Raw genomic sequence first — 144,179 nt, 5'->3', positions numbered from 1 at the left:
CCCATGTGTTCATCAGCAAGCACTGTGGTTATTCCAAACCTGTGTCCCGAGTACTGACCCTGGTCAGCCCCGACCATCCCTCCCAAAGCCTCTCTCTTTTTTTTTTAATGTTGTGGCCTCCCAGGAACACTGCATCTTCTCTTCCCACAGAAACCACCAGAGCTTCTTCCCAGGCCAGACACCTTCCCATGGTGCCTCATCTTTTCAAGAACATAGTCTCACCCAGCTTCCTTCTTTTGCCCACTTCCCAGCCTGACCTCCTATACTCTGGATATCATGCCCACTTCTCAAAGCTATTTTTCTAGGGGTCACCAGGGCTCTCCTAACTGCCTATTCTGGAGGCTTCTTCTTAGGTTTTTGTTTGTTTGTTGAATAGATTTTAGATTTTCTGAATTTTTCAAACACAGAAGTACAATAGTGTAACAAATACACCCATTTCTTTGATTTAGCCATTATCAACATTTTGCCATAACTGTTTCCTTTTTTTGAGTTATTACATAATAAATTACAGATATTCTGACATTTTACTCTAAAATAATTCAGTATGCATTTCTAAAAAATATGAACATTTTTCCACATGACCATAGGATCCTATCACACCTACTAAAACGTAGTTCTGTAACATACATTTTCCACATTCCAATTTCCTCACCTGTTCTAGAAATGTCTTAACAGCTAGTGCATTCAGACCAAGCTGCAATCATGAAAGTCCACTGTGTATGGCGTTGTGTCTTGGTTTTTACCAGTGACCTATCTCACTGTAGCATTTGCTTCCACTAAGCAGTTCCTTCTGGGAGGTCCTCCTTCGGTTTTCATAACGTCAACTCTCTTTTCACTGCCTATTCTTGGCCATCTGTTTTCATCTCAGACCCTTCCTTTGCCACTTACCTTTTCAGTATTGGTGCTTCACGGAACTCTGTCCTTGGCTATCCATTCTCACCTTACACTTACATCCCCAGCAATTCTCCTGAACCATAGTCCACTGAATGGCCATACCACGTTTTGTTTATTCATTTACCAATTTATGGACTTTTGGGTTGTTTCTATTTGGGGGCTATCATGAATAATGCTGCTGTGAATAGTGTTTGTATATGATCATTTGTATTTGTACACGCATTTTTTTTGTGTGAGCATATATTTTACTTTCTCTTGGGAATATACCTGGGTGTGAGATTGCTGGGTCATATGGTAATCTTACATTTAACAGTTTGGGAAGCTGCCAAATGTTTTCCAATGTGTCGTTACTGTTTTATAGTCTTACTAGCAACATATAACCGTTCCAATTTCTCTACATCCTTGTCAACACCTATTAGTGTCTTTTTTTTTTTAAGTTTTGTTTGTTTGTTTGAGAGAGACAGTGCAGGAGTGGCAGGGAGGGGCAGAGGGAGAAGGAGAAGCAGACTCCCTGCTGAGCAGGGAGCAGACATGGGGTTCCACTGTAGGGCTACATCCCAGGACCCCGAGATCAGAGACCACGAGTTGAAGGCAGACACTCAACTGACTGAGCAACCCAGGCACCCCTATTGTCTGTCTTTTTTATTATAGTCATCTTAGAAGGTGTGAAGTGATAGTTCATTTTGGTTTTGATTTGTTATTTCCCTAATGGTTAGTGGTTTGAGCATCTTTTAATGGGCTTCTCAGACACTTGTACTTTTTTGGGGGGGGGGATGTTTATAGAGAGGTTTTTTTGGCCAATTTTTAAATTGGGTTACTTGTCTTTTTTATTTTTGAGTTGTAAGAATTTTTATATATTCTAGAAACAAGTCCCTTAGCAGAGATATGATTTGCAAACATTCTGTGGGTTGTTTCACGATGCTTTTTATAAAAATCTCATAGAAGAGGAGTATGGATGTATGTATGTGTGCGTGTGTGTGTTTCTTGAGGTTTAGGACAGAGCTTAGTCTCCAGCCCAGTACATATTCAATAAATACTTATTGAATTCAGTTGAATTCTTCATAGGTTTTCTGGCAAAGTCTTTGACCATCTGATTTACTCTCCCCTCAACTTGAACTTTTATTCTTAGACTGTAAGAAAATACAAATAAAAAATGAAGAATATGCGCAATTTGGACTGGACATATGCATTTTTTAAAAAAAAATCCAAAATGTAAGTGGTCTTTAAACAACAGATTTTAACAAGTCATTTAATCCCTCTGTTCCCTCAGCTGCAAATTGGATGATTACATGATCATCTCCATGGTTGCTTCTACTTTAACACTAAATGTATTTAATAATAATAAGCCAAGACCATTCCTGATGGCATGCTGGGCTCAGATCAAGTCACTTGGAATAATCACTGTGTCTGTCTTGTCTCTGTTATATTACAAGCACAGAGCACTGTGACCTACACATAATAGGTAATAAATTGAGTGAATAATCCCTGCTAAGCCTACAACTCTCCAAATACACTGGTGACTCCCACATTTGCATCTCTAGCCTGGACTCTTTTCCTGATGGATCCCTTTGCTCATTCAATACTTACATCTGCAGGGCTAACAGAAATCACAATTGTAATGTGTCAAAAATAGAACACGTGATTCTTCACACCTCCTTAAACTTGCTCTGACTCCCCACCCAACCTCAGGCCTTTTTCTTTTCCTCTTCATGCCCAGCATGAAGGCCACTGTGGGCTTGAACTCAAGACCCTGAGAGCAAGACCTGAGTTGAGATTAACAGACTTATAGACTTACCCACCTAGGTGCCCCCACTGGGCTAATTTCAGTAAATGGCACCAAAGAGATGCTCAGGCAAAATGATTAGTAGTCATTCTTAACTGTTCTTCTTCCTTAAAAGTTATTCAATTTGTCAAAAAGCCTTATCAGTTCTACCTTCAAAACATATTCCAAATCCAATGCCTTCTTACCCTCTTCATAGGTTACCACTCTGACCCAAGCCACTATCTTCTCTCCCCTGGATTCCTACAACAGCCTCCTAACTGATGTCTTGGAATCTACTTTACCCACCCTAAACTGCTTTCTTCATGCAAGAGGGCCAGGATGATTCTCAAAAAACTGAAGCCTGATCATACCACTCTCCTGTTCAGAACTTTCCAAAGAACCTCCAACCATACTCAGAATCAATTCAAAATCCCACCAAAAGCCTAGAAAGCTCAGGTGATCAGGGTCTGGCTTCCTCTCTGGTCTTATATTCTCTTTCTCTCTTTGTCTTGCTAACTCCAGTTTGAACATGGCCAGCATGCTCTACCTCAGGGCATTTGCACATTCTGCTCTTTGCCTGCAAAGAATCTCACCTGAGATTTCAACATGGCTTACTCTCTTGCTTCATTCAGGTCTCTGAATGTCACCACCTCAGGGAGGCTTACCCAATTGCCTTTCTAAAGAAGCCCCCTTTCAACTTATCGTCCCTTTATTCTGCTTTATGTTCATTCATGGTGTTTAACATTTCCTAAATTACAGTCTGTATTTGTTTACTTCTTGTTTCCCCCACTAGAATGCAAGCTCTATGAGGGCAGACATCTTACCTTAATTTATTGCTTTGTTTTTTGCTGCATCCCTAGTGCTGGGTACCATTTCCAGCACATTATAAACATTCAGTAGATGCTGTGGAATGAATAAATAAGGTGATGATATCATATTTCTCATCTGAGAGCAAGCCCTGGGTTTGTACTTTGGCTATGCAACTTAATAACTCAACAGCCTTGGGCCAATCATTGAATCTCTCTAGGTCTTGGTTTCCTCATCTATAAAAATGAGCTATTAATACCCACTGTGAAGGAGGCTTAGAGATAAAAGTGTCTGGTTCAAGCGCTCACTTCATAGACCTGCCATTACTCATAAAAACAAATACCCCTCTTCATGCATGACTTGGTTGAGGGACAAAGGAGATCATCAAACCTGCTCTCCTAGAACCAGAGTTTACTGATGAAAAATTGCACACTTGGGTCTGAGGAAGAAAATGAATCCATTTCAGTGCAGAAGACTCAGAGAGCTGGGTTCTGAGCCATAATAGCTGGGCTTAGATATACAGCTTCCAAATTCAAGTCAAGGAGCTGCTTTGTTCTGCGGACAGCAGCAGGGTTGGAGGCAATGATTCAAAATGAACTCAGCTTTAGTCTCATCTGGTCCTGTGACCAGACCGCAGGCCATGCCCCATCCAGGGTAGTGATTTCCTCTGCAGCCCTCTGCGAAGAGGCCCTTGAACAGGGTGAAATGCCGTGCAGCCCCAGCAGAGGACGAGGCACTGCTACATGTCCTGACATGCAAAGGTCTTTAACAAGTGAAAATCTCCAGTTGCAGATAAAATATCGCACACAAACACTCACCAAGAACACTCCACTCTATGTGTATACAGGTTTCTACAGAAGTACACAAACATACAAAGGCTTCTGGAAGGATGGAAACAATATAGGTTGTGCTCATTTCTTCTGAGAGGTGGGATGCTGGCTGAAATTGGAAGTAGACGTCAAAGGAGACCACCTTCATCCAGGATCTATTTTTATGAAGAGAATGTATTACTTCTGTTGCTGAAAATTAATTTTTAAAGCTGCCCAAACACGATGATGCTAAAACACACATTTAAGTAAAATGAAGGAGTTCACTTTGCCCTAACTAGCAGTTCTCCAATGGGACAGTCACTCCCAGTGGGTGCTTGGTGGCACTTTTTTGGTTGTCAAAAAACTCCAGCACTATTGACATTTATTTCCCCAGGAACGAGGGATTTAACTGCCTGTGTGTGTGACAGAATCCCAAGGCATAACACCATATCTCAGCCCAGATACCAAAAGCAGTCCTAGTGAGAAACACTACCCAAAAGCTGGGGTTTGGTGTACTTATGAATTTATCTGTGACCTCCTACCAAGAATTTTCTGTCTTTGGGGCACATGGGTGGCTCAGGCAGTTAAGCAGCTACCTTAGACTCAGGTCATGATCTGGGCCCCGCATCAGCACTCTCCCTCTCAAATAAATAAATAAATAAACAAAATCTTTTTTTAAAAAGGGAATTTTCAGGGCACCTGGGTGGCTCAGTGGGTTGAAGCATCTGCCTTCGGCTCAGGTCATGATCCCAGGGTCCTGGGATCGAGCCCTGCATTGGGTTCTCTGCTCCTCAACAAATACATCAAATCAACAAATACTTATGGAGCAACCACTATGTGTCAAGACTGTGCTTGGTGCTGAGATGTACAGAGAAGGAGACAGGTTGGAAAGACATAATAAACAGATCCACATCAATCAAATCTTTTTTTTTTTTTTTTTTTTTTTAAGATTCTATTCATTTACTTGACAGACAGAGAGAGATCACAGTAGGCAGAGAGGCAGGGGGAGAGAGGAGGAAGCAGGCTCCCCGCTGAGCAGAGCCAGACTCCAGCTTGATCCCAGCACCCGGGGATCATGGCCTGAGCCAAAGACAGAGTCTTTAACCCACTGAGCCACCTAGGCGCCCCAATCTGATCATTTTAAATAGTGTTAACTGTTGGGATGGAACAGGAGGAAAGCGGTTGATAGTTACTAGGAACAGGGGGTCAACATAACAATGGAGCTCCGCAGAGGCCAGACTCAGGAGGTGGGCTAGGGGAAGAGGATGGGGATGGTTCTGGGGGCCACCGCTGAAGGCTTACGCCTGTGCAGCTGTTCCCGTCTCTTCCACCCCAGCCAGGGCAACAGGCCCTCAGGGATAGCAGATGTGCTCCAGGTCCCATGGGTCGCCGGGGCTCCTGAGCAGATAAAATTATCACAAGTAACATTCATGCTGCTGTTGATTTTGTTTTCCAGCTGTCTCCAACCAAGATTTCACCTGTATCTGAGGGTACACTGGTGGATCACTGGAATGTGCTTTCAAAGTTATTGTTACTTAAAAACACTTGCTTGGCACTCACATTGTGTCAGGCACTGCTGCAAACACTTTGCAAATGTTGTCATTTTGTCCTTACAGGAAACCTACATGCCAAGTGCTGAGGTATTACTATCCTCTGTTTACTCACAAGGACATGGGCCTGTTCCGCCAATCACTGCCCTTCCCCATCAGGTGCAGTGTGGTCTCACCTGCTGGAAACATCAGCATAGGGTGGGGATAAGGCAGCAGCCGCCATGGGGTCAGAAAGGCAGACCTTTGACTGCCCACCAGCTACTGAATCAGACTCTGTTCTCTCCAGGTGATCCTTATGGATGGCCAAGTTCAAAACCATTGATCCAGTCCATTTTTTTCATTTCTAGGGAGATGATCTAAGGATGAGACTTCCTGATTAGCTAATCCTTCAATATCAGATGAGTGTTCATTTTCACACACGCTTTTTCCTCCTCAGTTAAAGTTCATTTCTCAGGTAGAGGAACCATGCACAACAGGGTTAGTATCAACCAGTAAACAACATGAAAGCAGGACATAGTATGTGCAAAGGGCTGGGTTTGGTGGTGCCGGGAGGTTGGGGAAAGTAGATCAGAGAAGCCGCAAACAACAAGACATTGTCCCTGCCTGGAGGAGCACCTTATCCCCATGTGGAGAAAAGATACATAAATGTCAAAAATGTCAAAAAAGATACACAAATGTTTGGGCAGACAGACAGAGGTACTGTATTTCTACAGTGACATCTTATCCCACAAACAACTGAGGAGTCATCAATTTAACTATACATCTCTGAGAGAAATTAAAGAAGCAAGAGAGAGGGAAGGGAGAGAGGGAGAGGATGAGAGAGAAAGAGATTGAGGAAGGAAGGAAGGAGGGAAGGAAGGGAGGAAAGGAGAGAGGAAAGGGGGAGGAGAAGAAAGGGGCAGGACAGGGAGAAGATTTAATGTTAGGGGGTATTCCCCCCACATTCCTCCAATGAGATGTCTCAGAGGCAACCTGCATTTCCCTGGGAGTCCTCAGCTACCACCTGCTTCTCAGCCAAGAAAGGCGGCCCACTCCCATGCTAGAGGGAAAACTGACTGTGTAGGGCTTACTGAGAGACATAGGTGTCCCATACTTTATTGGGTGATTTAAAGGATTTTCAAGAGACATTTTTTATTAAATATGTTTTCATCTTTGTACTGACTTCAAACACTACCCTCTACTTAAGAGGTAACTGGACTATGTGTGAAGGCCTCATATTTTCTGACTTTCTCTGTTGTCAAAACTGAGAAAGAAACTGGCCAACCAGACCCCATCCAAGGCTGCCAAGTCCACACTGAGGGGAGGAGACAAGGTTGCCGCCTCCAGAGGAAGCAAGAGCATCACAATCTCTGATGGCATCTGTCATTGAGAATTCCTGCCCACATTGTCACTGGGCTTGCACAGTAGAAACATGTGCTCACACCCCCCGCAAAGTACAGTGCCAGGTATCTGTGTCCATGAGAGGGTGCAAGGTGAGGGGTCACCGAACCCCAGTTCCTCTTTCCCCACCCACACGTTTCTTGTCCTGGAAAGCCGAGGCCCTTGTACTTGGCCTCTTGTGGCCAACCTCTCCTGTTGGTGCTGCTTGACCCTGTTGTGACCTCTGCACCGATCAGGCAGAGTGGACCACTCAGCACAGGCTGGACCCAGTTACCTCCAGGGTCTCCCTCTTCTAAACACAATCCAAGGGGTGCCCAGTCCTGCGGTCAGGTGGTAGCAGTCTCTGGTACTGGAAGGATCTGTAGATTTGGGGCTGGTAGCCATCTCAAGCACACAGGAACAGGCAAGAAACACAGGGATGAGGTGGCCTAAAGTGAGCAACCAACCAGGTGAGCAATCTCCCCCTTCAGGCTTTCTGTGCCCAGCTGCACCTGACACACCATCCTAGGGGCCCTTTACCTAGGCCTTTACTGCACCCCATCCCCCTTTTATTGAGCTGGTGGGCCTTGGGTTGTCTTCTGTGTACAAATGAAGCTTTGCTGGCCTGGGCTTTATACTGTCCTCCTGGGGCTCTGAAGGCCCCCCTAGAGCAGATAGGTCTTCTACCCACTTTGATACCTCACTGGAGAGCTTCAATCACTTGTGACATTCTGTGATCCCCAAAATGCAAACTTCTAGAATTTAGATGGTCTTGGCAAGCTCACTTGTCTAATTAAATCCCTTTCTGTAGGATGGACATTTTTTTCTTGGTACTATGTAAAATGTCCATTCTTTGGGCCAAATTCTTCCTTTTCTGATGGTTTCTCAGGGCTACCATCACCCTTTCCAATGGTGAGCATGAACTTTCCCTACTGTTTAGCACATTCGGAAAAGATGTAACAGTGCGCCCCAGGGCTTTCAACATTTTAGCACTGGGTTTTTTCCTTTCTCAAATTAATGTTATTTGAGGCAATAGAGAAGAGATACAACCCCGGCTGCCTCTGGGTTTCTTCTCTCTATACCCTTCCCTGACTCCTAGCTGCAGGCTCCTGCAGAACCTGAGGGCTCTGGGAACAAACTTTTGGCGCACTGATCAGGGTGGCTGATTGTTCATCCTTATCTTGGGCAAACATCGAGGAGCATCCATTACATAGTAGAGACATCCTAGGGCCTGTCCCAGGGTCTGGAAATGTCCTGGAAATAAGTGGCGTGAAAGATACCTCCCCAACACAAAGGAGACACTGGGCAAATAAGATGCTAACAGCCTTCAAATAGAGTGTGTGCCAAGTACAAGGGTGTCACCAGTACAGTTAGGACTGGAGAAGAGGTCAGGGCTAGAACAGTGGGGGGCAGGCCCCACAGAACAGCAGAGGGGCTTCAGCAGGATTTTGAGAGATTTACATAAGAAGAGAATGTAAAATCTGAGGGGTGGGGGTGGCAGGGTACATCCAGACTAGGGGAGAAGCACAAACAAGGGTGGAAGTGTCTGTCATAGGAAGTGGTTAGCTGAAGAATTCTGTTGGATGACAGGGCGTTCCCAATGGGAAGAAGGGAAGGGGCCAGAATTTGAATAACAGGCTAGGAAAATTCAACTCATTTTGGAGACCATCAAGAGGCCTGAGTGATTCAATTTAGAATTTAAAAAAACATTAGGAAAAAGAAAAACAAGATAAGAGCAGAAATCAGACATCAAGCAGCTCAGAGGCGGTGTCTCACATAGGTCTGCAGGAAAGACAAAGGGTCAGTGAAGGGAACCCGCGATGACACATTTCCCTACCACTTAACCTCCCCCGCAACCCCTGCAAAAGGGTCAGAAGTCTTTGAGACCAGGAAAGGCAAGCTGCATTATCTTCTACTTATTCATCAGGCATCAAGAAGCACTTGACTCATTTGAAGTCATCCCCCTGAGGACTCTGGGGGTCCTGATTCATCGGCCTTCCCAGAAGAATCCTCTCCAGCAAGAACGCATGATCACGAGACACTTGCTCAGTGGCTGGTGAAAGCAGTCTACAATTAGCTCAGGGCTTCTCAGGCCTTTCTCCTGCCTGAATCCAGGGAAGGGAAAAACCCCAAGTTACTCCCAGCCTCAGCTTACCACAGCACATTTACCAAAGGAATGCGGAGGGAGACGCATCGCCTGAGAGGGAAACTGTTCCAAAATTATTACGGGGCAACACACACACACACACATACAGGCATACCAGTCATCCTTAGAGAAGGTGTGAATATCAAAGAAGGTGTGAATGCAGTCACTCCTGGAGAAGGTGGGTAAAGGTGAGGTTTGTACTTGGTCTGCCCTGAAGGAAGGCCTAATACTACAAACTTCCATGGGGAAGACAGTATAAAGATAGTCCCTCACCAGACACTGACTGATGGTGAACCATCTGGGCTAACCAGGTGTCTCTGTCTCTGTCTGCTACATAATAAAGAATTCAGGGACAGGGGAAGGGCATGTTATGGGAGGGAAATAGGCCATAAAGAGTCCGAGTGTCTTCCTCAAGGGCCCTGGACAAGGCAGTGCGTGGCTCCCCCTGTCATCCAGAGGCGGTGTTCTGTCCAACAGTTCCGTGGGATGGATGAGAATGATATTATCAGAAAAGGGGACAGAGAAAAAAGAGGACAGCCACTGTCAGTGGAGGAGGATTTCTGGGAGGTTGTGAGGTGGGGGTGTTCCTGAGGCTCTGGGGGTTGAGTGGAGGAGGGGGCACCCATGGTGGCCTTCTAGTAGAGCCTGTTAGCCACAGTTCAGCTAGTGACTTGCCACTGATGGGAAGGCCAGACCTCCCTGAGGTCACCAGCTGCCGTCAACCCCGGACATGTCCACTTCCTAGCACATCCCCACATATGTGGAGGGGACTCAAACTAACTTCCCAGTGACTGTACTGTCCCCTTTCTGCAATAAACAGGCCATCTCCCCTTTACTGATTGTCTCTTCCAAGTAGTTTTCTAAAATTTGTAAATAGAATAGCATGTGCCTGATTTTTAAAAATTCAAACAGTAGCAAAGGCTGTCCAATAAAAAGAAAAGCAGCAGAGGTTGAAGTATAACTTTCTTGCACTTGACCCATCAGTGTAAAGCAGCTTCGTGTGGCTTCCACTTCTGTAGGCAAGGAAAGTAACCCACTCTGTGTGTCCTTCTGCTTCTACTCTCATCTGTCCCATCCCTAATGCCTGCCCCCCTTCCTGCTGTGGTTACATGGCACCAAGATTCATAACTTTTATGTTTTGTTCCAGAAACAGAATTGTTAGCGCTTCATCTAGAGCTTGGTTCTTAAAATTAAGAACAAAGAACCAGCATTTATCATATACTAGTTGTGTGATTACTGTCCTGTCCAGAGGCAAGCAGAGACCCGAAGAGAAGAACATGCGCTACTCAAAGGGAAATGAGGTGAACTAAGCTGGGAGGAGGACTTGGGGAAGGGAAGGAGGTGTTAAAGTTATTTCTCCTCAGCATGTTGAAGGCATTTCTCTGACTCCCATTGTTGGGTTGAAGGAGGGGAGGAACAAAATCAGGGGCCTTGTATTCATCTGTATTTTTTGAGTACCAATTATGTGTTAGATACTATGCTAAGCACTTAAGATGCATACAAAAGCATTTCCCCGCCTTCAAAGAGCTCCAAGGGAGAGGCAGGAAATCAAAGACAGACTAAAAGCTCCAAGGCAGGGTTTTGTTCACTGTTGTAGTTTTAGTAGTTTAGTACTTAGATAAGCCAATTACTGAATGAATGACTGGGTGCAATGCCTGAGTTCAGCACAGTGGAGGCAGTGTCGGTTGGGGGAAGGAAAAGGGATGGGGAGGGGCACCTGTAGGACCATGGAAGGAGCCCTGGAGGATGCCTCGTGCTTGAAGACTCAGAGGACTTTTCCAAAGAGAGCTTGAGTTGAATAGTGAAGTGGGAAGAGGATATGGGAAGAAACCCGGGAGAGGGGATCCCCAGTAGCATAGCAGAACAAGGAGGTGAACTTGGGAAGTGGCCGATGAGGTGAAATGACAGGAGGACCCAATCTACAAGGACTTGTGTGCTGGGCTGACTGCCTGGGCTTTATTCCGGGGCACTGGGGATTCTGGGAGGGCTGTGAGAAGGGCAGCAGCGTGGTCAGTTGTGTGATTTAGAGACACCTCTGTGTGGGCAGGGACAGGGGTGGATGGGGCTGCAGATGCGAGTTCAGCCAGGGGACAGGCTGTCTCTGGCATACAGCATGCTGAGAAGCTGGACCAAGGCTCTGAGGGTGGAGGAAAGGGCTCAGCTCAGAGAAACATTAAGGAGGTAGAAACTGGTCAGTTTGGAAACTGAAGGGCTTTGTGGGAGAGCTCAGACAGAGTGAGCTCCTGATGTGAGTGGCTGATGGGGTAGTGGCATTCGCAAAAAGGAGGATTAAAAGAAGGGCTCAGCAATTTCTAGGAGTGCTACAGACTGCTGTGTGTTGTGCATGTGGGACATCTAAGTGGGGACGTCCTTAGGTGGATCTACTTACACATCAGAGAATTATTGGCAAGTAAGTGGTATATAAAGCCAAGGACAGAGAACTGTAGGATACTACGTAAATGAAAGTTTATGGGAAATGCCACCTTTAAGGATGAACAGACCCAGAGAAGTCCCTTAAGGATACTGGGAGGAGAGAGGGTATCACTCTTCCAGTGTAGGGTCGTGTGTGAATGAATAAATAAAATGAAGGAATGAAGTCTGTATATTAAATTATTTATCCCTGCTTTTCCTTCTTGAAGTAACTTAAGCACTAGCCTGTACATTAAGAATCTGCCCCCAGGGGCGCCTGGGTGTGGGTTAAGCCTCTGCCTTCGGCTCAGGTCATGATCTCAGGGTCCTGGGATCGAGCCCCACATAGGGCTCTCTGCTCAGCAGAGAGCCTGCTTCCTCCTCTCTCTCTGCCTCTCTGCCTACTTGTGATCTCTCTCTCTCTGTGTCAAATAAATAAATAAAATATTAAAAAAAAAAAAAAAGAATCTGTCCCCATTAATCATAGAGCAAGAGCCGTCAGAAGCACAGCCTAACTCTGGATGTGATTAGAAAGTTTCCCTAGGATTTTCAAGAAATACTGGAAGTCATGAAGAGTCTCAGTAGTTTTCCAAAGAGTGATTTCTTTGGAAGTTAGTTTAGTTTTGCCTTTTTTTTTTTTTTTTAAGATTTTATTTATTTATTTGACAGATCACAAGTGGGCAGAGAGGCAGGCAGAGACAGAGAGGGGGGAAGCGGGCTGCCCGCTGAGCAGAGAGCCTGATGCGGGGCTCGATCCCAGGACACCGGGATCATGACCTGAGCTGAAGGCAGAGGCTTCAACCCACTGAGCCACCCAGGTGCCCCTGTCTTGCTTTTTTAATTTAAATTCAATTAGCCAACATATAGTTCATTAGTTTCAGATGCAGAGTTCATAATTCATCAGTTGCATATAACGCCCCCTTCTTTTAAAAGATTTTATGTATTTATTTGACAGAGAGACACAGCGAGAGAGGCAGCACAAGCAGGGGGAGTGGGAGAGCAAGAAGCAGGCTTCCTGCTGAGCAGGGAGCCTGAAGTGGGGCTCAATCCCAGGACCCTAGGATCATAACTTGAGCCAAAGGCAGACACTTAACAACTGAGCCACACAGGTGCCCCAACACTTTTTTTTATGTAAACTTTTCATTTTAGTTTTAGGTTTGGAGGAAAGTTGAGAAGATAGTAGAGAGAATTCTCATAAACCCAACACTCAACTTTCCCCTATTGGTAACGCCTTACATTAGTGTGGTTTGCTTGCCCTAACTAGTGAATCAATACTGATACTGTTTCTAACTAAAGTCTATACTCGGATTTCCTTGGTTTTTAAGTAACATCTCTTTGTTGTTGCTGTTCTAGGAAAGTATCCAGGATTAGCACATTACACTTAGTTGTCAAATCTCCTGAGGTTCCCCTGGGTTGTAATAGTCTCTTACACTTTTCTTGTTTTTGAGGACTTTGATAGTTTTGAGGAATGTTGGTCATTATTTATAGAACTGCTCTCAATTTGGGTTTGTCTGCTGTTTTTCTTACGATTAAATTGGGGTTATGGGGACACTTGGGTGGCTCAGTATCTGCCTTTGGCTCAGGTCATGATCCAGGGTCCTGTGACCGAGTCCCTCATTGGGCTCCCTGCTAAGTGGAAAGCCTGCTTCTCACTTTCCCCCTCCCCCGCTTGTGTTCCCTCTCTCGCGGTGTCTCTCTCTGTCGAACAAATAAATAAAATCTTTAAAAAATAAAAATAAAAAATAAAAAAAATAAACTGGGGTTATGTGTTTTGGGGAGGAAGACAACAGAGTTTGTAAAGTGCCATTTTCATCACATTATATCAAGGTACATACTCGACGTGAGCTATCACTGTCGACGCTGACTTGCTCACCTGGTCCAGGTTGTGTTTTTCAGGTTTCTCTTCTGTAAAGTTAGTCCTTGCCTCCCTAACAAACTGTACTCTTTGGAAGGAAGTCAATATGTACATCCTACACTTAAGGGTGGGAAAATTATGATACCCCTTTTTGAAAGGAGCAGGCAGTTAACTTTTTAAATTCTTATCTTGCCTTTTCATTTGAAGGAAATTTCTCTCCAGCTTCCTTTTCTGCCTTTCAGATACTTTTTTTTTTTTTTTAAGATTTTATTTACTTATTTGAGAGAGAGAAAGAGCGCATACAATTGGGGTGAAGGGCAGAGAGAGAGGCAGAGTTCCTGCCCAACAGGGAGCGGGGGACTTGATCCTGGGACCCTGGGATCTGACCTGAGCTGAAGACAGAGGCTTAATTAACATTGCACCTCTCCTCCCACCCCCGACTGAGCCACCCAGGCATCCTCAGATGCTCTTTTAAGAACACATAGACCTGGGGCACTTGGATGGCTCAGTGTGTTAAAGCCTCTGCCTTCAGCTCAGGTCATGATCTCAGGATCCTGAGACCTCAGGATCCTGGGATCTCAGCATCCTGGGATGGAGCACCGCACCACCAGGATCCCTGCTCAGTGGGGAGTCTGCTTCCTCCTCTCTGTCTCTGCCTGCCTCTCTGCCTACCTGTGATCTCTGTCAAATAAATAAATAAAATCTTAAAAGAAAAAAAAAGAGCACATAGACCTATCAAACCATGGAGCCTGATTTTAAAGGGATCTTTTAGGGGATTTAACATTTCTTAATGTATCTAAACACATGCAATCTCAAAATACCACGTGGCCAGATTTTATTTTATTTTTTTAAGATTTATTTATTTCCGGGGCGCCTGGGTGGCTCAGTGGGTTTAAAGCCTCTGCCTTCGGCTCGGGTCATGATCCTGGGGTTCTGGGATGGAGCCCCACATTGGGCTCTCTGCTCCGTGGGGAGCCTGCTTCCCCCTCTCTCTCTGTCTGCCTCTCTGCCTACTTGTGATCTCTGTCAAATAAATAAATAAATTCTTTCCTGGGGATAAAAATATATGTTTACAAAAAATAAAAAAAAATTTAAATAAATAAATAAATTCTTAAAAAAAAAAAAAAAGACTTATTTATTTCCTTTGGGGGAGGGCAGGGAAGAGCAGAGAGTGAGAGACAGAAAATCTCAAGCAGTTTCCCCACTGAATGCAGAACTCAGAGGGGGTGTGACTCAGGGCTCCATCCCACAACCCTGAGATCCTAACCTGAGCCAAATCAAGAGCCAGATATTCAACCAACTGAGACCCCCAGGAAACCCCACATGACCAGATTTTAAAATGCAAGTAGTGACTCCCTTCCAGGTAGGCATTGGTTTACTACTGCCTCTGGCATGATGATTCCCTTTGAAGCAAGCCCAGAATGATGACTTATACAGGGCTCATCCCTTGTCCACCCTGCTGGTGTTCTGTATGAGGCTGCCTTAACTTGAAAGTCAGGAATGAGTGAAAACCCCTCAACAAGAGAGAAGAATCAGAAAGGAAGTACTTGAGAGGACTGATGTGTCCTTGTATTGTACAGATAAATAATCTCCTACTTTGCTACAATAATAGCATCTCTTCTATAAACCAAGAATATCATGGCAAAGACACACAACACGATCAGAGATTACATCCCTACAAAAAAGGCAAAGAATTTCACAACAAGGAAAGTTATTTAAAGACATAGAGAAACTCCACCAAGAATAATATAATGTGAATTAGGAAACATGGCACATGTATCTCAGCATAATAAATTTTTATAACCTAATAAAAAGTTATTGAGCTCTGGTAAGATAAGGCCCAAACCTGCTGCTTTGGTTTTCTCCTGTGGCTGTGTCCTGCTGCCCCCTTGGGGCCTCACCACAGGGTAAGGAAGAGCAAGGAAGTGACACAAACTGTTTTTCTCGCACTCTTTTTTCTGTCCTTATTGCCTGGACTTTGAAGCTCAGTGTCATGTAAATATTAACTCACTTCTTAAATAAAGAAAGCCTCAAAGAACAAACTGTAATCTGAGCATATGATTTATGCCAACATTTTCCCATGAGCTCTAAGGATTCGGATTTCTTCCCTACCAATAGGTCTCTGTTTCACAGAATTAGTTTGAAAATAGTCTTAACTTATCATCACTGTTATTATTATGATGATTATGTGACTGAAGTATTTTCTAAAGAATGCCTGAGATGATTTTAGGTGGGAACATCCACTATGTTTCCTTTTAAATATATTTAAATTAAAAAAAACTAATTTGAGGGGTGCCTGGGTGACTAGTGGATTGAGCTTCTGCCTTTGGCTCAGATCGTGATCCCAGGGTCCTGGGATGGAGCCCCGCCCTCATCTGGCTCCCTGCTCAGCAGGGAGCCTGCTTCCCTCCCCTCTCTGCCTGCCTCTGCCTACTTGTGATCTCTTTCTCTCCCCCCCCCCGCCACCCCTGTCAAATAAATAAATAAAATTTAAAAAAAAAAAAAAAAGCAACTAATTTGACTTGGGGCACCTGGCTGGTTCAGTCAGTGGAGCATGTGACTCTCGGTCTCGGGGTTATGAGTTTGAGCCTCATACTGATGAGGGAGCACGGGGGTGGCTGAAGACAAAGCAAAAGCTGGCGCCTTGCACCCCCCTCTCCATCCGCTCTTCCTCTGTCATATTGGTAGCATCTCTCAGGCAGCCCCGACTGCCATGAACAATAAGCAAATAGTTAACTTGCAGAGCTCACAATCCTGCTAGACAGGAGTCTCCCTTGGCTTACAAATGTCCTAAATCTCACTAACAAAGGCGATTGATAGCAGGATTGTGACACCCCACCAAAAAGTCTCCCAACTATCTTAATGTTAATGGCTGGTCTAAAGACATTGATCAAGCCACAACGGCAAGGCCTGCAAGGGCAAGGCCTCTGGTAGGCCTCGATACCCAGGCACCTTGTAGGCCCTCTTTTAGCATATGAAAACTCTGTTGAAACCTCCCATCCCTTCACCACCCCGCCAACGGCAAGGTATATAACCTGCCATCCCTCTCAACCCGGGGCAGCAGCTCTTCCTGCCCACGGGTCCTGTCCCCGTGCTTTAATGACGCACCATTTTGCACCAAAGAGGTCTCAAGAATTCTTTCTTGGTCATTGGCTCTGTACCTCAGCCCACCGAACCTCACCTAGGTTCTAGAACTTCATCAATACTGGGTATAGAAATTACTTAAAAATAAAATCATAAAAAACAAATCCTAATTTGACTTAAAGAAAAAACACATCAGTAGCAGTACACCTGGTGAAAAGTAGAGCAAAAATGATCACTGGCTAAAGTTTGGGACTTACTGAACTCTTACTAATCAGTTTCACAGGGGAAATTTATTGCATGTGTAAAGCCTGGATCATATTATTATAACTTTGGGAACAACCAACAGCATTAAGATGGTGGGTTTGGTTTCTTTTTTTAAAAATTTCTTGTTTTTGCTAGTCACGTTACCCATAGTTTTCTTTTCTAATGCAATTGTGTTGATCACAATGGTCTAATTCCCGGGAAACCTTCAAACCAAATTAGACACCTCACTGACACAATCTTTGCAGAAGTGGTCAAGAGAAAGTTTCTCTGAATTTGTCTTAGAGATGTTTTTAGATTTTCTTCCAGGTTATATTTTATTTTCCCCAAATTAAAATAATATAAATTACAGAGGCTTTTTCTAATATTGAGAGCTTTAATGTACATTGCTATTTGAATTGCTGAAGAAATAGTCCCTTACTTATGAGATTTTGATTTTATAAAAATTCCATGTTTTAATTACCCCACTCTCCCCCTGCCATGGTGTGTTCTTCTGCAGTGTACATCTCATGTAGAGTTGGCTTGCTGGACCTGAACTGTGTAGCCAGTATGAGCTCAAGCAAATAAAGACTGATATTTTTAAAAAAAAAAAAAATGCCAATTTCCTTAATCTCTTTTTTTTCCTCTTGCAGTGTAATGTTTTTCCTTGACACCTAATTAAATGCTTTTGAGCGTTTGCTGAATTACTGCGTGGTTAAGCCCCCTCAACGGTAGGAAGCTTAGATATTTGTAAATTTCCTCCGCACACCATTTCTCATTAGTTAACTTTTTCTAAATAGTAAGCCAACCACCTGTAGTCAATTCTATCACTCCATGATTAGCCTGCATTTATCTGTACATAACGCTATTGGTTGTTTTTATTTGTTTTGAGGATTGGCATAGACAAAACAAATGGCTGCTATGTTACAGAGTTTTGAATTTATCCTAAACTATGATCACTGCTGTTACCTTTATGCTTAAGCTCCAAAGAATACGTTTGTTGTTATTCTGGCTGTTAATATTACTTGATCTTTATAAATACATCCCTCATTTTGCAAAATGACTTAATTTGTTTTATTGATTCTAGGTATCAGTGGTAGTGTACCTAATAAGCTTTGGAAACACAACTGTTATCACATTATTTCTGAATAATACATTAACATTCGTTCCATTTGTGCCCATTCTCCAATCCCTTCTCTCTTTCCCTCTTTCCCTCCTATTGTCCTTTCCTTTTTGCACCAAACATTTATTGAACATCTACATATCAGGCACTATGCTAGATGTTGGGGAGTCAATGATGGATGAACTCTTGGTTTCCCATGAAGCTTATTCTATCAATTTAAAATCTTTCCTTCCTGCTTATCCCAAAGATTACATGGGAAAAATACACTTACGAAATTCATGGGAAAGCGAGCAGACATGGACTGCTTTCACTGAACTGGAAAAAAGCACGTCACTCACCTTTAGCTGCTGCAGTTATCTCCCTTTCCTGTGGGCTCTGGCTATCTCAGCAATCCTTCTTTTCCCCCAAGAACTGGCTCTCGGGAGGGCATTCTTCCTCCTCTAGCAAAAATAACTCTGGGTGGGAATATTAGGATGGACACCAGTTGGACAAGGCCCAGAGCAGCTGGAGAGTCCTCCTAGAAGACTCAGATGCTCACGCTCGTCTGGTGTGGCAGCTTGAGGCCTCTGGTAGAGAGCTCCTGTAGGAAACCACAAATGCACAGGAAATTGAGGAAAATCAGATAAAGACAAACCATTAAATGACATATGTACAGAGAGGAAACAGTTAAGAATTAACCCAAATTAATTTAAGGCTATAAGAACAAGTGGTGCAACGGTTTAGTTAATCAGTAGCTAGTTTCCAAAGCTAGGGCATTTGAGCCAAATGACTAGGGACCTTCAGAACTATAAGGGGGCAGGTGGTTGGAGAAATGGATCTACCACAGAGAGAGTCACCGACAGCTGTGGAAAGTAGAAGTAGGCGCTGCATAGTGGACCAACGTTAGTTCATACGTACATCCATCTACCTACACCATACATGTATTGATCCATTCAGCAAATGCTTGTTGGGTGCCACTGTCCTAGGGGTGGTGTTAAGGACAGAGCAGTAAGCATGCCCTCACATGACCTTAATATTCAGAAGCATGCACGAGGCACACTGAACAACAAACTGGAATTTAGGTAAGGAATATATAAAGAAAAGACAATGTTAAAACTTGAGTCTGCTGAGTTTGGCTAGTTTCTTTAGAATATCAGGGCCCAAAGAACCTTCCACTGGAAAAAGCTGTCACCTACTCCCTCACCCTTCCCCTAATCTGAGATTGTCTCCCTGTCTTTTCATTTTTTTAGCTTACAAAGCAATATCATGTCACCATCCACATCTTTAGGCTAAGGCCATCTATATTCAGATCTCTAGTCCTGCTCTAATAGGAAATATAAGACCCTTGGCTTAAGTATTAGCTTCTTGAATTTCTGATTTCTTCCCTGTTTTTGACCTCTAAAAATTGAATTCAAGTTCCTGGACTTTCCAGACTCAGTATTTATCTAATGTCCTCTGTTTAACTCTGTTTAAATGCCCATCAATCTACGTGACCTTACTCAAATCCCTTAACCCAGCCATGAAGAACTGGAGTGAGGAGTATGACAGTCTGGTCAGAGTGCCAGGGAATACAGTGGACAGAAGTGAACAACCCCAAAAGTGAGATGGGTTAAATGTCTGGAGACCAAGTTAGAAGATATAGTCCACAAGGATCATAGTCTACTGGGGACGCATTGCTTCTAGAAGACACTCCCAGAGGTAATTCAACCCATGTTGTGGTTTGCAGATAGTTCAGTGGTGAGAATAAGGCGTCTTGTTGTAACTAAAATCAGGAAAAAGACCATTTGTAAATTCAAACGAGACAGAAGGGTATAGGGTAGAAGGGTGACTATCCTCACCCCCCACGCTGCTTTTTTTAGGTAGGCTCCACCCTGGGCATGAAGCCCAACATGGGGGTTGAAGCACTAAGCAAAGAGCCACCAGCTTCTACAGCAAAAAGTGCAGTCCTTCCACCCATGGGTCCTGTCCCCATGCTACTTAAATAAACTTACTAAGGCCTCAAAAATTCTTCCTTGACCATTGCATAACGTTTTTAGTGGCCTGTACGGGGTTTACAGGGTGAATCCAGGAGATTTTGTGCAACTTGTTGAGTCTCTTTTTATTTCTCCAGCCTCTACTTCTTACTTATTCTTTTCTGGAGATGTCCCAAATAGTATGACCCTTTCGAAAGTGTATTTCCTGAGTGCTCAGGAGAGCACCTGTTGGTGGTGGCTATAACAGGGGAAGGGATGGACTCCTGCTGCCCCACTAGATACTATTACTTTGGCTATAATAGCACTGGGCTCAGAAATCAGACTCCCCTTATTTTTCCTGTTCTTTTAATGCATATATTCTTGTCAGGCACAGGATGACCACATAAGCTGTTTGGACAGCCATCAATCTCAAGTCTCCCATGTAAGGTTTCTTCCTAAATAACCCAGTGTGATCCCTTGATTAGCATAAAATCCAAGATACATCTGATGCCATGCTTCCTGAAAGGGACTAGTCGGAACTATTATCCAGTTGGGGAACTCACCCAACAGAGAACCACTCTCCTGGGGCTGGATCATGGATAAAGCTCCCAAGAAAGTTGTCCAGATTAGAGAGGAGTTTGTTTTCTTCTGTCTCTCATTTATCCTTATCCAAGGGCTATTTGGCATTCTCAGTCCTGGTCCCGGATTGAAAGTACTTCCAGCTTAGCTATATGATACTTAATACAATATAAAATAGCTGCCTCTTCCTAACGAAGGCCAGGACCTCTACCCCATCCATTCATTCCAGACCTAGGCTTACAAAGGGTATTATTATTGGTTGCCAAATACATTGACTCCCTCAAAATGGAAAGAGGAAACCTCAATCTCTGTGGTGTTTCAGTCCATTTACCAGCAACCCCTATAGCCTGGAATGCAATGGAGAAGTGAAGGGAGATCTGCTTCCCTCCTCAGGTATTACAAAGGTATAAGAGGGCTAAGAAAGAGGGACACCTCCCACCACTCTGTACCCCAGGAAACTTTGGCAATATTCTTGATGGTACTCCATTTGGCAGTGGAGGGAGATTTTGGCAATGAACTCTTAGTTAATGTATGCTCCTCATTTTGTAGGGATTAACTATGAAATCAACTTCCTCAGTTCCAAAGGATTGACCTCTGGGCTGTCTCATAGCATACTGGAATCAATTTGGACAATAGGATTTAAAGAAAAAGTGCTTCCTGTTTTTCTATAATAATGCCTAGCCTCAATATTCTCTGGAGGATAATGAAAAATGGCCCATTAATGGGTCCTTAAGCTTCAATACTATTTATTAGTTAAACCTTTTTTGCAGGTGTCGGGGAAAATGGACCAAAGTGCCTACATCCAGGCGTTTATGGCACTGAGTCAGGATCTTAATCTAAGAGAGACTTGTAGATATGTCTGTCAAGATTCCAGGCCCCCCTCCTTTAGATTTTTCATGCCCTGATTGTGTAAATACATCACACCAATTAAAGAAACCAACTGAGTCAAACAAGAAAATCAATCAGCAGAAGAAAAAGTCAAAATAAGCCTGCAGGCATGCCCAGGTCCCCTAGTAACTCCCCCTCCATATAAACCTTTGGAGCCTTCTGCTCCTAACCCAGTGGGACACACTAGAAGCAGAACATCATACCTACTGAACACTCAGATTAAGGCAGGGCTGTATCCACTTTGGGAAGCAGCAAATGGGGAAATGGGTACAATTAAGGTACATATCCCATTTTCTATGTCAGATCTGGCTCAAATAAAACAATAACTAGCATGATACTCAGAGGATCCATCCAACTTCATAGATGGATGTCACCAGGTGTCTCTAACGTTTGATTTAACCCAGCAGGATATCTACATTATTGTAACACATTGTTGTGCCCCAGAAGAAAAAGCCTGATTTGGACTGAGGCACAGGAATGTGCAGATGAGCTGGCAAGTAGGGATAGAAATCATTATCCAGTAGGAGGAGATGCTGTTCCGAATGCCGAGCCTCACTGGAACTCCTGTGCAGACAGGACAGACCTGGCAGGGAAAGATGGGACCATATGGTCACCTGTTTATTGGGGGGAATGAAAAGAGGATTTTCTGAACCTGTCAATTTTGATAAAATTAAGGAAGTGACCCAAGAAAATGTTGAAACCCTAGCTTTATTTCAGGAGCGTTTAATAGAAGCAATTTATAAATATACAAATATAGACCCAACTGCACGAGAAGGGATGCTATCCTGAACATACATTTTATGAACCAGTCAGCACCAGGCATTCATTCACTGCAAACTGGGAAACATGGCCCTAAGCCCTCAAACTCCAACCCAATGGCTGCTGCAAGTGGCTCCTGGAGTCTTTAATAACAGAGATTTGGCTCTAAAACAGGAGAAGGACTGCAGGGCAAAACCCAGGCAGAATGCAGGCTCAGATACTGGCTGCTGCTACTGCAGATCCCCCGTAAGGCCGGGCTCATCAGGGGCAGCCAAAGAAGCTGGTATCAGACGAAGTTCAGGTAAGACCCCATGTTATAGGTGCAGCCAAACTGAACACTGGAGTAAAGAATATCTGAATAAATGCTCTCAACAAGAGACACTTCCGGAGGGACACTGGAAGAGACAGTCCCAGTCTCCCGAGAGAGAGAGAGAGAGAGAGAGAGAGACAGACAGACAGACAGACAGAAACTCATTTCCCAACCCAAGAGCAACAACCTGAAGAGATGGCATGATAGGGCTGAGGCTGGTCTGGCTCCACTGAACACCAAGATGGCCAAGCCTCAGATGTGGGAGGTAAATTCGTTGATTTTCTTATTGATATGGGAGCCACTGACTCTGTCTGTAATGCCGAGCGCGTTGTACGCCCTCCTCTGAAGACCACCAGAGACACGAGTCAAAGCCAAACAGCCAGGGTCGTTTATTACGAGTTCGAACCCGGACCTCAGCGCACTCGTTGTCGGTGACGCCGAGGTGCCAGGCAGAGTAAGTGCAGGGTTTTTATAAGCAGGTACAAACAAGTTTTGGGTGAGGTACAAACAAATTTAAAAAAAATCATACCTGGCGTTGGTTGATTGGTGTTGGGAGCCTGCGCGTGCCATCAAGCAAGCATTCAAACAGAAGCTAAAGTAGCCAGTTAGCCCGGGCGTTGAGCAAGCACTTTTACAGAAGCAGAAGCAGCCGGTTGATAACACTTTCGGGCGCAAACAACTTTTGGGTGGAGTAAAGTTTGTCCAGGCCTTTCATGTCCTTGTTCAGCACTCCAGCCTGACCTGTCTTTCTAAAATTACTGGAAGAGAAGCAGAACCTAAATTGTGTTTACAAACAACATGAAAACCAATTAATTATCCACTCTTTTCTCGTTTTCTGTTCCTGTCCCACTCCCCTACTGGAAAAGGACTTCATGTTTAAGTTGGGAAGCCAGTTCAAACTAAACTCCCTTGGATAAGCCAAATCCTTATACTATACTGACTCCAGTTCTGGGCAATACAGAAAGGTTTACAGTGCCTTCTTTTGTATCCCCTTAAGCAAAGAGGCCCAGCCTCTATCTGCCTTAGAATTGACTCCACTAGGAGAACATCAAGCATTCCAGTTTACATAGACTGTCCCCCAAAAGGGATTTAGAGATAGTCCCCATTTGTTTGGCAATGCACTCAGTAGAGAACTTAGAGCTCTCACAAGGCCTCAGGGGACAATAGCACAATATGTCGATGATATTTTAATATGTTGCCTCATGAATCAGGCCTCAGACTATAATTTTATTGTATTAAACAGAGGATACTGAGTGTCATCCAAAAAGACTCAAATTTCCAAACAGAAGGTACAATACTTAGGATATGAATTAACTCCTGGACATCGTTTCCTGTCGATTGAGAGAAAAAGAGCAATAACAGAATGGGACCTCCTGCCATAAAGAACCATCTCTGAACCTTACGAAAGGCTGCATTTTGCTGACTATGGATTCCAGGGTTCTGAGTCTTAGCCACTAGGGGGCCAAATGAAGAGCCTTTAAAATGGACAAAGAACAAGAGGCCTTTTAACAACTAAAAACGAAACTAATCTCAGCCAGGCTCTGGCTCTACGGAACTAGAAAAGCCATTTTACCCTATTCTGGGCAGGAAAAGCAGGACCAACTTCTAGGAGTACGAACACAAAAACTGAGTTGGAAAGGCATGAGTTGAGACCTGTAGGATGTTTTCCCAAAGCTACTGACAGGGTAGCACCAGGATGGCCAGCATGCCTCTGAGCAGCAGTACTAGTAGAAGCATCTAGACTTTTAATGGGAGAGCCATTGACAGGGATGACTCATCAGGTTCAAGGAGTTTTAGAAAGTAAAGGACCTCATGGATGACAGGGGGACGACTGACTAAATATCAAGCTCTACTTTTAGACTCCAGTGATACTGTTCTCCAAACTTATCAAACCCTAAACCCGGCATACCTCATGCCTGGACCAGACCACGCTTCTATTGTGTGTGAACATGGCTGTAAAGAGGTAATAGAATTAGTATATTCCAGCTATCTGGATCTGAGAGATCAAGTCATAGACAATGCCACCAATAGCTGGTTTATAGACGGTAGTAGGTTTTTTTGTTTGTTTGTTTTTTAAGATTTCATTTATTTATTTGACAGAGAGATCACAAGTAGGCAGGCAGAGAGAGAGGGGGAAGCAGGCTCACTGCTGAGCAGAGAGACTGATTTGGGGCTTGATCCCAGGACCCTGAGATCATAACCTGAGCTGAAGGCAGAGGCTTAACCCACTGAGCCACCCAGGTGCCCCAGATGGTAGTAGTTTTATAGAAAAGGACAGGAAAGGCTGGCTATGCAATTGTTAGTTTAATGAAAACTACTGAAGCCACTTCTCACTCAAGGTCTCTGGTTAGCGAAAGGCCTAAGAGTCAGTATAAATACAGATACAAAATATGTCTTCCTTGTTACTCATACACATGGTGCCACCTGGAAGGAGAAAAGGATATTAACCAGTCATAATTCCCCTATTAAATACGGACCCAAAATCGTAACTCTATCACAGGCGTTCATCTCCCTGAAGAAGTTGCTGTGATCTATCTTAGAGGACATCTCAAGGGAAAAAAAATTAGAACCCAAAGGAAATAATTTAGACAATGGGGCAGCAAGATTTTCTGCTCCAACTAGCTATGAGTCTTATACCACTTTTACTATGGAGGAGAACAATGGGGCGCTTGGGGAAGGATATACTAAAAATGCCAAGGGATGGTATAAAAATGATAATGGAGAAATCTTTGGCCCTAAGGAAAAACAAAAGAAATTAGCAACAGGCCTGCACCAGGCTACTCATATGGGAAGAGAAACTACAGAATTTCACCAAACCCTTATTTGATGGAATAGGAATTAGAGCCATCTTACAAAAGGCACATAAGGGGCGCCTGGGTGGCTCAGTGGGTTAAGCCACTGCCTTCGGCTCTGGTCATGATCTCAGAGTCCTGGGATCGAGTCCCGCATCGGGCTCTCTGCTCAGCAGGGAGCCTGCTTCCCTCTCTCTCTCTCTGCCTGCCTCTCTGCCTACTTGTGATTTCTCTCTGTCAAATAAATAAATAAAATCTTTAAAAAAAAACAAAAGGCACATAAATCTTGTGCAATACATGCCTGGGTTAACCCTGAAGATGCACTCTGACCACCCCCTCTTTTAACACCTGTCCAAAGTTGAGGAACATATCCTGGGGAAGACTGGCAAATTGATTTCACACAAATGCACCTTACAAGGATATAAATATTTATTCGTCTAGATAGTTACTTCTACTGGATGGGTGGAAGACTTCCCATGTAAGACAGAAAAGACTACTGAAGTAACAAAGATTTTATTAAGGGAAATCCTCCCTGGGTGTGGGTTCCTTCAATCTCTTCAAAGTGATAATGGCTCCTCCTTTACAGTGCAAATAACTCAACAGGCAGCCCAAACCCTTAAAATTAAATATTTTGTATATCCAGCCTGACATCTTCAATCATCAGGCAAAGTTGAAAAGGCCAATCATAATTTATTTTTTTAAAAGGTTTATTTATTTTAGAGAGAGAGTGAGCAGGGGCAGGGCAGAAGGAGACAGAGGAGAAAGAGAAGCACACTCCCCACTGAACATAGAGCCTGAAGTGTGTCTCCATCTCATGACCCCGAGATCATGACCTCAGCCAAAATCAAGAATCGGAGGCTTAACCGACTACACCACCTAGGTGCCCAAGGCTAACCATAATTTAAAAAGACCTCTCACTAAGATAAGCATAGAAACACAAGAAAACTGAGTAACTTTTTACCAATAGGTGTCTTAAGCATAAGAATCACCCCACAGGAAAGATAAGGGGTAACCCCTTTTGAATTAATATATGGTAGGCCCTTCCTTAACTATTAATTTAACCTCGAACCCAGATTATAATAATCTGTTACATTTTTCATTAGAAGCTGGATTAATCCATAAAACTCTTAACAAATATGCCAATAAGGTACAGCCAAAACTGGATCCAAAGGAAATTCAAAATCCTTTGCAAGTAAACCTCAAAGAACTAGACTATTTAAAATATTGGAAGGCAAACTATTCAGGAAAACTAATTCCTAAATGGGAAGGACCATACAGGATCATATTAAGCACTCCCACTATGGCAAATCTACAAGGTTACTTGACATGGAGTCTTATTTCTAGAATTAAATTTTCCCCTTCCACAAAGATAACAATGAACTGGACAATGTGTTCTCATATTCCTATGACCAGCAAAAGAGCTCAAATTCCTCTCAAACAAGGAGATAAGAAAAAAACAAAGGTCTTTTTTTTTTTTTTTTTTTTTTACTTTCTATCTCCACACCATGACCAAGTGGTGAGTATTTTCTACAATGGGTACAATGTTGGACTGAGCTACAAAATCAATCTTCATGCTGAATTTGTGGCTTATGGTCCATATCAAGCACTTCAGGCCTCTGTTGGTGGGTTTTTCCATTACAAAGTACAGATTGGCATTATTTACATCAATACATGGCCAATATGATACATTACCCCAATACCAGCACATATAGGGATATTTCTATTACTGAAAAGGATGTTTCTTCCCGGCCTATGGTAAATGTTACATGTGAGTCTCCAGGCCATAAGAGGCCTTTCTCTTATCCTCAAACTACCAAAATTTTAACTGAATATGTGAATCTACAGATTGGGGCTTACAACAATGAATTCCCCAACTACTAGTCCTTCCTATTGATAAACCGGGAAGGATTATATCCAATATGGAATGAATATATGTGGCTCACTCCCACAGTAGGACAACTAAGCCAAAAGGCCCTTCCATGCTGGGAACAGAAAGAACCATATCCTTGATTTATGCCCAATGGTACTCACCAAATCAGATGGCTCTTCCCAGAAGCCTGTGACCATACCATTACTTTATAGGCAACTGGTTTGCTACTAGACAAGGTGACCAGGCTTCACACATCTAGCACCTAATGAAACACAATGGTTATGTGGGCCAAATTTGAGGCCATGGCTTCCGCCACGCTGGACTGGAAGATACACTGTAGGTTATGCCCGAATGCATGGGCATTGCACTACAAGTATCACAAGTTCAGCTAATCTTCCATAACTAAAACAATGATGGACAAGATCTGTGTTCCATTGGCATGACCATTTGATGTCTACTGTTCTTCCATCAGTAGGTTTAGAAGATGTCATTTAGCACATGGAGGTCCCTGATAAATCCACAATTAAGGCCTTAAATGACTCTTGAAATAGGATTATGGTATTAAACACTGAAATAACTCAAGTGTGTAAAGCAGTTCTACAAAACAGAATGACATTAGATGTTGTAACAGCAGCACAAGGAGGAACATATTGCATGATTAAAGTGGAATGTTGCCTCTGCATTCAAGATTATGACCAAAATGTAACAAGATTACTTACTGACATGAATAATCAAATTGGTGCTCTTAAAGACCTTACATTGCCACTTAAGGACTGGCTACATTCCTGGTCAGGAGTGGGGACTAAGGCTCACATTAAAGGGTCTTCTCATTGCTTTTCTTATTTTCATTATAATAATCCTAATGTGTTTTGTCACTTTGTTCTCTATTGTTGAAATATATGCAAGCAATTCCTGACTCCTTTGCCTAGCTGGCAGATGATCCATACTACTTGAAACAAATATTTCCCAATGTCTTCTGGGGACTCTATAGCAATGGCCTTTCACAGCAGTTACTTGTAGGGACAGATAGTTAGCAATTTTGGCCCATAGGTAGGGACATCTCTACAACTCCTGTGAGCTTGAAGAAGTCACAGAAGATGAGGCCTTCACCCTTCAACAACCCTAAAGATTTAAGGACGGCACATTGGTCAGGGGGGAAATGATAAGGGATAAAAGCAGAAAAAAACATTCACTTTTGGCTCAAAAGGCTGGCCTATAGCCTGCATCCTTCCAATAAGGGTCACATATGTGCTGGTTGCTACATTCTTAAAAGGTCTCATGACTATCTGTGTATCTCACTGATCGTTAATATTGAACTGAAAGATAAACACCAGAGAAATCTTGCAAAAGGTAGTTTTATGAGTAGAAATCCGAAGAAAACATTTATAATCTAATACTCCCTGCACCCCCACCCCCAGCACTAAGTATACAAACACCAGCTTCATACAGCAAAAAATGAAGCACTTTCTGCCCATGGGTCCCGTCCCTGTGTTACTTAAATAAAATTACTAAGTTGCATCATACAAAGTCTCAAGAATTCTTTCTTGACCCTTGTGTTTGAAGACTCCGTTAACACACCTACGAACTTTTAAGGCCCTGCAAGAGCAAGCTCCACTTTTCCGCAACAAAAAGTAAGTAGGTGTGTGGGAGTGCAGCAAGGGATTCTTCCATACTCAAAGGAACTGCTTCCAAATAATTCCCAGCAATAGTTAACTGGAGGACTTGAATTAATTTTTCTTTTCCGAGGCCATTGAAGGGCCCTGTGTTAGTCTTCTAGGGATGGCATGACAAAAAAACACAGACAAGGCTGTCTAAACAACAAGTGTTCATTTTCTCACAGTTCTGGAGGATGTTAATCCAGGATCGAGATACCGGCAAGGGTTGGTGTCCTCTGAGGCCTGTCTCCTTGGTTTGCAGGTGGCTGCCCTCCTGTGGTATCCTTACATGGCCTTTTCTCTGTGTGTGCAAATTCCTGGTGGGTTTTTGTGTGTGTGTCCAAATTTACTATTCATATAAGGAAAGCAGTCAGATTGGATTAGGGTCCACCTAAAATGGTCTCATTTTAATTTAAACACCTCTTTAAAGGCCCTATCTCCAAATACAGTCATATTTAAGTATGACTTTTTAGGGATAAAAATCAGCCCTTTACAGCCCTCTCCCTTTGTTGATTCTTGCTGTCTGGATGCCCTGTGATTCATTGTGTGGGAAATAGCATGAACCACAGAGAGAGCCAGTGACCACAGGGTCCTCTACTTCCTCAAAGAATGCTTGCCTCAAACCAAGAGAGAAGTGGAAGTGTCTTGGGATATGTACCCCTTTATGGATACTTGCCCTCTATTAGAGACCCATCATTCATGCACTCCCAGGATTTAGGGGATTTCCCTGCATTTTCAGGGGTGACTAAGTTTCTACTTGAAGCAGCTGAAATATCTATTTTGTACCTGAGGATCACTCGAGAAAAGAACACACCACTCAACATCAGAGGTTTCAGACTCAGGAGTCTTTAAAATCTCAGGTTGCTTTTGGAAACAAACTACAATATGGTAACAGAGCCAAGATGAGAGGAAGTAAAAGAACTCTGCAAGGCAGTTAGTAGCACTCCGAAAGTCAGTGTTTCCTGTTTGCTAACAAACCTCATTCTTCCACAGGGGCCTTTTTCCATGTTAGTAAGTGTTCTAATGCCAGTGGCTGAGGTCAACTCATTGAAGGGCAGGTGTTTCCATTTTACCTTCCTAATCCCTGCCTGTCCCTCTCATCAAGTTTCTTCCTTTCTAATCCCTCTTAATCCTCCTCCTGCCATTTGTTCTCACTTCCTCCCCCATCCTTTCAAGTGCCTCAATTCCTCCAAACCTTGTTCCCTTCCCCTATCAATCCCAGTCCTTCTACATCACTCCCCACTCTACAGATCCCTCCCTTCACAGCCCAGTCATTTACCCCCTCCTTTTACGTCTGTTACGCCAGCTCCGTCCATTAGGCCTAGTCCTCTAGCTCCTCCCACTCCGCCTAGCCCCTCCTCCTGCCCCATTCCCCCCATCTGCTCCTCCCCACCTCAAAGGGAATGCAGACATTTTCTTAGTAATAAACGGCTCAGTTGCCTACGGAAAAACAGTGTACCAATTTACTCACGTCAGTGCTGAATTCTATGAACGGGCTTTATGTCAGAAACCCTATGACTCTTTTAAACTATTTGATAGCTTTTTTTTTTTTTTTTTGGTGAAAATAAACATCTTAACTGCTGTTTTATCTTGTATTTTGATTATTTGTAGTAAATCTTAAAGCTGTTTTTTTGTCATTGTTGTTAAGTGTATTTCTGATTCTGTTAATTGCCTGTGCTTATCTTTGTCCGTTTTTCAATTGAGGTGCCTTTGTCTTACTGATTTATATTTGGATTATTAGTCTTTTATGTATCTCACGAATATTTTCTCTTCGCTGTCCCTTCTCTTCTGACTAACTGGGCTGTGACGGACTGCATATTCCTTAAAATGCTGTTACGTAGATACAACCGGATACTGACCAACTAAGATTTTGCAGAAATGGTCAACGTTGTTAAAAGAATTCCATCCAGTCCGAATTCCCAGCAGCAGACAGGCAATGCACGGAACAGGGAGTATCCGGGGCTGCATATAGCTGTCGGTCTCTAGCTTCAGAAAACGCCCGGAGGTGGGCACCGAGTGTGGAGCCGCAGCAGGCCGGCCAAGCCCAAACAGGCCGGGAAAGCGCCCTGCGGAAACCTGCGGGCAGAAGGACCGCAACACCGCAGGGAGAAGCGCGGCAAGGCTGTGGCCAGGTCCTTTTCCCCCAAAGTCCCGGTTTCTCCGACTCAAGAACGACCTCTGGAGGTAAATACTCTACGAAACTCCGCTCCATCCTACCCATTCTGAAACCACCTCCACAGCCTGGCTCGCCCCTCCCTTTTCGCTTTCGAGAAGACTCGCAGTTCCGGGGCGGGGACCCCACGGGCCTTTCTGGAAAATGAAGTCTCTCAGAAGGGTTCTGGGAATCGTAGTTCCAACCCTCACTTTGCGCACGCGCACTTCTGTTTTCACCTTGCGGTTCCGGCTCTGCCCCGCCGCGGGTAAGAGAGGAGGGCGCATTTGTTGCGCTGGCCTTCGAACTGAGTTCTCTTCCGCTCCTTGTCCCATGGGGCCCCGGTTTAGAACGGGCTTGGGTCTTCTGTCAGTTTTTTTTTTTTTCCTTAGAATTTATTTATTTGACAGAGAGTGAGAGGAGAGGGAGCACAAGTGGGGGGAGCAGCAGAGGGAGAGGGGGAAGCAGGCTCCCTGCTGAGCAGGGAGCATCGCAGATGGGGGACTCGATCCTAGGATCCTGAGATCATGACCTGAGCCGAAGGCAGAGGCTTAACCCACTGAGCCATCCAGGTGCCCCTCTTCTGTCAGTTTTAATTGCAAACTGTATTTGGGCAATTACAGCGGTTTGTGAGAATCTGCAAGATGCTAGATGCCGGGGCAGTGCATTAGGGCCTGGAGGAAGAGGCATCAGAGGCAAAACCTTGGGATGTGATTTAGGACTAGAACGAGGCCATACGTCCAAATACTGGGGCGTCGAGAGCCCAGAGACCCCAATGATCACGGCAACGACCTTGAAAGGACCTTTGAGTTACTGAGGAGATGGTGTGGTCCTCTGACAGTCTATAGGTGTTCTCCCTTTCAGGCAGCCGTGCGCTGCATCCCTTATTTTATTTATGTCACTTGTGGCTGTGGTTGGGAAAGGTCGCCAAGAGAGTGCATTGCGGACCAAGCTATGTTCAGGGAGATGTGATAAGAGCTCTTGGTGGAGTATGCATGATTTCGCTTTGTGAAATTCTTACTCTTAATCTCTCAACTCCAAAAAAACCACGCAAGGAGTCCTCGACTGAGCACATGTGCAAATTTATTGTCAAAACAATTCAGATGCATGCTTTAACCCAAAGGACATTCATTCACATACTCACACAGCTCTGTTATACCCACCCATGTGAGCACACTTGATGTGAAAATACACACAGTTATATAGTTACCCATGATCATTTACTCACATATACTACATATCCCAGACAAGGGCCCTGGTAAATGCCCAAGATACCCTGCCATCTTGGGCTATGTGTGGCCTCCAGACCAAATGGACACACGTTGATTCTTTGTGCTTCTCTGGAAACTTCACACACAGCTCTGTCTTTATCCTTCCTACATCATGTCCATTATGACTCTGACTTTTCCTGTTATCTTCCTGCCACCCTGGCCTGATAGGAGGGATAAATGGGGTTTGAATTCAGGTAATTTGCTTATCTGAATTTTGCTGAAGCTTTTCCCAGAGCAGTAATTCTGAACATTTAAGAATGTTCAGAATTAAGAATTCTGAACATTTAATTTCTGAACATTTAATTCTGAACTGTTAAGATTCCAATGAAATTTGTGAACTTTCTTCTTAGATAAACACAGCTATATATCCATACTATTTTGAGAACAAAATTGAGACCCATCTATTAATCCCTGGTTAAGAACCTCACTAGAGGGCGCCTGGGTGGCTCAGTGGGTTAAAGCCTCTGCCTTCGGCTCAGGTCATGATCTCAGGGTCCTGGGATCAAGTCCCGCTTCAGGCTCTCTGCTCAGCAGGGAGCCTGCTTCCTCCTCTCTCTCTGCCTGCCTCTCTGCCTACTTGTAATCTCTCTCTGTCAAATAAATAAATAAAATCTTTAAAAAAAAAAAAAAAAAAAGAACCTCACTAGAGGTAGATCAGAAGGTCAGTTTTCCTCTCTGTAGTTTTCAGGTGGGGCTAGAGGGAAGAAAAGTAGGACCCCAAGCACCTAGAGGAGTCAGGGTATGAGGAAGGGGCAACCTCTCTTTCCATCTTTCTGTTACCCTTAGTTATGGAGTTACACTGTCAGTCTGCAAGTTCTCTGCTGGGCTGTCATTTAGCTGGTTAGTGGAAGAGTCAGCAGGCAGCCAGTTCAAGCCCATCAGATGTTTAGTTATTTAGTGTTAGTAGGTCATTTAAAAAGCCAGTAGGTCGGTCAAATGATTTGTGGTTTAGAAAATCAGCCAACCGGCCAGTCATTTAGGGGTAGTTTTTCAGATGGACAGTAGTCCATCAGGATCCATCAGTTGAAGGTCAATTTAATGATCAGCCCATTCATCAGGGAGCCAGTTGTTGAGAATGCCGAACAGCTGGGTTGCCAGTGGGACAAAAGGGCAGCTGGGGTGAAACCATCTGGATACAAAGTGTGTTTCTATTTGCTACATCCTGATGATGACAGTACAGTAACACACACACACACACACACACACACACACCCTCGTGTTTGCCATTTTGCTTTGCATGGTTTTAGCTACCTGTGTTTGTGGTCTGTAGTTGGGAACCATATGATCCTTCCTCTGGGTTATCATCAGGAGGTCAGTAGTAGCCTGACACTACATCACAGTGCCTACATTGTTCACTCACTTCATCTCATCATGTCAGCATTTTATGATCTCAAATCATCATACGGAGGAGGGTGAGTGCAGTACAAGAAGATATTTTGAGGGAAGAAGAGGTGAGGGAGAGAGACCTCATTCACAGAACTTTTATTACAGTATATTGTCATAATTGTTCCGTTTCATCATTAATATTGTTAATTCTTACTGTGCCTCATTTATAAATTAAACTCTGCCATAGGTTCCTACGTATAGGAAAAAACATCGTCTACGTAATGTTCGGTACTACCTGCATTTTGAGGCGTGCACTGGGGGTCTTGGAATGTTCCCTCAAGGGTTGAGTGTGGACTCCTGTATAGGCAAGTGGAGAGAAGAGTTGACTCCGAGGCCACCAGAGGGAGCTTTACGTCTCTGGGAAGGAGGCGTCCTCTGGTGTTGGAAGCCGGGAAAGAAAAAGCTGTTAGGACAAGGGCCAGGCCGAGTTGCCAGTAGAGGGCAGTGTGGTTCCCCAGTCACATCCACACTAGGCCCTCTTCAGAGCTAAACTTCAAGCTTGTGGGAGTCCAATCTCTGGCCAGCAGGCTCCTGAAAGGATTTCTCCCCCAGGAAGTTCTCAACCAAGATATGCTTGACTCCTGAGCTAAGAGGAAGCCGGGCAGCTGCTGACTAGGAGGACTTGCCAATCCCAGGCCCTGATGCCAGGAGCATACCAGCCATGGGGGGAGGAGGGAGAATGGAGGAGAAGCCCCTTACCCCCTCTCTCCTAGAATACAGAGGGGAGCAACTCCCCAAAGCTGAGGGCAGGATCTGTCTTCTGTCCAGGTGCATTTCACTTTCTGGGCTGCGTCTTCAGCTTCTCTAGGGGCACAGGAAGGGCTAGGCCAATGGACCTAAGCCAGTGACTCCCATTTCTTTGCTGGGCTCTCTGGCAGCGACTGCTTCTGCAATGGCCAGTAACTAAGACACAAAGATGGAGGTTAGATATAGACAATGAAGGCAATGTGGGGAAAGGATGAGCTATGAGCTTGATTTCCCCTTGGGAATGGCTGAGATGTTTATATAAAGTGTCAGATATGGCCCTGGGCACCAAGGCAGGGCTCAGAAGATTGGAGTTCTTTTCTCCCCCAAAGGGAAGTGCATGGACCCAGGTAGTTGTGTCTCCTGGTTATGCATGGAGCATGAGGTTATGCCCTGAGATGGGCTTCCTGGGTTAATGGGCAAGGGCATAGTCTGGCTGCAGCTGGTTTGCTTGTCAGAGCAGTTAAAAGAAAGAATAACTCGGGGACAGTAGTGATGGTAGAGGTGTCCTGTGTGCCTGGTGCTTTATGTACACTCTCCCAGGAGGTGTCATCCCCACTTTACAGACGGGGCATCTGAGGTCTCACAGCTGGGAAGTGGTGTGGAACTGCTTTTGAACTCAGTCTATGTGGTTCTAAGTCTCTTTCCCTTTCTGGGAAACCCAACTCCAGATACAACTGGGGAAGGAAAAGAAAGTGAAAGACTGGGAGATTGTTAGGTCCTGAGGAAGATTTGCTGGGGGTGGGGATGGGCTCTGGACAGGAGAGGACTGTCCCCTTCAGAGATTCTGCAAACCTGGCCACCCATGTAGTGACATTAAAACCCTTTTCCTCTCTCCCAGGCACACACAAAATGTGTCAACAACGGCAGTCTGGGCACAACCGCTTAGGCCTTGCAAGTAACAAAGCTGGAGAGGTAAGTGGGAGTCAGACCATGAAGGGCTTAAGGTGAGTAACCTTAAGGAGCTTGGATTTCATCTAGAAGGTAGAGGAGGACAAGGGGGTTTAACAAGGCGGGGCACGGTTTGATCTGTGCAGTCCAGACATCAGAGAGGAATCCTGAGTAAGGAGTTAGTGTGTGAGTAAGCACTCAAACATACTTTATATTGGACCTGGGAGGAATGTTTACTATGATGGTATCGTGATGAGGAACAAGGGCTTGGGAATCGGCTGCTTTGACTCCCACTTCTGCCACTTCCCTGCTGTGGGGCCTTGGTGGGGGACCTCTCCTCTCAGTTTCTTTCTCCATCTGAAAACTGGGAGACAGTAAGGATGACTTCCAAGTCACAGTATGGTTTTGAGGCTGAAACAAGGTTTTGCTTCTAAAGCACAGTGCAGTGCCCAAGACGCTGAGGCCTTGCAATGACATGGTCAAAGGAACGAGACTGGTACAAAGCGAAGGTCAAGCAAAGCTTTATTTCACGCCAAGCATCGAGAATCAAACCGACCATTCAGGGCTGCCTCTTACAGAGAGCGACCACCCCCAGCCTCACAGACTAACTTTTATAGAGCAAAGGCCATGTGGTTAAGCCTGGCCACACACAGGTGACCAATGAGATTGTAACACACAGAGAAAGCTGCACAGTCATGCTAGGTCACACACGAGTGGCCAATTGAATTACAGTTCACCCCATAGTAGCTATTTGAACTAGCCTATCACCTTGGTGAGAACTCATCCCCTCATTCAGGCTCTGTTGTCTCCACCTGACTTGACCCGCCCTTGTATTTGGGCTCTGTTATCGGGGACTGGTCGACCACATTCTACTGGTTTCTCAGATTTGCTTTGAAGTAAGTTCCCCGGGGATGGGGGTGCAGGGTCAGTTTGAGTTTTACTGCATAAACAACAAAATCACTGTTTAACCGGATGGAATCGCTCTGTCTAAATAGGCCCTTACAAGGCCCTCAGTGATCCTCTCGGCCTTGTGTCTCTGTGGGCTACTGTGCAGTGACTGGGCCCAGGACCTGACAGGATCTCATTCTCTTGCTTTCCACCCCAGGGGTTCTCAGATGCCAGAGAGCCCAGGTGAGCCCTCTGCCCTGATGCATGTTCAACCCAGTGTGTGGGGTAGAGAGCAGAGGATGGGAGTGAGGGATAAATGTCTCCCCTTCCCTGGTCTTCCTCCAGGTGAACCATTCAGGTGTGTCTCAGGTTTCTTAGGCAGTCCTGACTAGAGCAACCAGTCACCATATTAGCTCAGTATGCAGCTTCCCTGTAGCTTTCCCTCTCCCCTTTGTCCGCTTCCCTGTCTTTCACTTCTGCTCCTTGGGACCACATTCCCTAATAAACATCCACACTTAAGATTTTGTTCTCAGGCAGCTTTCAGAACCCAGGCTAAAACAACCCACTGTAAGGTGATCCTACTTCCTTGGAAATGTTGTGTTAGAAAAAAGTGGGAAGAGGGGTACCTGGGTGGCTCAGTTGGTTAAGCATCTGCCTTCAGCTCAGGTCATGATTTCAGGGTCCTGGGATTGAGTCCCAGTTTGGGTCCCTGCTCAGTGGGGAGTCTGCTTCTCCCTTTCCCTCTTCCCTCCCTCCTGCTCATGCACTCTCTCTCTCTCTCTCAAATAAATACAATCTTTTTTAAAAATGGGAAGAGAAAGGAAAGGAGTTAGAAAGATGAATGTAGCAGAGATCATTCCCTGGGCTAGGGTCCACTCTGCTATACCCCTGGTTTCAGGTTCTGCTAATTTGCCCTTTTCTTTTTAAACTCATTGAGTTGTTGTTGTTTTTAAATATTTTATTTATTTATTTATTTAAACAAGCAGGCAGAGTCGTAGGCAGAGGCAGAGAGAGAAGCAGGGTCCCCGCTGAGCAAGCAGCCCAATGTGGGACTCGATCCTAGGACCCTGGGGTCATGACCTGAGCTAAAGGCAGCGGCTTAACCAACTAAGCCACCCAGGTGTCCCTGCTAATTTGCTTTTATGAGGGTGGTGGAGTAAAGGGGCAGAGGAAGCGGTGGGCCAGGGGAGCTGGAAGGACTTTGTAATCTGGGGTGAGCCATGCTCCAGCCCTGGATCTGCCACCTCCTACTGACTGTGGGATCCTCCTCTGAGCCTCAGTCTCCACACCTACACAGTGAAGATAAAAAATGCTTACATATCTTGTAAGACATAAAGTCTAGGTCAGTTGAGTGCTTATTTAGCCCAGTGTCCAGCCCCTGGTGTGTGTTCAGTAAATGGGAAATCTTGGTATAACAGCTCTCTGTAATCAGTTTTGGGCTGTTCAGGATCAAGTTTCTCCTACTGCTTCTTGTGTGCTTACTAACTTCCACAATAAAATAAGCCCCTCAAAGGCAGTGATAGAAGAAATTTGTAATCAGTAGATATGTTATCCCTTTCAAGTAAATGACACTAGTTTGTCTGCCCTGACTTGCAGAGGTCTCAGGCCCTAGGATTTGCTTGCCCTCTGCTGCAAGTTGTTTCCCAGGAGCAGACTCAGATAGGGATGGGTGAGGGAAGTGTACCAGGGAATGTTCTTGGGGCCAACGCTGTGGAGGAATGGAAGACAGCAGGGGAGGCAGAAGTGCACTGTGGGGAACACTGATGTTGGGGTCGCCCTTCAGGGTTCTCCCTGGGCCGGATTGGAGACAGCAATGTGCCCAACAAAAATACTTTCCTAGATTCCTTTGCAATGGAGGTGAGCCAAGGGACCCTCTCCTGGCGGGTAAGATGTAAACAGCAGTCTGGTTTCCTGATGAAATGGTCAGGCCACTGGAGAAAATGAAAGGCTTAGTTTGCTTAACTACTGTATTCAGGTTTCTGTTGCATGGAACCCCAGAGTCCTAAATAGTTCTGAGAACCACTGTCAAGTCCTGCTTAAGAAAATGGACAGTAGCTTGGAGTCCCACCCCCGGCGCACACTTGCTAGGCACGGAAACCTTGGCTGAGTCACTCTGTCAGATTTAACCTGTCTCTCAGAGTTGGGAATGGTGGTACTCCCTAAAATGCATCTCATGTCACACCACACAACCAGCCCGTCCCAATGTGCCTGGATCTTGCTCTGTTTTAGCAAGGAGAGTCCTGCATGCTGAGACACTCGTCAGTCCCAGGCAAACAGCTGGCCTCCCTATTAAAACACAGCCCCAAACTACCCTATCTCCTTTACAGATACCAGACTGGGTCCTGAACGCTAAAAATGATGTTTCATGCTATCTCCTAATGGCTGAATATAATACAGCATCACAGCCAAAATTAGTTTTACATTATATAAGTGGTTTTTTCTTAACAAAAACAGCAACCACAGATGGTCAGGGGCACCTTTGGAATAGTCTCCTGTTCATTTAGATTTAAATCTATAACAGTTGTAACCCCAATATGTTTTAGTACTACTTGATATTCATCAGCAAAGATGGTATCTTGTAGGGTGGTTGGGAGGATTAAATTAGTCTAAGAAAAGCCCTGGTGGGTTCACACAGCACACACACTCAAATTCACGGGGGTCATAGACGCTTGGGTTAGTTAGCCTCTAGGCTTTGAGTTTTCCTTTGGAAAAGTGACTTCACTCCCTGCCCCCCTCCCACCAACTTCAGCCTCTTTTCTCATTTGTATGAGGGGTAATAGAGGGTTGTTGGGACTGATAAAGAAATGCTTGTGGGGCCCCTCAAGGGAAGCATGGAGCCCACAGCAGTGCTGTTATTACTCAGTTATTCAGATGCCAGGCCTCAGGCTGCCCCCATGCTGAGGGGCTCTGCAGCTCTGGGTGGAGCCAAGCTGACTCTCCAGGGCCACCCGCTGCTCCTCAAGGCCAGGCTCAGCTGGCAGATGGGCTGCAGAGGCCAGGAAAGCCTGAGTAGACTCTAGGCAGTCAGTGGGTTCCTCTTAAGCAGAAGCTGTTATTATTCATGAGATGGTCACAGGACAGACAGTATACAGGGGTGCAAGCCCAGCATTTAGTCCAGTGGCCTTGGGCAATGGCGGCTAACTGGCGCCCGGGCCAGAACTCTGGCCACCGTCCAAGCCCAAACCGCACTGTAAACCCTGGCTGTTCTTGGCTTTCGACTTGCGGCTATGTTTAAACACACAGGGCTACACCCACCCTAGCTGGGCTGCTGCATCAGTTCAGGCTTCCTGAAGATGGAAGCATGCATCCCTGCCTCTCCTGTCTCAGTCTGGGGTCCTAGAGAGAGGAATCAGTCACATCTTTCCAAAGCCCAGTTCTGCTGTGGCTTCAAAGACCCTCAAGCAGGCTTAATAGCAGTATAGAGTTCTTCAATTCTGTTTATAAGTGAAAGTGGAGAAATAATACTCTAGTATATTAATAATTATCTAGCAGTATTGAAAAAGGGTTAACTACTCAGTTGGGCTACAAAATTAACACATATAGCTGCTAGCTTCTGCTCGTTCTGTGTACCTCAAAAGCATGTGGCCCCATTCTAGTACCTTGGTTATAAGTTTCAGTTTCACTCATTTTTAATGATATTTAAAGATTTATTTATTTGAGAGCAAGGGAGAGTCTTAAGCAGACTCCGCCCTAAGCTTGGAGCCTGATGCCCAACTCAATCTCACATCTGCGTGGAAAACTTTTGGAGGGAGGAATATCTGTCAAACATCCCACAGTGTTGTCTCTGGAGGTGGGAATAGAAGAGAACTTCACTTTTGAAGTTGTTTTCAGTATAGTCTGATTGTTTTCCAGTGTGCGTGTATTAATTTTAATCATAAAAACAAGAAAGCTGAATGTGCACATGTGCATGCCCACACCTGCCATGAACTAAGCCAGCAAGACCACTGTCCAGAAACCAAGAACTGGATGCATTAATCTCAGCTCAGTGATCAGCATTTGTTTATGGAGCGAGATGTCTTGGAACTTAATACTGAGGAAGATATGTAAATGATGTGCATACCTGAGGTCTTGGGAGGCAAAACCTTTAGCTACGCTTTTAATATCCAACATATTTACCTTTACCAATAGTTGTTTCAAACGGATTCTTTTTTTTCTTTTTTAAGATTTATTTATTTGACAGACAGAGATCACAAGCAGGCAGAGAGACAGGCAGAGAGAGAAGGGGAAGCAGGCTCCCCGATGAGCTGAGAGCCCAATGTGGGGCTCGATCCCAGGACCCTGGGATTATGACCTGAGCTGAGAGCAGAGGCTTTAACTCACTGAGCCACCCAGGCGCCCCCAAACTGATTCTTTTTAAAGATTTATTAGAGAGACAGCGAGTGAGAGAGGGGTCCTCCTCCCACAAGAGCAGGGGGTGGGGTAGGGACAGAGGATGGTGGGGGTGGGGAGAGAGAATCTCAAGCAGCCTCCCTGCTGAACCCAGGGCCTGAGAGCCTGATGTGCATGGCAGGGCTCCATCTCACAACTCTTGCGATCATGACCTGGACCAAAACCAAGAGGCAGATGCTTAACCGACTGAGCCACCCAGGTGCGCCTCAATCTGATTTTTAAAATATCTTCTGATCCACTTTTAGTTTTACATTTTCAAGCTGTGTTTAGTAGTTCTAATTCAGATATACTGTGAGTGGGAGCAAAAAACAACAGTTTTAACTACTCAAGAGACAACACGTGATTTTCAGCAATAAAAGGAGGATTTAAGATAGATTTTAAACCACGCCAAGGCCGCTATCTGTGCACGGCCTCCCAGCCCATGGAGCCCGGATGCTGCTGTCAGAGCTGGAAGCCCTGGCCCTCCAGGCCCAGCACTGCTGTCCCTTTCCCTCCATCTCTGGTGGGCCAGCATGTCCTAGCCTCCCTTTTCCACGCACACCGGGGAGTTCTTTAAACATTTTTACTTACACTAAATAAATAAATAAATGTTTCTAAAATTTGGGAACTTACTTGAAGAGAACTAGAATGCCTTGTAGGTACAAACCATGACTTACATGTACGAGTATTCTTCAAAAATTTATTTATAGAAACAGACGTATCCAAAGGCAACATTAGACAAAAACAAAAAGGAAAGTGTGGAATGCCAAAGACACTTCAGAATCTCACTTGCACTTTACATTTCTTCACATGGAACTAGCACCATTTTAGTTCAGAAACCACAGATTTAATTACAATTGCTTCTAATATATAAAATATCTTAGAAAGATTATTTAGCTATCTATAACAAAGTTCTCCCAAAAGCTTATTTAAAAATCAATTAGAATTTACCATTTGAAATTGATGCAGATGGTTCAAAAATTGATCCAATTCTACAGCTTGTCAAAGGGAATAAGCCATAATTAGTTTTATTGGAAGAAAGTGCTTGAATTCAGCTTCTAGCTTCCTTCTAACCACCAAGCAGGTATGGTAAATTGAATTTTACCTAGGACTAAGAGCACATCTAAAACCGGTCTTAGAAAATAGTTCCCTAGACTATAAAAATACTAAATAGAATACAAAAATTTCAGCCTATACAGCAAATAGACTACAGCAGACAGATATTTAAAACATACCTACCATAATCATCATGAACATCAAGTATTATTCTAATAATTTTTCTACGATTCATTCTGATTTGATGTTTATTTCCCCTCAAGTTCTGTTATCACACCAGCTACAGAGCAAATTCGGTGTTTCTCGCAGAAGTTCCTGGAGGCACCACTGAATAATTTTTTGTACTTAACTGGTTCTCAAAGTGCTGGAAGTGCAAATGTAGCAGAGCCTGTGTTCTGAGATTAGGGGTCAGCAAACTCGGGCTGTGAATATAGCCACACTCTTTTGTTTCCATGCTGTCTATGGTTGCTTTCACGTCACATGACTGTATGTGGCCTCTGGGACCCCAGAGTCCACAGTCTTTACTATCTGGCTCTGTACGGGAAAAATGTACCAACCCCTATTTATAGATAAATCACTTCGGGAATGGTTTTGCTGAACAGGAACAAGGCAAAACCACCCCAGATGAAGTAAATTTTGGTTGAGGTTTGCTGGTTCCATCATACGCTACCCCTGAAGATCGACATACTACACATATGGATTGGCAGCTCTGGGTATTGACATACCCTGTGGCATCATGAGCAAACTCAGGCTACGATGGAAGTACCTTCCTCTTTCTATGAACTGGCCATGATGTACCAAGTAACCCACGAACCCAGTTATAGCGATGTGCTTCCCGTTCAACCCAATCATCCACGTGGCTCAAACATGATTTCTAGCCTTTATAAATCAATAGTCTTATACCCTTGACAATGGACAGATCTAGAAGTGGACCCTTCCCATCCTTCTGTATTGGCATAGATTCTATCAGCCCCGCACTCCCTCCCTTCTAGAATCCTTCCCTGTGACATGCGTCGTAATAATTAGTACTACCGCTACTCCCCAGGGCCACAAACATGTCCCGCTTGACAAAGCGGACTAAGTTTTCGAGGGGGCACATGGGCTTGGAGGAATGCTTGTGGTGGTCCTGGCAAAAAGAGGTATGGAATGTGACATCGACGCCATTATAAAGAATCCGGACAGAATGCTCACTTGGCTTTTCTCGGTCTTGCCAGAGCTCCAAGATCAACCTAGCTGCAAACCTTGGGAATCTGGCTTCCATCAGGCCCAAGGCGCTAAGAACCGGTGACAGAGTGACATCATGAGCAGAGTAGAGGGCAAAGACCTCCTCTCTCCTGCCCTCCGCGGCACGCTGCATCCGGTTGACTGTCTGGTTCAGGACGGGGTGGGCGCCCAGGAGCGCGTAGCCCAAATAGAGCTTCTTCTCCCGCCTCTCTCTCTCATCCTCTATCTGATGCGTCTTGATCACCTTGAAGTGCTCCATGTTGATACAGCCGTTCCTCGTGCATGGGAAGCTGACATTGTGGCAGAAGCGGCAGAGCATGGAGTCTATGGGGTTGGCAGCGCGAAGTTGCTTGGTGGGGACGTCCACAATCCTGGCCATGTCCTCGTAGGTCCTCTCCAGCTGGCTGTTTTTCAGACGTAAGAGGTACTGCCGACGCTGCTCCTTTTCCAGGTACTGGTTTCTCATGGGGCAATAGCAGTTTCCGGAGCAGAACAGAGCGCTTGGCTGATGCCTGAAATGAATCTTCTTCCAGTCAAAATCTGGGAGAAAGCCATAAAGCAAGGCCAGCCCACTTTGTAGGGTCCGGCTTTTCCCAGTGGTCTCCAAGTAGAGGTGGTCTGTGGACCAGTCACTCGGCAGGAGTTTGTGTTTCTTTAGATAGATGTCCCTCAGCAGCTGGCCATTCTGCAAATGCTGCACAACTCCTGAAACACAGGGACACAAACTGTCTTCACTACCAGCTCAGCAGAAGGAGCAGCAAAGGGAGATGGAGTCAGAGGCCGACTCTGCAGTGCTTTCCACTGTGCATGGGAATATAATCAAAACCAGCATGTGGAAGCTACAGGAATGGGTTTGTGTGAACTCATGAGGGGAGCCCCTTGGGATTATCCAGGAAGGGATGAGCAGAGGGGAGCACCAGGACCATCTGCTCAATCCCTCCCTTCCCTGGGAGGAGGCGTTGTGACTGGGGGAGGGGGGCCTCAGACGGCAGGTGTCGAGCCTCCTGGCAGATGTCAAGGCTGTAACTGGCATGGGCTTAAGGAGAGCTTTCTTCCTCCTCCCCAGGGACACAGTATTCGTTAGTGTGCAGGGAGGGCCCACGGAAATAAGACAGGTAAAGAGAAAAAGGTGCTGCTGGCTGCTTAGTCCTCTCACTGTTGGGGGGTTCTCTCCTTTGCCTCATTCTTCCTACTCTCCCAAGTGAAGGCTTGCTGCTAACCTTCTAGGTACATTCTGCCTAAGCCTCCTGGGGCATTACCTGCTCATCAAGGACATTCTGTCTGTGGAGATATGGAATGTTCTTTCAGACCCTTGGATAGAGTATTTGGGAAAAACAAGGGGCAGAACAGTAAATTTATTATACTTCTTTTAAATAAAAATGAGGAAAAAATAAGAATGTGTATTTGCAGTTGTTTGTGTTTTACATAAAGAAAATTTGGAAGGATGCATACGAAACCAGTATTACCTGGGGAGATAGGGGTACAGAAATGGCAAATAGAACATGGATAGGAACAAGAATTTTAAATTTACCTGTCAACTAAAAGTTTAAAAAGTTTTAGTCTTGAACTATCCCAGTATGGTAACAAATTATCTTGGAAAAAAACAAAAACCAAAAAACAAAGAAAAGAAGAGCCTATCTTCAAGTAGAAGACAATCCCAGATGAAAGCAAGCTTATCCTCCAGGCAGCAGGATGTAGGGGGATGGAATCCCAGTAACAGATCTGCATTCTCTGAGGGTCAACCACATGCAGTCCCCCACCCCGATCAGGTCATGACCAATGTTGCTTATTCAGATGCCCAAACTGTGTGAAAACCTGAGACAACTCGAGGCGGAGATGTGTGAGACACAAGGCAAGGCACTGGCCCAGGAAGGGGAACAGCTCAGGAGAACATTACCAAGGACGTCTGCATCCCATTCTGAAGGAAGTATATCGAGCACAGAATTCCCTGATAGATCTGGGCTGACACAGGTCTTAACGCATTTCCAAAAAAGAGACAAAACATGATGACAAACATTAAGAATCTGTGTCTGGCCCCGGTTGGCTTCTGGGCCCGCCTTATATCTATCTCCAGGTTGTGTATCTTAGGTTTGAGTGCTTCCCATGTTCAGACCTTTTTCCATTCAACCTCATAAAAACCCAATAAAGTAGGCATATTATTATTTCCATTTTCTTTATTTTACAGCCAAGGAAACCGAGGCCCTGAGCCAATCACTGTTAAGAGGTCGCAGAGCTGGCACTCGGCCCCATGTGGACCCAACCTTGCCCTCCTAGTCCCTGCTCGTAGCACCTTCTCCCCTGTCTTTTCAGGCAGAAATACGAAGTTCTAGCAATTTAGAGCCTCTTAATGTCTCCAAACCCAGCCTGCATCTTTATGACCTTGGTCATGCCCTTCGCGTTTCTCAGCCTAGAGAAATCCTCACCCGGTGCCTGGCTCCAATATGGCCCACTCTGTAGCCTTCCTTCTTCCTCCCCCAGGTCAGACCAAGAATTCCTTCCTGTTCCCGTTCCCCGGGCTCTCCAGGACTTGGGCTGCGATTGCCCAGCCCAGCACATGCTAGCACCGTGCCAGGCACTTGACACACGCTAATCTCACTCACCACCGGCCCTGGGGGGAGGGGGCATCTGCAGTCTGTCCCATGGGCCCCTTCTACTCCACAGCCTGGGTTTCTTCCGCAGGCCTGCAGTAGCACGGTGAGTCGCCTCCACCTCCATGCCTGCTGTCCCACAGCAGCTGCGTGTGGGCTCCTTTAGGACAAGGTGGGGAGCATCTGTTCATCCCGCCGCTCCCCACCCCTCTACACTCAGCAGCTGCCAAAGCATCTTGAATAAGAGTAGACACTAATGATCAGGCCTCCATAGTTACTGTGGGGCACCAAAAGTGTTTGAGTTATAAATGGTTATTCTAACAGCTATGCATTTTTAATGAAATTTAAAATAGAAGATAAAAGCGAGCATTAAAAGAGAATTAGGGTACAGGAGCAAACAGTACCGTGAAAATGATTTCTTGATTTAGAAAACGATGTAGACAATAGAATGACTGAGAAGAAAGGTCAGAATGAATGAGTGTCTCTAAATGTGTGAGGGCCAGCTCCCCCCAACTCTTCTCGGGGAACAGCCCCTGGATTGAGAGGCTGGGTAGGCCCCCACTGCTCAGTACACAGTCCCCATGACCTCTGAGTCAGCTGAGGGACACTGACCCCTGAAGGACCCTGTCAGATTTTCTTTCTCTTACTGTCTCTCAAGAATTTGGACTTGCCGTTCATCTCTAGGTGAGGCTAGGATGGTCCCTCTGTAGAGAGACACAAAGCAAAACTACAGGGCTGGGACAGACAGATTTCTTATTCCTGGTTCCAGTCTCTGGAGGCCTGGTCATCTTCTTGCCTTCAGACTCTGGAGTCACCCTGAATCCATATAATAAATGTCCATCTTTTGCTGGAGTTGGTTTCTGTCACTTGCCACCAGAGGGTCTAACCAGTGGTTCTCAACAAGCGTGGCTCTGCTGTCAGGGAGGATTTGGGGTTGAGTTTTCAACAATGATACAGGGAGGAACATTCTGGACTCCTACTGGGTGGGGGCCACGGAGCTAGACAGTCTCCCCAAAGAACTGTTTTCTGACCCACGTAGCTTTTGACGGTACTACAAGATATTACCACATGTGAAAAACCTGTTTAAATACTTTAGCCTAGAACCTGAGTCATAAATACAATATCATTTTTACACATCATTAATGTCCACTGATTTTTTTTCCAGAAATACAAGAGAAATTAAGGGACATCTGTATTTTATTTTGATCAGAACTTGTCAAAAAAATTATGTCCCCAAATGTGGTGTTTTGAGTCCCCAGTATAATATCCCTTGGTCTGCATTTGTAATAGTCACAGTTGCCAATCTTCATTTAAGCATAAACAACTGACTGTGTCATTTTGTTTCCTAGTGAGAGTGTGCTCAAACTTCTATACTGAGACATATAGCATTGTATAATAAATTCGTTTCCTTTTGTTTCTCCTTTATATTATAGTTAGGGTACTTGATATAATTGCTCTTCTTTACAATTTTGTAACTAGAAAGGTTCTAATTATATTTGATTTTCACTTCAGGAGAGTTGAGGGAGCACCACAAGATACTTGTTACAGAACGGGGGTGGTTGGTCTGGTTGGTCTGGTTTAAACTACTGCAGACCTTGAGCACATGGAACTGATAATCAAAAGCTTTTGACAAAACTCCTATTCAAGGCTAGTCTTCCAGAGTCTTCAGTTCAGCCTACTCTGTCACCATATTCTCCCCAATAATAATGGCTTCTAAAACATGGCAAAACTCTGCAGGGCCAACTACAGGACACAGACCTCCCTTCCATCAGAGCTGAGGCCCCACGGTACTGGTGGGACGAGGAAACAACATGGCCAACATGTCCTTCCGATTCTCCCAAAAAGGCTGGTGACCACACAAAGGTCCTTTGAGGTCCCAGACTGAAGTAGGAAGAAGCTAGGACCTACTGGGTCCTAGCTAGAGTCCTAGCTAGGACCCCCAGTTCCTTCTCTTCTTAACAGAGGTAGCCCCATGGTTAACTTGCCAACCTGCCCTGACAGGGAACTGGCTGTGTGAGGGTACGAGCCGGGCTGCAGAGGGAAAGCTGGGCTTCTGGGAGGGACACACTCAGTCCAACTCTCTGCTCACTAGGGATCTGCCCCACGGGTTTGCTTCTGAGATCTCGCACACGAAACTTATCAGGTCATTTTCTTTGGAGTTTCTAAGAACATGGGATTGGTTATATCAATTATAGTCCAGCAATAGTGGGATAATTACTATGTAGGTCCCAGAAATGATGCTGTTAACCAATGTTTATCAATAGGGAAAGATGATCACAAGGTACTGTTCACTGAAAAAGTGGGTTATCAAAGAGTGTGCTTAGTAAGATACTACTGTGTGTGCATGTGTGCACACACATAAATGAAAAAGGATGACTAATTTCTTCAGTGGATTGGGATTATGGGTACTTTAAACTCTTCTTCCTTTTGTTCAACTGTCTTTCCTAATTTCTCTTCCATGGCCATATACTGCTCTTGCACTAAGAAAAAGGGTTATTTTTAATTTTTAGAAATTGGAGGTTTACTTAGATACCTTGGTGGACTCAGGCGCCGGACTCTTGCCTGAGGTGCCAGTCCTCAGTTGTCCCTGTGAGCCCACAGTGCCTTGCCCAGGAGCATTCACTCCAATGTATGCCACACGGAGTGCAGGAGATGGGGTGAGCCGAGGCTGTCACACATACCTGTCTGAGTGAGCTCTCCCATCTCACACAGTGGATGATTGGGGTAAAGAGGCAGGGAGTGTAAGGGGCTTTCAAAAGAGGCTCCAGATCCTTTCGACATGTGACTAACGAAAGCTTCCAGTTTCGGGTGATACGGTTTCCTAAAGAGAGAACACAGAGAATCATTGGTCACTATGCTTCCAAACAGCCCACAAGAGTTTCCACTTCAGCCAGCAGAAACCCTGCTCATCCATAATAACAGGTCCTGGCTCAGTCACTTTGATTTTTTTTTTTTTAAGATTTTATTTATTTATTTTGAGAAAGAGCATGCACAGGAGCAGGGGGAGGGACAGAGGGAGAGGAAGGAGAGCAGCAGATCCCCTGCTGAGCAGAGCCTGCCAGGCCAGCACCACAAGCCTGGATCTCAGGACACTGAGGTCATGACCTGAGCCAAAATTAAGAGTCTGAAGCTTAGAGCACACAAGCTGGGGGAGTGGCAGGCAGAAGGAAAGGGAGAAGCAGGCTTCCCGATGAGCAGGGAGCCTGATGTGGGGCTTGATCCGGACTATGACCTGAGCCAAAGGCAGACACTTAACCAACAGAGCCACTCAGGAGCCCTTGGCTCAATAATTTTGAAATTCCAGTATCAATACTGCCCAACCCCTGACATTCCATAGGACCAACATGGGTCTCCAACCTCTGCTACAGCATCCATCATCCTGGGTGCTGGGGAAATCAGCTTTACCCTCCACCTCCCACATCCCCAGTCTGCACCCCTCCTGTTTTTCCCTCCTCGGGAGGCTACGCACTGCCCCTAGACAGTCACTCCCAGGCCCGGAGTCCTCCTTGATTTCTCCCTCCCCTGCTCCCACGCATGCCATCTGCCACCCAATCCTGCAGCTGTGTCCTCCTGGGGCTTCTCTGCCCCTCTCTCCTGCACCCCTGCAGCCACTGCCCGGGTTCTGGCGCAGGCAGCTTTTGTCTGGAAGCCATGGGCTCCTTTATGGCCTACCTGTGGCCTAATCTTGCCTTCTCCACAGCCTGACCTCTACCTAAAAGCCAGGTCGGCTCTCCCTGCTCCTGTGCACCGTCCCCTGCCCCCAGGACCAGTGCGTGGCCTAGTACTCTGTCCTGGTCCCACCTCACTTTGAGGCTAGGGCCCCTCACCCTCTCCATTCTAATGTTGGGCTCTGGTCCCACATAACCAAGTGCCTTCCGTCCCCCCAACACACCTTGTTCTTTATTTATCTGAGACTTTCCCCACGCTGCCCCTTCCTCCTAGCAAACCTACCTCAGACTTCACCCTCAGGAATTTTTAACTCCCTCTGAGAAATCTCCTTTGAAGAGAACTAGCTGACTATGAACCAAGATCTCTACAGCTCTTTACAGTTCACTCTGCTTTTTGCATATACAGTATCTCATTTTATGTGGGATGGTAACAAAGATGTAAAAAAAATCTTTTTTTAAAATAATACCTGACTTATATTTCTGCCATGAAGTACCTGGGGTAAATCAAGATTTAACTTATCTTTCCGGTTGCTAATATACACTTTCCCTGAATAAAGAAATGACCTATAAATACGTACACATTTTCTCCAAATAATGAGATGACCTATGAATATACACACCTTTTCTTTGGATAATGAAATGGCCTATGATGAATGTATACACATTTTCCAGCTGAACGGAAGTGAGAGATAAGACGAGTTCCCAGGTAAGCTAAATCAGCATGAAAAGAAGCTAGGACTAACTGTTCTAACGGCAGACCTCTCCTGCTTGAAAGCCTGGTTAACTCTGGCTGCTAAAATGCTCTGCTTTCCAAAACATAACGCTAAAAAAGAGCCCATCTTTAAAAAAAAGTTTTAAAATTAAAGAATGCTTACCCTGACACAGTGTAGTCTAATCATCCCGGATTGCTGCAGGGTACTGTGTCTCTCCATAAAAACAGAGGGTCTGTTGTTATTCCTGGGGCTAAATCACATAAATATTTGCAAACTGGGGAATAAGAGTCCCAGACTGACAAAGAGGCTGCCAGTATGAATCCACGTTAACAAAGCTATCTATCAACAGGAGTCAAATGTTCTGCTCGAGGCCATTATTTCAGGTTGGTGATTGTTGAGGCTCTGAGAAGGCTTTGCTGCCAATTTCAGGAATGAAATTTCACTACAGGAAGTGTTTGCTGAGCTATTCCAGCTTTTCAGGGCATCTGACTGCTTAATGATATGCTAACATCTAACTGTATATATGACAATTTGGTTTTGGTCTGGAAAGATGGTGATTCATGGAAGAAAAACTTCACTTACAGGAGAGAGCAAATGGCCGAATCTTTTTAACAAGAAGAGGATGAGGTAACCTGAGTCCCTAGGCCTGTCCTGGATCGAAATGACCAGGTCCTACCTGCCGAGTCCTCAGCTCCACCCCCCAGCCAAGAGGGTACAGGGCACAAGGCAGATAATCCCAAAACACGTGTGAATGAATTCGACTGGGAAGTACCCCATCCTAAGATGCTTCACGAAAAGGCCAAGCTTCCCATAGCAGTGAATATGGGAAGGTCCTATCCTGGTTTATTAGAATATTCATAATTCGATGGAAATATGAGCAAAACTGCTAACTGTGACAAAGACTCTCTTTGAGCAAACTATAATTAGGCCCCTCTGAACCCTTTTTCCAACTAGGCTTCAACCTTTGGACTTTCATATTCTTTGGACTTGTGCACTCGGTTTTAGCAAAAATCCTGCTAAGTCGGAGTTGGCCAGAATCTCCCACTCTTGGTATCTGATCAACTTCCTCATCTAAAAAAAAAAATTCCTCACCCCCCAGGTGGTATGTGCTCACCCCGGCCTGCCTTTAGCAATCTCCTCACCCTTGAGGTCTCCTCTCCGTCATTTTCCATCCACTGACCTCCACCCTGCTCCTTGGCTATAAATTCCCACTGCCCATGTTGTATTTGGAATTGAGCCCAGTTCTACATGCAGATCTCTTTTCCCTACTGCTTTAGTTCCTGAATACAATCTGTTTTGACTGCTACTAACTACTGTCCAGCTCTGGTTTTTCTTTAACAGTTGTATGCTAAAATCTGTTCTCCTCTGGGGCACCCGGGTGGTTCAGTTGGTTAAGCATGTGACCCTTGATTTCGGCTCAGGTCATGATCTCAGGGCCCTGAGATGGAACCCCATGTGGGGCTGCATGCTCAGTGGGGAATCTGCTGGAGATTCTCTTCCTCTCCCCTCTGCCCTCCTCCACTTGTGTGTGCTTTCCCTCTCTTTCAAATAAATAAATCTTAAAAAAAGAATCTATTCTCTTCTTGGGAAATGGGTTAGATCCCATTTCTGAGGCCCTACATGGTATTCACTAATAGAATGGAAGGATGTATCCCTCTACTGGGTTTAGGATTTCAGGTCTTGGGGTGCCCCATGCATTCTTTTCCCTCCCAGTGCCTCCTAGGTAGACACAGCAGCAATTAGGTTCAGTCATGTAGACATCCCTAGGGCATGATGGAAGCCATGACCTGGAAGGGACCTGGGGACCAAAATGACCAAATGGAGCCACTTCATATAAACTGGATCACTCATCTCAGACCCTCATACAAGGCAAAGATAAACTTTGTTATTTGAGGCAATGTTCTTCAGTCTCTTTGTTACCAAAGGCTAGCCTTAGTCTGACTAACACAGATGATCATGTCTGTCATGATGAATTTTTTTTTCCAGGAAAAACTCATGTCATTGCAGACTCATTGGAAATCTATTTGCCTACTGAAAATTGAAAGAATTAAAGGTGCTACTATCTTAAGGCCTCATACAATTCACTTCCAGAGTTTTTATTTACGTTTTTGTACACATCATTTACATCCCTCTGTGCCACGAAGCTTGACACAGAACCCCGGGGCTAATCTATACAGCCATGAGAAAATTTACTGGGCTTTAGCTATAACCGGAGCAATTACTGAGTCCTGCCAGAACATTAAAACAGAGAAGAGGTATAATACCAGTGATACTCTTTATCAGAAGACACAATTCAAAAAAGCTTACATGGCTGCAAACTGGAATGAGTTCATACCATAAATTTTTAGAATGTATGTGAAAGAATTTACTTTATATTATTAATGAAATGAAATTCTGAAAAAATCAGCTCAACATACCTTTCTTGGTCGTTGGCTTTCTGGACCTCTGTGCACTACCTGAGATTAACTGCCCCTCATCCTTTCTTCAAACTTTTTCCTTTCTTAACTTTCCTAACATCGCCTCCTGTTTGCAAAGTCACCGTGTCTCCTCCTAGGATCCTCCTTTCTCTCTGTGCTACGTTCTAGGTTGGTGCTTGCCAGGACCCTGTTTTAGCCTTCCCTTGCTCCATAGGCTCTGATACTAGTCACCCATGGCATAAGCGTGACCTCTCAAATGAACCCCTATCTCCCAGCAGGACAATGTACCTGAGATCAGGACCTGAGCCAAAGGCAGAGGCTTAAACCACTGAACCACCCAGGTGCCCAGGAACAGCCTCTCTTGTATGAATCTTTAGCCTCCTGCTCTCCCACTTCCTCCTCCCCATCTGGTTACATACTCTTCCAGCCCCAGGATCTTTGCACTTGCCATTCCCTCTATCTGGAACACTCTTCTGCCAGATCTGTACAGGGCAGGCTCCTTCATTTTTTTTTTTTTTAAAGATTTTATTTATTTGACAGGAGAGAGAGGGATCACAAATAGGCAGAAAGGCAGGCAGAGAGAGGGGAGGAAGCAGGCTCCCCACTGACCAGAGAGTCCGACGCGGGGCTCGATCCCAGGACCCTGAGATCATGACCTGAGCTGAAGGCAGAGGCTTAATCCACTGAGCCACCCAGGCACCCCCAGGCTCCTTCATTTTATTTAGGTGCCGGCCCACGTCCCATCTCCTGGTACGTGGACCCACGACATGTCACAATACCTGATGCATAACAGGTGTTTGAAAATAAAATGTATTGAATAAATACAGACTGAAGTGAATATTCTTTTCTTCCTTGGATGTAGAAAAGAGTATCTAATTCATATCCGTGAATGCAAATTTTATTTTTTACATTTAATAAACACGGTGTATCTATGACTAATAACCTTACTGCTGGCTAAACGCCGTTCTAGGAAAACTTTGTCATGAGGCACAGGGCATTCAAAGTTTTTCCACTGCAAAGACTTGGGAGAGTCACGGAACGTGTCACCATGAAGGGAAACACTGGGGCCACCAACCTGCATGGACGTCAGCTCCTATGTTCTCAGCTCACTGAAACCCTGCCTGCTGGCTCAGATACCCCCTCACTAGATTAGCGCAGCAGGCATACTCTAGGACCCATGGCCTTTCAGAGGTCATAAAAAGTAATGATTAGTGAAGCTGAACTAGTACCTGGGAAGGCAGCAGGCGCAGCTAGTGACCAAGACCCCACAGTCCCAGGGGATTCAGGAGCCCAAAGTGGCGCCACGTCCTGGGAGTCAGGCTCACTCTAAGTGTGCATTTATAAGGACAAGTCAACTTTATGCTTTTAAAGATGGACTAAAGGATAGTAATTAAACAAGCATACTCTTTCCTCTTTCCACCGATGTCTTCAAGCAGCTCTTAAAGACACAGAATGTGCAGTAAAATAGAAGTATGTCAAAAGATCAAGGCCAGGGAAAATGAGGGCAGAGGTAGCCAGAGCAGCTGATCCCCCCCAGGAACTGTGTCTCTCAAATGGGAACTCCAAAAATGGCCATGTCAGGGGATCCTGCCATGGCTGTGACGGAATGGGGGCCCTGGGACCTGGCCTCATAACTGCGACCTTGCAGGGGAGGAAAGAGGCCGGGCCCAGCAAGCCTGCAGGCCACTGTAGGTTCCACCTCTCAGTATGACCAGCTCAGTGCTTCAGTCCTTCCCCTTAGTTAGACTTCACAAGGCTGTGATCAGGGTTGGACCACTTTCCCCACATTCCAGGACGGAGTACTGAGGCTCACAAAGGTGAAGGGATTTGCCCTCTATCAGAAATGTTACAAGGGCCTCAGAGGGTTCCACAGCAGAGTCTGAAATCTATCATGAGGCACCTGATTGGTCATTTTGACTCATGATTTTCACGAAGGTTCTGAATTCACTCTGCAACCAAGCTAGCCCAACAACTATTTCATGCCAGGCTTGGGCAGGGCACCATTGATAAAGGAGCAAGACGCAATGCCCTCGAGGAGCCTCGTGGTGTGGGAAGGGCAGAAGCGATCATGCTAGAAGACACACTGCAAAGAACGGAAGTGCACAGGGGAGGCCCTGCATGCTGGCAGGCAGCCGTTCCCAATGGGCGCCTTCTCTAGGAACAGCTAGCGTAACCTCCAGAGCCCCGAGGTGCTCAGGGACACGAATGGTCTGAGGAGAGACCCCCGGTCGGAACCAAGCCACTGGAATTCTCACATCTGGGAATGGGAAGCCCAGTGAGAGAAAGGGGAGAGAAGTCACGAGTCGCCAGGTACTGTCCACAGAGTCCTTGAGGCTCCCCCAAATCTGGCCAACCAAGAGGCCTTTTGGCCTATCCATTCCTGGGCAATTCAAAGAGCAGATACCTACGGTCTGTGCTGGTGGAGCAAAGCCACTTCTCTGAACTGCCCTCCCTGTACCCCACCCCATGTCCTCCTGCCATCCTGGACACTCCAGACCATCCCCCGATCCAGCCACCAGAGGATGAATCCCCAGCACAGCAAGGAGCCTCTATCCTTGCTCTAATCCTAAGGCCAGTTCAGGACTGGTCATTAAATATTTTGTTCTGAGACCCTTGCTGTAATCCCCCTTATTAGTGGCAGTGCCTGATAAAACCAGAGAAGCCATCTTCACACACCAGGAGAGGTTCCCCGAGGCAGCAGTATCTCAGGGGAGCGTCTGAGGAGCTGTAGGAGTGGGTCACGTGGGGATGGGGCGAGCAAGCTAAACAGCAGGGGCAAAGGCCTGAAGGGGTAGGCGGCTGGCGAGAGGGGCCAGAACAGGAGTAGAAGGTCCCAGCAGGAAGGCAGGCACAGAAGGCTAGAGGTCAGAGGAAGAAAGCCAGTGTCTGTGTGGCCTTTGACCCAGAGGCTTTTCTGACCCACGGGACACTGGGACATGTACCCAGGTTTCCTAAACATAGAAAGGACACAAGTACCCAGACTGCAAGCTCTGTGGCCTCCAGCAGGAAAGGAACACAGGAAAGCCTATAGTCAGACGCTAGTTCAGGATGTGTTTCTATTCAAGGCTTCACTTTCTCTTCTCCATAATCCTGGATGGTGAGAAGCCTAGAGATGCTAAGAGTCACTCTGAGACCCCTTCCCTGGGGTTCACACCACCATCCACTAGAAGGAACAGGGCCTTGGCAACAGGAAGGCAACCCACGGTTCCCCCAGACTGGCCCTGCGCGGGGTAGGCTGGCATCCAGAGACATTCCATCTGCATGACATCTTCCTCACTGAGCACTCCCCTCCGTCTCCTCCGCTCATTCAGTCTGCCCTGTGAGGGGTGTTAGGTGCCCCCAGACACGGCGCTGAGACTTGGCCCATCATTTCAGTGCCAACCCTGCTTCTCATTTTAGAACTGTACCTTTTCCATATGCAATCTGTTGAATTATTTTTCATCCTAAGGGCTCTCAACCAAGAACATGCTATTCCTATCCCCAGGAAAAATGAAAAGGTGGAATTCTATGTATATGACTCTGCAGCTGGTGTGCACGCTCTCCTCTATCATTTCACTCGCTCCTGACCTAGCACCGGTCCACGGCAGCATCCCCACGGGAGAGATGAGTGGGGAGGCCCAGAGATTAAGAGACCTCCCTGCTGCCCCAAACCCCACAGCTGCCCCAGGGTCTGAGGACATCTGGCCCAGTGTTCACTGCACTGTGTCCCAGCTCTTTCTCAAACTGTAGAACACAGAAGGGGACAGGAGACCTCATGCTGGCCTGGACCCAAATCTCACTTTCTCTGCTGTGTGGCCTTATACAGCTGTCCTTGCTTCTCTGGGCCTCCTCTTTCTCCACTGGGAAATGACAATTAACACGCAGGATTGTTCTGAAGATCAGGCTCCCAGCAAACAGGATGTGCTCGACAAGTGTGGCTCAGTCCCCTTTTCTGTTATTCTCCAGCCAGTGTTTTGACTGGGACAGAAAAAACAGATTCTTAAAAACAACTTGTAGAAAAAGTGCAATTTACCTGTTGGCCACCAGAGTGCAGTCAATTTCTGGTCGCTTGGTTTTGGGAATGACATATAGTGGGTACCTGTCCCCATGTCGAATGAACACATGCACGGAGACCAGCTTAAAATGATGTGGGGCGTGACCTGTAGGAGAGGAGCGGATTGCCTGGTTAGCATTTAGGAGGTATGGACCCTGTCCACTCCGCAGAAGAGCACGGATGAGCATGGCAGCAGGGTGCCGTGGCAGGTGGAGGAATGGAGACAGGGCCAGTTAGGTCTCAGACACCCCCGCCCCCAAAGTAACAGGGAGGCTCTGGGAGTGTAGCTGGAAGCTGGCAGCCAGCAGCCAGTAAAATGGGGTCTCGATGATTCACGCAGCCCCTCTCACATCCACAGCCTGGGGGAGGCCTACAAAGGGCTGGAAACAATGATTTCTGCTTTGAAGCTCCATGAAACAGGGGCTCCTAACTGGCTCAGTTGACAGCATGCAACTCTTAATCTCATGGTTGTGAGTTCAAGCCCCACATTGGGTGTGGAGCCTACTTAAAAAAATAAAATAAAGCTCCATAAAACAAATCAGGGCACAGTATGATAAAAATATTCGATATCATTCTTTGATACATTTAAAAAAAAACAGAAGTCAACACAGAGATCCTATTTTGCTACACCTTTAATGCAAGATACCAACAGAGCAGCCCGCATCCTGTGGATGTCCAAAGCCCTGAGAAAGTTTACTGGAAAGGGGGGTAGACAGAGGTGACGCCCTTGAGTCCATAAAGCCTGCCTTTCCATCTCTGGTATCTCAACAGAAATCATGATGGTGAATGTGTGCAGAGGGTCTCTCGTGAGCCATGTGCTATTCCAGAGTGGTTAAGGAAGCCTCTGGGCAGCCTTGAGAATAGGGACTGCTACTTATGTCCATTTCACAGATGAGGAAGCTAAGACCTGGGAACTCATTCTAGGGCGCAGCCTACAGGGTGTGAGCAGCTACAGGGTGTGAGCCCAGGCCACCTGTCCCTTCCTACCACGCTGTGCTGCTTGAAGAACTACTAGTCCCCAGAGGGGTGTGGGTCCAGGTGCCACACTGGGTGGCACAGGCAGGCCTACCTTCCATGCTGCGCTCAGCCACGCTGGGAATGTTGCAGTACAAGAGAGCTTCATAAATGGGGTCCGTCACGGGGGGCTCAGTCACTGGATCAGGCATGACTCTCTTTCGACTCTTGCTACTCACTCCATTTTTAGCTGTGGACACTGGGGTCAGGTGGACTGCAAGGGAAGCAAAGCAGGTCATGACACGTGCAGTCACCGGAGGGTGGGGTACCAGGTCAGCCCCAGGGCCCCAGAGCACGGCTGGATTTTCACTGAGTAACTCTTCTCCTCCCTCAGCACTGGGGTGGACTTCAGTCCAGCAAGAGGTCAGCTTCTCATCAGGAACTGTTTCTTGAGCACCCACTTTGCCCCTTCTCTTTCTCAAGGCCATTACCTCCTCCCGACCAGTAATGAGCTGTGCAAAGGCAGGTGGGCCACCCTGGAGAAAGGGGCTTTGCTCCGATGGTAAAGGAAGAACTTTGTGCAGCCTGGTTACCTTATTCTTAACACCCTTTGAATTCTAGTAAATACCAGAGAGGAAAACCATCACCTCTTGAGTGCCTAGGAAGTACCAGATGTGGGGACAGATCTCATTTCCTATCACTGGCTTTGTACCTTGAGGTCCCCAGGAGCCCGATGACAGGCATCACTCATTAATCCTCACAAGACCACGTTACAAAGGAGGGAGCCTGGTGCTAAGTGGGAAGTTGAGGCAGCCGCCCAAGGCAGAGGTGGTGGATGAAGCCCCATGTGAAGCTCATTCCTCTGTCTCCAGGCCAGGTTTTTCCCACCAGTCTTCCGGATGTCATGTGTGGGCCCTGCAGTCTATCTGTCATCTAGCACCCCTCTTTTTGTGGGTGAACCGCTCCTTCCGCATGTCCCTGTCCCCAGCTGCGGATGGACATGTGACCAAGTCAATGAGGACAGTGATGGGGCAATTAGTCTCCTTTTGCTTGACAGAGGAACTGTGCACACACTAGAAAAGGGTCTCTTTTGTATGCCAATCTCTAAGAACAGTAACCCGGGGCTGCCCCAGCTACCTGTCCCTCCTCAGAGAGCCTCTGTCTACAGTGGGAGAAAATGATGCTGAGTAGAGATAAGGCAGACCAAGACATGCAGAGACTTATCAGAGAGAGAGAGAGTTGAGGACATCTATTCTTGGAGACCTTGGGTTCAGATGTGGCTGAAGCCAGACCTCTCTTAGATGTCTCAGTTATATACATTGTACATAACCCTTGTTGCTTAAGCTAGTTTGAATTGGGCTTTAGTTACTTTCAACCAAATGAGTCCTGACTAATAGACTTTATCAATTACTTATAAGCAGATGTAAGTCCATCTTTTGGGTCAATGGTCCCCAACTTTTCCATGTATGGGGGACGTCTTTACAGCATCACAGATTTTCTGGAACTCTCTACGCAATGATAGTTGTATTTTTAGTATCCACCAGCTGAGGAAATGCACAGAAATAGTTGTGCCCATGTATCATTAAATTTCTAAAAGATTTATTAACCACCAGAATATATACATACATACATTTGAACAATAGCTAAAACAGGGCCCAACCACCAGTTTAAATCCATTTAAATTCCCTAATTCCTTCTACAGATTTTTCCAAATAAGTACTTAAGACTTCCCTTGGGCAAACAGATGTCATAAAAAAAGGTAAAAGACAAACAATCCACTCACTGAAAGTAAAATATTTGCAACCTACATAACAGACAAATTATTAATATCCAAAATACATATGGGATCCTACAACTAAAAAATTGGCAGGGGACACGAGCAGACTGATTACAGAAAAACAAATGCCAGTGGCAATGAACATACAAAAAGATATCCAACGTTATTCATACTTAAATGCAGTCTCTGATCCCGCCTATCAGACTAGAATATCATGTTTTTAATAATAATAGCAGTACTGACAAGGGTATGAAAACCCACTTCCACACCACAGGTAAGAGTGGAAATAGAAACTGTCCGTAAACATTTGGCAGTATCTACTAAATGTTATATGTGCCTTATCCCTGATTCCATTACTCCACATTTTGGAATTTACTCATCGGACATCAATCCCAATCACAAAGCTGTGTGGCCAAGGAGATTCGCTGTAAGACTGCTTGTAGTAACGGAAAAAGGGCAACGACTAAATATCCCTCGTTAACAGAACAGAACGTTACACCCATTTTGGGAATATTCTGCTACAGTTAAAGAGAATGGAAAAGAATCAAAGATAAATGAAACGAGGTGAAAATACCAAGTTACTGGATAAGAAAAAAACAAACTATAAATATACGAATATATAGGCATCAGTTTATTATGTAAGTGCACAGAAAAATGTCTATAAGGACATCCATTATAATGCAGCAGTGGTTTCCTCTGGGGAATGGGTGGAACAGGGTATGAACAAGTATTTTTATTGTTTTTCTCCCGGAAATATTTATATTGTTTTACAGATCTACATACATACACATTTACAGTAAGCACGTGTTACATACCTCCTCTACGTATAGACATAAACGTGTCTTTCCATAACATCTAGATACACTTCTCTTATCAGCACATTTTCATTCCTTACTTGTATTAAAACAACCATCACAGAGCTATCGAACTGGTCCTTCACCAATTCAAATTAGTCTTTTGGTTGGCCCTACAGCCACCTTCTTCACAGTAGCTGGAAATGGCCAGAACTGCTAAAACACAAGCTCAGGTGTCCAGAGGTAATTTACCATTGTGGGATTTGGGTCAGAGCAAGGGAAGGAGAAAGCGGACAGCGGACAGAAGGCAGCATCTTAATGACCCAGCAATTCTGGCCGTGTGGTAACCCTCAGTCCTAAACTCTGCTCTTTCGTGAAACGGTACCAGATTCTGGTCCCTTGGCCATGCCTGCGGGCACATTTCCTTTGAGTCTGGGCCAGGCAGAGGTGAAGCTAAGGACACGTGAACGTATGAGTGACACAGAAACATAGGGACACAGGTTTGCAAGCTTACCCGTAAGCACATGGGGCAAGGCCTATGGGAGCCACCACTTGGGAACTGCTAGACTGAATGTGTCCCCCTAAAATTCACATGTTGAAACCCTAACCCTCAATGTGATAGTATTGGGAGGGGAGGCCTTTGGAAGATGATTAGGTCAAATGGGATTAGCATCCCCATAACTGAGACCCCAAAGAGTAACCCCCCGCCTGGCCCTCCACCATCTGAGTTTACAGAGAAAAGGTACCTTCTGAGAAGCGGGTCTTCACAGACACTGAATCTTCGGGTGCTTTGATCCTGGACTTCCCAGTCTTCAGAACGGAAAAAAATAAATTTCTGTTGTTTATAAGCTACCCCATTAATGGTATTTTTATTAAGCTGCCCAGTGGAATAGGAAGGAACGAGGGTGGTTGTGTGACCCAAGGAAGCAGTGGTTTGAAAGACACAGATAGAGGCTGGGTGATAATCAGAGGCCTTCGATCCAGAAAGATTTCATCTACTACTTCCCCAGCATCTGGACGTATCGGCCTCACCCATGCTACTGAGATCACCCCATGCCGTTTGTACCCTCCTGAGTCACCAGAATGCAGGGTGGGTCCACACAGGACCCTTCAGTGAGCCCTCCAGATGCTAGACATTTGGGGGAGCTTCTGATGCACAGAAGCCAGGGGGCGAGATGTCTCCTCCAGATCCACCCTCCTACCTCCTCACCCCCAACTTAGTTCTCACTGTCCTGAACTGCTCGGAGCTGCCCCCACTGCTACAGGGTGTGTCTCCCCCACACCCCTCCTTTTGTGTTTAACTATCCTCATTCCACCACTGTTCCCCAAATCTGGCCAACTCCATTATGATCCTGGTGTCACCGCTCTGGGAAGCCCACTCCAACATCCCTCTTCCATTGGCCCCCCTGACTCCTGGTCCTTGCTGCCATCTTGGCTCACAACACAGTACCCATAAACAGGGTTGTCCACAGTTGCTCAACAGGCCACCCCAAACATCGAGGGAGTCAGGGCTGTATCTTTTTCATCTTTATATTCCCGTCCGACCAGCACAGGGCAGGCGCCCTACATAGCTTGCTGAACTGGAGGCCCACTCTGAGCCAGGCGCTGGGCTCCACACTTTTGAGGAAGTGTTTTACTGGACAGAGAAAAGATGGGCAAGGGCCTGGGTCAGGAGCAGATTGTTACTTAACAGCACAGGCCCCTGAGCCATAAGCCCCTATGTGGCCTTGGGCCTCAGGCCACCTCAGTTACTTGGACAGACTCAGTGACCCACAGGATCAGCAGGTGATCCTACAGCCAGGTGTCTGCTGCCAGCTCATTACCAGGGAGGCTCTGACTTGCACACGACAAGTTAGAGTCCCTCCGCTAGGTGTGGGCTCGAAGCCCATGCCCAGGGTCTCTAGCTCATCTCCCCGTATCAGGGCTCTGGTCAAGGACAGACGACACACATCTACCTGCACACCTGGCTTTCCTCCACTAGCTTTAGCCTGTATGCAAGCCCTTCACAGGTGCCTCAAATCTGACTTGACTGAGCGTTGTGGGGGCTCCCATCCTGGGGTCAGATCACCGCCCTCCCTTCCTTCTCTGGAGGGGCACTCCCCGCCCCTGCCCTATGCCAACACTGTGGCCAGGTAGAGGGCTACCATGCTGCTCCTCTAAGATCCCGCCCATGCCTTACTGACTGACAGGGACCCGAGTCTAGCCACTTGTGCCAACGAGGGCCCTTTCAAGGAAAGAAAGGTTTCCCCATGTAGAAGCAGCAATTTCATAAGAAGTGAGGTGGCCTCCTGCCATCCCTACTCGAGGCTATAGGCCACTTCCTACTGTCCCTAGGGCTATGTGGTTCAGTTGTCAGCTCCTCCTCTCCTTACGCTGATATCCTGGCAGATCCAAATCAGGTGTTAGGGACCCACAGATGTCCTGGTGAAGGCAAACACGACAGGCAAAAGTGTTGGCTCACCTCGCCATTGCTGGCTCAGCTGCCTGAGTCACATCACTGACCATGTCAGCAAAGACCCTCATGGGGCCAAAGGCATGGCCCCACCATGTGCCTTTTACAAAAACTTCCTCGCTCCAGGGCCTACCTCACCCTCAGTGCTGGACTGGTCATCTTCCCAGCGGACGGTAGTAACCTCTTGGGACTTGTCATTTCTGGGGTCGCTAAAGTCTGTCCTCGGTCACGTGTGCTGCCATGGCTGTCCATGGTTCTGAATGCAGGGAGGTGGTAGGGAGCTGCGGGCTACTGAGTCACAATCGTGGGTTTGAGCCCTGACTTTGTTACTTCCCAGCTGCATGACCTTGGGCAAATCCTCCTGCCTCACTATGCCCCATGCCCTTCCCCCATAAAACGAAGATGATGGCATCTCCACCACAGTGGGGTCGTGGATGGCCCAAGACATCCCCTGTGGGACACTGAGCTGTGCCTGCTGTGTATCCCTTCTTAGGGATAAAGAAGTGCTGTTTGCATGGGGCACCTGGGTGGTTCGGTGGGTTAAGCCTTTGCCTTCAGCTCAGGTCATGATCTCAGGGTCCTGGGATTGAGCGCCACATCGGACTCTGCTCAGCAGGGAGCCTGCTTCCTCCTCTATGACTGCCTCTCTGCCTACTTGTGATCTCTGTTTGTCAAATAAATAAAATCTTAAAAAAAAAAAAAAGTGCTATTTGCATTGTCTGTCCCCTGGAAGTGATTATTCTGGCTCCTTCCAGGCTCTCAAAAGGTGCTCCCTTCAACTTGGGATCTGGAAGGGATGCTGCCCCTCTGTGTCCACACCTTTCACAGAAACACAATGGACCAGTCTCCTGTCCCCTCTCAACCACCCAATTTTAGCAGCTTTTCTGACTCCTTTAAATACATTCAGCTTATCTAAGATGGCACCTTTTTTTTTTTAAGCTCCACACCCAGTGAGGGCTTGATCTCAGGACCCTGATATCAAGAGTCACATGCTCTACTGACTGAGCCCCCAAGATGCCACCTTCTAATATGCTAAAATACCCCTAGTTCTAGTTTCCCCCCAATAATCCAAAGGCTCTTGAATTCCGTCTCCTTCACTGGCCTGCCAAAGAATAATGATTTGCTCTACAGGTAGTTCCCACAATTCCTTCAGTGCCCCTCCATCCACCGAGTTGTCTTAAAGGTCCATCGTGCCTCTGCCCTGCACTGAATATAAAAATGTCTGTGAGTAGTTCTCAAATATAAACCAAATGGAGACCCATTCTGTTATTTGCCTTTGGCCATTTGCATACTTTGAGAAACTTGGTTTTACATGGGCAAGATTGATCAAACAGCTGAATCTACCCTTTCTGAACCATCCACTTTGGGCCACAAAACAATACCAACCTTTCCTGTTCTTGTTCTCAACTATTCTTCATTCCTTATTCTTGTTGCCTCATGGTGAACCACTGTTAGGTAAGAATCTAGTAAGTGCTGTTGGTGCCAGTGATAAGCCTGGTCCCATTTAGGAAGCCAGCAAACCATAGGAGGTATGGCTCATGGGGTTGGGACTCGGCACATAGAAGAGGCTGGAGGTTTTGCCCTGGGCTGTTCCCAAGCTCTTATCTCCCCTGTGCCTGACCCTCCCTCTGACGTCAGCCACTGAGCCGTCAGGGCAGGGACTGCCAGAGCACAGGGCCAGGGTTCCCACGGTGGCCTGAGCTTCAGCCCAGCTGTGGCCTCCTAGAGGGGACAGGAAACCTCACTGTCTTCTTAAGCAACTGATAAGTGGCCTGGCCCAAACAGAGTCCTTTGGATTAGATGACAGAAGTCCCAAGGACTCCAAATCATTACAGAAACTAGAAATCAGAGAGAAATCCAAGGACAAGCCCCCAGAAAGAATTGAGAGAAGAACCTCAGCCATCCTTAACCACTCAGAGAACCTTAACCACTTGAAAGAACCTTAGCCATCCTTAACTCATAGCCTGAATCCCCCCTGCCTCCCCTTTGGGAATCTGACAAAAGTTACTGCTCCTCAACCCTGAAAAAGGGCTGTACACACAAGCTTCTGAATTTGCATTCTGAGGGTTCACAGGAACCCCCAAACCCACACGAGACGATGCGGACATCTGTGGACTCAGGATAACAACCCAGTGTGCCTGGAAATAGGTTTCTGATTTTGACACGCTTGATAGGACATTTTTTTTTTCCCCCAAAACGAAAAGGGAGCTTTACAACTCACATAAACATGTGTTCATCCTAGTCATTCAACACTAAGGTATAAAAAGAAGTGAAAATCACCCATAATCTTATCACCCGGAACAACCCACAGTCTATATTTTAGTGCATATAGCCATATTTATTTAGTATGGCTCGATGTCCTGCCCAAGGTGTCTGTGCTTTTGTCCCTGCTCTGAGGAGAGTCACTAAGGCCCAAGAGCATCATTTCCCTTCCCCTCAAGAAACAAGTAAGTTTTCCGGGTTTCAAAGGCCTATCTTTTGGGAGCACTAAACCCCACGGAGCGACCAAACCAACTGCCCAGGAAGGCGGCTGGTCATCTGCCTTCTGTGGAAAGGATCACAAGGAAGACAACAGCCAGGAATGAGGGTGCACTTTCAGGAAGCCCCCCACACTGAAAGACAATGCTGAGGGAGGGGCACTCACCCTCAGGTGCCTGGACGGACCGGCCAGCCCACCCTCTGGGGGATGCCTAGGGTGGGGGAGAGGCAGAGCTCTGGCTGGCTTCCAGGTTCCCCAGAGGACACCCCCAGAGAGTGGGGTTCCACCCCTTAGATGACACAGGAAAGCCAGCAAGGGAGGCAGGGGCATGATGTGATGCTGTGGCCCAAGCCCGACAGGTCAGAGGGTCCATGGGTCGTGGTGACTCCTGGTCCCTTCTGCCCGGAGGCAGCCTGGCTCTGCGGGGCGCATGAGGCACTGGCTGCCGACAGTGAAGACGGTCGGAGGGCTCTCTCTGGGTGTGGCCTGGCTCCCTCAGATTCCAGATTCAGATTCCGCCCTCCAGACCTCATTCCTGGTAGTTTCAGGAACCCCAGGGCCACCCTCCCCTCGGGGCGGAGCCGCTCCCAAGACCAGGGGCTCCACCTCTGATTACCACTGACCTCAGGTCAAGGTGGACTTTCTCAGGTTTTTTGTTTTTTAATGTCATCCAGCTTGGAGCAGGTGCGCTGTTGCCAAGACAACCGGTGGGGGGGGCAAGTTCATCAGCGTAGTTGGAGCAAATTCCCTCCACCTGGGCAAACTCCCACTGTGTCCTTGGCTCCCCTCCATGGTGGTTAATCCAATGTAAACATCCTTCCGCTTTCTCTCCTATTTTGTCCCTCTCCTCACACAGTCTTGGCATAGCCATGAGTTCACTGGCTACTTTTACTAACATTCTCTTGTTTTACTAACTAGCCCCGATAGTCTCCTCTTCTCTAAAATGGGAGATTTCCTTCTTGCCAATACTGTTGACATACACACGAGTATTCCCATGTAAAACACCGTATGTACTTTTAGTTATGGACAACCTTGCAGGTGAATACAGATAGGTATGTGTAACCAGAGCATAGTGGCTGCAAGAGGATTTACTGTTGGTCGCTCTGGCTGCCTTCCCCACTTTTGCCTCTTGTAAGCAATGCTGCACTAAATACCTTTAAACATACATTTCTATCCTCTCGTCTAATTATTCTTCGGAGAAATTCTCTAAGATCAGAAACTGGGAAGGAAGGAAAGAAGGAGGGACGGAGAGAGAGAAGACGGGGAAAGAGAGAGAGGAGAGAAACAATGTCCTCCCCACCCCCAAGGGATACTAGAAAAGTCCATTTTTAGCTCATGGAAGGGCCTGCTACATGATACTCTGCCCCCCCCCCCAACAATGCAACTAAAACATGAACTTAAAACATAGGACGAAAGCTGATCTGTCACACTTAATTTTGACACCTACAGAATTTTTTCACTCACAGATATTTATTTAACTCTATGGGGTAGATGGACAGGAAGGATTCAGAGAAAAAGCAAAATTAAAACTCTCAGAAATCAGGGGCGCCTGCGTGGTTCAGCTGTTAAGTGTCTGCCTTCGGCTCAGGTCATGATCCCAGGGGCCTGGGATTGAGTTCCACACTGGGCTTCCTGCTCAGTGGGAAGCCTGCTTCTCCCTCTCCCTCTACAGCTCCCCTTGCTTGTGTTCCCTCTCTCACTAAGTCTATCTCTGTCAAATAAATAAAAATCTTAAAAAAAAAAAAACAACCAAAAAACTCTCAGAAATCAAACAGAAAATAAACCTCCAAGAAAAGAACTGAAATAAAAACAAAATACTAATGTAAAACTTAAGTGATAATGATGAGATAAGGATATCATATACAGAACTTCTTAGGTTAAAAATGCAAGCCATCATGGGACACCTGGGTGGCTCAGTGGTTTAAGCCTCTGCCTTTGGCTCAGGTCATGATCTCAGGGTCTTGGGATCGAGCCCTGCATTGGGCTCTCCACTGAGGAGGGAGCCTGCTTCTCCCTCTCTCTCTGCCTGCCTCTCCGCCTACTTGTGATCTCGCTCTATCAAATAAATAAATAAAAACCTTTAAAAAAATAAAAAAAATGCAAGCCATCATATTTAATTCCTCATTTTTAAAAAAGATTTTATTTATTTATTTGATAGAAAGAGATAGCCAGAGAGGGAACACAAGCAGGGGGAGTGGGAGAGGGCAAGCAGTCTCCCTGCTGAGACTGGAGCCCGATGCGGGACTCAGTCCTAGGACCCTGGGATCATGACCTGGGCCGAAGGCAGCTGCTTAAGGACTGAGCCATCCAGGTGCCCTAATTCCTCATTCTTTCTGACTCCAATTCACCAAAATAAAACCCCAGGAGGAATCTTAACCATGGCTTTTAAAATAGAGTACACAGGGATGCCTGGGTATCTCAGTCAGTTGGGCATCCGACTCTTGGTTTCAGCTCAGGTCATGATCTCGGGGTCCTGAGATAGAGCCCCGCTTCATTGTGTTGGGCTCTGTGTTCATCAGGGTCTGCTTGAGTTTCTCTCTCCCTCTGCCCCTCTCCCTGCTTGTGCACTGTTTCTCTCTCTAAAATAAATAAATAAACGTTTTTTAAAAAACAAATAATAGAGTAAACAGTACTCAAGACCCTTGGCATTCTAAGATTTGCACCCCCAAACCTTTGCCATGAAAACATTAAAATCTTCTTGAATCCCCAGTTCACACATACCCCTGGGGTACCTGCTTTTCTCCATAAAACAGACACAGAATAAAGAGCAGGAGTGACAAAGCACTCTGGCTGGCTGCCAGGGCCAGGCCTGCCCAGCAGCCAGGAGCTCACTCCTGGCTGTTAGTATCCAAATTTGTGCCTCAGCAAAATCCCTGGCGCCATCTACCACAGAGTTAGGGCGCCTGCGGAGAGTGGGAGCCGTGAATGCCAACAGCCAACTACGGAGAGCAGGCTGAAGCCAAGGTCTGAATGACCACGGCGAATATGACAACACCCAGGCATCTTTCAGGGGCTCCTCACTCTCCTTCTCAGAGGCAATTTTCTCCTAATTTACACACTGTTCTACCAAAGCTTGGTTATGCTCTTTCTCAGAGGACAAGGGATCCAGAGCAGCATATAAAGGGGTGGGGACGCTGTGGGGGCTGCAGGAAAATGCTGGCTCTGTGGGAAGAGAGATACCAGGGAAACTACTAAAGACACACACACAGCACTCATACACCACTCACACGTACCACATACACACCACTCACATACACACACTGCCACTCATACACACTAAACACACCCACCACTCACATATCACATACGTACAACTCACACGCACTAAGGTGGTTCAGCTGGGGTGCCTACTGAACATACACACGCACCACACCCATACTACCTTTCACACACTAATTTGGCCCAGATGGGTTACCTACTGAACACACACGGCACTCACACCACATACACATACCACATACACACCACCACCACTCACACCACATAAACACAACTCACACACAGGCTGGTTTGGCTGGGGTGCCTACTGAACAGAAACACATACAGAGAACTGATTAAGCCGAGGCTCCTCGGGGGCCTACCTGTTTCCCTCGCCTTTGGGGCCCCACCTCTCTGCTGCCATTCTGTCTCCTTCATGGCCTCCCTTCCCTAGTCTGCCAAGATCTCATCTTTCCCTTGTCCTCTTCTTCCTCCGACCTATACCAGGGGCACAAACTCCCAAGGTGACAGGGTTCAGCAAGCAAAGACCATGGAGAAAGGAAGAGCTTGCACTCCCCTCAACAGGGGCGGCCAGAACCCAGCTGCTGGCTCCAGGCACTGTCCCTGAAGGGACCATGGGTCTTGGCATGCTGGTCAGTCTGGTTTTTGTTTTGTTTTGTTTTCAAGAGGGGTTTGAAATTTACATGAAATTGCCTAAGTTCCAAAACACTGGTAAATAAATACAAAAATGTGAAAACACTGGTTGGGCCGAATAAAAAAGGAGTCTGGAGTGATTTCCACATGCTGCTGGGAGACATGGTCTCCTCAGGTCATGGCTTCGGGAAGAGTGAACACAAAGTCCTCCAGCAGGGTCTCTCTTCGGCTCGGATCCTGAAACCACTTTCCAGCATGACCCGGTACTGAGACAGCCCTCAGATACCTCATCGACACCTCCAACCCCTTGTCCTGCTCCACACCTGGCTTGTCCATGTGCTGGGGCCTTATCCAGACCCAGAGAGCCATCAACCCCACACGGTTACCTCCCAGGCCATGTTCTGGGCATTTCCTTTAGCCTTTGGTGTATTTCACCCCAGTGGAGATGAGACGTTTATGTGAATGAGGCATCTGCTGAACTGCCCATGCCAGACTCCTGTGTGTCATGGTGAGGTCTTTCCCTCCTCTTTTCACCCCAGCCCACTCTACCACCCAGTTGGCTCAGAGTCCCACAGCATCCCCTGCCACTTTGGCTGCACAGATCCTTCTTCCAGGGCCAATACCTTAAAGATGCCCCCTCAGCCTTTTATGAAGGGAAACCTGCCTGAGTTGCCACCCAGCTTCACCCTGCCATCAGCCTCTGAACAGGGAGTGCCCAGGATTTGTGCTTATCAGACTTGCCCAGGAAGCATGTCAAAAGTTCAGATTTCTGGGTCCCCACGCCTGCCAAAATTCCGGTTCTGTAGGGAGGGGCACAAAATGAGCTCTTTTTCGGTCGTGGAGGCATTCTTTACAAGTTTCCAGAGCCACTCTCCTCAAGGTGCTCAGGAGACCACACAGGGTCAGCCATCAGTCTTCTGGTGTGTTCCCTGCTTCCAGGGTCTCCCCATAGCCTTCAGGATATAATGTAGAGATGGAGGTGGCCCCAGCATTTGTCCACCTTAATAGCTACATGCAGGCGACTACCAGGGTCCTACTCTCTTTCACTCTGTCTCTGCACACCCATGTCATTCTGCAGGAATGCCTCTCCCACTTTCCTTCACGAGCAACTCCTACTCACCCCTTAAGGACGAAGCTCAGATGTTACCTCTGCTGGGGAATCGTCTGTGAATTCTCAGACTAGATTAGCTTCTTGTCCTCTTTCCACCCATACCACCCTGCTGTAAAGGATCCCTAAATCATTTTAGTTAATCAACACTCCTACAGAGATCACTACGTGCCAGACATTGTTCTGGGTGTCTTGAAATAGAAGCTCACTAAATCCTTCACTAACCCTGTGAAATAGAGACTATCGTTATCCCCATTCTACAGATGAGTAAACCGAGGCAGGGAGAAGGTAAATAACATGGGTGAGGTCACCTAGCTGCTAAGTGGCAGGACAAGGATTCAATCCAGGCAGTCTGGGTTTTCCTTAGAGCCATGTTCTCCACCCCCCACCCCCACCTTACATGCTATCCCCTCTTACCATTCCTAGCACATCACACACTGTATTCCAAGGGTTGCTTATGATTTTCCTCCAGTAAGACAGACAGTTCCTGTAGTCTTTGGGGGGTTAAACTCCCAGCCCAGGACCTAACCTATGGTGGAAACTCGGGGAACATTTACTGAAGGACGAAGCTGTACATACTCATGGCACTGGGTCAACAAGAAAAGATAAAATTCCTAAAACCTCAGACTTTGAAGAGACCTTAAATGGAATCAGGCCCGATGACCTGCCTAAAATTCTCCCCTTCACAGAGCAATGCTCCTGAGTTTGCATGCCATGCTTTCCACCTCTGCACAACACTGACTTTTAGGACGCTCCACCTTATGCTTCACTGGACTGTGTCCCCACAGTCACTTGGGCCACAGAGAACAAGTCTGACCCCTGCAGAAAAGGCTCTTCAGATACTGAAGACAACCCTGGTTTTCACTGCTGGAGGGTAACCTTCCCTCTTACGCCTGGGGATCTGAACCCCCGTCCATCTTTGGTATTTTCCTTAGAAGCTGCTCCGGTCAACTGGGTCCCTGCCCAGGAATATCACCCCCAGATACAGAGCCACGTGCACCGTATGGACTGACCACTTTCATGGCCAATGAACTCTGATCAGAAACAAATAAAAGTATGATATATTTCAGAAACCTCCTCCCTGACAAGTGGCTGAAGGAACACAAGCCTCGGCAGCCTTTGGGACCCCAAGAGCCCTGGTTTCTGAGGACGGTCGCTGGTGATGGCATCTGTGCTGTTGCTTACAAGGTTTACACGGACTATATTTCCACAAGCCAAGGAGTTTCCCACAAGGTTCCTGTTCTCACACCAACGCTGGAGCAGCCACAGCTTGTTCCCGTTCCACTTTACAGAAGAAGAAACAGAGACGTCTGACTTGCCCAAGGGCACACAGCTGGCAAGAGGCAGAGCAGCATTCACACCCAAGGCTGTCATTCCAGAGCCTCTGCGCTCCTGAGCGCCGCCATTTTGGGAATGCCGTTGGAACATGGCGAAAGGAGCACAAAATGCGCATTAAGGAAAGGCTGGGTGGAAGGAGGAACATGGGCAACGACAAAAAAACAGAAAAAGCAGAACAACAACTAATCCAGTCTTGACATATTGGTGGTCTTTGTCCTGTTGCCCTAAAGCAGTCCCTTAATCTGAGAAGTAATTTTTATACACATACACATTTTAACTAGAGTAACTAAAGATAGCCATGTCTTATTTGTTCCCTTCTACAATTTGAACACCAGGAATTTCAGCGTTTCCCTATTTTCCAAACTCAAAAATATCCAGGACTTAAAAATACAAAATGAATGATTTTCATTAAAGGCTGTTAGCCTAGAGCAAGTCATTAGTACCATTTAAAATAAACATATTTTGAGAAACTATGAACTGTATCTTAACCTTTTTTATATCCTTTCCCTCCACCTCCACCCTGACACTGTCGAAAAATGCCCGACACACATATGCACTTAATGAATATATATGGGTTCACAGACCCACTTTCTGTACCAAGAAGAAATGCTTCTTTAAACAACCTGGCTTTTAAATTGTAAGCCAGGTCATAACTTTCTCATATTCAAAACATCAGAAAAAGCCAACAAGACAAAATAAAATACATGATCGTTGCAGAAAGCAAAGAGAACTATACTAGTTTACTTAAAGCCTGAGAAAAACCAAGTTATATTGGATCGCCTCACACACATTACCTGAAGTAATTACATGTGCTAATCTGGTATTTATTCAAAAATTAGTCAAAAGAAATGATGAAAAAAAAGTCCATATATTTTAGGGTAAGAATGAAAACACAAATGTTAGTTAAATGTATACTTTTGTATTACCAGTTAGTGCAGTGCCTTACACTGTAATAACCAGCAAGCCACAATGCAATTAAATAAATAAAGCAATTAAACTCCACATCTACAGAAATGGGTAAGTTCCAAAGTTACAGTTTACCTAGAAGTAGAAGAGCAGTAAGGACATCCATATCTTAATAGCTTCCCGAACTCCAACGTATCCAAGAATAAAGAGCTCCAACCCAGGCAGGCTAATTTACCCTGCAAAAATTTCCTTAAAAAAAAGTATGGCTGGAAATTGGCTCTCCTAAAACAGAAGGTACTTTCAGAGGAGTTATATAAGCAAAACACACTGGCCAATTCAGTGACGTGGAAACCACCTCATGCAAGAGAAACGCAGCAAACACAAGTAACCCACATTCACGTCTCAGATCCTGTCAGCTTCACAGAAGAAAAAATCAAGGTTGACTGTAACCTCCGACCTCCCCAGCCAAAGGATGGAAAATTTTTAATGAAAAGTTATGAGCTATTAAACTACTGAAAGTCCTAACACACTTTTTGGAAAGGATTCGTATTTTATGGTTCATTAACCATCTGGAGTATCTTTAAATTTCCTGTGCCCACCTACTCTTGACCTCGTTTCCTATTCTGGAGGGATAAAATGAGTATTTTTAATTTTCTTTCGTATTAGAAACAGCCTTTCATGGGTACCAGACGTGTGCACGGAGTATGTCACAAACTGGAGGTGTACCAGGGGAAACGTGCTCAAAGCCTCCTCTCTTCAAACCACTTTTCCCGAAAGCCAAGTTTTTCCCACATTCCTCAGCGCTCACAGAACCTCCCACTTGCTGAGCCACCTGCCTTTCTTTCCATCACTCAAACTGCGACAGAAGTACCACCTCCTCACAGAGCTGTTCTATGCAGTGACGGGTGCCAACCGCGCACCTCCCATCCATCAGGGTGTGGTGGTAAAATGGAGGGAAGGCAGGGGACAGCAAAGCCAAAGTTCCCAGTGTCATACAGATACTCTCAACTTCGGGTATACAGCACCAGAAGGAGAAGGAATTTGGGTCAGCCTGCTTTTCACAAAAGGTGGAGATTCATTCATTCATTTAATAAACAGTCATGAAACCCCTACTGTGTGGTAGGCAGTGCAGTTCCAGGGACAGGGAGGGAAACAGAACATGGTCCCAGCTCTCGGAGAACAGTGTGATGGGAGGAGACATGAGAACTGAACATTAGAATACTACATGGTTAGTGTGAGGAGGGGAACAGGTTTAGGGCATTCTGGAAGTACAACAAAGCAGCATCAGATCTGACTGAAGGGTAGGTGGGGAGAGTTCTGGAAGGTTTCTAGAGGAGGAAGACGACCGAGTGACGCATATTGAGGGACAGGAGGAGGACGGCGGTCTAGGCAGAGGGGCCGGTGGGATCTGGGCACAGAGAAGAGGGTAAATGTGTAGAGAACGCCAAGCAATTTAGCGTGAGACAGGGACCACAGGAGGACAGAGAGCCTCCCCCGGACATCATGGGCCACCCCTGTAAGATCATAACCAAGGAGCTGCTGGGGCCGGATCTGTGTTTGAGGATGGCCACTCTTGGGGGAGCAGTGGGGCATGCAGCTCGGGGACTGAACCTGAACACAGGTGCCAAGTGGAGGACAAAGTGCTGGGCAGAGAGATCTGTGGACTGGCTTCATCAGCCTGCCCTTGCCTCACCACACAAGAAACCCTGTGCATGGTCCCCACTGCCCAGGAAACAGTTTGGGACCTAGTCCCCCTACCTCCCAATGACCGCAGCCCCACAGCTCACTGCACAGAAAACAGACACCATCCCTCAAAGAATGAACCAGCAGGCTGAACACCCCAGCTCCTGCTGGGCCCCTCGGTGTCTCCCCCTGGGGAATCCAAGAATCTGGGAATAACCAGGCCAGTCAGGAATCTCTGCGGAAGCCAGAAACATTTCAGGAGGCCTGGTGAGCATACTCGTTCTTCATGGCCAAAAAAGACACTCAGCACAAAGCTCAGTGGTTTTAGGATCTGTAAGCACAACCGTCCACTCTCAGTACCAATAATAAAAATACTCAGTTGTTTTAAAACTGCCTTGTTCATTCGAAAAACAAAGGCTTCGGGTCCTGCTTGTTTCCTCCCCACAAGGGCCCTCTCTCTCAGGAAGAAGGCTCCCTCCCCAACCCCCTGTCCCAGCGGTGCCAGGCGACACTCACAGAACTGCAGGCTGAGGCTCACGAAGGCCAGCACGGCAGCCAGGGCCAGCAGCAGCAAGAAGCGACTGCGGAAAAGCATTATTATTTGCTCTATTTTCTCTTCATGGTTTCACCTCCGAACAGGAACACATCCTGTGAACAAAACAGAGGCAATAAACATGTGTTCCGAGGTGGAAAACTGAGTTTGCCAACTGAAAATAATCCAATTAGCCCGGTCCTCCAGCAGGGGAGCGTGAATCCTGGTCGCAGAACAATCGTGGGTTATGGCATTGCCCCCAGACAAGCCCAAATGAGAATGCTTCCTTCAACTTAAGAGGAGGAGACTGGTTCCTAAATGCTTCGTTTATCTAACATCCACACAGAAAGAGACACTTCCCAGCAGGACCTTTCCAAAGAAAAATGTTAAGGAGCTTCATCCAGTGCCAGACAATGAAGTCTTTACAGACCAGCTCATGCTCAGCCCATTCTGACAAGCAACTTCCTCACCTTCGGTGTTGTCTGGTGAATACTTTGCGGATACACTTCTGGTCTTTTAAAAATGTGCATCATTCACCTGAATGCCAATCCCTGCCACAGTCATGGCTTTAGGGATGGCTGGAGTATACCAGGGGATCTGTCTCTACACTCATTGGTCCCATCTACTAACTGAAGACCTTCTCCCATCTGGACTGGTGAGCCTATTTCTGCTGTGTCCACCGGTCTTCTTCTCAACATTCTCATTTCCTTCCACAACGTTAGAGCTGCGCAGAAGGATTTCAGAAATGCTGAACGAGGCCCTTCTGTGAGAAAACTGAACGGCTGCTCGACGGTGTAACCTATCAGCCAAGTTTCTCTCCTGGTTCTCTCTGGGGCTTGAAACAGAACTTGAAGACCACTCTCTCCTCATAAAAGGTCCCACCTGTTACAGTATGAGGACAACAATAATTTCAGACCTGATTTTAGTAGTGGCATCTTTTCCTCCTTCAAATACAATCGCCTTCAGAGCCCCAACAGACACAATCAGACAAAAGCTCATTTGCTCACACGGTGAGGGTTAGAGCTGCCCAACTTTGTGAATAAATAGATCAGAGGCTGTTGGGGGGCACCTGGGTGGCTCCGTGGGGTAAGTGCCTGACCCTTGATTTCAGCGTCGTGAGATCGAGTTCCACTGCAGGCTCTGAGCTCAGCGTCGAGTCCGCTTGGGATTCTTTCTCCTTTCCCTCTGGCCCTTCCCACCCTGTGTGTACACATGCATTCTCTCAAATAAGTAAGTAAATAAATAAATCTTTAAGAGATCTTGAATTGTGCACTTTGGGTGAACTGGATGGTATGAGAATTCTATCTTATATCATCTTTTTTTTTTTTTTTAAACCTATCTATAGGGAATGAAGCAGGACCCGGAGCCTTAGAGTCCCTTGTTTCCAGCTCTTAACCCCAGAAGGACCCTGAAAGGAAGTCTGAGAAGCATTCCTTTAAAGGGATTTGTCAGACTGTCTCAAATAGAGAACATTTGCTGAAAGACTAACAAAAGTATATTTGTACCTCACAATGGCACCTGTACACTGGCCACCAGCATCTCTGTTGACAGGTCCCAAATTCACACCTTCAAATACTCACTGATTCTGTCCCTTCAGTTACCACCCCTAAGCAAGGACGAGTGCCTAGTGTCCAAAGATGGCCTGTGACTCTTCCTGTGGACACCCTCCTTGCCCTGGGGAGGACACTTGCTAGCCTGGCAAGCTCTCTAGCATCCTGGCCAAGACAGCATATCACCCTGGCTGGTCCTATATCCCACCCAGGACTTCATGTATTTGGGATCCCAAACAAATGTTTTGTTTCCAAAATTCAAATTCCTCATAAGCTCCAGTTGGAAGTGTTTGAAAAGACACACACATATCTGAAAGCAGATCAGCAGACTCTGTGCTTGGTGAGGGACAATGGCTTCTACACTGAGCACCCAAGGAGGCTGAGGTCACAGTTTGAGACAGAGCATGGGTCCACCAGACAGTGGCACTGTAGGTCAACCCTTCTGTGCTAACAATGAAGGTGAACCCTTAATGCTGATAAACCCGATCCCAGATACAAAATGCTAAACCTGGGTGGCTCTGGGCCACCTTGACCTTGCGGGTGTCCTTGGTAATGCTTATATGATAGTTCAACAGTAAACCTCCCCATAGGGACCAAACAACTTAAGTAAAATCCAGGTCACAGTTGCTTTCTTTTCTTTACCTTCTTTCTTTTTCTTTCAGATTTTATTCATTTATTTGAGAGAGAGAGAGAGAGAAAGAACAGGACCTCGGAGAGGCAGAAGCAGGACCCACTGAGCAGGGAGCTTGACAAGGGGCTTTCTCCCAGGACCCTGGGGTCATGAACTGAGCTGAAGGTAGATGCTTAACCAACTAAGCCACCCAGCCATCCTGGAGTCACAGTTTCTGTCCTCCACCCTAGACAGCCTCTACTGCCTGGCTCAGCTCCCCAAAGGATGACCATGGAAGGCAACAATATTCACTTGTGAATACTGGCCACAGTGCTTTCAAAACATACCCAACTTGGGCAGAGTAACAATGCTCAGCTACCCCTGCACCTCCCCTTGGTAGCGTTCTAGTTTTGCTCTGCTTCTCCAGAGAACAGGAACTTCTAACTGCTCAAAACCATCATTCCCAAGGTTTCCATTCATAGAGCGCAGCGTAAACCAGCCCCCATGCGGGGTCCTTGACACAACCTGTTTCACGCTCTGCAGGGCAGACATGTGCATCTCTAATATGCAGGCAGAAAACCAAAACTCAAGAGCACAGGTTATGAAGTCATGGTGACAAGATACAAAACAAGATCTCTGTGCCTCTACAGTTGGTTTTTCCATGTTGTGGTGGTGTCTCCCCGACAGGTCTGCACGCTGACTCTAGCTCCAAGCTGTGGATCAACAAGGAACAAGTTAGCTCTTGGCATGTGCCAGTTTCTTAGGTACTAGAAGACGGCTGACAGCTCCTCGCTAGATAGCCTTTGGGTTTCAGAAGCCTCTCATTACCTAGGTCATTCTTGATTGAATTTATTCTACTTTGTCAATGACCTCCTTACTAAGTGGGGTGTGTGGGTAGAGACTGGATCACAGAATGGGGAGGGGGTTCAGTGGATATGTCTCCTTTGGGGCATCTCTCTCTCTTTCTTAAAAATTTTATTTATTTGACAGAGAGAGAAAGCACAAGCAAGAAGAGTGGCAAAGGAGAGGGAGAAGTAGGCTCCCTGCTGAGCAAAGAGCCTGACATGGGGCTTGATCCAGGACCCTGGGATCATGCCCTCAGCTGAAGACAGATGCTTAACCAACTGAGCCAACCAGGTGACCCTCCTTTGGGGTATCTCTGTACTCCAGACGAAAAAAAGTGCTGGGTTTTTTCTTTATGCCCTCCTCACCTTTCTGTCACCATGCCACCATCTGAGGCTGCCATTGTTTCCTTTATCATGAACATTTTCCAGTGTTCCTGCCTGGGAGATGGCTTTTTGGGTCTTTGAGAACTCTCCTGTTAGGAGGGCTCTGCAGTCCTTGCTACCTGAAGATGCTTTCTTGCGGACCACATCAGCAGCATGGTGGGGAAAAGACAGGAGCAGCCCTATGGAAGCAGACAGGCCTGGGCCAGAACATTGAGCTCAGTGACATAGGTCCAGTTCCTTAACCTCGCCGAGACTCAGTTTCCTCATCTGTAAACTGAAGCTAGTCACCGCAGGATGCTGTGAGGACTAAAAGTCTACATACCATCTCTAGCATAAAACAGACATTCAAAAGACAACTGTTGTTACTAGCATTATTCCCTCCTCATCTTCTCTCAGTTCTTTTTGCCACTTCTTCCCTCCTCCTGGGAGACAGGAAGGGTTTCTTCACCTGTTTGTAGGTTTCTCCAGGTAGGCAAATACTGAAGATTCACATGCTATTGCTCACCTCTCCCTCTCCAGCTCAAGTGCTGTCTTTAGCCTCTGTCCCCCTCAGGGCTTGGGAAACAATCTTGCTGCCTCTGGGAAGTCACCCACCTCTGACTTCTAAGCCCAGTGGTGTCCTTTGCTTCAGTATGTCAGAGACCAGACCTGCCACTTGGTTGCTCTGTGTTTGGGTTTGGGAGGTGAAGATCTTTCTTCTCATCTGGCTCTTCAACTGCCTCCTGCCTCTGGCCTCTTGGGGGATTTTCCACCACACTTACTGGTAGGTGAGGCCACTAGAACAACGACCACGTTCTCTGCCTATGGTTTTAGCCGACACTGCCTTTTTATACAAGGATGAACCACAAGACTGTTCAGGGTTGTCTTCTGTGGGGGTGGAAACAACTACTACTTACTTAGTTAGACTTCAGGCTTATAGCATGGCGGATCTGTAGTCTTTCTGTATCCAGAGCCTGTGTAGTTTCCTCCCACATGGACTCTATGTTTGGACAAGGTATTGACTTTTTGTCTTATGGGGACAACAGTAGCTGAGCAGAGGCTTGAAAAATACTTATGCATTGGGGCCTGTCCTCCTTTGCTGCTTCTGGAACACTGAGACCACCATGGGAAGACACCCAAGCTAGCTGGCGGATGAGAGACCACACGGAGCCAAAGCAAGCAGCCCCTGCTGAGGCTCTCGTTAGCCAGTCTGCCCATCACCACACGTGTGAGCAAGGCCATCCCAGACCGTTCCAGCCCGGCCACGCCACCAGCAGATGGGAACCAGGAGAGTCAGCCCAGACTTAGAAGAACTATGTGGCCAAGCCACAGATCACAAGCAAGTGTAATGGTTGCTGTTTTAAGCCAGTAAGTTTTAGGAGCTTGCTACAAAATGAAAGCTAACTGATAAAACAAAGTGGAAGTGGCTTACATCTTTACTAGGAATTCCTAAGTCAGGGTCTGGAGCTCCATACCACCCTCTGCAGAAAGCAGAGGCAAAGCTCTACTTTTCTCCGTTCCTTAATAAGCTGAGTGCTTTTTTGGAAAGGAGCTATATTTAGCTCCAGATTTAAAATACTGGGGATGTGTTGGGTTAACCAGATGGCGGGGACCGTGTGCCTGACTGCTTCTAGTTTTTGGGCTACTGACATCTCTACACGTCTGTAGTTTTTCATCTGACACGGGCTTCAGTCTGGGAACACCCAACCTTTTCCCCTTAATACTCTCAGGATTTCTGCACCCTCCACTTTCTGGCCCTGCTTTGGTACCACCAAACACCAAATGGCAGGGATGTGGTCAGAGTCTCATTATTTCCACTTGTGCTAGGGACGGACCTGGTGTGATCACAGCCCCGGAGCTGTGCTCACAGCCTGGAGTGAGTGGGGACCTCAGGCCCCAGGAAACACACACACACGTTTTCTTCTGGAGCCTATTTTCCTAGAAAACTTGGAAAGGAAGGTCATGCTTTGTTCTTACATTTTTTTCTTAATGGCTAAATAAACATGGTATTTAAAATTCACATGGATTTGAAGACATTTGTGTTTGCAGCTGGAGCTAGGATCCCAATGGGTGTGTGTGAGCGCCCAAGAGTAGGTCCCACGGTGGGACGTGGGGTGCACCGTCAGAGAAAAGAAGTATTCAGCAGAGACACCTCCTCACTGCGAGAGATGGAGAGGCGCCCTGACATGGTGACAAAGAGGCAGCTCCAGAGGCTGACAGATCTGGGCCAGCTCCCTGCTCTTCTGCTTAGTTTCTGTGTGCCCCTCTGACAACTAACTAACTTCATTTGTCTGAGCCCAGGGTCTCGATCTCTCAATCTTTAAACGAGAGTGGGAAGCAGCGTATGAGAGAGCAGGAAGGCAGGGGAGAACACCACAGAGGCAGCAGGCATGCACTGTGCTTGCCCAGCTCTGGAGGAATCATACAGATCCCTGCACCATCATCTAAACACAAAGACTTGCCCTTTCCCTCAGGCTACTGCTGCTTCCCCACGCTTTGGTTCCTCTTCCAAATCCTGGCCACTGGCCATGTCTCTACTCGCCAGCCCCAGCCGTTGGGGCAGGAAGCCACGTTTGCAGCCTCGTTCCTGCCTCCCCCAGCACGGCAAGTCTTCCCTTGGCTGACTCATCTGTGGTGGCCCCAGCCACTGCGACAGGTTTTTCCAGCCTGGAACATCTGTGTCAGCTTCTGTCAGGCCCCATCCTAAGAAAACGAGGATTACCAGCCAATGGGCTCTGTCTCTGTGGCCCGAGCTCTGGCCTATTCTCCACAGAGTCCATTCTCGTGCAGCATTCAAGAAGTCATGTAGTTGTGGGTTCCCTCCAGGGATCTTCCCACAACTTCCTTCCATGGGAGCTCTGTGCGCACGCTCCTCCAGACACTCTATCACACTTGTCCAAGTCATTCCAAGTGACAGCCAGAGACCCAAGGTCTCTGGATCCATAGCAGAAGCCCCAGAGCCTCCTCCCTCACAGCCCAGAAAATGATGTGTGTGGGAAGTCACTGCGACAGCCGCTGGATGAGAGGCTGCGACTATGGCCTACTTCAGCATGGCACTTACATCTCCTTGTCCTCTTGACATCTCTCAAGGTCCACCACCTTCCAAAGAAAAGGCGCTCTAGACACAATATGGCATCACGACCCAATCCAACTCCTATAAATACAACTGTAGAAACAACTGTTTTATGTTCCAGACTGAACTGGTAGTCATCAGATGTCTACTGGGCACAGCCTTAGTCCCAGAGCTAAACCCACACAGTAAAAATATCTTAAATCCAGAAATAGAATTATTACTCTGAATTCCTGATGAAACAGTAAAAAATAAAACAAACAGAAAACCCACCCAACTTTAACTTTACAGTAGATTTGAGTGGTGAAAGGAAATATTTAAGAATACAATTTTGATAAAGGACTAGTTGATAGGTTCTTCCCATTATGGTAAGTACCATTTTTGAATTAAGAGGAAAAGGGAACATGTTAAAGGCATTTTTACAAACAACATTCTACCCCCAAAGATTTCCAAAAGCCCAAGGCCTGGCCTGATTTTTACTTCATAAGAGTGGGAAATGCCACGTCTAATGACTCTAGTCTCAGGGTCTCCTTCAAAGTGTACAGAATTTAGGGTTCTAAACATTGACCACAACTGCTTGGAAGAAAAATATGTATTTAATTATCTCTTACTTGTGTAGTTAAAATGCCATTACCAGGAATAGAAAGATGTTATTAAAGAAAACACTTGAGATGTATTCTATACTTTGATTTTTTGGGTCTTAATCACCTTGGCCTAAGCAAATATGTTATTATAATTTTTTTAAAAACCCCAAGGCTATAATTGTGAACTAAATATGAACCAAGCAAAGGTAAAAGCTACAACGTAACAGTCCTCTCTATCCAATGTCACCTCAACGTAGAGTTTAATTGCAAAATCAAAGATGCTTGTCTCAAAATAACCAACCTTAAAAGTGAGGACTGATGGACAGATTTCAGAACCTCCTAGAAACTCCCAGGCAGCAGGGCAGACACTAAGGAGGCTGTGGGTTCCTAGCAGTTACACACATTCCAGTTACTCAAATTCCAGCTAGGACGCATGCTCAGTTCTAAAGGCTAAAACCAATTCACAGCCCTAGTCAGTCAGTAGATTCTAACAACATTATTTCTGGAGTGCCTGGGTGGCTCAGTGGGTTAAGCCTCTGCCTTTGGCTCAGGTCATAATTTCAGGGTCCTGGGATCGAGCCCCGCATCGGGCTTTCTGCTCAGCAGGGAGCCTGCTTCCTCCTCTCTCTCTGCCTGCCTCTCTGCCTTACTTGTGATCTCTGTCAAATAAATAAATAAAATTTTTAAAAAAAATTATTTATTTTCTTAAGATCAGTATGTGTCGGGCATCATCCACACCGAGCGGGCACAGAGCACAGGATTCAGGATGCAGTTCTGCCATCTTGAAGCTCACAGCTGAAATGTTCAAAAAGTATAAATGGGAGAATGACACAAGATCTAGGAAATGCTTTAAAATATTCATCGGGGGGGCAGGAAGGGGAATTAATAAATTGAGAGTAGCAAAAGGCTGACAACTGCTGGCAAAACTGACAACTGTTTGATGGATTCTTGAGGATGTCTTGTATGATCCTCTCTGCTCTCGTGGATGTTTGAAAGTAAAAGTTAAAAAAAATTTTAAAAAGACGCTCACAGTTTGGTCAGTGGGACCACGAGTCAAAGGACCATTACACCACATGAAAGCAGTGCCATGAGGCACAAGCAGGAGCGGGATGGGGAAGAGACACACCTAGGCCCAGAGAGAGAGGACAGCTCTCTTGAAGAGGCTCAGCTAGAGCTCAGCCTTGAAGAGCAGATTAGAGCTGGTGTATTTATAATTGCATTTTAGGAAAACAGAATGAACCAAAGAGACAGCACCAAGTGAGACTGTATTGACTGCTGGGGGGTAATGAGGAAGGTGGGGGGGGGCCTTGTTTGTGTCAGGAGCCACAGAAGAGAAGTGGGCTGCTGTGCCCGGGGAAAAGCTAGCTACCCAGGGGCAAGGGTCTCACTCCCCCTGCCCGGGCCAACCTCCCTGATGACCCCAAGGAGGCCTATCACCAAGCGCACCAGAAAATACATGCACTGATGCCTACTCCCTCCCTGGAGCCCTCTCTGGGCACAGAGCCACTGACTTCCAGGTTGGAGCAGGAGGATGTCATCCCAGGATCCCTGCCACCAATCAGTGACAGCTTAAGGGACAGGCCAACTTCCTGAAAATGACCCTCATTTTCTGGAGCAAGGGTTCTGTGTCTTCCCAGCCCCACCCTCTTTTGGGAGGACAGGAGCAGGCCAGAGGCCTCTGTGCTCCTTGCACAGGGGCAACAGCTTAAAGGATGCCAATAGAGTACGTGGTGTGTCTCCCCTTGAACATTCCGTACATTGCCCCACGGCTGACCCTCCCAGGGCTCCTTTCTCACCAGGGTACTCTTTCCTAAAGAACAGCCTGTCTTCTCCCCTGGGGTAGTAAAAAGGTGATGTAACCCATGACAATGTCCTGCCTCGATGTGACAGAAGTGGCAGTAGCCATCTCCTGGCTCTGGGGTAATGGTGTGGGAGGCCATCCAATGCTACAGATCGATCCCCAAACTGGCCCTGGATAAAGGCTAGCATCAAGCCCAAAGCTCTTTGGCCCTCCTGGCATGGTTCACTATGATCAGGCCATACCCCACAAATCCCACGTCATGTCCCAGCCCTTCCCACAACACGCAGTTAAGCATGTGGGCTCAGGGATCCATTGGCTGGGGCTCAAGCCTTTCTTAAACCCTTATGGAGCCACAGTTTCCCCATCTATGAAATGGGAACAACCACAGGCTCCACGTCACATGTTGGGTTAGGGTTAGTGAGGTTAGCAGGTGTACGGGACCCAGCACAGTACCTGGCTCCTAAAAGCCAAGTAAGTCAGCAGTGACTTCTCTCATGGTTTTAATACTCATGACCCACATATGAGGTACTGACCCTGTTTCCCCTTCATCTCTGCCCCACTCTAGAAGCAGCATGCCTGTGGGTCCCTGCCAGAGAAGGTCAGAGTTGGGAGAGGTTTTAAATATCACCTGATTCAAGTCTTTTGGTTGACCAGAAGAGAGGCCAGAGCAGGTGAGAACTGGGAAAGGCTCCAGGCTGCTCCGGGAGACTGGCTCTTGTGACTCAAATCCTTGCTTCACAATCAGAGAGGCACCCAGCCTGCTCTCCTTGTCCCGTGCTGCCTCTCTCCTGCAGAGGACACACTATGTGGCAGATATCTCTGTCTCCCGGTGTCTATTTGCTCTTTTTTCTTCCTAAGGGAATCCTCTAGGTTTTAGCTGGATACACGGCCACCCAGCTAGAGAGGATATTCTCCAGAGTCCCTTGCAACCAGCTGTTGCCATATGATCAAATCTGGGCCAATGAGTTGTGATTTAAAGTATTAAAAGCAATTCTGGGTCAAAAGGAGGCTGTCTGCCCCATCTCATTCTGACCTTCCTCCTTTGCCATTTCCCATGCTCTAAATTGCTGGTGGGGAGCTAAGCCAGCTTTCTTGACACCCATGGAGGCAACATCCTAGTGCATATCAGAGAAGAACCCTGGATGGCCTCATGGGGCAGACTACCCATTTCCTTGACTGTCTACCAGCCCATACTGTTTTGGGAGAGAAAAAACAATCTCACAACCTTTTAAAATCATTGTTGGGGCGCCTGGGTGGCTCAGTGGATTAAGCCGCTGCCTTCGGCTCAGGTCATGATCTCAGGGTCCTGGGATCGAGTCCCACATCGGGCTCTCTGCTCGGCGGGGAGCCTGCTTCCCTTCCTCTCTCTCTCTCTGCCTGCTTCTCTGTCTACTTGTGATCTCTCTCTGTCAAGTAAATAAATAAAAATCTTTAAAAAAAAATAAAATAAAATCATTGTTATTTTGGGGCGCCTGGGTGGCTCAGTTGGTTAAACAGCTGCCTTCGGCTCAGGTCATGATCCCAGCATCCTGGGATCGAGTCCCACATCGGGCTCCTTGCTCAGCAGGGAGCCTGCCCTCTGCCTCTACCTGCCATTCTGTCTGCCTGTGCTCGCTCTCTCTCCCTCTCTCTCTGACAAATAAATAAAATCTTAAAAAAAAAAAAAATCATTGTTATTTCACTTCTGTTAAAGAGGTCAAACCCATATCCTAACTAGAACCTGCCAGGAGCACTAGATGACATCAGTCCTCTTCATGGCGGCTGCCTCTGTAGGCAGTGATGAATAAACATAAGCCAATTCATGGCAAACTGCACTAGGCAGAAAAATCTCATCACATACTCTAAAATGTTACTTAGATATGATAGAGATGAGTCACGGTTGTGATAACCTTAGTTCTTTTTGAGCTTTATTTTTTTTTTTTAAGATTTTTTATTTATTTATTTACAGAGAGAGATACAAGTAGGCAGAGAGGCAAGCAGAGAGAGAGAGGAGGAAGCAGGCTCCCTGCTGAGCAGAGAGCCCGATGTGGGACTCGATCCCAGGACCCTGAGATCATGACCTGAGCCGAAGGCAGTGGCTTAACCCACTGAGCCACCCAGGCGCCCCTTGAGCTTTATTTTTTATTTTATCTTAAACTATTTATCTGTGAAGATGGCTTGGCTGCAGGTAACAGAAAACCCTCTTGAACACAAAGAGACTCAGTCATATTCTCATATGAGGAGTCAGAGTGTGAGGAAGGGTGGCTCCAAGGTTAGTTAATTCAGGGCCCCAGAAGCATCATCAGGAAGCCAGCACCCTTCCATCTCTGGACTCTGCCATCCTGTCCTTGTCCCATCCCTAGGATAACTTCCCCTCAGGGATTTTAGATGGTGGCCACGTTCTCGGGCATCATGTCACCTTGGGCAATCTGCAGATGGGAAAGGGACAATCCTGCACATGCTTGCTGGCAGCAAGGAAGGCCTTCCCAGAAACCCTCCAGCAGACCTCCCCTAACAGCTAACTGGCAGGACGGTGCACAAGCCTATGCGCAAACTCATCACGGGCACTGGGAATGGACCACCACGATGGAGTGAAACCAACTGGGTATCACCTCCTTCCTGGCAGAGGTCCGTGGAGGAAGGGAGACGGTGGAGGCCTGCGCAGAATCAGAGTTATGTTACAAACAAGGGAGTGAGTGGGTGTCTGCAATAACCCACAACTGGAGAAGATTTGACAACACACACGATCATTCTAAAAAATAATGACAGTACCAGCACTTTTCAGATCTAGCAATCAAAGCACATACAGTCCTAATTCTATGTTTAAGAAACACCAGTGTGGGTTCACTCAGGTATAATTCCGCAGTGACAAACAGCAGAGCAGTACCCTCACGCGGCATGTGTCCTACCAACAAGACCGTTTGTTCCATATTTTATGTGTTTAAATATGCAACATGAATTATTTACCTACCATTTCTTTCCAGAAAGGATCTAGGCAGATAATCTACAGATTTAGTACTTTTTATCCCTGAAATAGTAAAGACCCCACCGCCCCCACTTCTGAACTCTACTTTCCTGCCACTCTCTCCTTTGAGGTTTTTTCCCCCGAGCTCTACAAAGGATAAACTTGTCAAGGGGTCTGATCACTTCTCAGGACCGGAAAAGACTGAAATAACTAATTTGTCAAGCCAGGATCTCCAATCTTACGTACTTCTTAGTGGTCTCTTTCCGACACTGTGGGAGAGGCCTGGGTTGCATCCAGCTTCACCACTTTGCTCCTTCTTAAAGTTGCAGCGGTAGCGACATCTGAAATTGGCTTATTCTGACTTAGAATGTCAAGAGCAGCTGTAAGTACCTCAACAAAAAAAAGGGAGAACATGCAGTTGGCACGATTTACTCATCACAAAGCCACTTAAAAAATACAGCTGATTCTTTTTTTTTTTTAAAGATTGTATTTATTTATTTGATAGACAGAGATCACAAGTAGGCAGAGAGGAAGGCAGACAGAGATCGGAAGAGATGCAGGCTCCCCAATGAGCACAGAGCCTGATGCTGGGCTCGATCCCAGGACCTGGGGATTATGACCTGAGCCGAAGGCAGAGGCTTTAACTCACTGAGCCACGCAGGCGCCCCAAAATATACCTGATTTATTTATTTTGCAAGCAAACTGTGTCAATTAAAAGTCTGTTATAGGGGTACCTGGGTGGCTCCGTAAGTTAAGCCTCTGCCTTTGGTTCAGGTCATGATCCCAGGGTTCTGGGACTGAGCCCCTTATCAGGCTCCCTGCTCAGTGGGGGAGTCTGCTTCTCTCTCTCTGCCCCTCCCCCTGCTCGTTCTAATAAATAAACAAAATCTTTATAAAACAAACAAACAAAAGCCAGATACATTTCCTTTCTTTTAAGATTTTATTTGAAGGACACCTGGGTGGCTCAGTCATTAAGTGTCTGCCTTCAGTTCAGCTCATGATTCCAGGGTTCTCGGATTTTTTTTTTTTTTTTAAAGATTTTATTTATTTATTTATTTGACAGGCAGAGATCACAAGGAGGCAGAGAGGCAGGCAGAGAGAGAGAGAGAGGGAAGCAGGCTCCCTGCTGAGCAGAGAACCTGATGCGGGACTCGATCCCAGGACCCCGAGATCATGACCTGAGCCGAAGGCAGCGGCTTAACCCACTGAGCCACCCAGGCGCCCCAGGGTCCTGGGATTGAGCCCCACATTGGGCTCTCTGCTTGGTGGGCCTGTTTCTCCTTCTCCCTCTGCCTGCTGCTCCCCCTGCTATGCGCTCTCTCTCTCTCTCTCTCTCTCTGCATCAAATAAATAAAACCTTTGGAAAAAAAAAACAAAACCTTCCTTTAAAAGTTTGTTACGGTGTCAAGGAAAGCACAAAACATTCAACGGGCAGGGCTGTAAAATAAGAAATACATATGTACAATAAAGGTTTGTATGGTAAAAGTCAAATTTTATAGACAAAAAATAGGGTGAGCTTCGGAGGGCCTGCAAATCCCAGCAATGTGAATCAGGCCCCCTGAGAGTGCAGTTTGCCACAGCCCCCTTCGCTTTCTGAAAGCTGTGTTTTCCAGGTTAACAATACTACACAGAAACGGGGTTTTGTTCTGGATAGACACGTGAATGGGGGCACTGATGCATGCTACAAATCAAGGTGTTTTGCCCAGCGAGGCCTTTTCCTGGCTTGAAGCACACTTGCCTACAAAGCTTTGATCATACCCGGTGCTCAATGCCAGCTCATCCCATGACTCCCTCATGATGAGGCACAGAGTTTCAGGTCCCCTGTGGACCATCACTGCCAGCGCCCAGGGCAGGAACTCCATGCCCTTAAAATATGTTTTAGAAAATTTCTGGATGGTTCAGTGGGAGGGTGGCAGCCTCCGTGTCAGTACAGAACGAGCCCTCCTGCTCAAGGAGATGGTCAAGGTGGGTAGTTACTTGCTGGCGATGCTCCATGTACCTGAAATCCAAAGAGTCTCTGGTTCAAGCTCTCAAAACTTTTTTTTGGTGGTGGGGGGTGTTCCTTTGCACTTGCATTTTGCAAAGTGCAAACTCACTTGCAATTGCAAACTTTATAAAAACAGAGCTAAGAGCACTGTCACACAGAATCAGACATTTAGCTTGGGAAGGAATCTGAATTGCTATTAGTCCAAACTCCCTTCTAGTAAAGCAGGGACTAACACTGTTCTAAGTAAGCTCCAAAACTTTGATTCAGCTTAGATTAAAGCCATAATTAAATATATGCCTCAAAGTCAATGGTATTCATCATATACAACGGCGAGAAGCTGAGAGCTTTTCCTCTTAGACCAGAACAAGACAAGGATGCCCACTTTCACTTTTATTCAATATAGTACTAGAAACCCTACCCACAGCAATTAGGTAAGATAATGAAATGAATGATATCCAAATGAGAATGCAAGAAGTAACACTGCCTCTATTTGCAGGGATAACAACCTAACCACCAAAAAGCTGTCAGACCTAATAAATGAACTGAATAAAACTGCAGGATACAAAATCTATGTAAGAAAATCAGTTGCATTCCTATATACTAATAACAAATTCTCAGAAAGAGAAATTAAGAAAACAATTCCATTTGCAATTTCATCAAAAAGAATAAAATATCTAAAATATATAAAGAACTCATATAACTCGATAGCAAAAACAAACAAAAACAAACCCAATTTGATTAAAAAAAATTGTGCAGAGGAACTGCATAAACATTTTTCCCAAAGATGTACAAATGGCCAACAGGTACATAAAGATGCTCAACATTACTGATCTCCAGAGAAACAAAAAATACAATTCAAAAACACAATGAGGTATTACTTCACATCTGTTAGAATGACTATCATCAAGACAATGGCTATATTATAAGAGATAGCAAAAGTGTTGGTGAGAATATAGAGAAGAGGAATGCTTGTATACTGTTGGAGGGAACGCAAACGGGTGCAGCCACTGTGGAAAACTGTATGGAGGTCCCTCAACAAATTAAAAAGAGAACTACTCTATGATCCAGTAATCCCACTTCTGGGTATAGTCTGGAGGAAACAAAAACAGTATCTTGAAGAGATAATCTGTACCCCACGTTCATGACAGCATTATTTATAATAACTAAAGCATGGAAACAACTTAAGTGTCCATCGACAGATAAACATATAAAGAAAGTGTGGAATATATATATAATGGGATATTATTCAGTTATTAAAAAAAGAAGGAAATCCTATCACTTGCAACAACAGGGATGCCCCTTGAAGGCATTACGCTAAGTGAAACAAGTTAGGGAAAAACAAATAATGAATGATCTCACTTATATGTGGCATCTAAAAAAGCCAAACTCATAGAAAGAGAGAAGAGTTTGGCAGCTGTCAGAGGCAGGGGTGGGGTTTAGGGGAAATGGGTGAAGGTGGTCAAAAGGTATGAATTTCTGGTTATGAGATTAATAAGTCCTGCGGATGTAATGGATAGCACAATGACCATAGTTAACAATATTCTATTGTATATTTGAAAGGTGCTGAGAGAGTAAGTCTGGAGGGGTCCCTGGGTTGGCTCAGTCAGTTCACCATCTGCCTTCAGCTCAGGTCATGATCCCAGGGTCCTGGGATCAAGCCCCGCATCGGGCTCCCTGTTCAGTGGGCAGTCTGCTTCTCCCTGTCTCTCTGCTGCCCCCCTTTGCTTGTTTGTTATAAGCTCTCTCTCTTTCTGTGTCAAATAAATACAAAAAATCTTAAAAAAAAAAAAAAAAAAAAGAAGGAAATCTTGAAAGTTTTCATCACAAGAAAAAATATCATAAGCGTGTACGGAGATAGATGTTAAGCAAACTTGTGGTGATCATTTCACAATACAGACATACACCAACCAAATCTTTACGTTGCACGCCTTAGTACAGTGCTCTATGTCAATTATATCTCAATAAAACTGGAAAGCAAAGAAAATGGGATATAACTTGATGTCGAGGAAACAAAAATGTGCAGTGTTAATAAAATAATCCAAAGGGGAAAAAAAGCCCATGTGGAAGCAGCATACCACAGAAGACTGAGTTTCCAGCAGCCTGGGTCCCCAAATCTCTATATGGAGCAGAGGTCTCACCTCTTTCATGAACCCCCACCTCAATACCACTGTCTTGGAGCCAAGTTGGACTGCTTTTACATAGGAAAAATAATCCATTGTGCCAAGCCATTGCAATTTCGGAATTTGTTACAGCAGCTTAACATAAATCCTAATGCTTCTCTGTATATACAGGCTTTTGATAAGTATTAAGCAAAATAATATATATAAAACACCCAAGTCATAATAGCTCAAAAAATGTTCAATTTCTTTTTGCTTTGGAGCAAGAGTTTTCTAGGAATATTCACATGCACAGATTGGGGCTAGCCCCATAAACTTATTACCAAGCAACATTTTCAGAAGAGTTCTGGTCATTTGCATCTTTAAATCACTCTGTCATTGGGAATATGGTACTTACCTTGAAACCTAACTTGAAGCTGAAAGAGGCAGAGACCTTGAAACAAAGATGTCACTTGGTAGATGGTAGGCCCTTTCAAGTCTTCCAGAGGGGGCCATGCTTACCTGTAAACCACTAGGCATTCTTAAAACAAAAACAAAAACAAAAATAAAAACAAAACAAAAAAACGAGGTCAGTGGTACTTAATGAGAAACGTGGGGGAAGAAGCTGTTCACACCCGTGCTTCTGAGAATGCCAGGCACTGAGGTGGCCACAGTCTTTGTTTACACATCAGTTTCCACAAACTTAAGCTAAATGAATGAATACTTATTCTGTATTGTCCTCATAAAATTGAGTTTCTAACTTGAGATTCTGAGTATGTCTACTAAAAAGAGCAAAGAGCTATCCTGTACTAGTCATCTTCCGAGGTTATCCACTGGCCACTATTCATCGGTGACTGTCACACTATCAGTTGGGTGTTACGGGACGTCACAATGGTAGGAACGTTTGCTGTGGACGGTGGTTCCACTGACAGTGTTGTGGGCCCTGTTGGCTACAAAAGATGGGCTTTGCCCACCAACTCTGTGATAACTAACCCCAGACTGCCGAATCACTGACATTATTATAACAAGCTTAACCAGATTAACACTGATGCTTCCTCTTCTGAAATTAGCAACACACCTCAAAGTCTTCTATAAGCAAAAGAAATCATTCTAACTGGTTACTTTAAAAACACGGTGCAAAATCTTGTTCTTCCCAGAGGTCTGTCGTCGTCTTTTCACTGAGGTATAATTTACATATAACATTATATTAGTTTCAGACACAAGGTGGAATGATTTGGTATTTGTACATATTACAAAAGGATCACCACAATAAGTCTAGTTAACGTTCCTCACCATAGTTAACATTCACCATCACACATAGTTACAATTATTTTCTTATATGAGAACTTTTAAGACCCACTCTAAGCATCTCCATGACTTAATGATTTTATAACCATAAGTTTGTACCTTTTGACCCCCTTCACCCTTTTTGCCCATCCCCACCTGGCAACCATTCATTTGTTTCTCCATATCTATGATCTCATTTTTTTTTTTAATTTTAAGATTCTACATATAAGTGAGATCATAGTGTCTTCTATAATCTCCCTAGCAGGTGATGATCAAAACTTTGGGCCTTTAGCAGTTTCCTCTAATGCCCTTAGGAGGCTGACCAAACCATGCCCGTGGCCTCCAAGGCCCCAGTGTTAGTCCAGGTGCACCTCAGCCCCACACTATTGCCCTCCAGTCATCCTAGCCATCTCTTAGCCCCACAAAAGTACCTTGCTCTGGGGGCCTTGGTGTCTGTGTCCACATATGTCCTCCAATGACCCAATTAGGAGGAAAGTCAGCTTGGCAAATGCTTGGAATGCCAGTCCATGAGGGGCTCCAACACCCCTCCCCGCAAGAAGGAGCCAGGGATAAAGAAAACTATACCTTTCTGGAGCTATTTGGGGCAGGGGAGGAAGGTGGGACCCCCAAGGGACATGCTGGAGCTAGGACGCAAGCCATAAGACTATCTCTTCTGGAGGACTCTGGTGAGCTCAGGCACGCAGGTAAGTTTAAAGCCAGGTAAAGTTTAAAGTTTAAAGGATGAAGGCTGTCTGGGTGACCCACTGGTTAAGTGTCTGACTCTTGGTCTCGGCTTGGTCATGATCTCAGGGTTGTGAGATCAAGCCCTGTGTCAGACTCCCTATTCAGCATGGAGTCTGCTTGAAGATTCGCTCTCTCTCCCCCTCCTCACACGTGTGTGTGTGTGTGTGTGTACTTTCTCTCTCTCTCTTTCAAATAAATAAATATATTTTTTAAGATTTTATTTATTTATTTGACAGACAGAGATCACAAGCAGGCAGAGAAGCAGGCAGAGAGGGATGGGGGAAGCAGGCTTCCTGCTGAGCAGAGAGCCCGATGTGGGGCTCGATCCCAGGACCCTGGGATCATGACCTGAGCCGAAGGCAGAGGCTTTAACCCACTGAGTCACCCAGGCACCCCTAAATAAATACATCTTAAAAAAAAAAAAAAAAAAAAAAGCCAAGTGTGAAAAGCTAGGGAGAGCAGAGCATGAGGGTGTAGTGGTTCTAGAGCATATCTACAAATCTTCTGTCCCATCTCCCATCAAGAGGGGGTTCTGGGTCCCCTGAGTAGGCCTCAGGACTACCTTAATACAATGGGACAGAAATGATGCTGTGTGACCTCAGAGACCATGAGACTCTACCTGGCTGGGTCTTTCTTAGGTCTCTTGCTTTGGAGCCCTGAAGTGATCACACTAGAAATCCCGCATGAGAGGCCACCCAGAGACAGGGATGCCCAAGTAGCTCCAACTGTCCGAGGCTTCCCAGCCCAGGCTTCAGACATGTGAATGAGGGAACATTTGGGTGATTCCAGACTGGCCAGTGCCTGAAAAACCGTGTGGGACCCAAGTGATAAATAAGAGTAGGCCCTGTCCACCTTCAGTCACAAGGATAACAGTAAAATGACGGTGCTTTTAAGTCACCAAGTTCGGGAATGACTTGTTACACAGCAGTAGTGAAGGCTTGAGACTTTGTCAGTCTTGCTCCTAACTCTTCTGTTCTCAGTACCAAGAATAGTACTTGGCCCAGACCAGGTGATCAGTCAAGGTTTGTTGGATGACTCAATGAATGGACAGATGAATGCATGAATGAATAGGGGAGAGGCTCACCACACCCACCAGCAAACCATCCTTTCTGCCTTTCCCCAGTAGGCACGTTGCCATCTCTCTTCTGTCCCAGAGGAAACAGAGGCAGAAGAAAAATTATTAAATTTCCTTACTACTTACAGCCCACTGACAAGTCCTTGAAACAGGCAGAGTGACATTCTTCTAGGGACTCAACTGCCTTGATGTTGACACTTTGCTAAGGGCAACAGGCAATCCTAACCCACCATCTTTCCCCTCCCCCCACTGCCCCAGGATTCTGTAAGCCCACTTTAACATATAAAAATTCTTTTGGAATCTTCATCTCTATTCCCCAAGATACATGTTGGCAACCACGCCCCAAGTATTTGACCTCCTAAGGTCCTGGAAACCTTGCCTCCAAAATCCTTTGAGATTGATGCTATCCCTAACCCCCTCCCAACTTGAAAGTATATAATGGGCCACTCCTCATGTCTCCAGTGATGCTCTTTCTGCCACATGTCCTGTCCTTATGCTTTAATAAAATCACCTTTTTGCATCAAAGATGTCTCAAGAATTCTTTCTTGGCCATGGTTTTGAACTCTAATGTTCTTTCCTACACTACCTCCACCTTTCCCACTAGCTAACTCATGACTGGCCCTCAGATCCCAGCTCCAAGATCCTTTTCTCAGGGAGCTGCCCTTCAACTCCTGTCTAGATCAGATCCTGTCTGACACTCTCAAGTCACCCTGTCCTCCTTCATGACACGTCTTAGGGCTATCCTTACATAATCAAATAATCACGCTGAAATTCTGGCTGTCTCCTGTGACTGACTGTAAGCAACAGGGTCTGTTCACAAGCCTGTCTCTAGTACTGGACAAAGCCTGGCCCAGAGCTGGCTGACTAAGTTTCAGAACATTTCTGAAGACTGGTAGCGTACAGCTCAGTTGTTTTTGTTCACAAGGCTTCTGACACCAAAAGTGTAGTGTTTTTTCCTCAAGCCAACCAATTTTTCAACTCTGTGGACACCAGCTGGGTGTCCTACAATTCAATTCAATTCCAGCACTGACTACTCTGAGTTAGTATCAGACTACACGGGCATAAGGGCTCAGTCCCAAAGACTGCCCCTACTTGAGTCGTTAGTTACAAGCACCAGGTCCCCAAATTACCCACTTTTGTCAGACTTGGCTACAAAGACGGGGAGGGGGATGTTCCTTGAAAAACGCTTACCCCTTTCTGCTTTGATAATTTGCTCCAACAGCTCACAAAACTGGAAAACACTTTACTTGCTGTTACTGTAGATTTACTATAAAGGCTAAAACTCAGGAACAGCCCAATGGAAGGAATGCATCGGGCAAGGGCAGAGGTTTCCATGCTCTCTCCAGGCATGCTGCCTTCCTAGAACCCTGACATGCTGCCAGTCTGAAAGCCCTCTGAACCTGAACCCCTGTTGTTCAGAGCCCCCTCCCCTTTTTTTTAAGGTTCCAGACTGAGTCACAAGCGACCCTTGGTGACTGATTTCAACCTCTGGCCTCTCTCCCCTCCCTGAAGGTCAGAGGGTGGGGCTGAACGGCCAATGGTGCTCTGGCCTTTCAGGCAACCCGCAGCCATCCGGAAGCCGCTTACCCCCACCCCACAGTATTACCATATGAAAGACGTTCTTAGTACTCTGGAGATTCCCAGGGTGTTAGGAGCTGTGTACCAGGAACTGGGGGAAAAAAACCGAAAATTTACTTTTTATGATACTCTCCTGTTTTTAGGTGGTGCTTATTTTCACTCTTCTCATTAATATTGAGCTAGAATTGGCCTCTAACTGCTAGCCCACCCTCTACCAGACTGTCTAAACCCACTCAAACCCTGGTCATTCTCACCACACACACTCCAGGAAACCAAGAAGTTGAACGTTTTCTTCAGGTTTACCGGGCAGTCTGGGGAAGAGGTGGAACCTGAAGCCAACTCTCCAGACTCCCAGTTCCACATGGTGTCCTTCACACCACACTGCCTCCTGGATATTCTCCCCACTGTGGAAAACTCTGGGGGAATCATAACCTGTCCCTCCAAACAACGACAAACAAGCCCGTCCACTTTCCACAATGGAACACGTGAAGCAGGCGAAGCTTCTTCATATTTAACATATAGGCTTCAGTGTCTCTACAGAACAAGAGCCCACGCTGATATTTACCTCGGCACCTCCTCAAACACCTAAGGGATGAGCTCCTCAGCAAACATCTAATTCGGATTTTAATTTGGCTCTTTTATTGGACACACCGCTGCATAAGGTGTGCTTTCCTTTCTTTTCCATTACTTGTCATTCCCCAGGTCACTGGAGATTTAAGGACATAAATAAATAAAGATAAAAGAATATTTCAGGTGGGCGCACCTGGGTGCCTCAGTTGGTTAAGCATCTGCTTTTGGCTCAGGTCATCATCCTGGAGTCCAGGGATCGAGTCTCCTGCATTCCGCCATATCGGGCTCCTTGCTCAGCAGGGAGTCCGCTTCTTCTCCTACCCCTCACCCCACTCGTGCTCTCTCTCAAATAAATAAGTAAAATGCTAAAAAAAAAAAAAAAATTCTCCAGGTGATCTGCAATAGTTCAGTAAGATAGAACTCCTGAAACTGAGCTTTTAAAGACAATGCAATGACCCAGAAAAGAAAATGTGAACATTTTAATGTGACTTAATGTGAAAAACTAAAAAAAGATACAGAGCCATGCATGCAATGACTCTAAAATTTTATTTAAATGTGTGTGTGTGTGTGTGTGTGTGTGTATATATATATATGCTTGGAAAAGCTGGATGGAAAGAAATACAAATTTAAAAATGACATCGCATGTCTCACCATTTCGACTGGCAAAAAAAAATTAATTAACTAATACTCTTTACCCCGGGAATTTGTATTCTGGGTCTCTAGTCTCAAAAAACGCTCGTTCGTGGGTGCAAAGCGGCAAAAGGAATAAATATAAATGTCTGAAAACCGAAATGTTCGCCCATAGGGCAATGGTTGGAAAATTATAGTTTTTCATACAATGGAACATGATTCTGCCTTTAAAAAGGAAGAGGGGACACTTGGCCGGGTCAGTCAGGAGAGCATGCGAATTTTGATCTCAGCGTGGTGAGTTTGAACCCCATATTGGGTATAAAGATTGTTTAAAATTAGAACGTTTAAAAAAAAAACAAGGAAAAGAAAAAAGAAAGGAAGGGAGGAAGAAAGAGAAAGAGGAAGATAGGCTTAGCTGTGGATGTGGACAAATCTCCAGATTCTAGAGTTAAAAATGAATGAGACAGCGTGTGAGAGGCGGTGTCACAGATCCAGTGCGTATGTACTATGTAGGTATCTCACGTAGGTAAGACATCTACACAGCTCAGCATATACAAGGAAATCTGAAGAGAATACGTAAACTCACAGAATAAAGCCTGGAAGGAGACAGCCTCTGTTGAGAGCCCCATGGAGTCTCTCATGTCAAGCAGTGATGCAAGCAGTTCAGGAGATACCTCTGGGACTTATGTCAGCTGACACCCCAGAACCGATCACTGGCAGAACCAGAGGGGGTTCTGCAGAGACCCAAAACTGATTAAAGCCCTTTAGAAAGGGGAGGATTTGGGCAGCAAACTGTCAGACTTCAAACACAACCCTTCGATGTCTGACCGCTTAAAAAAGGCAACTGCCGAGAAGGCTGTGCGGATGGATCTCTAACCAGACCCCAGATCCCTCACTGCTCGGACATCAGAAGCACCGAGCGCCACGGGCTGAACCAGCCCAGCCCCGGGCCTTATCTCAGCGGTGCGCCCTCAGACTGACGTCGTGGTTGGTTCCTCAGCGTCCTGCACCCTTCTGTTAGCTTGTTCGCTGTGTGGCGTGTCTTCTGTCCTGCCTTGTGTGTGTGTAGGAAGACAAGTTTAATCACATGGGGACCTGCAACGGAGCCTGGAATCGTGAACCTGCGATTTGTGATTTAACCTTCCTTTATCACTGAATAAAGCGGACACTGTGAAAAGACACGACTCGTGTGTGCGCCTTCACTGTGTGCTCATGACAGCCTCAAATTAACAGTAGTCAGCTCAACTGCGGACTTTTCAAAATTTACTCATACATTTAATGCTTTGTTTTTACAATGTATTATGTACAAATAACAAAAACGATTAATAATGACAGCAGGAAATGTGATGTTGTTAAGTCAAAAAAGCAAGCTATAGGGGTGCCTAGGTGGCTCAGTGGGTTGAGCCTCTGCCTTCAACTCAGGTCATAATCTCGGGGTCCTGGGATCGAGCCCCTTGTTGGGGCTCTCTGCTACGCAGGAAGCCTGCATCCCCCCCACCCCCGCGCCCCCTGCCTGCTTCTGTCTACTTGTGATCTCTCTTTCTCTGTCAAATAAATAAAATCCTTTAAAAAATAAACAAATAAAGCAAGCTACAGCAGCTTTTTACAAATACAGCACCTACAGTTTGAGCTCAATTATGTTATAAACAATATATATTACAAAACTGGACCGCGTGGTTTGAAACAGGGCTGGAAGTGGGACTTTTTACTGTTACACTCTTTAGAATTTTGAACCTATTGCTATTTTTAAAAATCACTAAAAGAGACAATTTTTAAAGGAACGCCAGAAAGAGAAAAACAGACCCTTAATGTTATGAGTGGTTATGGCTGGGATTACAAGTACTCTTTTCTTTGAAACAAACTGTAAGGATGAAAGAATGGTTCACAATTCTTTAAGTAGGTGGTGAGATCCTGCAAGACTTCTCTCATTTATAGTTTTCTGTATTTTCCAAACTTTCTTAAACATTTGCTACTTTCAATATTAGAAAAAAAGGAAGCTGCAGAACTTATTTATTTTTTAGGGGCGCCTGGGTAGCTCAGCCTTCAGCTCAGGTCATGATCTCAGGGTCCTCGGATTGAGCCCTGCATTGGGCTCTCTGCTTAGCCGCCAGCCTGCTCCACACCCCCACCATGTGCTGCTCTGCCTACTTGTGATCTCTCTCTCTCTGTCAAATAAATAAATAAAATCTTTGAAAAAATAATAATAACAAGTTATTTTTTAAACGACATAGTTGATGGGGCGCCCGGGTGGCTCAGTCAGCTAAGTGTCTGCCTTTAGCTCAGGTCATGATCTCAGAGTCTTGGGATCTGGACATCCCCCTGGTTGGGCTCCCTGCTCAGCAGGGAGTCTGCTTCTCCTTCTGCCTCTGCCCCTCTCCCGCTTCATGCTCTCCATCTTGCATGGCAGGCCCGCTCGCACGTTCTCTCTCAAATAAATAAAATCTTTAAAAACAAGAAACTAAAAAACAAAACCAAAAACCCAACAGTGCAGTGAAGCAAGAAGTCACAAGACTTCTTGGGTATGCAATAAGTTATAAAGAGACTAGTGGTTTTGAAAGAGCACCTCCTTTCAAAACTAATGCAACACTAAACCTGATGTGTAAGAAGATAAAATCAGAGTTCATCAGGAGGGGTGGGCTGTCCCACTCAACAGAAGCCCCATCTCAGGCCCAGAAACCAGGACTCTGGGAAGGTGATTAGGAAACACACTGTATAGACAGATGGAAGCTGCAGGAGCCCGGGAAGAGGGCAGGGTGCTAGCTGGTCATTGGGGGGCTTCAAGGAAGAGGCAGAAACTGCTAAAGCTACAAGGGCAGGATGGACGTCTGTTGGCATGCCTGATGTGAGCTGGCATTTCAGAGAGGATAAACCATGTACACAGTAATACCCGGGTGGAGCAGAGTACACACCTCCACTGCTGACTGGTGACAGGTTTTATGCAGTCACTCATCAGGGAAGAGGGTGGAGAGTGACTGGGTCCAGACCAGGCTCCTGTAGGAGGAAGGAGCCACAGAAGGTTCCTGAATACATGCATGACAGGATGAAGGCATCAACCCAAAAACATCACTCTTGAGCGGCTGACAGATACACTCCTGCATATTCATCCCAGCTTCGAGTTTACAGCAAGACCCTGACAGCCAAGAAGGCAGACAACCTTGTGGGCCTTGGTATTTGGGGGCTCGCGGCTCATTGCCATACGAATGCTAGTTTTTACCAAGCTTCTGCTGTCATTTGGTCAGAATGTCAGCCAGACAGGCTGTGGGCCCTCCTCCAGGGTTATCCTGGAAGCCACCCACATTTCAGTGGCAAGGGGCTGGGACCCCGAGGTCACAGCTCATGGTGCCTTCTGGGGACTGAGATCCAGGCCTTTTCTTCCACCACTTACCAGCAGTGGCACCTGAGGCAGCTTACTTCATCTCTCTGAGCCAGTTTCCTCACCTGTGAATTCAGTGATTTGATCGTTCATTCAACAAACATTTCCTGAGTATCTGCTATACGCCAAGCACAGTTCTTGAAGCTTGGGATCAGCAGTGACCAAATCAGTCCAAAATTCTTCCCTCGTGGAGCTTATTTTCTTGTGGAATGTAAAATTACCTATTTCATGGGGGTTGTGGAAAGGATTAGGTACTCCATGGAAAGCATTTAGGGTATTAGGGATTCTGTATCTGATTCCAAAGTGTGTATGGGTTTTTGCCCCACACCACCCAGCAGTTCTCCGACAGCGACTGGCTGTCCCAGATCAACTCAATCCCACCTCACCTAGCTGGAGATAGCATCAGATTCCACAGGTTAAGGGCTCAGTCCCACAAAACTGACCCCCTTCCCCCCAGCCCCCACACTTCAGAGGCCAACTGAAAATCCAGCTTGTCACCTGTGCTTCTGACCAACTGGCAGACTGGAGGTTCCAACGACCCCCCACCTTGGGTTCGATTAATTTGCTAGGGTGGCCCGCGGGACTCAGAGAAACATTTGATTCACTAGATCAGGAATAGCCACATGGGAGAGGTGTGCATGGCAAGACATGCACGTGGGAAAGGTCACCTAGCTTTCATGTCCTCTCCCAGGGTGCCGGTTGGCCCTGGAAACTCCTGGAACCCATCCTTTTGTGTTTTCATGGAGGCTTCATTACATAGGCATGACTGATTGAATCGTTGGCCACTGACAACTGATTTGACCTCCAATCCCCCTCTGTCTGGGAAGGTCTGGGGTGGGGACTAAGAGTTCCAAACTGCTAAAGGCCGGTGGGTTCTCCAGGCAACCAGCCCCTACCCTTAGGTTACCTGGGGGCTTTCAAAAACATCACCTCGTTAGCATAACAAAAGACACCTTTGGTCCAATTTAGGTCTCAGGGGCTCTGTGTCAGAAACAGGGATGAACACGTCTCTATTTCTTATTATAAATCAGATCACAGGTTGTAAGTATCCTCCTTTTTCCATTTTGTTATTATGCACATTCCCTACAGCCCTTAGCACCAAGAAGGCACGCAGTAAACACCAGGTACTGGTGTGAGTTTCCTTCTATGGACTGACATTTCCTTTCCCGGAGACAAGGAGACAAAGTGCCATCCATTCAGCCCTGGGTCCATTCAGCCCTGGACTTCGACGAGCATGAAGGTTCCTCTCTGCATCTCACCCCCAGCACTGTCAATTCCACGTTAACAAAGAGGCTGGGTATGGAGAGAGAAGCAAACCACCCTGGGGCCATTCCTCTCCATGAAGGCATCTGACAGCTCTGCTAAAGCCTGGCACAGCCCTCATCTCCTCAGGGAGCTGAGCACACCCGCTGACGGGGGGGGGGGGGGGGGGGGGGGGGGCGGCCTCCCCAGGCAGTGCTCACATCTTCCTTGCCTGCACGGAAACCCCTCGTGGACTGCATGGCAGCATAGTCAGGGGCCCACAGAGATGACCTGGCCCCTCCCAACAGGCCAGCCCACAGTAAGGCCAAACCTCACTTGGTGGGTTTCAGTCTGCCCTCGGGGTTGGAAACAGGCACAACCAGGCCAGATTCTGAGCCAGGTGGCCAAAGTGTTGGACTGAGTTGAAAGGAGAGGACAAAAATTGTAAACCAACTTTTAGAACCTCATCCTCGGAGCTCTAAGAAAGGGCTTCATCAAAGACCTAGCTGGCACACATCTTGATATGTAATGATGATTTCAACTTTCCCCACCAACTACATGCTGGTGATCTGCACCAGCCTCTATCTTTATAGCCTGAGTAATTCCTGGGCAAAGGACCAGACAGGAATCGGAAACAGAGGGACAAGGCAGAAGAGGGGATGGTACAAGTAATGGGCCCATATCCTACTCAACCTCCAACAGCAAACCTGGCAGGGCAGAGGCCGGGAAGGCCTGGGCGGCCAGGCCCTCCTCAGATTCCTACCCACCCTCCCCATAGCCTCATTCCTTCCTACCGCCCAGATCCCAAGCTCCCCTGGGGGTAGGACCTTATCTCCTTTGTTCACCACTGTATTAAGTAAGCAAACGATCACACTGCCCTACCCCAAGTGTGACACACTGAACCTCTTCACCGGTCCCTCTGAAGCCCCACATGCCCCCTCTCATAACTCAGTGTCTGTGCCCATTTCATTCTCTCTGCCCAGGTACCTTCTTGACCTGCTTAATTCCTGCTCATCCTTTTTGTTTTGCTTTTTAAAAAATTTTATTTATCTGAGAGAGGGAGACGGAGAGCAGAAGCAGGGGAGAAGCAGGCTCCCTGCTAAGCAGGGAGCCCGATGCGGGACTTGGTCCCAGGACGCTGGGACCATGACCTGAGTCGAAGGTAGACACCTAACCACCTGAGTCCTCCAGGCATCCCATCTCTTGCTCATCCTTAAATTCAGCTCAAAACCCAGCTCCTCCTGGAAGCTCTCCCTGACCCCAACGCTAGGTGAGGCCCCCCCACTGTATTGGTCAACCAGAGCCTTCTCATAGTATTCATTGACACATAGGCTCATGTCAGCTTCCCTGCCTATCTAACTCCAAGGCTAGGTGGACACAGAGCTGAGTAAACAGCAGGTGCTCAGCAGGCAGTAAGTTTGTGTGGGAAGAAAGGAAGGGAGGGAGGAAATAAGGGAATCAAGAAAGATGTTGTGTGAGAGGCACCTGTCACAGAAACCTACAACAAACCAAACAAGAACACTAAAACCCATTAGATTAACGGATCATTCATTAATGTTGATGGCGATAAAAAGAGAAGAAAGTGGTTGGGAAAATACATCTCAGATCACTGGAGTGGGAAGCAGAGGTTTCTCTCTCCGCATCCTCTTCTCCCTTTTGGAAGTGGGCTCTTGTGGGGGCTGAAGAGGAAGAAAAACTTTGGAAGGCTAGGTGAATGGGGGCATTTGAAAGGCTCATAGGCCAGGAGCTCTCAGAGGCTCAGAGCTCCTCTGGCCTGGGGGTACTGAAGGCCATTTCTTCTGGGGGTAATCTTCAACTGCTGAGGGGGGATCAATTATGGCTCATTCCTATAAAGCTGCTAAGAACATGCCCTGAGTCAAGAAAGAGGGATAATGAGGACCTGCTACTGCCCTGCTGGCCCAGTTCCCAAAGGTAGGAACAGAAGCAGGGATTTAAGACAGATGATCCAGAAAGAAAAGACTGTTTTTGGCTGGAGCCTTCTTAGCACAGTATTTCCTTGTAAGACAGACACCCCCAGTTGTCCCACAATATTCATTCCTTCTTCCTTCCTAGGAGAGCTCTGATTTTGGAGAGGGGTGGGGAGGGGGACAGTGTGGCAGAGATTGCCAGCTAATTGTGAAACCTAACGCCTCTCCCTGGACTAAGTTCCCCAGCCTCTCTTGCAGGAGGTGTGACCATGTGTCTAAGCATACGCCACCCCGCCACCCCCATGAAAAATCAGTGGAATTAATTCACCACCTCCAAGCCTGGCCCATAAAATTCTCCCACACACCATCTTCCATCCTTTCTCTTGATTAATGTAAGCAAGCATGGCCATCTTAAGATCCTGGGTCCCTTCGTCACCTCTAGGAGAATTAGGAACAGCCCTTTTGGATTTTGTGTGAGCGAAAAGTAAATGTCTGCCCTGTTTGGGTCATGAAGCCTATCTGGGTTGTTTATTTAGCAGTGAGCCCACATAACTCTTCTTGTCAGGATTGTGCCCTGCCAGATACTCACATGGCCCTTTAAATTGGGAGTGGTCTGCTAGGCGTTTTGGGGAAAAAGTCTGCTTTCCTGGGGCGCCTGGGTAACTCAGTCGGTTAAGCATCTGCTTTTGGCTCAGGTCATGATCCCAGGGTCCTGGGATCGAGCCTCACATCGGGGTCTCTGCTTGTGGAAAGCCTGCTTCTCCCTCTCCTCCCAGCTCTGCTCCCTCTCTCAGATAAATGAAAAAAATCTTAAAAAAATAAAATAGAAAAGAAAATGTCTGCTTTCCTGATAAAAGGTACCCATGCTGCTGGCGCCTTCTTCCTGCTGCAGTCATCTTGCCACCATGAAGGAAAGGCCAAGAAAAGAACAGAAGTATCGGTCCAGACAGACATCAGCTGTTGAAACTAATGCTAGCAACCACCTACCTCCAGACATCTTGTTACAGGAGAAAAAGAAATCATTACTTGCTTAAGCCACTGAAGTAGGGCTTTCTGTTACTTGTAGTCAAAAGCCCAACTGACAGCTTTGCAACCAACTAGGCATTCATTCGCCCAGCCTTTACTGATGCATATTTCTTGCCAGTCCTTGTGCTAAGCGGTGAAGAGTCAGAGACAAGCTGGATGAGGTCACTCGGCCTCTAGGAACCCTTAGGCAAGCCAGGGAGACAGGCCCATGAGCAGACAATCCTCATGCAGCAGGCACAGATGCTGTCATGGCACACAGGGCCCCAGGGGAGTGTGAGCATGGGGGCAAGGAGTTCCCAACTCCCTTTCTGGCCTTCAGCACACAGAGGAAACACTCCTCAAGCTCAAAGGGAAGTAAAAAGAATGAGCTAGGCTCAGCCAAGCCGACTGCAATTACTTACTGTATGTTGAGTGGTTAAACACCATCAATTAATGCAGCTGTTCCAAGATAATCAGCACTCATTAAAGCAAGATGCACAAGAGGAGAAAATAAAAAATCATATGCCACTAACTTAGAGAAGCTGTAAATGAGATGAACCAAGAACGAGGCAACCTTGCCAACATCTTCCTGCTTGCTGGTGTTAGTCATCTCCGGAAATACACCTTCTTTCTCAAAAAAGACACAGTAATTTTTCACCTTGAAGACAGAGCCAAAACAAAATCAACTGTCCGTGCCATGACCTTCGACCAGAAATGTCCAAGCTTTGATTTCTAGGTCTGCATTTCCATTAGGAACTGCGATGGAGACAGACAAATTGGCGACGAGATGACTTGATCTGGGAAATCAAGAGGCACCCATGACCTGAAAACTTAGAGCACTCTGTTTAACTTTGTTCTACCTACATACAAATATATGGTTTCTTAAAAAAGGAATGATATTATTTGCCATGTCTTTATCTTCCAAGCATGGGGCAAGTATTTAAAAAAAAACCAAAACAGCAGAACCTCATTTGCTTCAAATTCCAGTAGTTTAAAAATGAATAAAAATAAGCAGTCTCTTCATTAAGAGAGCTATCACGTTTCCAGTCTGCCTGCCAACTTATTAACAGAAGTGCTCCAGCCTAGAGCCAAGGGCATACCAATCACACTTAAACAGGGCAGAGAGGCGCTCGTGTCCCTAAGGCAGCAGCAATCCTAGGCTCTGTCATCCGCGGCCCATGGCGAGAGTCCCTCGCTAGGCCTTGATGGCAGGGGCTGGTCGGCAGGCCTCCAGTGGGAGTTTCTTTGCAGGCCTCCAGTGGGAGTTTCTTTGTAAGGCACACAGAGCAAGGGAGGACCTCCCATCTCCAGGGCCAGTTATTAAACCCAAGCCTATCAACACAGTTTCCCAGAGATCTTCCATATGCAGATGGTTCTGGCTAGGGGAGACACAGGAAGCACAGGAGTCTGGTCTTCAGCCTCTGGCAAGTCCCCTACTCAACCTTGGGAGCAGCTGTGCCAGTCCTCACTGAGAACTGGGTCCCTTATGGTATTATAGGCTTCCAGGACTGCTGAAAGACCAGTCCAAAGCAGTGGCCAGGGCAGTGCACTGTCCACTGGGACTAGGAACACTGCTGGCAAAGCAGGTGTGCAAACACTGAGTTTATGGTCTCTTATCACACTTCCCACTAACAACTCGAGGCCAAGCATTACGGTGAAAACATTAACAACCAGCAGGTGTCAGACACAGACCGATCTTTGGAGTCCCTACCCGAAACAGCCGGCAAGGCCAAGTCACCAGTGTTTACCTGCTGAAGGTCATCAGCTCCTCCTCCTGCTGTGGTCAACCCTTTACAGGCCCACCCTAGGCTCTCATGACTGATAGGTGGCCAAGAGCCAGGTGAATGCCTGGGAAACATCTCAACTACCCTTCATGTCCTTCGCTGTGAACTTAAGCATGGTGTCCTCTGTTCCAAAGGGACAGAGACTACGTGTGTCTTATCCATTCTCCTATCTATCAACTCAGTGCAGCTGGTTGGAACCAAAACCCTATTTTTAAGGAATGAATGAATAGCAGTAATAGCTAACATTTTTAAAGCACACCATGTGCTAGGGCACTGTTCAAAGTCTTCATCATGGTATTTCACTTTAGCCTTACAATAACAGCATCTCAGTTTTCTTCATCATCATTATCATCATCATCATCATCTCAATTTTACAGATGAAGAAAATGAGGCACAGAGAGGTGAAGTAACTAGCCCAAGTGTACAGGACCAGTAATGGCAGATCCAGGATTCAAAGCCAGTCTGGCTTCAGAGCCTATACTCTTCACTACTGTACTCTGCTGAATATACAAACTCAGGTCCTCTAGTATCAGAAAGTCATCAGCAGAGAACCTCTGAAACTCACAAACCCTGAGAAATCCTTCCAGGTGGTTTCTGGTGGTGCTAATCATAGTTTTTGTGACCTGCAGAACATTTTAAAGAAGGCCTACTTTTACCTCTAAGCAAGAGACTACCTATAATTTTCAAATAACTACATAGCCACATTTGGTTATCAAGCAGCTATAGCAGGAATATCGAGATTTACACAGTATTTCCCTGCTCAAGAGTTCTGAGTTCTAGAAGACTTTGAAATCCCCCAGTGTTCCCCTGTTCCCACGATCCCAAACATGCTGGAAGGACTGAACGAGATCACGGACTCAGTTGCCCATTTATATGGTAAGGTACTGCACAAGCCTAATGTATAATCATATTAATATATTTCAACAAAATGAAAGATTAAAATTTCTATACTCGTCAGTCACTACTCACCAAAATTCTTTTTTTATTTTATTTATTTATTTGACAGACAGAGATCACAAGTAGGCAGGGAGGCAGGCAGAGAGAGGGGGAAGCAGGCTCCCTGCCAAGCAGAGGGCCTGATGTGGGGCTCATTCCCAGGACCCTGGGATCATGACCTGAGCAGAAGGCAGAGGCTTTAACCCACTGAGCCACCCAGGCACCCAATACTCACCAATGTTCTATACTTGCCTACATACTTCTATGGATGTTCCTATTTATATCTCTGCACATTTCAGTAACAATGTTCAAAACCCAATTTATTTTTTCGTGAGACTACGTCCCTGCATTATTATTTTTGAGCCTCCAGACATTTCTATGATAATTACGTTCTTCCACCTTAATCCACCTGCTTCTTTCACTTGAGAAGCATAGGAGTTAACAAGGCAGTAAATGTTCTATTCTAACTTCAGATTCTTCTATATTAGTTGACAAAATTAGCAAAGAAGAGCTTCATTTTATAATTTAAAAGCTCAAAATGATACGGCATATCTCTGAAGGCCTAATGTTGGGTATTGCATCCAAGAATGAGGTAGGTCTAGGAAAGTAAGCTGTGGTTTTGTTATTTGGGAAGACACATGTCTCCTTCTAATTGAGGGGTAGGGCAGATAGTATTCAAACTATTTGTAAATTCGGTATAAATTATGACTCTAACCACAAATGAACAGAGAGGAAGGGGCAGGCAGGGGAGAGTGTCAAACCAGGTGCAATAATTTTCATCTTAGTTTGTTTTTTAAAGGTCTGGTTTCAATGCTGTGGATTGCAGCTCTCTCCACGGAAGTCAGTTATACACAGAGGCACAATGTGGTAAGCGCATGACAAAGGCTAGCCCATAATATGGAAACATGAATGTATGTGTGCATTGGGGAAGTGACTGGGCAAATAGAAACAGAATTTTCAAGTTCCTACAGATGTTTGAGTTCCCCAAATTCTCTCCCACCCCACGGGACCAGCACAGAGGCAGCTTCACTGTTGTGTGTGGTGTGTGGAAGGATGAGACTGGGGACTAGGGACTGGACAGAGGAGGGAGGGGGAGAGGAAGGGAGGGAGGGTACATGGATGACACCCCCCCCTCCCAAGAGCACACAGTCAAGGCTGCCTCCTGGGTGCAGGAGCTATTCCACAAGGCCCCTCTAAGTCCATTTTTCAATCACTTTATCTTTTTAATCATTTATCTTCTTCCATGCACCTAGGACTATTCCTCCCTTCATTACTGATGCAGCGGTTCCTTTCCAAAAAACAGGGGTTTGTCCAACCAAGGCCCAAGAACATTCAGAGCAGCCTATTGGTTCTGGGGGTGGAGGCTAGCAGGCCAGAAGTTGAACCCTGACCCCCCTGCCTTTCGAACTCAGGGCAGACTCTGCGATTCATCTCCTGGTTCCCAGGTGCCTCCTCATGGCTGGCCTGTAGGATCTGCAAAGTGAAGGGGCTTCAGCAGGCCCTAACCCATCTGCCAGGCTGCCCAGCAGGTTCAAGAAGCGTCCCTGGAAGACTGCTTCTGTCAAAAGGCCCACCATCCTACCAGAAGGTAGCTATTGCCTCTTCTTCACCCCCTAAGTGTGGATGCAGAGACTCTGCTAGCTGCTTCTCCTTTTCCACTCCCCTGTGCTCTCCCCTCAGCATCTCAGGTATGAGGTGACTCCCCAGGGCCAGATCCCAGACCAACATCACTCAAGCCATTTCTAAAGGAGCACAACCCTCCCTCAAAAACTTATAAAAGTTCCAGACTCTCTCACTTTGCTAAACCCAGCTCTCAGCTGTCCTTCAGGGCCTTCTAGAAACCAGAACAGTGAGCCCAGCAAACTATATTTCAGGTTACTGTTGGGGCTAGACTTCCTGTCTCAGTGACTCTGCTCCTAATGGGAACCCCTGTACCAGAATGTGGGCACATGTCCTTATCCACCAACCAGAAGCCTTGATGCAGGGCAAACCCTGGGGCTGAAGTCTACCCCTTCTGTTTTTCCAGGACCCTGGAGAGTCTTCCCTCCTTTTCCCTCCCCACCGTGAGATAGCAGGCAACCACCCCTCCCAGTCTCTCCTTCTCTGTCTCATTCACAAACTGCAGGCATTAATTAAACCTCTTCGAGAAAACAGATTTTCACCAGCTGCAGGAATTCTGGGTAAGAGCCAGATCCAGAGACAGAGACAGTCTGTGTAAGAAAGATAAGCCCATGACAACCCTGAACCTGAGGGCAGTGCAGGGAATTCCCACATCCAGGTAACATTCTGAAAGCCAGCCCTTCCCAGATTCCTGGAAAAAGACAGCCCAGGGGACGGCTCCCTCAGCCTCTGGCTGTATTCTCCAGCGCTAGCCTTTGACAGGGGCAGAAAAGCCGGCCTTTGCTCCGTCTATCAGGGGGTCATAGCCACCTCCAACAGACAACCATCCTCATAAAACAGCAGCTTCCCTCCCCCACTGCAGAGCTGCAAACCATACTGCCAGAAATGTGTAAGAAGCCGCACTGCCCGCTCTCCGTGGGGAAGTTATTTGGCGCGGCCAGCAACCACCAGACTGAAGATGGTGGCACCTAAAGCAGCCAGTAGGGCTCCGCCAATGGCACTCCGTCTACCTGAGTGCCTCTTCCCATCACAGAAAGGGATGATGAGGGACTCCTGGGAGGGGAGGGGGCTGCAGCCACAGGTCAGGGCCCTATAGGTTAAGCCACGCAGGACTCATTCCCTCAGCCAAAAGCCTTAGCTCCCCGGAGTGCCTGTCACTTCATCACCCCAGTTCTACGGTAAGGACAACCAATTTCCTTCATGGAAATTCTGGAGTCCCCACGGAGGTCAGAGACACAGCTATCAGAGCCTGACCCATAAACTGAGCTCTCTGCTCCAAATAAACATGAAAATAGTTTCTCTTAAAAAAAAAAGAGTTTGCCTCCAGTGACATGTACTTTTAAAAAATTGATGAATTTAAGGATAATATTTTGAAAACTGCAGCACAATGGAAAACATAAGTTATGGACTCAGACTGGATTGAATGGGGCATCCATTTCTTTCCTGGATAAACACTGAGGACCTCTCACTTAGAGGGTGCCAGGCTGGGTGTTGACAGAGATGCACCCACCCTGAAGGCCCTCAAGGCTGGCAGGGTAACTGACAGCCAACAACTCACCATCCAGCAGTATGGTGCGGACAGAGCAGACACTCGCAGCATTCCGTGGGCACTCAGAGGGAGCCCACTGAGCCCCTGTGTGACCTTGGGCTAATTACTTATTAATTCATTCTTCAATGCTGAAAGAATATTGAACTAATTACCATTCGGGCCAATCAATAGGGAAAAAAAATTACTGATCCCACAGTTACACAAAAGCTCAGAGGGTTGTGCTTCAAAGGCCAAGCGGTCCATCCTGTCCCCAGTGCCCCAAAGCATCCTCTCCAAGCAGGAGCGAGGATGGGCTGGCCAGCAGCTAATCCCTCAAAGAGAAGTCTCCCCTACATGTCCTTTTTCTGAAATAGACAATTAATTAATTTAAGCCAAGACTTAATGAAAACCAGGAGAAGGGACGGGGCAGACCCAGGCACTGGCTTCTAGGCTGTTACGGACACATCTCCACCTCTCTCGAGGGAACATGAGGCTTTTCAAACCATCTGCTTTCAACTCTCTTCCCACAGATGTCCAGACTGAGTACCAGCACCTCTAAGGAGAAGGAGTTGCTGCCAAGCCCCGTTGGCAGTCACGTCACGTTTGTAAGGCTGGGCTGGGAACGGTCTGCTTTACTCTCGGGTTCAGCCAGGGGCCCTCCGCAAATACCAACAAATGTCCCCAAGTTGTGAAGCCCTCTTGGGGGCCCCGGGGCCATCCACCCGACGCTTCCCCCATTCGCGCGGATCTAACTCCACATCTTTCCTGATTTTTACTTTTTGAAAGCCTACGAAGCATACTAGCCTTCCCAGGAAGGCACTAGCCAACCAGGCGGTGAGAGCCTCGCTGAGCGCCCAGCGGAGCGGGAAAATATGGCTCCACATCTTCGGCCCCGCTAATCCACAGGTACAACTTGAAACCAGGCTGCTGCCACAAAGAAAGCCACCAGCTCTAAGCCAATTCCATTGCTACGTGTGACAAAGCTGGCTTCAGAACGTCGCGAAAGACTAGCAAAAGCAAAGCCGTGGGGTCTGAGTCACGCAGTCCCAACCCGAACACCCAGGCATGACCGCCCTCGCACGCACTGGCCCCTGGGCTGGGTCCTCGCACCCCCGCAGGCGCGCGGCGCAGGCAGCTGCGGGGGAAACCAGTCCCGCCCCGCCAGAAAGGCCACGAAGTTGCCGCCGCCTTCTCACCTGGAGACCCGCAGGTTCAGAAGTGCCGTGGGGTCCCAGATCTTGGGAGCCCGAGTTCGGGGTGGAATTAGGCGCAGGGGTGCGGGCGCCCGGCGGGAGCGGGTGTTAGGGGCGGGGACGCGGTGGAGGGCGGCGCAGGAGAGGCGCTGGGCTGGTGGAGGAGAAGCTCGAGGCAGTGGGGTTGGGGGAGGCGCCCGCCGGGAGGCAGGGGCGCAGGAGAGGGCGCCGGAATCGTCTGCAGAGTTGGAGGGTGCTGAGGCTTGGGGACAGGGGGCGGCGGAGCGGAGGGCTGGGTGGCTAGGGAAGAAAGCGCAAGTCGGGGGGTTGGGGTTTTGGGGTTTGGGGAGGGAGCTAGAACGGAGGGAGGGAACTCGGGCGCGGGCTTCAAACCCGGGGTTCGGAAGCCCGTCCCAGCACACCTCTCCCACCGGAGACTCTGCCCCATCGTCCCGGCCTCGGAGCGTCCCCAGGATCCCATCGGGCTTTCAATCCCAGACCCCAGGACGCCTGTCCGCCTCGCGCCTCCACGCCGCTCGGCCGCAACGGCAACCAGACCGGTCCCGGCCCGCTCCCACTCACCATGCATAGTCCCGGCCCGGCTCCGGCTCCGGCCCCGGCTCCGGCTCCGGCCCCGGCTCCGGCCCCGGCCCCGGCTCCGCCGCTGCGCGCGGGGTCCAGCGCTGGCCGCCTGCTCAGCCGGGGGCGGAGGGGAAGCGAGGGGGGCGAGGGGAGGCGAGGGCTGCGCGCACGGACCGCCTTGCCGCTCGACATGCCGCAGCGCCCCCTGCTGGCCCCGCCCCGCGCCGGGCTCGGCCCGCCCCGCGCCCGGCCCCCTCGAGCTCCGCCCCGGAGGCGGCGGTGCGGGGCGGTCCGCCCCAGGAGAAGGGCGCGCAAGGCTTTGCGTTGAGGTCGCGGCCCGGGGAGGCCAAACAGTCCCCAGAGGCGGGACAGCCCGCAGAGTTCCCAGCGTGCGTAAGCCACGGCCACGGGCATCCTGAGGGTACCGGGACCGCGGCCACAGGAGCTCAGGGTTGCCGCGCGCCTCACAAAGCCGGATTTGGGATCAGGGACTACACAGATGCACGGCCCGGCCGGGGTACACGGATCCTGCCAGGACCCCGGGTCCACTGAGGGTGCCTTTGGGCGGTGTGCCTGGCCAGGTGCCGCCCAGATCACGGTGCTGGGATGGGCAAGCGTGTTTGGGGTCCTCCACCGCGGGCGAATGCTGACGCGTGGCCCCAAATTGTCACTATTCTTGCCACCGTGCCCCCGCCCCCGTTCAGCCTTCCTCACGTTTCTCTTCCGGCACCGACCACATCCGGCTCTGTGCGTGGACCGTAGACCTGCGGCTGCTGGGTGTGGTGATGGCCCGCAGGCGCCCTGGGCAGGTCACGGGCCACCAGGCCTCACCCTCAGCCCTGTCCCGTCCCGGGACTTCTGAGGAGCCGGCCCCTGAGGAGTCAGCCAGCACTTGAAGTGGATTTGTGTTGTGCTGTTAGACAGCCGCGTGCTGTGCGGTTGAACTTGATTTGACAACCGCATTTGTGGGTCATTTCTTTCCCATGTTGGGCTCCAGCTGGGGGAATTCCTACATGATTTCTCTGTGGGAGATGATCTCACCAACTACAATTGTCGGGCTTCTGGTGTCAGTGACCACTATGTGCCCTAGCATACTGGCCTTGAACAAAATAGACACTGTGTTTAACTATGACTTACCTTCAAGAAGCATGTTCTGGAGAAGCCCATCACTTGGCCTCATCTTTCACTCGTGTATTAATGGCTCCTACACTATACTACACCCAGATATTTTACCCATGTTTCTGCCGGCTCTCTAGTTTTCTGCTTAGAACTTCCTCCACCAAAGTTGTCTGCTCCCAGTTCCCAATCCCATCTACCCATGCGGTCTCATCATTCCCCGGGCCAATTCCGATGCCTTCTTCCTCTGAAGGCTCAAGGTGCTTCAAACCTTGGTAACCTGCCCTTCTCACCGCATTTCTGTGATGTGATGCCCTGCCCTCCTGAGCTCCTTCCTGCCCTGACACACAACCCCTTCCAGTCATGAAGCCGGATGGTGCGTCTCTCACAACAAAATATTTTCACTGTGCCTGTAGCATCGCCCCTCTCACCTGGTTCTCAGTCTACCCATCCCACCCAGTCCACCTCCTTCTGTCTTTTCACTGATTCCTGGCTCCACCCCTTCACTGGTGCTGCCTCCCTCTAACTTACATGGGTTCAGCACTTTGTGCTGTGAATGACAGAAGGTGCAATTACTACTTCCTTAAACAAACAAAAATCAAAACTATTGGTTGACATACAGATGAAAATCCCAGGCACGTCTGTTCAGGTCTGGCTTTAGTTCCAGAGACTGAAGATTGACGAGATTCTCCATGTCTCAGCTTTGCTTCCTTCAGCGTGACACTCTAGCAAATCCAGGCTGATAACCTCATAGCAATAAGTTGAGTGGAGAAATAGCTTCTCCTTGTCAACCATTCTACCGGACCTTGGGCCTGACTGTCCTCAGCAGGAGTGGGTCACCTGTCCGTCCTGTTCTCTCAGCCACTGTTACCTCAGGGTAGATTGGTTTCTTCTCTCTCTGAGCTGCCTTCTCATCCCCCACAGGGAACATGTGGGTGCTCCTGGATCCCTCCCTTGTCACAGGGGGACTAAAGGTCACTCAGCGGCCCCATCGGGAGCCATTTCTCATGAAATATGCCACACCACCACTTCACTTGGCAGCAGTCCTGTGTTGGCACATGACCTTCTGGGGCAGAGTCCCAGATAGGAAGTGGGCACAGACTCTCTGCTCTCAGCTTTCTCCTCAACCTGCTGGGACTTCTGTTGTTGTACTCTACCCCCTCCTAGGTCAAGACTTGGGACAGAGGTGGCGTCAGGCCCCCTCAGGGAACTTGGGTGTCATTCTATCCCTAGTCTCATCCTCTCCTATCTCTTTCCTCATGTTGCCTATTCCCTGAGAGCTTCTATGGTGCCTTCTATTCAAGAAGAGGTATCCCCTTCCTCCTCTCTGTGGACTTTAGTTCTGAGAGGTACCTGGATTTTTTTTCAGGTACATTGTCCAGAAAATTCCCTACATACCCCCAAAAATTAGAATTGGTTTTTCTGTCACCTGCAAGTAAGAGAGTCCTGAGTAGGACCAGCCCACAGCCCAGTGCCTGGCACATTGCTTCCTACAAAATAGGAACTGTCATCATTGTTATTCATCAGATGGAGGAGCAAGTGATGCCCACCGACGACAGTGAAACAGAGCAGAAATGAAAATGTGCCATGCCATCGGCTCCCAGCCTTGGTCTCCCCTTCTTTTCCCAGCCTGTTCCTTTGTCCTCTCCACACACATCTTGGCCCCCCAGGGAAACTATAAAAATTCAGTGAAAGCAGAACCCATCCGTCTTACAAAAACGTTCCCAGGCTCGCCCAAGTTATGAATATTCTGCTAGGCAGCTGCCATTTACTGAATGAATATTCTGCTGACATTTGCTGCCATTTCACATAAGCAATATCTGCCTAGACCAAGAGCAGCTAGGAGCAGGTGCCCATCTTCAATTCAGTTTCAATCCATTAAGCAAAAATTGAACAAATATTTGTCCAGCCTTCTTTGTCATGCCTTGTAGACTCAGAGGAACAATGGGCTACTGCTTCACCCTTAAGGGAACTTCACTACAGGGGAAGAAGACAAGCAGTCTAGGACAGAAACTGAGGAAACATAACAATACTGGGGAAGCTTCTAGAGGAGGGGGTGGGGCAGTTTATTTGCATCAGGCTCTAAGTTCCAAAGGTCTGGGGCCTGCAATCCTGCCTTACAACAGAATTATATATCCACACAAAATATTTCTTTGGTCCCCACCACATACCTAGTTTACAAATATTATCTTTAAATTCCATTTACTGTGGGTTTTGGTTCTCTGATTATTAGAGGAGTGGATTCACTGTAGAAACTTGGAAAAATACACAGTACACAAAAATAAACATGAAAATAAAAATTCTCCATCATAAATTTCTGTCGATTCATATGGTACAGAATATCAAACTAAGCTCTCAAGAGAGATCGGTCCACCTCACTGCTGAAGACACAGGGCTTCAGGACATAAAAGTCTTACAAAAGGCTAAAAGTCATTTCAGAGGTTCTTGCAAAAATGTGTACTCGCCCTAACACTTGCGTATTTAGAAAAAATGGGATGAGAGCCTCTCAGCTTCAGGGTGGTCTGTTCTCTATTATTTATGTATGCGTGATTCATTTTACCAGCTGTAATGCCTTCTCACTGCCTCAGGCTTATTCTTTAAGCCCCTTCCCCTCCTGAGAGCAACTAGGGAGGGCACATTCATTTTACCATCCATCAGGATGAAATTTAATTAGAAAGGCAAATCTGGAAGAACAGAACACAAAATAACCACGTTAAATAAAAATAAAAGATGGCTCTGAACCTGACCTAGAGCCAAAAAGGATCACAAAGAACTGAAGTAATTTGCTGAATCATAGATCTAAATATTCATTTTCATTCTCTAAACTCGGAGCTCAACTGAAAGATGTTTCTGAGAAAAAAGAAACAAGCACTAGATGAACTCACTAATATCATTTAGAAATCATAAAGGGACAACAAAGATTCTGGAAATCTATTTCATCTGCCACAGTACCTAGCACATACTTTATAAAAATTGGATGAACGGATGAATGGATCAAGGGTCCCTCCCTCTCAGTTAGAAGCCAATCAGAAAGGGGACAAGAAAAAATGAGAACCCCAAAAATGAACTCCCATGGAGCTCTCTGCAGTCTCATGAGATTCATGTTCATGAACGTAACCCCAGACTTCCAGTTAGGACCCAAAACAGAAAAGATGGAAGCTCGAAGAAAACAGCTTTAAAATGCAGAAAGAGGGGTGCCTGGGTGGTTCAGTCTATTGACTGAAGCTTGGTTTTGTCTTAGGCTTGTGATCTCGGGGTTGTGGGACTGAGTCTTCTGGCAGGCTCTGTGCTCAGATGGAGATTCTCTCCCTCTCCCTCCTCCTCTGCTTACCATCCTCTCCTGCCCACTGCTACTCTCTCTCTCGCTCAAATTAAAAAAAAAAAAAAAAAAAGCCAAAAGAAAGTCATTGCCAATGCAGAATTCTGTGCCAGAAAAAAGAGGGGACAGAGAACAGTCAATTTGTCCAAAAATCAATCAGAGAAAAGGGGAGATCTGGGGCATCATAAACATTTCAGGGTCCTTTTCACTGAACTAAGGGGATTTCTTTACTTCGTATATATGTTTTAAACCACCGAATGAGAAGAAAATGAAACATCTCAGTATTATCCAGAAAGGAGCTGAACAAATTTATCTTATAGTCACTTTGAATTTTTTTTTGGAAATTGCATTCCAAAGCCAACTGGAGTCACCCATACTCTCGGTGTGCTCAGATTACTTATGTTTTTTTTTACCACTGGCTGAGTTGACTTGGGTTGAGAGATCCTCTGCCTCCAGCCCAGGTCTCTCTGTTGAGCAATAGACAACAATATCTACTTACCTGCTCAGTGATTCCACCTGAACCTCCACAAGCTCCACCATATGAAACTGAACACTTTATCTGATGTCCAACCTAGTGTCTCCTATCCTATGGAAAAGCACATCAGATACTTTCCCTAATCTGGAAACTAGAGACTGGGAGACGTCCTCTCTCCCTCATCCTTTACATCAACCTTTCCCAACTCTTGCTAATCACTACCTGTTTAAATATTCCCCCAATTTGCCCACTTTGCTTCTCCCTATCACTGCCATACCCCAAACCACAGATTTGCTTGCTGTCACTGAGAGTACTTTGCGTTTTCTGGAATTTTATATAAATGAAATCACACAGAATGCATGCTTTTTGTTTTCTTGCTGGCTTTTTTCACTTACTTAACATAATTACTTTGACATTCATCCATGCTAATGTGTGTACTAAAAATTCATTCTTTTTCTTGTTGAGTATTATTCCATTTTAAAGATATACCACAATTTATCAAGTCACCCGTAGGTGGACATTTGGGTTGTTCCCAGTTTGGGCTGTTACAAAGACACCTGCTATGAACATTTGTGTACAAGTATTGGTACTTGCACTAGTGAGCTCACGTTCTCATTGCTTTTAGGTAACTAGATATGGTCTGGCTGGGTCATATGGTAGGCATATGTAGACTTTTCTTTTTTTTAAGTAATCTCTGCACCCATCGTGGGGCTCAAACTGACAACCTCAAGATCAAAAGCTTCATGCTCTGCTGACTGAGCTAGCCAGCCCCCCCCCATGTTTAACCTTTTAGTAAGCTGCCAAATTGTTTTCTAGGGTGCTTATATCATACTACATTATCTCCAGCAGTGTATGACAATTCCTGTTGCTCTGTATCCTTACCCATACTTGATACATACAGTCAGTACTTTAAATTTTAGCCATCTTGGTGGGTGTGTAGAGTATCTTACTGGAGTTTAAATTTGCATATCACCTCTGTTTAATGACGTTGAGCATCTTTTCATGTGCTTATCTGCCATCTGTATATCTTCCTTGGTGAAGTGTCTATTCAAACCTTTTAACCATTTTTTGCTTTCTTATTGAGTTATGAGTGTTTTTTTTATATATTTTAGAAACAAGTCTGTCAGACATACATTTTACAAATAATGTCTCCCAGCCCGTTTGCATTTTTGTTTTCATAACCATGTTTTTGAAGAGCAAAAATTTTTAATTTTGATGAAGCTTAGTTTGTTGATTTTTTACTTCTACAGTTCTTGATTTTTGTGTTTTCTTTAAGAAATCTTTGTCGGGGCACCTGGGTGGTTCAGTGGGTTACGCCTCTGCCTTTGGCCCAAGTCATGGTCTCAGGGTCCTGGGATGGAGCCCCGCATTGGGCTCTCTACTCAGCAGTGAGCCTGCTTTCCCTCCTCTTTCTGCCTGCGGCTCTGCCTGCTTGTGATCTCTCTCCCTCTGTCAAATAAATGAATAAATAAATAAATAAATAAAAAATAAATCTTTGTCAAACCCAATGCCAATTAGGATTTTCTCCTACCCTCTTCAGAAGTTTTAGCTCTTACATTTAGGTCTATGATCCAATTCAAGTTAATTTTAGAGAGAGTGAGAGGTCAGGGTGGAGGTCCAAGTTTTTGCATATGATTTCTAATTGTTTTGTCATCATGTGTAAACATTATCCTTTCCCTATTGATTTGCCGGAGCTCCTTTGTTGAAATCAATTGCTTTATTCGTGTTTGTCTATTTGTGACCTCTCTACTCTGTTACATTAATCTGTGCATCTCTCTTCATGGCAGTACCACATGGTCTTGATTACAGTAGCTTTGTAATAAGTTGTAATACCAGATAGCACAATCCTCTGATTTTGTTCTTCTTTTTTCAGTATTGTTTTCTTTTAGGTCTTTTCCATTTCCACATAAATTTTAGACTCAGCTTGTGAATTTCTACAAAACACTTGCTGGGAATTTGATTGGGATTGCATCAAATCTATAGATCACTTTGAGGAGGTTAGTGAACTTAACAATAGTAAGTCTTTTGAAATATACACCATATATGTCTATTGCAACTTTCTGTTGCAATGTTTTGTTGTTTTCATTGTATAGGTGTTGCACACTTTTTGTTGAATTTACCCCCAATAGTTCCATATTTTTGATGCCGTTTTAATGGTGTTGTTTCTAAAATGTCCAGTTGTTCATTGACAGTAGGTATAAATACAACTGATTTTTGTATATTGCCCTTGTATCCAGCAAACTTGCTAACCTCTTTTATTCTAGCAGCTTTGGGGAGATCCCTTTAAAATTTTCTATGGAGATGATTATATCATGTGTGGATAGAGTTCTTCTTCTTCTTTTTTTTAAGATTTTATTTATTTGACAGAGAGAGACAGTGGGAGAGGAAACATAATCAGGGGGAAGCTGGAGAGTGAGAAGCAGGGGGAAGCAGGTTCCCTTGTGAGCAGGGAGCCTGACAGGACCCTGGGATCATGACCTTAGCTGAAGGAAGAGGCTTAATGACTCAGCCACCCAGGCACACCTAGAGTTCTTCTTCTGTCCCAACTGGATGCCTTTTATCTCTTGTTCTTACTGTACCAGTTTAAACTTCTAGTAAAATGCTAAACAAGAGTGGGGAGAATGTTTATGATTTTAAAATATCTTTGAGTCTTTCACCATTGAGTATCATGTTAGCTGTGGGCTTTACATAGGTCCCTTTTATGAGAGTGAAGATGCTCCTTTCTATTTCTAATTTGCTGAGTTTTCAACGATAATGATGCTGGATTCTGTCCGATGCTTTTTTTTTTCTAAATTATTATTGTTATTTTTTAAAGATTTTATTTATTTATTTGACAGAGAGAGATCACAAGTAGACAGAGAGGCAGGCAGAGAGAGAGAGGAGGAAGCAGGCTCCCTGCTGAGCAGAGAGCCTGATGCAGGACTCGATCCCAGGACCCTGAGATCATGACCTGAGCCGAAGGCAGTGGCTTAACCCACTGAGCCACCCAGGCACCCGTTCTAAATTATTTTTAATTAACATATATTATTTGTTTCAGGGGTGCAGGTCTGTGAATCATCGGCTTACATTTTCCCAGCACTCACCATAGCACATACTCTCCCCAATGTCCATAATCCAACCACTCTATCCCTACCTCCCCACCCCCCAGCAACCCTCATTTTGTTTTGTGAGATTAAGAGTCTCTTATGGTTTGTCTCCCTTCCATCCCATCTTGTTCATTTTTTTTCCTTTTTTAAAATTCCCTACTTCCAGATTATTTTTATCCATCTACTGAGAAGACCAAACAATTTTTTCTCTTATCTCTGTTAACATGGTATATTATACTCACTTTTTAAAAATGTTAAGCCAGCCTTGGATTCCTAGGATAAATTCCACTTGGTCATGATACATTCTCCTTTTAACACACTGTTGTATTTGATTTGCTAAAATTTTGTTTCAAATGTTTGCATCTATGTTCACAAGTGATATTAATGTATAGTTTTCTTGTAAAGTTATTTTCTGTTTCTGGTGTCAGGGCTGGCTTTATCGAATGAGTTAGGATGTATCTATTCCTATTTTAGTTTCTGGAAAATTTTGTGCAGAACAGGTGCTATTCCTTCCTTAAATTTTTGGTAGATATTGCCATGAAAGCCATCTAGACCTGGAGTCTCCTTTATAGGAATTTTTAAACCATGAATTTTATTTCATAAATGGATGTGACTGCCCAAAATATCTATTTCTTTTCCAGTAAGATTTGGTAATTTGTGTCTTCTCTCTTTTTTTAAAAAGATTTATTTATTTATTTGACAGAGAAAGATATCACAAGTAGGTAGAGAGAGGCAGGCAAGGGGGGGGGCAAGCTTACCGCTGAGTGGAGAGCCAGATGTGGGGCTCAATCCCAGGACCCTGAGACCATGACCTGAGCAGAAAGCAGAGGCTTAACCCACAAAGCCATCCAGGTGCCCCAGTAATTTGTGTCATTGAAGTAATTTGTCAATTTCATCTAAGTTGTCAAACATATTAGCATAAACTTGTTCACAATATTCCCTTATCTTTGTAATATCTATAAAATCTGTAGTGATTTCTCCTCTTTCATTTCTGTTGTTGGTAGTCTGTGTATTTTATCTGTCTCTTCTTTGTGCTAGAGTTTATAAATTTTATTGAGCATTTCAAAAATGAGCTTTTGATTTAATTGGTTTTCTCTGTTGGTTTTTTGTTTTCTATTTCATCCATTTCTGCTCTTATATTTATTATTTACTTTCCCCCTGTTCCCCCTGATTACTTGAGGTAAAATTTTAGGTCGTTGATTTCAGACCTTCCTTATTTTCTAATATAGACTTTTAGTGCTACACATAAATTTCCTTTTTAATCATTACTTTAACTGTATCACACAAATTCTGATACATTGTTTTCATTTACATTCAGTTCAAAATATTTTCTGATTGCTCTTTGAGCTGTGAGTTATTTAATAGTTTGTTTAGCTTATGAATATGTGGGGATTTTCCAGGTATATTTCTGTTACAGATTTTTAATTTTATTCCTCTGTGGTCAAAGAACATGCTTTGTATGATTTGATTGTTTTAAAATTTATTGAGACTTATTTATGGCCCACAATATTGTTTAACATTAACAGTTTTGAAACAGAATATACATTCTGCTGTTGTTGTGTAGAGTGTCATATAGATATGAATTAAATCAAGCTGGTTGATAGTGGTTTTCGACTTTTCCTATCCTCACTGATTTTCTATTTGTTCCATCAATTATTGAATGAGTCCATATTTGTTTATTTCTCCTTTCAGTTCTATTAATTTTTGTTTCATGTATTTTTTTTAAAGATTTTATTTATTTATTTGACAGACAGAGATCACAAGTAGGCAGAGAGGCAGGCAGAGAGAGAGAGAGAGCAGAGGAAGCAGGCTCCCTGCAGAGCACAAAGCCCCATGTGGAGCCCAATCCCAAGATCCTGGGATCATGACCTGAGCCGAAGGCAGAGGCTTTAACCCCCTGAGCCACCCAGGCGCCCGTTTCATGTACTTTTAAGTTGTTAATAGATGCATACATGTTTTGGTCTGTTATTTGTAACTAATAGATTGTCCCTTTATCATTGTGAAAAGACCTTTTCTATCCCTTCAAATATTCTTTGATCTGAAATATACTTAGTATATTAATACAGCCACTGCAGCTTTCTTTTGGTTAGAAAAGAAAGGATGTATTTTGGTACATCCTTTTCTATCCCTTTTCTTTTAATCTATTGATGTCTTTATATTTAAAGTAGTTTTTTGGTAAGCATCATAAAGTTGTATGTTGCTTTTTTAAAAAGATGTTGTCTTATTTATTTGAGAGAGAGTGTGTGTGTGTGTGAGAGAGAGAGAGAGAGCACAAGCAGGGAGGAAGGGCAGAGGGAGAGGGAGAAGCAGACTCCCCTGCTGAGCCGGGAGCTCTACTTGAGGCTCCATGCCTGGACCCTGAGATCATGACCTGAGCTGAAGACAGATGCTTAACTGACTGAGCCACTCAGGTGCCCCTGTATGTTGCTTTTTTATTCAGTCTGACAATCTGCCTTTTATTTGAAGTATTTAAACTATTTTTGTTCAAAAGGATTAATAATTTCGTTGGGTTTGATGCTACCATTTTACTATTTGCTTTTTATTTGTCCCATTCTGCTTTTTGTTTGCTCATTTTGCTGAATACAGAGGTGCTCCCTCACTGCACAGAGCCCCCAACATATTCTCACACATTCTATAGGGAGCAAGAAGCCAAATAATCCTGACTTGTCCCTCTTCTGCTCCCTTCTCCCTATCCATCAGACCTGGCTTCAACACCCTATCCCATTCCTTTGGACACTTCCTGGGTTGCAAAATGATCCAAAGCAGAAAAGTTGAGCTGAGCCAGGCAGAAGCAGGCCTGGGACAACTGGGGTGCTCTCTGTTGTCCTGGAGACCAAAGGTCTATCCACCCAAATCCCTTTGAAAAAGTGGCAGACCAGCATAATGGCAGCATGGAGAGGTGGGCAAAGAATGGAGTCGTTACAAGAAGGCTCCAATTCTTGTTCATTCATTTACTGAGTGCTAGGATATGCCCTGTGCCCAGTGCCCAGCACTGAGTTGGGCATCATTCAAGCAAGACAACACTGAATCTTCACTGCTTGAGCTGTTTCAAAAGCCTGTCTGGGAAGCTGTATTGTCCAACAAGCAACAGTGCATGATTTGACCACTTTGGGTTCTGCAGGAAGAAAAGCAACCCTATTTCATGTAAGGGACAAAAGTAATGGCTAGAGAGGTTCAGTGATGTGCCCAAGGTGACCCAAGAATCTGGTGTTTGAGTTTGTATAAAATTAAGGCCCAGGGTTAGTTTTCATCCACTGTCTCCGGGCTCTCATCCATCCAACTGTACCCCACAGACCAAGAAAGCCCTCACAGGTCAGAACCGTCCAGGGTGCACATCATGATACCGCAGTTCTTCACCAGGGCCCTGTGTGCAGATCCCAGGTCCTTGAGCAGGGTCTGTTCTCCCTAGAGTTCCCCCACATGGCTCCTGCTGCCTCGAGGGGCTGGGACTTGTCACGCGGCAGACATGTCAGCTGGTCAGACAGCAATGTCTCTGAATCCTCCAGAGTGCCTTGCACAGGCCTGGAGATCGATAAATGTCTGCTGATCAAGTCTCTGTTAATGAATGGCGACGACTTCATCAGTGAATACTGATGGCTTTGAGACTCCTGCTCACTCTGGACAATAAGCCAGAGCTTTTGCCAAAGGAGACAGAAAAGAATTCCCAATAAGCTGGATGTATTCCAGTCCCCTATGTGGACAAATCTGTAATCAATTCAGGGGAAGTGGGGCTCTCTCTGTTGTCATGGTGACTCTTTAAAAAATCTTCTTTAACAGCATCCCAGACATCAAGACTCTGAAGTAATGGCCCTTTTAAAATGGAATCATATTAATAATATCTACCTGACGGAACAATGTATTTCTTTCTTTCTCTTTATTAGATGCATTATTAACTTGGCTAGCAGCAAGACCTCATAAATGCAAAGTGCCCATTCAAGAACACCACTTCCAGCTTGTCATACATAAGGATGCAACTCACCTATTCCAGAGAAACTCCTGGAGAAGGAATGAGCTCTGTGAATGGGTATCTTCAGGCTGTAGATTCTTGAAGGGTCTGAATTGTGTGTGGGTCTCTTCCCTTGGGTGAATCCTCCAAACCTGGGGCACTTTGCGCAGATAGGCAGACCAGGCTGGTCACAGAACATTGGAGGGAAGTTGGGAAAAGAATAGGTACATTTCAAAGAAGTTCTACATTGTGCAAGAAATAAATTGCAAGAATCTTGAATCTAACAGCTTTCCTTCCCCAGTGTCAACTTTGGACATTGGATTAAAAATATTTAGTGTTTATTGAGCAAGTAATAATCGCTTCTCAGCCATTCAGCTAAAATCAAGTGTATTGAGCAAGGAATAAGGCAGATAGACTCTAAAATAGCCTCCAGGGATCTCCACCTTTTGGTATTCAAACCCTTGTGTAACCCCCTCACTTTGAATGTGAGCAGGACCTTCAAGCTTCTTTTAGCCAATATGACAAAAGTGATAAGATGACCCTCCTGTGATTACATTACATAGAATGTAATTTGTTAACTGACTCTCTCCCTTGCTGGTTTTGATGAAGCAAGGCACCATATTGTGGGCTAAGTTATGGAGAGACCCTCTGGCAGACAACTGAAGGCGGACTCTAGCCAACTGCCAGAAAGGAACTGAGACCTTAAGTCCAACAACCCCAAGGAACTGAACTCTCCCAGCAACCGTATGAGCTTTGAGGTAGATTCTTTCCCTGGTCAGAGTTTCAGGTAAGACTCCAACCCTAGCCAACTTCTTAACTGCAGCCTCATGAGAAATCCTGAAGCAGAGGACTCCGCTAAGCCATGCCCAGATTCTTGAGTCACACAAACTCTGAGATAACAACTGAGTGTTGTTTTAAGCCACTACCTTTGTGTTTACGGCAATCGATAACTAATACAATCACCTGGTAATATTCTTTTTTCTTCTGATTTCTTTTTTTAAAATTTAAATTCAATTAATTAACTATAATGTGTTATTAGTTTCAGAGACAGAGTTCAGGGATTCATCGGTTGTATATAACACCCAGTTCTCATTACATCAAGTGCCCTCCATAAGTCACCCAGTTAGCCCATCCCCCCACCCACATCCTCTCCAGCACCCCTCAGTTTGTTTCCTATTGTTAAGAATCTCTTACCTGGGAGTAAGAGTCTCTTACCTGGACCTAAGAATCTCTTACCTGGACCACCTGGGTGGCTCAGTGGTCTGGGCCTCTGCCTTCAGCTCAGGTCATGGTCTCAGGGTCTTGGGATTGAGCCCTGTGTCAGGCTTTCTGCTCAGCAGGGAGCCTGTTTCCTGCCCCCCCTCCCCCGCCTGCCTCTCTGCCTGCTTGTGATCTCTTCTCTGTCTGTCAAATAAATAAATAATAGAAAATCTTAAAAAATAAAATCTCTTACCATTTGTCTCCCTCTCTGATTTTGTCTTATTTTATTTTTCCCTCCATTCCCCTATTATCCTGTTTTGTTTCTTAAATTCCACATATGAGTGAAATCATGTAGTTGTCTTTCTCTGGTTGACTTATTTAGCTTACCATAATACCCTCCATTGAAAATGGTAAGATTTCGGGGCACCTGGGTGGCTCAGTGGGTTAAGCCGCTGCCTTCGGCTCAGGTCATGATCTCAGGGTCCTGGGATTGAGTCCCGCATCGGGCTCTCTGCTCAGCAGGGAGCCTGCTTCCCTCTCTCTCTCTGCCTGCCTCTCCATCTACTTGTGATTTCTCTCTGTCAAATAAATAAATAAAATCTTAAAAAAAAAAAAAAGAAAAGAAAATGGTAAGATTTCATTTTTTGATGGCTGAGTAATATTCCCTTGTGTATATATACACCACATCTTCTTTATCCATTCATTTATTGGTGGATATCTGGGCTCTTTCCATGTTTGGCTACTGTGGACATTGCTGTTATAAACATTGGTGTGCATGTGCCCCTTCGGCTCACTCTTTGTATCCTTTGGGTAAATACCCAGTAGTGTGATTGCTGGGTCGTAGGGTAGCTCCATTTTTAATTTTTTGAGGAACCTCCATACTGTTTTCCAGAATGACTGTACCAGCTTGCATTTTAACCAGCAGTACAGGAGGGGTCCCCTTTCTGTGCATCCTCGTCAATATCTGTTGTTTCCTGACTTGTTAATTTTAGCTGTTCTGACTGAACACCTACTAATGTTCTCAGCACCATGCAGACACATGGCAGACAACTTCCTGCCTTTGCGGATATTCCCTCCCAGTTAAGGAGAGAGAAAACAAACAAATAAATAAATCACTGCCATGGAGGAAAAGAAATCAGGGCAAGGGAATAGAACAGGAGGTGGATGGTATTTTAAGATTTTTTTTTTTTTTTTTTTGAGTAATCTCTACACCCAGTGTGAGGTTCAAACTCACAACTTACAAGATCAAAAGCCATTCGCATCACGGACTGAGCCTCCATGGATGGTATTTTAGATAGGGTTGGTGAGGAAACTTCTCTGCGCAGAGGAAACATATGTACAGAGAATGGAAGAAGTGAGAATATCTGAAGGAAGATCAGTCTAGGCAGAGGGAATGGCAAATCCAAAGGTCCTGGGGTGGGATCAGGTTTCTCAAGTTGAATCGTGACATGCTCTGACCTATGAGAGTCTCCCTGGAAGGATGATCCTTTTCTAATACAGTATGAATTGGCTGAAGCTACACAGAGCCTGGAAAGTCACAAAGAGCCTCTCACCTATTTTTTTCAGGGATTCTCCCAGAAAGCCTGTGAAGTATTTGGGGCAGGTACAGGAAGTTCCTCCCCAGCTTTGCATCCCTCTAGCTGAAAATGCTGGTCTCTGTGGTTGGACTTCTGGGTCCTTTTTGCACATTTTGCCATTATAATGGAAGCAGGACAAAGAGTGAGTCACTCCAGTCATGACTTAGGGACCCTAGATAGTAATGTCAGAAAGCCTTTGAATATTTGCATGGAGATGACAAATATGCATGCTATTTGCAGTGAGGCAAGTGGACATACAGGAATCCTCCCACCCTCACTTTTTATTTATTTATTTGTTTGTTTTTTACATTTTAGAGAAGGAAGATCCTGAAAATATTTTTTGTGAATTAATTATATAGGGCACATTATTACTAATCTAAATGTATTTTTTAAAAGATTTTATTTATTTATTTGATAGAGAGAGAGAGAGACAGCGAGAGAGAGAACACAAGTAGGGAGAGTGGGATAGGGAGAAGCAGGCTTCCTGCTGAGCAGGGAGCCCAGTGCAGGACTTGATCCCAGGACCCTGGGATCATGACCTGAGCCAAAGGTGGACACTTAACGACTGAGCCACCCAGACGCCACCTAAAATGTTTTAAGTGCCATTAAGATGGTAGTTTCTTCCTTTTTTTTTTTTTAATGGTACTCTATGTATTGTGTTTTTGTAGAGGTCACTTAGATACAATAGAAGTTTTATATATTCACATATATTAATCCCTTAATCTTATTTTCTGGTAAGGTTTGAGTCCACATGTACAACATTTTTGTTAAGCAAACATAAGCCTCAGGTTTGAAAGAGAAATCTGTATTACTACCCCTGAAATTGGAGAGATTAAGTAAAAGACCTCTGTGTTTCCTTAGAGGGGTCCTGGTGGTGTGGGCCCCGGGAGAGGGGGAGTGCAGCAAACCTAATGATATTGGGAAATAGGTGACTGAAACCTCACCCTACTCTCCATTCATCCACTCATCCACCCACCCATGCATTTCCCTATCCACCCCACACATCCATTTAACAAATACTTATTGAGCATCTGATAAAGCCAAGCATTGCAATAGAAAAGTCGAGATCAGGCAGCCAAGGCCACTGTCCTCATATAGTTTAATCTTCATTCTCCACACGAAGTTGGGTACCATCCCTAATTACAATCTCCTCCACTACCCTGAGCTCTCATTTCTGCAGTCACACATCTCACACTGGCTGGGGGATGTCCAGATAAATGTTGCTCCCCAGTCTTATGGAAGCATAATCCAAGAGATTCCCTCAAAGCACTCTCTGAGATGGATGTGATCAGAGTAGACAATCAGAGATCTCAGAATCTGGTGCAAAGTCCTTCTGGTACCTAACTCATGGGAAGCTCTTCTGGGTTGTAATACTAACAGCACAAAGCCTTCTGAAATAAATATTCAAATACTATTACAGGCTGGCAGGATTGAGGAATTATTTTCAAAAAGTGCGTGTTTCTTTTTCTTGTTTTAAGATTTTATTTATTCATTTGAAAAACAGCAAATGAGAGAGAGCACAGGCAGGGGGAGTGGCAGACAGAGGGAGATGCAGGCTCCCCACTGAGCAGGAAGCCTGACGTGGGGCTTGATCCCAGGGATCCCAGGGATTGATCCCCTGGGATCATGACCTGAGCCAAAGGCAGATGCTTAACTGACTGAGCTACTCAGGTGTCCCCAAAAGGTATGTGTTTCTTTCTAGATCCTGCTCCTCTGTTGCCTCTGTCCAAAAATTTTGATGTGTTCTCCAAGGTTATCTTCTTTGCCTTCTGCTTTATGTACCTTGAGTGAGTCCAAACATTTCTTTTTTACCAAATCTGAATCCTGGTCCAGTAAGTTCTCCTAAGCTTATGACCTATGTGTCTATTTTCCTGCTGAACTCACATATCCCAAAGGGCACAGATACTCAGTCTGTCCTAAACCAAACTTGAAGGCAAGTATAATAGCAAGGCCTCTGGACTTTAAGATGTGATAAATGAAACCTGCAGAGGATGTCTCCTGGGCTAAGCAGAGTAGGACAGAGAGGCTACCCCTAGTTCAAGAACATGAACCCCCCACAAGAAACATACAGCAGAGGGGCGCCTGGGTGGCTCAGTGGGTTAAAGCCTCTGCCTTCAGCTCAGGTCATGATCTCAGGGTCTTGGGATCGAGCCCCGTATCAGGCTCTCTGCTCGGCAGGGAGCCTGTCCACCCCCCCACCTCCGCTGCCTGCCTCTCTGCCTATTTGTGATCTCTGTCTGCCAAATAAATAAATAAAATATTAAAAAAAAAAAAAGGTACAGCAGAGAAATCCTGGGGTTCAGAGAGAAAACTGTGTTACTGTCCCAGAAGGAGAGTACCTGGAGAGAGGGGTTCTAGTAGCAGTCGTGCTGCTAGAGAGGGACCTTAGTCCTGGAGTAGGAGACTGTTTTAAGACGTTCTGGTCTAGGGTCCATGGCTCCTAAACAGCTGAATGATTAAGACCTTAACATCTTAGCATATCGACACATTCAGAACTTTGCTGACTCCAGATCAGGGCCCCAGTGCTGGGACTACACTGCCTTTTGGGAGAAGGGGTACATCAGTCTCCTGTGGGTATGGTTAGCATGAGCAGAACACTGAAAGACATAATTCTGAGTGGCCTGTGAGCCCCAGCCCCAGGCCTGGATTCCTCGGGGTTCTGATGGGCCAGAGAGGCACCGTCCATTCTGTGTGCGATTAATGACATCCAGTTGATCCATACTGCCACCAGCTGGACACAACCAGCATTTCTAGGACTTTGGGGTCTGGCATTTCCCCTATTTACTCACTAACACCAGAAAGTTCACTTTTAGGAACCATCACTCCAATAACTAAGGCTTTCTTACTATTTAAATGCAATCCGTACATCGGTATATGCTGATTCAATTTTGGAAAACTGTAGGTGCCTGGGTGGCTCAGTCGTTAAGTGTCTGCCTTCGCTCAGGTCATGATCCCAGGTTCCTGCGGTCAGGTCAGGTCGAGCCTCTTATGGGGCTCCCTGCTGGGCGGGAAGCCTGCTTCTCCCTTTCCCACTCCCCCTGCTTGTGTTCCATCTCTCACTGTCTCTGTCAAATAAATAAATAAAAACTTTAAAAAAGATTTTGGAAAATTGTCTGGGAATATTTACTAAAGATGAACACCTACTCCATGATCCAGAAATTCCATTCCTGGGCATATAGTCAAGAGAAATGAATTCACGGGGCGCCTGGGTGGCTCAGTGGTCAAATCCTCTGCCTTCTGCTCAGGTCATGATCTCAGGATCCTGGGATAGAGCCCCACATCGGGCTCTCTGCTCAGCGGGGAGCCTGCTTCCTCCTCTCTCTCTGACTGCATCTCTGCCTACTTGTGATCTCTGCCTGTCAAATAAATAAATAAAATCTTTTTTAAAAAAAGAGAGAAATGAATGCATACATTTAGCAAAAGACATATATATGAATGTTCATCACCACCTTTTCCATTATAGCCCCAAACTAAAAAAAAAAAAAAAAAAAAAAGACAACTGTGCATCAATAGAAGAATGGACTTAAAAAATTATGGAGAGAATGGCTAACATTAACAACACAGGAAACAACAGGTATTGGTGAGGATGCAGACAAAGGGGAACCCTCCTACACTGTTGGTGGGAAGACAAGCTGGTACAGCCACTCTGGAAAACATTATGGAGTTTCCTCAAAAAGTTGAAAATAGAGCTACCCTATGACCCAGCAATCACACTACTGGGTATTTACCCTAAAGATGCAAATGTAGTGATCTGAAGGGGCACGTGCATCCGAATGTTTATAGTAGCAATGTCCACAACAGCTGAACTATGGAAGAAACCTAGATGCCCATCAACAGATGAATGGGGAATATGAATGAATACACACATACACACACACACACACACACGCAGGAATACTATGCAGCCATCAAAACCCCAAAATCTTGCCATTTGCAACAATGTGGATGAACTAGAGGGTATTATGCTAAGCAAAAAAAGTCAATCATCATATGATCTCTCTGGTATGGGGAATTTGAGAGGTAGGGCAGGGAATCCTGCAGGGAAGGGAGGGAAAAGATGAAACAAGATGGGATCCGGAGAGAGACAAACTGTAAGAGACTCTTAATCTCAGGAAACAAATTGAGGGTTACTGGGGGCAGGGGGGTGGTGGTGGAACAGGATGGCTGGGTTATGGACAGTGGGGAGGGTAGGTGCTACGGTGAGTGCTGTAAAAGCGTAAGCCTGATGATTCATCAGTACAGGACCTGTACTCCTGAAGCAAATAACAGTTAAAAAAAAAAAAAGTCAAATGCTTAACTAACTGAACTGCCTAGCTGCCTAGGCACCCCTCAAATGCTTTTATTTTAAAATAATCTTTATACCAACACTGGGACTCCCAGAGTCCCTCAAGTCCCAATTAACTCTTATCTACCAGTCTCTGCCAGGAGGAGGGAAAGTAGAGAAAGTACTTTCGCCTTTGACCCTCTGATCCAAGAGTGTGGTGGTAGGGAAGAAACCACCATCAGCTTTTATTTAAAAAATGATTCTTTCCTCTGTCACATCTGTGTCCCATGTCCCCTGCCCCCCAGTCCCCGGTGGAGAGGTGCCCTCCTTCCCAGTAGCAAACGGAGTCTGGAATTCTCCCCTCCAACCTTCTTGAGGCTCCACTCTTGTACTTTTTCCTCCTCTTTCTCTAGGTTTTAACTCTTTTTTTCCATCGGCTTTTTTTTTTTTTTTAAAGATTTTATTTATTTATTTGCCAGAGGGAGCGCACAAGCAGGAGGAGCAGCAGGCAGAGGCAGAGGGAGAATCAGGCTCCCCGGTGAGCAGGGAGTCCGTCTCAGGACTGGATCCCAGGACTCCGGGATCATGACCTGAGCCAAAGGCAGACGCTTAACCAACAGAGCCACTCCGGTGTCCCTCTCCAGTGGCTTCTTCCCATATGCATGTAAATACTCTCAATTCTCTTTTAGTCGGGGGTGGGGGTGGGACACCCCCCCCAAATCCTCTTTAAATCTTCCTTCTGCAACTGCTGTCCTACCTTTTCCTCTCATTTACCCCCTAAGATCTGGAAAAGTGCAGGCATTCTTCGTTGCGGTTTCTCCAGCCCGCCTGCTCTGGTATCCTCTCACCGAAACCTGCTACGGTTGTCCTCTGGGGTCACCGCTCTGTAGTGAAATCCAGCTTCCGCCGGAAGCTCCTGGGTCTCCCGGTCTGCCGGGGTTTCAAGCTGGAAACCTGCCCTTCCCTCCGGGCGGGCTCCTCCCCCCATCGCTAGCTGTGCGGACGTCGCTCCTGCCCCTCCAGCCGCTCCTCCTCAGGCTCTTCCTCACGCCCCCCTGCCGCCCTCCGTGAACCTGTCCTTCCGCAGAACTCCGTGTCCAGGCACCTTCTTGCTTTGCTTGCTCTGCCCGAGCAAGGTCGCCGTTTCTTAAGCCCCACCCTCCCCAGAAAGTTCTGGGCATGTCTGGGGTGATGATGATAGCAGGGACTGCCAAGTTGCCGCCTCGAATCTATTCTCCCCTTTATACATAGTGGCAGACTCCTTCTATTAATCGGGGTACGTGGCTGTCTGCAGTAAAGAAGGTAGTTCCCCGCTCCGCCGTAGGTGGTTGGGGCCATGGGACTCTGTTCTGGCCAGTAGGTGTGAACACGTCACAGAGAACTTTTGAGACAAGCACTTAGAAGAAGCTCCCTGAACTCGGGGTTTCATTTCATGTTCCTTTCCCCCTTGCTCCTGTCCACTGACTGGAAGGAGATGTAATGCCTGACTCCACGGCTGTATTAAGGCAGTATTAAGGATGGCTGTATTAAGGAGGCAGTATTAGGGATGGCTGTCCCATGTGGTGGGGCAAGAGACAGGAACTGTCTGGGTCCCAGAGAACTTGCCAGAGCCTCAACGCCTGCCCTCGGTGCCTGCCTGGACTTCTTCTGGAGGAAGAAAACCATACACAACAGAGCACTGCTTTGTATCTAAGCCACTGTCAAGTCTGGCAGCTGAAATGAGCCCTGATACATCTCTTGACCTCCCAGTGGATGTAGGACATGTCATGGTTTGGAGCCAACGGCCATAAAGAAATTCTTGTCTTTGGTGCCAAAAGGTGGTTTTATTAAAGTACAGGGACAGGACCCAAGGGCAGAAACTGCTACACTGGGGTTGTGCTGAGTAACTGATTATATACTTTCAAGTTGGGAAGGGTCTGGGGATAGCATAAGTCTTTAAGAAATTTTGGAAGCAAGGTTTCTAGGACCTTGAGGAGGCTAGCCATTGTTAGGAAAAGATCATTTCTTAAAAAAGGTTTTGTTTATTTGACAGAGCACAGCAGGGGGAGTGGCAGGCAGAGAGAGGAAGAATCAGGCTCCCCATTGAGCAGGGACCCGGGGATCATAACCTGAGCTGAAGGCAGTTGCTTAACAACTGAGCCATCCAGGTGCCCCTGGAAAATGTCATTTATTGCTATCTAGTGAAACCCTAGTCATGAGACTTCAGATGTATATCAGTGGCCCATATATTGGGGGGGATGATGGCTAACATGTATCTTGGGGAGTAGAGATAAAGGAAGTTTCCAAAGGAATTTTTATAATTGAAGTAGATTCACAGGATCCTGGGGGGTCAGGCTAAGATTGCCTTTTGCCCTCAGCAAAGTATTAACATCGAAACTGCTGAGTTCCTAGAGGAGTGTCACTCTGCTTTTTCAAGGACCTGTCAATGGGCTGTAAGTAGTAAGGAAATTTAGGTTTTTTTCTTTTGTCTCTGTTTCCCACATGACTGACCATTAAGAAATTGGCGATCTTCTGTCCACCTGCTCCTCCCTCTGTGTGTCCAACCACAGGTAAAGGTGCACTCCTCCCTCTGGCTTTCTCCCAGTCAGAAACCAGGCTGCCGAGTGTCTCCTTTTGACACTCGGAGATAGATAACACTTGGTGACACTCGGTGTTAGAACCCTGTCATCCCTATCTCCTCACCGCATCTCACGATCCATGCTCTGCCTCTAGGCCCTGGTTGAGGCCAGCATAAACCATCACCCCACAACCACTCATAGACCTAGGAGCCCCAGGGGGCCGGTGAATTCCCAAATGCCCTCAGTAATCCTGGGAGCTAGGTCCTGCTAGCCTGAGACAAAAGGCAAAGGGGGAGGTGAGGGTGCCTGGATGGAGGGAGAAAGAGAGCCCTGAAGGGACGAGAGCCCCAGGGACAAGCCCTGGATGCTCCACCCTTCCGTCCAGTGCCAGTTGGCTGGGATGGCGTCATCGGCAAGGGAAGAAGATCCAGGCCAAATCTCAACATTTACTTTTTGGGACTGCTATAGCAGTGCCTTCCTGGAGACTTCCCTTTCCCCCCAAAGCCATTTCTAGCCACTTCTTGGGGAGTCTTAGTTATCAACTCACAGTCTGTGTGTGTGGAGCTCGGGTAAGGACAACCGGGGACCCCAGGCATCCCTCAGCTTAGTCTTCTGTCTACTCAGCCCCTGCTGTGTGCTTGGCACTGTGCTAGGAGCCTCCACCATCCTTTGGGGAGATTTTCTCATGCCTGTTTTCTAGGCTGAAGAGTGGAACTCACAGAGGTAAAATGATTGGCCCAGGGCAGTACAGCTGAAAAGGAATGGGCTTGGAATTTACCCTGGATCTGTCTGACTCCAAATCCCTGCTCTTCCCCTGCTCACCAGTACCCTTAAGCCTGGATAAATATCTCCATCACCTGCAGAGCTATTAAAAAGTCTGTGTCGGGGCACCTGGGTGGCTCAGTGGGTTAAGCCTCTGCCTTCAGCTCATGATCCCAGGGTCCTGGGATCAAGCCCCACATCAGGCTCTCTGCTCAGTGGGGAGCCTGCTTCCTCCTCTCTCTCTTTCTGACTGCCTCTCTGCCTACTTGTGATCTCTGTCTGTCAAATAAATAAATAAATAAATAAAATAAAAATAAAAAGTCTGTGTCTTGGGGGCGCCTGGGTGGTTCAGTTTGTTAAGCATCTAAACCTTGATTTCAGCTTGGGTCGTGGTCAGCTTGGGTCATGAGATCAAGCCCTGCATTGGGCTCTGAGCTCGGCAGGGAGTCTGCTTGTCCCTCTCCCTGTGTTCCTCCTCTCCACGACTCATGCTTTCTCTCTAAAACAAATAAATGAATAAAATCTTTGAAGAAAAATTCTGATTCTAGGGTCAAACCCCAAAGATTGTCTCTCAGCTGTTCTGGGCTGGAACTAGGGAGTTTTTTTCTTTGTTTGTTTTGTTTTTTTTCACATGTGCCCCAGATTCCCAGGTAATTCTGATGCTCACCAGGTCTAAGGTTGGAGCTGCACCAAGTCCTGCTGCCTCTTGGATCTAGGAACTGCCGCTAACCACCACGCACACCCCGCCCCCCGGAAGTAGGGAGAAGGGACTACTGGATGAGGCAGCTGCAGCCCTGCACAGGGGTCCCGCGGAACATGAAAGAATCGCACTCTGCTGAAGGCCCAGCAGAGCCTGCTGAGGAGTGCTGGTGCCAGGAGACAGCTGTTCCCGCTTAATAATACCAGTTTCAGGGACCATTGCTTTGAATTCTTTGTGCATTTGACCAATCTTCACAAAGCCCCTTTGCTGTGCTTCTCCTTTCTCCCTTTCCCTGATCTAGAACCAGCATCCCCTTCCCCATACTCTCCCTCACTCTCCAGATCCTACCCTATCCTTTCTTCCAGGGAGCCCTCCTTAATTGGCCTGGGCCACGTCCTTCCTGGTCCCGCTAGAACTTCCCTGTTGTTCATGTCTTCTGCTGCTTTGTGCTGTGACCTCCACACATCTGCAGCCTAAGGACACAGCACAGGTTGCTTCTCAATGTCATTGGCTGTGTCTTGAATGTCTTCTTGACTCCACATCCGTACTCCTGAGCCATGGCCTGCGTTGGCCATGGCCAGCGTGCGTTGTCCTAGCAATTCCCTTTGCCCTTTCCTCCCTGCCCTCAGAACTGACCTGCCTTATGACCTTGTACTCTGCTGAGAAACCAATGATCCAGTTTGTAATAATCTAATCATGAGATTTAATTTTTCATTTTGTTAGGAGAGGAGCTACATTTTATGCAGCATTGTCCCTGGCTAGGTGTTTTACCCCGGTCATCTCATTTACTACAAAAACTCTTTGAGGTAGGTGCATTAGCTGTCTTACCAATACGGAAACAAACGTGCAGGGAAGTTAAGCTACATGCTCAAGATCGCGCGGTGGGAGTGAGGCTTAGCCCAGGCGTTTTCAATCATTTCCTCAGCTCCTGGTAGCCCTTTCTTGCTCTGCAGTGTTAACAATAGTCACTAGATGGTGTCGCGAGGCAGCGGCGAGCCGGGCTCCCCGGGAAGGACTCTTAGCGGGAGGCCGAGGCTGTGGTGCCTACCTTTACCACCAGGGGGCAGGAGGGGAAAAGAAATGGCGCCTGGGGCCGCACAAGAGGCGGTGGCGCTCTACATGACTAGGGAGCCCCGTTACCTTAGGGCAGGGGAAGGCCCCCACAGGGCACTGATTATGTTTAGAATGTTTAGTTTAGAATGTTTAGTTCTGCTAAACATTGCAAGTTCCAAAATGCGTTATTGAAATCTTCCTTACAGATATCAAAGCACCCTAGCCTAAGCAGAACTTGGATCTTTTTTGTTCACTAGAAGTCATCAGCGTGATGGATAGAATGAACAGCATTCCCTCCGCAGCCCCTCTGTTGCTCGGGGCTTGAGCAACAAAGAATCACCACCTCGTGGGTGTGGATGCTTTACATGCTTTATCGTACTTGATCTTCACGTGTTCGAGAGGTTCTGAGAAGGGAAGTGACTTGCTCAAGTTTACGAGACTGCAATCCCAATCGAACCAACTTCAAAGTTTCACAGCCTCTCTGAGCCTCAGTAGCCGCATCTGCTAAATGGACATAATGATAACAAGACCTATGCCAGTGTTGTATAGGGTCATGCCCACGGAGCGGCGCAGGTGGGAGCACTCAAGTGGGTGAAGTAAAAGATGCGACGGCAGTACCTAAGGTCTGTCACAGAGCGAAGTCTAAAACGAGCCCCAAGGTCAGTCTCCCCTTGCAACACCAGCTTATACATTCTGGTGGTGGGTATTTTCATATTTGACGTACATGGAAAGATTGAGACTCCCCCAAAGGGGAAGAGAGTTAGCTGAACTTTCCCAACTGGCTGGTGTTCATTGCTTTTCACTGATGCACATACTTGACAAACATTTATCCAATAGTTACTGTATGTCAGGATTCTGTCAGGCACAGGAAAACAGGGGTGACTCAGATATTTCCCCCATACCTCAGGTGTTCACGTCCAGGGAAAGGATGATTGCTCCAATCAGGATTGTGTTGTCATTCCCCACTGCCTTACGTGATGTCACCTCATCCATATATCACTCATAGACCCACCTACCAGCTCCCCCATTCATCTACTCATCCATCCAACCACCCACCTTATCTACCCACATGTTCATCCCCTCATTCATCCACCCACCTGTCCACTCATCCATCCATCATCCACCCATCCACCCACTTATCAGCACACCCATTTAACCAGTTGTTTAGACCATCTTTCCTCTGGGTGGACTCTCTTCACATTCTCTCTATCATAGCGCCTATTGCTCTTTATGTAATGGTCTCTTCTCTTACCTGTACGCCCTTCTCAACGGTGAGCTCACTGAGAACAGGGAACTGGAGTGTAGAGACTCAGCAAATGCTCGTTGAATAAAGCAGTGATGCCCAAAGTGGGAGCTGGTCACCTCAGGGTTTGTGCAAGACGATCCTACCGGAATGCAGCCTCCTGCAATTTTAGAACTTCCATTTGTGGGGCGCCTGAGGGGCTCAGTCAGTTAAGCATCTAAGACTAAGCCCTTGGCTCAGTCATGATCCAGGGTCCCGGGATCAAGCTCCACATCGGACTCCTTGCAGAGTGGGGAGTGGGCTTCCCCCACCCCCACCTCCTTCTCCTCCAGCTTGTGGTCTCTCTTTTTGTGTCGTATAAATAAATAAAATCTTGAAAAAGGAACTTCTACTTACATTTATTTTTAAATTAAATAAGAATGGAATTAATTACCTCTAACTGGATCCTGATGCAGCTGATGTATTAGACAATCGAGCGTTGCTTCCGATTGTGTTGAGTGACAAAAATTTTGAGTTAGTTGGTATTTAAATATAGTTAATCTCATCACTGAATTTAAGCTCAAATTGCAAAACTGGGTATTATAGTTAGCAAAACAAGGGGGTAAAACAAGAAAGAACACATGGGATCTAGGACCCCAGGGATCTCACAGCACAGCCAGGTGGAGAAGGTCTAGAATGGTTGAGAGGCAGCAGGTCCAGAAAGCAGGCAGGTCCAATGAAACTGAATGACTGAGGGCTGAATGACTCAGAAGAAAATGACTTGTTAGCAGGACCGATGTTTAGCCAAAATGTGCCACTGAAGTACTTAAGTGCTTATTAAATAGCAACTAACATGAGCCACACTCTTTTCCCTGCCCAGTCAGATCCTCTGGACCTCATCATGGTCCAGACCTTTAGGAGTTGATGCCTGGCACAACAGAGGACTTCCAGTACCTGCCCTGTGCTTTGATGGCTTTGTCCATTTTGATTGCTCTCTGCTATGAATCATCCCCACATACTGAATTAAATGAGATTGGTTTCTGATTAAATATTTTTAGTGTAATTCTCTGCTTATTAGACTATCTGATAGGATCTAAAATTTGAAGAAAACTAGGATATGATATAAGTAAATGGGACAAAGAAAAGAAAGGCAAACAGAAACTCCTGAACAAACAAAAGACTTCCAAGAAAGACAGGGTGCTTATAGTATGTTATCATAATTGGCTGAGCCACCATCAATATTTGCCTAGTAATAATCATGTAAACACTGTTGCCTGATTTTCAATTTTTAGATTCAGCCTGTAAACAAAGAACAGGAAATCTTATTTGTAGTTGTGAAACAGAACACCAGTCCTGAAAACATAAAGTAAAGCTGACCAGTGTTAGGAGGAAGGAATAAGGAGAGAAGTTAATATCTTCAGATGACTAACAGAGTCAGAATACACTGTGGAGGGTTGGTGGGCCTATGAATAGACATAAAAAGGTAGTATTTATATTTACAAAGACATCCAAATGAGGAATGCATATGATTATCTAAATTCGGGTTAATTAGGAAGGTAACAGATAATGTCTAAAATGTATAAGTCTAGAAAGTATGTTAAAGTCATACTGTCTTGAAGAGGCTTGGAAAGATGGCAGAGTAAGCTCATGTCTCCTATTTTTACAACTAGGTATCACTCACATCTGAGTAAATAAACTGGAAAGCAATCTCAAGACTGGCAGACAAACTCCACAATTAAATGTAGAGAAGAGAATCAAACTGTCTGAAGATATGAAAAGAACGCCCAAAAGTACTTGGCAGAGTTCAGAATGGTCCCACTGGGAACAGCTAGGAAGGGTGACTGGACCTTCCCTTCCAAGCTCTTCTGTGCTCCTTGACATTTTATCAACCACGTGCATCTGCTAAAAACTTAAAGCCAGCGAAAGGAGTTTTCTCCTGATTAAAGTGGAGGAGATGGGAACTTCTTGAAAGCTGTCCCCTAAGTGGCGGTTCTTGAAATTAAAAAAATGTATTGACAGACACGCTTTGCTTAGAAATCTGTTGTGATGCGGACTCTCTAAAAAAACCTCCCCTCTTGAGAGAAAAATGAAACAAGACAAAACCAGAGAGGGAGACAAACCATAAGAGACTCTTAATCTCAGGAAACAAACTGAGGGTTGCTGGAGGGGCGGCTGGGGGATGGACATCGGGGAGGGTATATGCTATGGTGAGTGCTGTGAATGGTGTAGGACTGGTGATTCACAGATCTGTACCCCTGAAACAAATAATATATTATATGTTAATTAAAAACAAAAACCTCCCCTCTCTCCTGTGTTGGATCTCATCAGGTGAGGTCTGAGAGAGGCAACCAGGTGGGGCCCCGAAGCTGGAAGGTTGCTGCTGAGCTCAGAAGGGGATTGAGGATCCTTCTCTGGATGGGGCATGTGTGCTGTCTGTGGGTGGCAGAGCAGGGACCAGGCCACAGCCCAGGCAGCAGGAGCTCAGCACTCCAGGGGCCCCACAGCTCCTGCATAGCCCTAGTTGGGTTGTAGGGTTGGGGAACCCCAGGACAGGGTCATACTTGCTCCCTGAGTAGGAACTCAGGGCTACTTGCATGGTGGACCAGCTGCCCCTAGCCCCTGGGCCATTCTGCAGGGCTAGCACCCCTCCTTGAGGACAGATGGAGGTAGCAGTTGGCAGGCAGACACTCACACAGGTGGGACAAAGGCAGTCCATCTGTTGCGGGGAGGGCAGGCCCCAGGAAGGGAGGCCGGATCCTTTTCTCCTCCCCTCTGCCCTGATCTGTAGAGCTGAAGATACCAGTGTGCAGGGCCCCCTCCTGCCCCTCCTCCTACTCCCCTTTCTGCCCACAGCAACCCCGGTGTAGATCCCCAGATTCCTCTCACCTTGGGCAGAGCGCCTAATTCCAAAATAATAATACTACGTGTCCTTAGTCAAACCCAGAGTCTCAAGGTCCTGCTCCTCCCTGACCTGCAGCCCTGCTGCTCAAAGGCTGGTTCTTGGGCCAGAAGCTCAGGCATTGCCAGGGAGCTTAACGCTGGATCATGGGTTCCTGCTTCAGAAGCTGCATTTTTAAGGAAACCCCCAAGAGGGGGGTTCCTCGGTGGCTATGTCAGTTGAGGGTCTGACTCTTGGTTTCAACTCAGGTCATAATCTCATCTGTGGCTGGATCAAGGCTGGAGTCAGGCTCTGTGCTCAGTGGGGTGTCTGTTGAGGACTCTTTCCCTCTGCAACACCCCATAATTAGTCGCTCTCTTGCTCTCTCTAAGATAAGTACATCTTAAAAAAGAAAAAAGACAACCCCAAGTGACTCATATGTACATTAACACTGAGAAGCAGCGAGTTAGAATACACTATCTGATCATACACCTGATCTGATTACTATGAGCTAACATTTAAACATATCCTTCCTGCAACATAGGCTGCAGGCTAAGATTTTGCATGTCTTGTCTTACCTAACTACCTTTGACAAGGTAGGGACTTTATTGAGCCCATTTTACAGATGAAGAAGCTAAAGTTCAAAGAGATCAATCAACTTGCCTAAGATTACTGGGACCCACCTGGGATCTGAAGCCAGGCAATCTGACTCCAGAAAATTCTTAGGTTTCAAGACTGAGGTTAACAAAGGGGAGGGTTTGTTCTTATTCTAAAAGATCTCAGAAAAACATTCAAGCAGGAGAAGCTGTCTGGGAGCTGGGAAGAGCTGAGGACAGTGTGGGAGGGGATATGGATTCAAGAGCCACTCTTTAAGTGGGTGACTTTGAGCAAGTCACTTAGCCGCATCTGTGGAATGAGAATGGTAACAATGATTTCTGCTACGCAGGGTTAGCTGATTATCCTGTGAGAAGGTATGTGCATCCTTCTACTAACAGTGAGCTTTGGATGTTATTTGCTCTCCCTGTTTGAGGCCAGTACCAAACCGGAGCTGACCCTCTGAGAGTTCAGGGCCCTGGGGGTGGGGGCAACTGACCTGTCTTGGGTGATTTACAACAATACAGCATGTCTGTTACTCCAGGGAAGCCTGGGGGCTATGGGAGCCACAGGAGAGATGTACAATCCCCTCTGTGCAAAAGGAAATGCTTCCCTAGAGGAGGCCACCCCTGTGTTGGGTGCTGAGGAAGTTAGGCCGGTGGATGAGAGTGATCTAGATGAAGGGAATGGCATAACACCAAGGCTGGAATGGCAGTTGATACACAACACCATCCAGCAGCCAGAGAGCAAGAGGCCTGGGGAAGGCAGTCACAACACAGAGCAGGGTAGGCGAAGGCCTGGGCATAGGTCATAGAGCAAGGCAACGTTTACCTGCCCCTCCCTAGAGGATTGCTCCAGGCCTTCGCCCACCACCTGCTTCCCCTGACTTTCCGTTGTCTCTGTTGGCTTCCAGGCTCTTTCTGACTAAGGCTTTTACTGTCTTCACTGACACACAATTGCTCTCTCCTCTCCCTGCTGCTGGGTTTCCAAACCCAGTTTTTTGGCTAACACCTCAGACCTCCACAATTCTTCCCAGCATCCTCCTCAGATCTAACCCAGGTCTTGGCATCATGGTACCCCTCCTGCACCCACTAGTGAACATATGGGTTTTGTGCCTCTGCCTCTGGGCAGACACAGCCCTGTGCAGTGGGGGTGGGGGCGTCACAGATAAGCAAGCAGAGTGCTAACTGGGCTTCAGCTTCATTCACCCCCTCAGGTGCCTTTGTGCAGTGCTCAACCTGCACAACCATACTGGATGATCCTGATGCTTAAGAACCTTCCCTGTACTCTGCTCATCTTGGGTGCAAAGACACTATCATACTCGTCTTTGACACCCAGTGTCCAGGAACAGGGCTTGCCACTCAGGAGGATGAATGGATGGCCTCACACTCAGGTCCTCCAGCTCAACTGTCAGGGTTAAAGAAAAGAGAAGCACTGCATAGCCTGGCTGGTTGGGTAAAGCTAAACTTGATTCAGCCTCTAGCTCTCTCCCGTTTGGACTCAGAGCTACTTGACTGTCCCATTTCTGATCTCCAGTGGGACCTAGTCTTGGCAAAGTACCTGAGGCCAGAGGTAGGAGTGGGGCCTTCTAGGCCCTTCCACCCAAAGGAAGATCAGCTCCCTGCAGCTGAGGAGGGATAAGGGGCAGACAGGGCCGTCAGGGAGTGATAGCCAGGGTGGGGGAGATATTAGATCCATCATGAAAACAAATAATGAATAATTCAAGCCTGCAGATCATTTCAGGGCCAGACCCTGTGTTCAGGCTTTGCAGACTCCACCAGTGAGCATGTCCACTGAACTCTTGCCTGGGGCCCCTGGGAGTCTGGGGTGAGCCTGAGCCGCCTGCTACAAGCTTGAGGGCTCTTTGAAATTACCTGTTCATCTTAAAAATTCATGAGAATTTTGCATGCTACTCCTGGGCTTGTTTTAATGTACCATCGTGTGTGAAATTACTTTCTGTGAGTAAAACAGAAGCTGCAGAGAGATGCCTGAGTTTCCCGGTGACTTCGCATTCTGTTGGTGCCATCTTAGTGTTGGTGAGGAGACAGCTGTTCTGCAGTTTTCCCTGCCCTGCCTCCATCCCTTTCTGCTGCCAGTGGCTCAGTGTCTGTTGGGGGACCCATTCCCCTCATGCTCCCTCTACAGTCAGACTCTGCCCTCTGTCAGAGGGATGGATTCAAAACTTAGGTTACATTCTTCTGACCCACAGTGATTGCTTTGGAAGTGGACGTGTGGCCCATGGTGAACCAATGAGCATCACCCTGGGGGCTTTGGCTGCTGCTGTTGGGACACAGAAGGACTATTTAGACTGGGATGGCTAAGTTGCTGGGAGAGAGCCTGGAAGCTTCAAGGCCACTTAGTAGAGGAAGGCTGCCTAGGAATGAACCAACCCAAAGGGAAGCAGAGCTGAAACATGGAAAGAGCCCAAGTCCCAGTGGGCTGTGTAAGTTCCTGGATCTAGCTATACCTGAAGCTGTGTAATTTTTTGGTGAAACTGGTTTGCATCAGGTTTTTTTCACTTGTAACTGAAAGAGTTATGACTAATTTAACCAGTGGGAACATGCTCCAGTTTAGAGGCCAGGCTTATTGGAAAGAATTTCGGAGCTTTGGCATGGAAGCAAGAAGACTGGATTTGGGTCCTAGCATTCCCACAAACTTGCTATGTGATTTTAAGGGTTGAATGAGGTCATCTCCAGGGGTTCTTCCAACTCTAAGATCTTCTGCCTAAAAAATCTTGTAGAGATTTAATGAAAGGCAAGTTTACCATGGACTTGGGGTGGGATTCATGGGCTGCATATCTGGAGATTCTGACTCTGTGTCTGGGTGGGGCTTACACATCTGTATTTTTAATGCAATGTCCGGGTGGTTTTGTTACACAGCCAGGTTTGGAAACCACTCAGACTTCTGAATTCTTTTTCCTGAGGCAGCCATTTAAAGATTTGCCCAAAAAGGATTCATTGAGCACCTACTATGCACCAGTGGCCCCTTCTTCTGACAATAGCCTTCTTGTTGGGCAGGGAGGGTGACCTCGCTCCTCATGCCGACTTTCTGTAAAATCCCAAAGCTGGCTCTGAGAAGGAACATACATTACTGGCAACACACTTCCTCCAGTCATTCAATTGCTTCATAAATAGCGTTTAAAACTTTTATTGATGAATAAGCTATTCACTGTCCAGTTCGTTCATTTATAAACAGCAAGTAGGTGAACGTGTACATTTATGTGGCTGTTGCTGTTGACGTCTCATTTAAAAACTTAACAAGACCAGGCCATGGCAACCGTAACTCCCACATTACTAGAATTCAAATGGCTTATTATCAAGATAAACATTTATTATATTAAGGTATGCAATATTAGTGTCATATTTTATACATGGTTACTTGTAGCATAGTTCAGCTCGGGGCCAACACCATATTGAATTATTTAAAGCCATCTCTCCCTGGGTTATTAAAAAGTTCAGTAAAATATATATTAGTGTATAAAATTTTAATGCATCATTCACATTGCTGTGTTTGCAAGCTCTTGGCCTTTAGAAGAGGAAGCCAGGGAAACCGAGCTCCAAACAGACTGTGCCTTTGAGAAGGTGCCCGCCGTGAAAACAAACACAGCTTGCACTTTGTCTCAGCAATGACTTCCAACCACGCCAGGCTCTCTTATATGAGCTCTGGCAAGGAGGCCAGAATAAGGTGACCGCCACCAATCATGGCTCCGGGAGGACTTTATGTCCTTAACTGCAGTGATTTGTGACCCTGTTGGCTTAAATACAGAGAGGGTGGCCCCCTATTCTCTCTGCTCCATGTGACCCCTAGTAACGCCTGGGTCACTGGGGTAGGCGATGAAGCAGGCATTCCCCCACACTGCCGTCCACCCATTTCCCGAGTGTTGATTCTGTCTCCCTGTGCCTCACCTTCCCTTCTGGTAGGAGGAGATGGGGCTAGAGTACTTGGTTTTTAAAACACTGAGTCAAGGCCGAGAAGCCCTGTCAAATGTCAAATGTCAATCCTCTTGGCCCAGATCCCCCCATATCAGGGTAGGAGGCTCTGCTGACAAATGTCTCGTCACACCAAGGTCAGACCGTGTGAACTTCAGCTTGAGCAAATCAGTGCAGGCCTCCGAGCCCCTATTTCCCCCATAAACACCCGTGTCTGTGAGCATGACACATGACCCAAACCAGGTGCGTTCCCATCCTTGAATGCTGATTTTCTTCTCCTGAGATCTGCGTTGTCAGCACCTTCTAATCTTTCTTCTTTCTCCACCTCAACTCCATGGCTATGGATCAGGCTGGGCACGGTGTTCAGTATGTGATTGTTCTGTGGCAGGAAAATGGATGGCAGCATTCATTTCTCATATTCTCTTTGTTGTAGGAGACTCTCCTAAGGAAGAAGAGGTCATTTTTCTCTCTTCTTTTGC

At 46.3% G+C, this 144,179-nt stretch overlaps 1 protein-coding gene across 5 annotated transcripts; it reads right to left on the bottom strand.

Moving 5' to 3' along the window:
* Positions 1 to 41,208: 41,208 nt before the first annotated feature.
* Positions 41,209 to 130,915, bottom strand: PXYLP1 (2-phosphoxylose phosphatase 1). 5 transcript variants are annotated; one of them, XM_044251483.1, is made up of 9 exons: positions 130,762 to 130,915; positions 122,997 to 123,147; positions 90,365 to 90,487; positions 86,110 to 86,253; positions 74,081 to 74,212; positions 57,291 to 57,449; positions 56,201 to 56,327; positions 48,072 to 48,211; positions 41,209 to 43,507 (listed from the first exon to the last, which is right to left on the bottom strand). In XM_044251483.1, exons 5-9 carry the CDS (start codon positions 74,157 to 74,159, stop codon positions 42,567 to 42,569), a joined length of 1,446 nt encoding a protein of 481 aa, XP_044107418.1. In that variant the 5' UTR covers positions 74,160 to 74,212; positions 86,110 to 86,253; positions 90,365 to 90,487; positions 122,997 to 123,147; positions 130,762 to 130,915; the 3' UTR covers positions 41,209 to 42,566. The 5 variants fall into 5 exon arrangements, with proteins under 5 accessions (XP_044107418.1, XP_044107420.1, XP_044107421.1 ...); XM_044251485.1 differs by having other exon boundaries at positions 86,110 to 86,243; XM_044251486.1 differs by lacking the exon at positions 86,110 to 86,253.
* Positions 130,916 to 144,179: the final 13,264 nt, after the last annotated feature.

Source organism: Neovison vison, chromosome 6 (assembly GCF_020171115.1).
Source record: "Neovison vison isolate M4711 chromosome 6, ASM_NN_V1, whole genome shotgun sequence".
NCBI classification, from domain to species: Eukaryota; Metazoa; Chordata; class Mammalia; order Carnivora; family Mustelidae; genus Neogale; species Neogale vison.
Note: the sequence above shows the minus strand (reverse complement) of the source record. Positions and strands in the feature narration are given on the sequence as shown.

Excerpts from the sequence above, each read along its gene's own strand:
- PXYLP1 (XM_044251483.1), bottom strand. The coding sequence starts at position 74,159 with ATGCTTTTCCGCAGTCGCTTCTTGCTGCTGCTGGCCCTGGCTGCCGTG. Across the intron at positions 57,450-74,080 it reads GAGCCTCAGCCTGCAGTTCT|TCCACCTGACCCCAGTGTCC; the intron begins GTGAGTGTCGCC and ends CTTCCCTTGCAG. Across the intron at positions 56,328-57,290 it reads GGCTGAGCGCAGCATGGAAG|GTCACGCCCCACATCATTTT; the intron begins GTAGGCCTGCCT and ends CCTCTCCTACAG.